The sequence below is a fragment of the Channa argus genome, chromosome 2 (genome assembly GCF_033026475.1).
Source record: "Channa argus isolate prfri chromosome 2, Channa argus male v1.0, whole genome shotgun sequence".
Taxonomy (NCBI): Eukaryota; Metazoa; Chordata; class Actinopteri; order Anabantiformes; family Channidae; genus Channa; species Channa argus.
The window spans coordinates 11013814-11157992 of record NC_090198.1 but is presented as its reverse complement, the minus strand read 5'-3'; the positions used below and the strand labels follow the sequence as shown (position 1 = coordinate 11157992).

General features: G+C 38.7%; 1 protein-coding gene across 3 annotated transcripts; it reads left to right on the top strand.

Moving 5' to 3' along the window:
- The first annotated feature begins 40764 nt into the window (after positions 1-40764).
- On the top strand, positions 40765-138629 carry LOC137113969 (protein unc-13 homolog C). 3 transcript variants are annotated; one of them, XM_067495316.1, is made up of 34 exons: positions 40765-41322; positions 45169-45244; positions 47327-51562; positions 57736-57758; positions 58391-58437; positions 59351-59429; positions 63899-63952; positions 67766-67985; positions 71371-71598; positions 76180-76321; positions 78232-78401; positions 80740-80855; positions 81134-81297; positions 84865-85021; positions 85716-85784; positions 92137-92226; positions 93216-93344; positions 98772-98905; positions 100846-100931; positions 113394-113520; positions 114751-114847; positions 115822-115965; positions 116208-116285; positions 117943-118020; positions 118763-118789; positions 122645-122733; positions 123048-123185; positions 124828-124951; positions 125502-125558; positions 128110-128190; positions 130752-130899; positions 134597-134689; positions 135797-135956; positions 136772-138629. In XM_067495316.1, exons 3-34 carry the CDS (start codon positions 47521-47523, stop codon positions 137055-137057), a joined length of 7677 nt encoding a protein of 2558 aa, XP_067351417.1. In that variant the 5' UTR covers positions 40765-41322; positions 45169-45244; positions 47327-47520; the 3' UTR covers positions 137058-138629. The 3 variants fall into 3 exon arrangements, with proteins under 3 accessions (XP_067351417.1, XP_067351416.1, XP_067351418.1); XM_067495315.1 differs by having other exon boundaries at positions 63881-63952; XM_067495317.1 differs by lacking the exon at positions 118763-118789 and having other exon boundaries at positions 40766-41322; positions 63881-63952.
- Positions 138630-144179: the final 5550 nt, after the last annotated feature.

Here is a 144179-nt window from a genome sequence, read left to right as displayed (position 1 = left end):
ACCATTAACCCATGAACCCCAGTTAGGTATGACTGAATCTGACATTAATGTCAAGCATGTACGTACACTGAATCTCACCTACTACCAAAAAGACACAAACACATACCGTACATGCTTGTCTGTCATTGGTTGTATTTCATTCCCCGGCCAATTACCTTAACCCCAAATCCTTGACCCTGAAACAACTCTGATGTTATGAAGAAAGGTCAACATGCCAAAATCCTGACAGTGCCATAATCTTCACACCAATCTTATTGAACCAAAATATTTCCAAGAATTGAAAACATGTACACACACACACTTTTTAACACTCGTTATTTCTGCTGTACATACAGTGAAAACAGCACCATTCTACTGTTTACTGCAAAGATGCAGCCTCCCAGTGGAGATCATTAAGGTCATGTAGATAATTAAGATTTCATCTAATCTTATCTCATCTAATTCAACATAATAAGATATGAGATAATATAATCACCCACACAGTGGAGCAGTGACATAGACCCTATATTCTAATTTCTCTGCAAATGCAATTTATATTACATTTAGATAGCACATTTCAGCACAGATGTTGTAAACTCACCACAGTACAGGCTTGGAAACTCTTTCCCGTACGAGGCACTACTGTAATCTCTTTTAGACATATTTAGTTTTTCCCTGTCCCGACAGAATCCTGATGGAACTTCAATAAGTACTGGACTTTTGATGTTAAATTTGGGCTACGTTGTATGATCAAAACTAATTCAAAACAGGAGTGCAGCTGGAATCCCTCACAACCACAGGTGCTCAACTGAAGCAGAAAATTCACATAGAAAAAAAGTACTGGGACCTTTTGCTTTGCCCGGAGTGTCTCGACACACATTGGTCATTTTATTAAAAAAAGAGTCATAACCAAAAACATGATATAACAATGTCCAAGGTGTTTCCTTGTTTTCTGGATTTATTGCTTAGCGGAGGATATGATGTATTTTTTAGACACAATATTCTGTCCCTTGTTGTTACTGAATAAACCTATGAATATATTAAGTGATAACAGCGGTGGTCAAATTGTGAATAAATTGTGAAACTATTTCAGTTTTCATTAACCAGTTTGTGTCCTATGTGAAGTTTAGTATGCTAACAAAACCAGCTCTTCCTATTTTCCTTTTTGTAAATGTTCCTTTTTGGAAACAAAAAATCATAAGTTGAAATACAAAACACTCAAGTAGGACCCTGTTGTATTTAAGTAAAAGTAAAGCCTTTTAGTGGTGACATTTTATTTGAATGGCAACTTAAAACAGTGAAAACAAAATGAATACGAAAAAGACTGAATAAAGCAGCAGCAACAATTGAATATATAAAACAACATAGATATATATTATATAAAATCAGTTTGAACATCGAGGCAAGTATGTATTGGTACGTTTCTTCTTCTTCTACTTTTCCGTTTTGAGCTTGACTCCCAACAATGTCTAGTCAGCTTGCTCGATTCACATCGTCAGGGCCTTTTCGATACTCAGTGACCTATGGTTACCCCATTATTACCCCATTACCCCACTCTGCCTAGGCATGTGTCGACGTTTACATGTACTGTATCAGCGCAGACGTTTTTCTGCCTCAGAGGGGAGTGGTAGGTTCTTCATGTTGTCTCAAATGCAGAACTTGAAAACTCAATATTTCAGAGACAGGGTCGACTGTGTGTGAGAGAGAGGAGTCAAAGAAAAAGTCACTTTGATCCAGTAAAACACAATACTACTCAAACATGGTGAATAATAATAATAATAAACAAATTAATAAATAGTTATAACAATAATAATAATAATAGTTCACCTAGACATTTTATTTTGCAAAAGTTCTGACTGCCTGAAACAACGTAGTGAAACCAAACTAAAACAAAATGAACTAAAAATTGTTAAATAAAAGAAAGTGAAAACATAAATAATCTGGCAATCTAAAAAAAGGAATTTAGTTAGGTCTTAATGGAGTGTTAATGAAGTTATTCTTTAAAAAAAGAATACGTTTTAAGAGGATGTGTATTGCAAAAGCTGTCTCACTTTAAAGTGCTTAGTATAGATGGTGGGACATTGGGCAGATGAGCGAGGAGCTGTGAAGTGTTGTTTTACTGTGTAATGATTGATTATAATGCTGATTAAGATGAGAAAATGGATAAGTAGCCAGCAGGGTTGAAATATGGAGATAGCATTTTGTCCTGGAGTGGTCAATAATCTTGTGCCTAATGTTGTATCTTTGTCAAAGATAAAATGTGCTTTGCAATGGTCCAAGCAGGATATTTCAGCACTGTGGACAATTCTCTCATTTTCTTAGGAAAACTTAAATGAAGCAGCTTTACTGCCTGTTCATCATTGTGTCACATCACAGTCCAACAAAACACTCACCATACACTTACAGTCCACCTGTCCACTCCTCTCCTGCTCTCTGCATTGTACAAACATTGAGTCTACTCTTCTTCCACTTTTCCTTTGTTTGGTTTCCTGCCTTGTCACCGTCCACGACCCCTGTTCAGCTGCTACAGATCCACTCACAGTCGTTATGCACATGACTGAGCTCCAGCTAACTGCCAGATCATCTTTTGAAATTACGCTGTCTGCTCCTCTGGTCTCTGGTTCACCACTGTACTTGGCTGTGTTTGGCGTATTTGGTTAATGTTTCATGTTACTTTGCCCATGTTTGTTCACGGCCATATTCAAGTTTTGTCCACCTTTTAACCACGCATTTGATCAGCTTTAGTCTGCTTCATCAGGTGTGTTTTTCTCTACTTTAGATACTTTCTGTTGTCCTCTGCTTGGAAGGAGTTTTGGTTCCTTTTTTTGCCTCCTCAGTTAGTTACTTTGTTCCTTAGATCTTAGACTCCTACATTTGTGTTCTCAAATTCAGCTCTTTGGGGTAATATCTAGTGAAGTTTAGTCTTACAGTGCATGGGAAAAAATAGCGTTAAACTGACTGATGTGCTCTAAAGTTTTCTGTCATATTGTGCCTCCTGTGCGCACTGATCACAAAGTGAAATCAAGCAGAGTTTCTCCCGTGAGGACGTTTCTGATGTTTCAGATCTCCTGCTGCGTGTGCAACTCAACACACACTGTCCGAAGTTCACATGTGAAACAGGGAGAGACAACTATTCACACTCACTTTGACACCAATGGGCAATTTAGAGTTACCAGTTAAATGACAGAAAAACCACTTGCGACCGGCTGAGTTCAAACTGGGACCTTCTTGCTGTGAGGTGGTAGCACCTACCCCGCCACCACAGTGCTGCCCAACTCTGATCTGTGTTCAAAGCCCAGGCCCAGGCCTTACTGAGCTAGACACCCACTATATTTTGCCCTAAATAGAAACTGAAACTCTATTTAATTTACCACCCTGCTATATCTTCTTTTAGATTCTCCTTTAAATCAAAGCATTTTCTGAAGTCTGAAATCTCCGTCCTTTGATGCACCTGCTACACATGCTACCATTGTTCATTCTAAAAACCTCAGTCAGTGCTGTAAGATTTCACTAAGATACTTCATGGCCTTTTCTTTGAAAATCCACCATGAGGGAATATTTCATGGCTGAATGCTGTATAGATCTCAATCTGTCTTTTCTTATTCAAATTCAGTCTGTGTGTTCATTTCTAAGAGGAGAAATGATGACCAATGAATGTGAAAAAGGAGAAAGCTGAGAGAAAGTGAGCAGTAGATAGAATTACCTGCTGCAGTAATACATGTGGCACAAGAAGCTCATTCTGAACTGTGATGTGTAGCAGTCCAAGCCATCATGAATTACAGCCCCCTCCTCCCATACAGTATGTCTTTGTAGTCTTCATGATTCTTTTCCTACCCTTGGGACTGTTGTCTTTTTTGTTTATTTCTGTTTGTTTCTCTCCTGTCAACTGTACCTGCCTCAGACCACTATCCGCAGCATGGGATGCACAAGAGAGAAATGGAGTGCTTTTGTCACCATTTTCACATTCATACAGTCTTCCTGCCACATGCTTTTCCGGTCTTTTGCTGTGTCTTAACAGTGTGTGTGTCTGTGTTTTTCTGCCTTGTCCCGCCGTACTGCTGGACCTCGTCACTGCTTCTGACGTGTAATAGACCAAACAGGCATCCATGGGCACAGTAAAAAGACACATTCCTTTGAGCTCTGCTTTTTCACAATTCAAAAAGCAGCAGAAAAATAGCTATTATCTGATTAGACATTAGAAACAATTTACATTTTCCTATAACAGATGGCGAATCGTTTGAGGCCACAGCAGTGCATTTCTAGTAATGTCACATCTTAATGATCAGATTTTAGCAGATAATATGGAAATTACATATGTAAGCAAAGCCTGTGTTTGTGGGCACACAAAAGAGGAAAAACTGTTCTAAAATAGAAGCTCCTTAAGCAAACAGGATGAACAGTGCTCATAATCGGAACTGACATGCTAGTTCGTGTATGCAGGGGCAATGGGAAAGCCGCACTTGAGGGTTTTGTATTGTGTGTGTTTGTGTGTGTGTGCACACGTGTATATTTGTTTGTGTTGTTTTATGTATGACTGTTTGAGGGCAAAGGAAAGCCTACTCCAGGGGTTAAAGACGGGAAGAGACACACTGATTGATGTGAGGAGATGTGCTCAATGAGCAGAAATAGACCCCGACACTCCCAAATTGAAGCCTTGGATTTCCCCAGTGCAGTATCTGCAGCAGTAATGAGGTACTGTGTTTATCACTAGGCTCTATTTTGTCCCTTAACAATAGGGTCTTGGGTATTAGGTTTATTGGAATGCGGAAAAAATTACGGAGTAGTCCACCGAGTTGATATTTTATTAAGATATATTTGGGAAACTAATAAAATGACAAATTTAAACAGTCAAAATGAAGTTCTAAATTAGGAGCTCTACACCCTAACATTTTGTCCTATAGTGGCTAAAACCCCAAATTCCCCAAACTTAAACTTTTCTCCCACAATACAACTAGATTCTTTCTATTCTTTGATGAACAAATTCCCATGTCGTTCACACTAATTAGACCATATTTGTGACTTTCTAGAAAATGTCTCCAAATCTAAGATGAGATTACCCAGAAAAACAGCTGACATTATATGAATGTTTTAATAGGCCAAGTAGCACTGCTCATGATGTTGGCTTTCAGCCTTTAGGAGAATAAGTAAATATTAATAAATAATGTCTCAAATCAAAGATGACATATTATGCTTTTTGTTATCTGGGGGAATATTTATATATATATATATATATATATATATATATATATATATATATATATATATATATATATATATATATATATATATATATATATATATATATATATATATATATATATATATATATTTTACAATATAAGATACTGTACATAGTCAAAAGCCTAAAGCTTGAGGTGAACATCAGTATCTTAGCTCATTCCTTGAACTGACTGAGAATATTTTAAAAACCAGTGTACCAAACATCATTTTGCTACTAGCAGCTTGACATTCTGAGATAACGCCAACAAGCACTGCCATCTCAGACTATCAAAATATGAGAGGCTGCAAAATGTTCCAGTCACCAATACTGGCAGCATATAATCCAAATATTTGACAACCGGTCAAATATTTATGGAGCACCAGCTGTGGTCAGTGCCGCCCGAGGACTTTTGATGGTTGGACAAAAGACTTGGTGAGATGATCATGTGTATGTGTGTCAAAGGGATCCTACAGAATTACTACCTAAACGTCCTTTATTACTTTGCAGATTGGATACCCTGGGGTTGGTTCGGTGTTTTGATTTCATTAAAATGCTTTTAGAACATTTCTTCAAGTTAATTATAGTTGCTCCATTGGGGCCATGGATATGTTAGAAAATCACGTGATTTGTTTGCTCTCTTCAGTCCTGACTCTATTTTGCATCATAGCCCTGCAAACAGAGTTGATGGCTTACAGTAAAGGCTTGATGGTCACACAGTTCATTCATTATTTATTCAGTTATTCATTCCTTGTCTGTCATTGCCAGCTCCACTGACTGTCCTATCTTTCCAGATATTACCACCCACCCTTCCTGCTTTCTCAATCATCTGGTTCCCCCCCACACACCTGTTCCCCATTTCTGCATTAGCCTATTATGTTTTTGGTACAGGCCCACTTCCATTTGCCACTTGCCAGATTCTTTGTTACAGTATGTAATATCACCTCATATCATGGCATCCTGTACTGAGAGGGTAAAGGGAGAATCAGGAGGTGATGTAATTTTCCTTCTTTGGATCTTTGTAGTAAGTTCTTGTGCTGACATGACAAGGTCAGTTAGTGTAGAGGTGGCTGCAATTTTTTCCCCATTATCTGTAAAAAAATTACAAGCAGCATTTGGCAGAATATGAGTCAGTGGGGATTGTCTGTCGGTGCATCTGCCAGTCACCACAAACATGCAGTCCACTAAAACATAAACTCTAAAATCCAACTGGTTTCCTTCTGTTGTCTCATGTAACTCCTCCACATAAATGAGTTATTAAATTAAATATATAACCAGCATTTACCAGTGTTTGGCAGGTGGTTAGTATGCGCTTCCCACCCTTCCTGCTGAAAGTATCCAACTCCTCAACTGAATGCTTGAATAGCTTTAAGACTTCAGATCTGGTCCAGAGTGAATCATCAGATGGGTCGTAGTTGAGAACTCTCCTGAGCCACAACTTGCGATTATGGGCTTTGGGTTAGGTTGCTTATCTAGTGGCTGATGGGGACTGTGATGATCGATGCAATGAGAGTCTATTGATCAGTTCCACCCTGATCCACTCTGTCTTGCTCCCTCTAACTCAACTCCCCTGGGACTGAACTGATGGAAAGTCTGGATGCCTTTGTCCAGATATTGATAGTGCCCTTTGCTTGAGACTGGTATGGCTGTCTTTACTGCCTGTACCTGACTACCTCATGGCACCTCCTAATGGCACCAAGAGATATTTTACTGTAATATTATCTGCAATTTCTTTTTTTTTTTTTACTTCTGATTAAATGGTATACAGAAGATTTGGAGGTTTGTCATGAACCTGTGTTTGTGTGCAGCTGCATGTCCACATATCAAATCATGTTGGTAATTACATTGACAACAACAAAGGAAATGAGAACCTTAAAAGGAAAAAAAGAAATATAATATTTCTATAGGAGATTTTAACTATATATTACGCCATACATGCTCTATATATGTGTATTACAAAAAAAGTTAGTACTGTTTTCTTCTTCCCAAAGGACAATTATTGTAGAGTTTGTAATTCCCACCAAAGAATATGATCATTCATATTATTTATGATACTCAAAATTAATCTAGATGGACCTGTGTTTCCCAAAAAGCTATGTAATTAAAAACACCTGTTGGATTTACACTGACTGTTCTGCTACATACCAAGCAGAGATGCTCTTCTCACACCTGTTGACCGTGACCGGCATTACATTTTTGCCATTCTCATGCAGGACCCCTTTCCGTTACAATATATCATGTTGTAATAATATTGTATACGATTGGTGTAGCCAACAAGAAGTTACAGTTTTAGCTTAGCTAAACGTCATATGTAGTTTTAGGGCTGCAAGGGGCAGTAGACGGGGTATCACAGGAAAACGGTAATACTTCATTACACATATCAGTAATATTTTTATCAATATGAACGAGTACAAGATGCCATTTTAACATACTTTATTGGTGTGTTGATGGGTTAAAATGGATATTGCATGATTGATTTAACATTAAAAGGCCATTCACATAATGCTGGAATCATTACTCCAGTAACTTTGCTACTGGATGTGCAAAAACATCAGACTAATAAGCAAAACCTACAATAATCAGATGTCTCTGTAAAATTGGAAATAGTCCTGTGTAATTCACTAATTGTAAGTAAAAAGTTTTGGAGAAAAGAGAAAAAATCGTTTCTCTGACCCCATTTTTCCCCATGTTGCATTTCATAGAAACCTGAATGTAAGTCATGAGAGGAGACGTGAAGTGTTTGTGAGTCAATACTGAGTTAGGGTGTAGTGCTGCCTTTTCATTTATTTTCTCTTCTATATAGATTAGAATAAACCGTCAAACAGAAAATCCACATTGTGAGTCATCATTTGTTGCATATTAATATCCACAAACAAATGTTTTTGTTTCATGTCTTCCTGTAATAATAAAAGATTAACAACAGCATTGCACAGGTAAAAACACATAAGACTCAGTTTTTGTACACATTGCATAATGCACTCAAATAAGTTTCTTTAAATATGGAAAAATAAAGTTTTGTCAAAGGTGTAAAAGAGGCTCTTTTGTGTCTTCCCTATATATTGTGATTGTCTGTACTGTCTTATATTTGTTAGTGCGGGACTGAGTACGTGTCTGTGTGAGATGAAGGTGAGAGAGAAAGAGACAGGTGAGTACTTTTGCAGAGGGTACACAGTGAGGACTTGGGTGATAAAAACTTCCTCCTTCATTTTATTACATTGGAGCTGAGCCCTGGAACCGGCATGCGTACAGCAGTGCCTCACATTGATTCATCTTTGATGCTCTGCAACTTGGCAAACTTCCTCTCAGTGATGAGAATATTGATTATGTCCTTCCTATGTGTTGTAATGTTGTTTTTAGCTGTGACGTTACTGACAAGAAAAAAAAAATCTGCCTGAGTAACCTAAGTAAATTCACACTAATTAAGTAAAATGTAACAAATAAAGTACTTAGTTGTTCGTATATTTGATGCTCTTAAGTTTAGGGTTCTGTTGCAAAATAGTGAGATTAATGTTGTCTACGTTTGAGTCAGTTAACTCATTGTCCTCTCCAAATGGTAAAAAAAGGTCTAATATTTGTTTTTGCAGTACACAAAAGACATTTGGGTTTAAGGTTAAAGTGTGAATAAAGTATGGAAGTTCAGAATTTCAGATTTTATTCAAATCTTGATACATTATGTTATATCCAATTAAGTAAAGATTCAGTGATTGATGAGGCCAGTTTAAATTCTAAACTATTGTCCACTGAGCATTTTTGATTAAGTCTATTTTTCTTTTTCTTTTTCGAACACACACACACACACACACACACACACACACACACACACACACACACACACACACACACACACACACACACACACACGCACACACACAAACACACACACACACTCACGAGTCACGAGAAAACACGAGTTAACATGCTGTCAGCATTGCTCCATAAGTTCAGGTATAGAGAGACACATACGCACAATTCTTGGTCTACACATACTGTATATTATAATGGAGAAATTATACAGAACCAGGGACTTTCTATGTCAGTGTGTGTACGTATGTGTGTGTGTGTATGTGTGTCAAGGATTAGGACACAAATCCTCCCGCTCCCCTCCCCCATTTCCTCCACTGTGTGATAATGAAGTTAGAGGAAGAGGTTTTTCTCAGCTTTCGTTTTCTGCCTGTGATTGATGGAGGAGTGAACGTCGGTATCTGCTGCCAGAGGACTCTTCTGAGACATTTACTCACACACACAAAGACAGGAAGCTCGGGCCTACAAGTGGACACACTTACAGTACTGGATGTAAAGAGAGATGTGGACACGATGACACAGAGAAAATGTTATGTATAACAGTGTTTTCAACATGGGGGAAGCAGCATGACTTTATTAGTGCCAGAAACATCTATCCACAGATTACAGTAAGTCCCGTGTGGGTTGGTGCATGTATATAAGCCCTCAAGCATGCACATGTGCACATGTACACTACAGTATGCTGTGCTGCTGTAAGTGTGTGTTACATGTGTTTGTAAATCCACACTTTGTAGGTTGGAATTACCGAATAGCTCCCACTTGTAGAGAGATGGCAGGATTATGATGCCGGGATTATTTCTCCTTTGGATCCTTGTGTGAATGTTACTATCCAATGTTCTTTGTTTTCTGGGTTTATTTGTAGTTTTTATCTGAGAAAAAATCCTCACTTCTGTACAGATTAGGAGTTGATCACTGTGAAAAATCTCAACTGATTATTCAAATCATTCAAAGTGTGTATTTTCCACACCCACTGGCATTGAGTGTACACTAACCATGAAAAAACATTTTGAATCAATTGAAATTCGCTCAGGCTATCACTATTCCTGAGGATACAGAAAAGAGATACTCCAACAATTTAGGTTTGATTCTCATAATTCTGGAGAATGTTTAGAGAGACATTGGAATTTTTTCAAAATCAGTGTAGCAGTTCGTCTTCTTTCTTTTTGGCCAAGTTTAGGTTTTTGAGCCTAAATCTGTTGGAACAGCAGATTTATTTATACATCCATCTGTTACAGCAAAATATCATTGTTCATTTGGAAGTTCTGCTCAGAATTTGAAGCAAAAGTCAACTGATAGATGAAAAACACTTGACCAAGTAAACAAATACCAACCAGAATAGAATATTTTAAAAGATGATGGCTTTCAGCTCATTTCCTGCTGAAAATAAATTTCACAGTGTTTTTCACGACATTATTTCCTCTTTACATTGATTTAGTGGGGCAGATGATAGGTAAATGTGGATGTTTGCATAAGTGTTCGTATTTCTCAAAGTGTGACTAGGACAATTCTGTACTGCCTTTGTGCTCCCTGAATCTACATAAGGTAACTGTAAGGCCGTAGTGCTGTTTTACAGTTATGTACATTCATAAAGAATTATTTAAATGCTCACATCGAGTTCCTCAGTCTGTCAACATCTGTGGAGGTTATGTTTTGCTGCTTTTGCTAACAATTTCTAGCATTTAATGATACAATATTAAAATAGAAAGTGTGCAAAAAATCCCAAATATCCTAGTTCCATCTTCCTCAAGTATGTTGTGATGCTTTTTTCTAGTTCTCTAACGACACAAATGAGAAATTTAAATATTTGAATAAGTGGTGACATGTTTGTCTCTTTCCAGGATTGGGTCATTGTTTTGAATGGTTTTACCTGATCAGTTGTAGAGGAGTTGTGTTGATGTGCTGGATGTTCTTAGAGTTAAGTAAAGCTCCAGGCTGTAGCTTTTAAAGTGCAAGCAGTGGAGGGGGAGCTTTAACATTAAGAGCTGTATAGAGTAGATAGAATACCCCCCAAAGTCATACTGAAAGTCATATACTGAGCCAGAGGTCAAACATTGATTTCCAGCAAAAGGCAACAGTGGACAGACCCACAAGGTGAAGGCAAACATCAATACTGGTGTTTTGTGTCTTTTAGATAAATATATCATCTATGCAGCAATTTCTTAATCAGTACCTTGTTGTTTCGTGCTGCTCATTGTTCATATTTGGTTAATCATCAAATGACGAAACCATATGTTCAGTACAGGACAGATGCAGGGGCAACAAATAAAACAACATATCTCAAATAGTAGTGTTGCAGTTTATTCCATGCTAAAAACAGACCTCCAGTTTTAGACATGATGCATTTGTATCATCTTGATTTACATCAGAGTGTGATTCTGCTATGTCTGTACAATTTTTCCCCCTATGTAGGAAGCATTTTTTTTTTTTTTGTTATTTAGTTTGAGGGTTTCAAGACAGATTGGAAAGCAATGTGATGTTTGTTTTGATTAGTTTGAACTAATAGCAAATATTACATGAAGAAATAAAAAGCTGCAAAATTTAGGCCTGTTTCTAGTTTCATAAATAATTTGCCCCATGGTTAATTTGTCACTGTTTGAAAGAACTGCTCTGGGAGACCGTTAGTGAGAGATTGTTGCTGAGAATTAACAGTCTGGCACCAAATCAATGCAGAATAAATATACATGTACATTAAGGTGAACAGGTCCACCTCAATTAGTCCAAAAGCCCGATTAGGCTTCATGACTCCCAGGAGCAGCCTATTAGGCACCAACAAGTTCTAGACTATTCAGCCAGCTGGGGGCTGTCTTGTAATTCTATTTTACTTTTCTTTTGTTTCTTAAGGATTCGTGAGTGTTTTATTTTTAATGCTCTGGGCAGACATGGGTTTCCCAATTGTCAGCTCATGACTTGACTTGCCATTTTTTGGATGATCAGATGTCTAGAATAAATGCTCAAACTTTAATTTTGTATCACAGGTTTATATCTTTTGCACTTTATTTGTACTGATGCAGTAGTGACAAACAGTTTCTTCTTTCAGTAAAATATTCTAGGCAAACTATTTGTGGGTAGACAACCACATTACAAATTCCTTAGCAGACATGCTGTCTGGGTTTTAGTTTTGTGTTTTGATGGATGGTTTGATGATTTATTTTATTAAGTGTTTAGTTTTGAGGCAGCTTGATTCGAGGGGTTGGCTACTGTAGACCACTTTCTGATCTTTACTGCATAATTGAGTTCTTTTTTTCAGTGTTTTTGCAACTCCAACTTCAAGTTTATTGCAGTCACATTCGCATAAAGAACAGAAGAAATATCCAATCAATTGCTGAAACTACACCCACATCCCCTTAAACAGATTGCTGCTGATGGTACCCTAGTTCAATGTGCTGTCCTTGACTAACAGACTGACTTTCTAGTTTTGTACTATGCACCCATTAACCTTGTTGTATTCATAACACAATCTACTAAAAACTAACATCTGCATCCTCTTTTGTTTGGTATACAGCACCACAGCTGCACTGCAATGTCAGGACATGGTTTGATACTGTTTAAAGCCACTCATATTGTTTGTTGTTTTTAAAAAATGACTGTTGAAAATGAATGTTGAAAATGAATGTTAAAAACTTGGGCAGCACTGTGGTGGAGTGGGTAACGCTGGTGCCTCACAGAAGTTTCCCCAGTTCGAGCTAGCTGCCGGCTGCAGCCTTTGTTTGTGGAGCTTGCATATTCTCCCTCTGCTTACGTGGGTTTCCTCCAGGTTCTCCAGTTTCCCCTCAGAGTCCAAAGACGTGCATGTTAAATTAATTGGTGACTGCAAATTGCTCATAGGTGTGAGTGTTAATTGTTGTCTCTCTGCGCATGTCTCTCAGTGGCCCTGAGATAAACTGGTGACCTGTCCAGGGTGTAACCCACCTCTCACCCAAGGAGAGCTGGGACCCTAAAGCACGTACAGATGATGGATGGATGGATGGATTAAAAACTCTCTGCTCATCTATCACAAGTGCTTTGTGCTCTCACATCTCTAATCTTTGGTCAGACAGAGGAACACAAATTTCATATGAGTTTCAATAGGATGTTGTTGCTGCATGTCTGCTAGAGGTGAAATAAAGTAATTATGTCCAAGGACATTTCCTAGGATTTTTCTTAGTAAGTAAAAAAGTAATACTTGCAAACTCTTAGTCAAAAGTCTCACTTGCTCACGTTAATATCATTATGTTGGCTTGTTACTACAGTGGATCAGCAGAAGCAGTTTGAACAGAACTATATGAATTATACAGCCCGGCTTAGATTTAGGCTAATCATGTAACATCCCTTTGCAGGAGATTCAACGATGATGCACAACAGCACAATTTGTCATTATGACTTTTAGGTCTAATTTCTAAAAAGAATGCTTTGAAAATTCTGGAAGACATGTCTGAGTAATGCTAAATATATAGCTAATAGATATATGTAAAATATGTTTGATTATTTATTAGAAATAAAGGAACTGCATTTTCATCAGGTAAGAGTGATTTATCATTGCCATCTGTCTGATTAGTGCCAATGTCAGTGATAAATATTAATGTAGGCTGGCGTGGTAATGTTTGTATGTCTGTGCTTTGCAAATTATGCACATCCATCACTGTTCGCACGCTTATCATCCCTGCATTGTGACACCATGCTTCTCAGACATGTATTTGTGTGCAAGTCTTCACTGCAGTTTCGGCCCCGGGTGATGCTGTCGAGGATGGGATGTCACAAGACATCACATCACTTCTAATCTCCTTAAATCTCCTTCCATCCAGTTGAGGAAATGTAGGCGGCAGTAATGATAAGAACAAGAAAATGCCACCTCTATCCAGGAACTTCTCTGAAACACAGCATTAATTACTTATGACGGAGATTTGACCCCCCCCCCCCCCCTTCCAAAACAGTCATCTTCTCACCTCTAATACATTTACACAAATTTAGAAGTGAATTGTTTTCAGCCAATAACTGTGACAGATTAGGATCTCTCTACGATCTCTCTTGTTGTCAGATTAGGTACAGTACAGTAGCCTAAGTGTGAAGAATAAAGCTCCTTGTTAATGTAGTGTCAGCGGTTAATATTATTAGCTTGGTCTCTTGTAGGCCACAAGCTTAGACAGTGTTACTGTCTACTTCCTGCCTAGCGCAAGATTGTGGTGGGGCAAACTCACCAGTGGAGAATCAAACATCTAGGAAACCAGAGAGCAGTCAAAGCAACATCTTCCTTTCAACTAATCACAAAATGGCGAACCAGTAAGGTTTACAGAAACAAGTTAAATCGTGTTTTTGTCCTGCTGGTATCATTTTGTTACCTAGGACACAGCCAGGGTGACTTAACTTTCACTGAAAGACACAGTGTAAGAGTACTCACAAGCTTGTCATCTGGCTCTTGGCAAGATCATAATTCTAAAAATGTCAAACCAAACTTTGAATAAGTTACTTAAAGCTACAACACACAACCTTTTAGAATCAAGCAGGCAGTAACATGTAGACTGTAGACTGCAAATCACTGCACTCAGGCCTTCAGGTGTTAGTAGTTATAAAATGATAAATGACAAACTCAGGTGAACCTCATTCAAAAACCTTTAGAAGAAGAATATCTCAGCACTGCTGTTTAATTTGTATCTGAGTCTTGGTCACAGAGTCTTTCATTAGCATATCTTTACATAACAAAGTGTTTTGGACCATGTTTCAACAACAACAACAACATAAGACATGAAACATACCAAAAAGATTACATATTGTACTTGTACTTACATATTGTACTAGTATGTTTTGAAAAGTATTTTTTGTACAGACTTAAAAAAAACTGAAACAAGCTGTTAACACAATACATTTTTAAATCCATTCATAATACTCATATCTCATGAAAACTCCTGTGTCACACTGGAACCACAACACTACATCCACCTGGTGGTTTTAAAGTTGTGGTGGACAGGGGTCAGCATCGGCTGACTAATAGCAGCCCACCATGTCACACAGTGCATCACAGCATGCGCAGCATTTCATGTTTTTCCATGCTGACCCAAGACCACCACAACAATAAATCCACCAAGGTGGCTTATCATAGCATTCCCAAACATCCAACTATGAACGCTTTCTAATCTTTTTCCACGTTTGCAGTTCTCAAAGGGCTGCCATTAGTTTAAGAACTGCCAGGTAGCACATACAAAAGCAAAAGCACAAAAAGGAAGGGGAGAGTGGGGAGTCAGGTCCGGGCAACAGGAGATCAAACAGTCACGGGTAGAACAGGCAGGTGAGTAGGCAGGCAGATGAGAGGCAGGTTGGGTAGACAGGCAGGCAGGGAGAATACCGGGACGTCCTTTAGATAAATTACCAGACTGGAGAGTCATTGAGTTTGAGAAACAGAAGACAATCTGGGAGATTACTGAGAGGAGAGCAGGGTACATATATACACAGGTTACTAGGAGTTAGAGAGAAAACTGCAAGGACCAAGAAAACAAGGTGGTGAGTGTCAAAGACTAAGTAGTGGGAGAGATGGTGCAGGTAAAAACACCCCCTATTCACTATGTGGTGTGTTTGCCATTTTGTAGGATTGTCCAAATGTTGAATCTTCCATATTCCATATTGCAATGCCCCCCATTTTATAGATAGGAAAATGACCATAGCACGACTCAAACAGCTGTTAATGATGACGCAATGTGACAAAAGTTAGTGAGTGTCCGAAATGTCAATTTACTACTGACTTCTTCTATGTATTTTATATAGAGTATGGAATGAGGGAGTAGGGGGTGATTTCGGACACCGGCACGACTTGGTATATGTGTAGTTTATATCCTGTTAGATGTGCGTGTACGTAATTATTACAATTTTCATCTGAAAGCAATAAATGAATATGAGACAAATTATAACCTTATGAAATGGTATGTTTCAGTGTTTAGTGTGTAGTGTAGTGAAATACACTACACACCTTTGAACGCCCATTGCTCTAATTTATTCATAATTTATTCATAGAGTGAATTCATAGTTTCACTTTGTAAAGTAAGTCTGATGTCACCAGGTCACCAGTTTATCATGCAGTACTTAAGTACTTAAGTCAATGACTTTAGGATAAATAGTGATTAATAGACAAGCTATTATAGTTACTACAATGCCTTTTAAAAATACCCAAAATGTTTTATTATTTTGCAGCATTAAATTTATTTAGTTTTATTTGGTGGGAAAATATTAAAAAATATATAAAGAAGAAAATAATTGAGTGATTCCACTGCTTTTAAGTCAACTCACCTAAGTCATCACACATGCAACCAATTTGTTTTTAGAAGTCAGGGGGTGAAATCTTTATTTAGACTTTTTGGGAACCACTTACAAGTGATGAACAAGTGGCTCCAACTGATGTATGTTGGTGACCTTAGACAGTGGTTGTTAGAGTGAAATATGGAATAAATATCATTATTCTTCAGATTCTCAACCTATGGCTGTGTTACTGTACAGGAACAGAAGTTACTGTGTGGGAAAAAACAAACAAACTGTGGGTGTCTGCGATGTTAATGTGCTGCTCAGCACCACTGTGAGGAGAAATGTTCCCATGTCCAGGTCAAGTCTCAAGTCTTTCATGTTGTTGTGTTTGTTCTCTCATTTGCTGTCACCCAGCTTGGAACACTGCATCTAAGGAATTCAAAGCATATGCTGCATTATCACGGCCCCTTTATTCACTAGCATACAGGACACTCCTGTCAGCGTGTGTGTTGGCGTAACAATCAAGCAGAGGTAGAATTTATATTTAACAGAAGTGGCGCTGTAATCTAAACGGACTGTTTTAGCTTGTGGAAAAAGACCCACGAGGAAACAAGTGTTTGGCACTTTCTTGAACAGCACAGACCTGCTGTGTTTGTTGTAGCTAGTTGACCTTTAATTACCAGCATGAGGAAGGAGGAGCTCAGTAATCATTTAGTACCCTATTGAGACAGTTAATGCTTCTAAGAGGAGAATAATTGTTGTCTTTTATTTTTTGAAGGCAAAGGATGACTGGTCAGGATGAATATTGTCAATTTTCCTATTTTAAGGGGGGGGGGCACATCCCCCCAGTCCCCTGTGGCTAACACTGTGCCTCAGAGGTTGGACCAAATAATTAGAAAAAGATGGTCCATGGAATTGACTGAAATGTTGCTGTAATAAATCTGCTGGGAGCTAGTATAAGTGCAGTGTGCTCATCTTTTGCCTGACTTTGCCTTTCGGCTTGTTTTATGGCTGTGCCTGACCTGTGAAAGCTTTGTAAAAACTACTGCTGGATCTGGGTTTTTGCCCTTCCACTCATATGCAGTAGGTTGTCTGTCTCTGCCCTCTCGTACAGAAAGCCAGAGCCACAAAATCCAATGTCCAATGTCCAGAATCAAAAGAGAGAAACAAGTCTGTAATAAATAAACAGAGAAAGTTACACAGCAATGGGCGAATTGGGTTGAAAAACCCCAGGATCTGCAGAGACAGGATTAATGGACTGGAGAGTGAACGCTATCGGCAAGAAACAATCTGCCAAGGGAGAACTGGAGACAGGCAGGTTAAATGGAGCACAGAGCAAGTGACCTGAATGAGCAGCTGATTGCACGGCTGTATCATGTAATGCTTCTAAACGTACTTTGCTATTTACTTATGATGTAATGACAACTGTTGTTTCAGTGGAAATATGTTCCCAAACTTATTTTACTGTGGAGAAGTGCTGCTGATCCCTCTTGTGAATTCAGAAAGCACTACTGTGCAGACTGCAGCGATGTTTGCTAATAAATGTTTGAGTGGGGCTCACCTTTCGAACAATTTAGAGAGTTTTAATGATTTCTGCTTTCCTTGTAAGTTTGGGAGCTTCTTATTTATTGTAATTTGATATTGATTAATGCCACAAGTGTAGGGAGAGAGATGACTGCTAAGCCAATACCTCATAATGACAATGTGAACAAAGTTTATTTTAAATCTTTGCAAATTTATTAAAAATAATAAATACGTATTCACGACCTTTGCTTAAAACTTTGTTGAAGTCTTTGTGAGTATGATGCTACAAGCTTGTCACATCTACTTTTTGGGCAGTATCTCCCATTCTTCTTTGCGGTATATCTCAAGCTCCATCAGGTGGGATGGGGAGCGTCAGTACACAGCCATTTTCAGATCTCTCCAGAGATGCTTAGTCTGGGCTCTGGTTGAGCCACTCAAGGACATTCACAGAGTCGTCCTGCAGCCCCTCCTTTGTTAACACCCCAGTCTGAGGTCCAGAGCGCTCTGGAACAGGTTTTCATTCCCATCATCTCATCTTTCCCTTGATCCTGACTAGTCTACCAGTTCCTGCTGCTGAAAAACATCCCCAAAGCATGATGCTGCCTCCACCATGCTTTACTGTAGGGATGGTATTGGGCAGGTGGTGAGCGGTACCTGGTTTCCTCCAGACATGACACTTGGCATTCAGGCCAGAGAGTTCAATCTTTGTTTCACCAGACCAGAGAATGTTGTTTCTGCCAAAGGCCATGAATACTTATGTACATGTGTTTTTTTTGTTTTTTATTTGTAATAAATTTTCAAAGATTTCAAAAAAACTTCTTTATAATTGTCACTATGGGGTATTGTTTGTAGAATTTTAAGGAAAATAAAGAATGTAATCCATTTTGGAATAAGGCTGTAAACCAAGTGTATTACAAAGTGTTTCTTTTTGTAAACAGTATCACACGGAACATGAACTGGTGGGTCTCATTTTAAATTCATGTTTATTACCTGTTCATCTGTCTCAACCTCCCTCTGACTTTGTTGACACTAAACTATGTCAGTGCCTGTAATATTTACTACTGCTTGTGTTTTCTACTTTGCAGAATGTCAGATGTCAGCAAAATATGATGGAGATTGCTCTAAGTTGTCCTTTCTATGTTGTGTGCTAGTCTCCGTTTCAATTTGGCCAGTAACTGTCTCTCATTTTCCCAGCTGAAACAAAGCATTTAGCTATAATGTTTTGGGGGTTGGGACCATTATGTCAGCCAATGCACCTGTGATTTTTCAGCAAGTTGAGAGATCACATGCAGCATCATTACCTCTTTGTGACATTTCAAAGACCGGATGTGGATGAGTTCCATTTAAATGAAAGTAATAATATTTCTGCTACTTCTGCTGTTGCACAAACTGTAGCAAAAACAAAGCAAAGGATGTTTAATGTCATTTTCAAAATACAACACTTCTGAACCAATGACAAAATAATATTTTCAGTTTACACTCACAAAAATAAATATGACAGGTCAATCAATATTTGTTTTAATCTAATCCTGTAACATTTAATAGGCAATAGTGTATATATCCTTAGTGCCTCATCTTTCATTCTGCTTAACTGTTGCACCTTTAAATCAATAACTTCATCCATTGCTTGTCAGAGTGATAAATTATGAGCCAGCTCCCCAGGTGGGTACAGTAACCACCATACAACTTTTATACATTTTCACACATTTTTATTGTCTTAATTGATCCCTTTTATAAATGTAACTGCCTTATTCTGTAAAGTATAAATCACAGAGAATTATGAATTATATTTATTACTAAAGGTGCAATTGTACCAAGACATGTGGACATATATAAGCCTATACTGTAAATGTGTTTATAGATTTTTGAATGCATACAAATCTATCAGAATCTATGAAAGTGTACTGAGACAGTCCCAGCTGAAATTAGTTAAAAGGCTTTGACAGAATGTAGACTTCAGATCCTTGACCAAGCAAGCCAACAAACAGATGGTCTAGAGTGCCAATGTTTTTTAATACATCAATACTCTTAACTTTTGGCCATTAGTGGATACTCAGTCATAATATTATTAAAAGGCAGTTCTCTAAAACATGTGTAATATAGTAATTATTCATTCATTATTATGAGTATTGGCAACACGCCAACTGCAAACAGCAGACATCACTACGGATAAGATAGATGATAACCATGCTAAAAAAAATAACAAAAAAATATAATAATAATAATAATAAAAAATATGGATCAGATGATAGTGAATGATGAACAGTAGGATATCATAAAAGAACAGTAATATTTTGCTTATGGAAACTAAGACATTCTGACTTTTTGATTGAAAATCTTTTACATAAAGAAGTTAAACTACTGTTTGTAACAATGACATTTTGAGTGATTATGATGCTCATGGCAGCCATGATGATGAATCCATTTTTCGAGCTGATCCCCACTGATTGGATATCCAGCCAGACCTAATATAAACCTTTAACAGCAAATAGATTTTTCCACCATAAAATTTCACTGAAGAAGAAAAAAGTCACAGGCAATGCAACTCAGTGACAGGCTGTGTGACAGGACTCTCAGGGACTTGTCTTCCAGCCCCACCAATCTGACCCACCAAGTCTTGCTTTGGAAACAATTTCTGTGGAGATGCTTCAAGTGTCTTACTGTTTCCTTGGAAACAGAACTACCTGTCTGCACTGTCAGGACTGGTTGCCACTGATTTTCATGGACAGACTCCCAAACACGGTGGAAGTCTCTAGAAACTTTTCCCTAGAACTGGCAATATCAGTTCCTTTGCAAAAAGAGTTATCGTCATCTTTTTAAGTTCATAAGTCATGTTTTTAATCATGCATGGGTGAATAAAAGCTACCTGTCGATTTAAATAAAGTAACATTGTTAAATATGACAAAAGGTTAAAAAATACATTTACATTTTTACACTTTGTCCTTGTCTGGTAAACCTACTGTAAAGAGTTGGGCATTGAATAAATAATCATCTGGAAGTCTTGTCTTTTCTTTTACCTCATGCTGCTCATCCATATTCCACTCACTGGAGCAGCTCAATTTCAATCACCAACAACAATCGGCCTTTTTGCAGAGATCTGTAGCCGTTTCATGAGAAAGACGAAAGGAAAAGGTGCCATTGCCTGTTTTTGTGCAAGTAATATGTATGGATGTCAGATTGTTTCACATCCACCAATCAAACAACAGCCCAGCAGCTGCAGAGGTGGTAATTTCTGCTTATCACAACATCCCGTCGGCCATTCGGAGGCTGTTAGTGAGGTGGAGATGCAAGGCTTATCTAACCCTCAAGACATGACAGACAGCAGCCTAGGCCAAGGTCAGATCCTACAAAACTGTGAAAGTAAAAACAGGTTCTGCACCACATTGATTTCCATTATCCTAACTCATCCTCACCTCTCAACTCATTTCCTGGAAATTTTGTAGCCTTGGCTCCACTTTACAATGTTAATGTTATCTTTCTTTTCTCAACATTTATCTTTTATTATTGCACAATTTAAAAAATGACAGAAAATGAAGACTGGTTAAAGCTGTTTATTCTTGTGTCTCAACCATTCTTAGCCCCTTCACTTTCTGTTTGTATGCCCAGTCTATCAAACAGTATCAGATGGTGGGTCAGATATCAAAGTGCTGTCTGTGTTCCTGCACCATTCACTCAGCAGAAAGAGCATTTTTACCGATGCTCAGGTGGCATTTTACAATTTAATGAAATGTCAATCACACAAGCAAATGTTTTGTTCAACAGCTAACAAACACTGCAATCCATTATTAAAAAAGTTAATCCAAAACTGGTAATATTTCAACTAGAAAAAAGAACTCTCTCTTTGAAAAACGGCCAGGCAGGAAAGCGAAATAAAGAAAAAACTCCTGGGGTTGGAATGCAGGAAAGACGTACATTAAAGACACTCAAAGATTCCTCTCTGTCTTTTTTCATCTTAAAAGGTCTATAAGTATGTATAATGTACCATATCTGCCTCATGTGTTTCCCTAAGACCTTTGTCACACCAATCCAAATTTACAGAATAGTTTTGGTTTAACAGAACTGACCTTGGTACCTGAAATGTGGGGCATTCATGGGATGTTTTAACTGATAAATCAGAGTGCACATAAAACACAAAAACTCACCAGTGAATTTAACCAGCAAGGAGGTCTTCAAATTTTTGTTCAAACGACAAATCACGTCACAGTGTGTACCAAATGGCGGTCGCCAAAACAGAGCAAAGAAAAGTGAGTTGAACCAAAAACTAGACTCGCTGGACAAGTACAGTCGAAACACAGTTATTTGTGTATCATTGCCTTTCAAACACTCATGCCTTGCTTGAAAGAAACTAATTAAAACATTTCAAACTGCACGCTTTGTTGAACAAAAAATCCACACTAAACTTGTGATGAAATAGCAATGTTTTTTTCTTCTGAGAGAATATGAGAACTGTAGCTCTCCACTGTGACCCTGCCTCTTTTGACAGACTTTCTGTTCCTTCCAGACCAAACCAAATATTAGCTGTATGCCATCAGTGGCGTCCTCCTGAGCCCCCAATCCATAGTTCAATCTGTCCAACACATTAATTTGTTGTGTGCAATGAATTAGAGCCTTTGGGGGCACTATCAGGCCTTTAGAGTCTCTTTGTTTTGTTATGTCTCCTTCTGTGTGTAGCAGTTAGCATCACAACCTGCATGAAGCTGCACAAAACCATGTTTTACTCCTAAGGTGGAAGGGATGTAGAAAGTAGAGAGGCAACAGGAAACCATATTCATTTCTCAGGGAGCAATGGTATAGAGGCTTTGAGTGGTTTGGTCTGAGATAAATTTTATAGCCTTCATGACTTAGTCTTCTGTAAACAGTGCTTCTTATCTATCCCCCACCCTTATGCATCTGGATGAAAGAGGATCTTTGTTTCATTTTATGTGCTGCAGTATAAAGCCTATCAAATCCATTTACACTGCAGCTGTTACCCTTAACTGAATCATGCTGCTTTGACAATGCATTGTTTTAAATCGAATACTTCAAAACTAATCACAGCAAAATCACATCTCCTCTGTGTAACTCTCTTTTCTGTGTGTTTGTCTCTTTCTCTTTCCATTATAATTAGGTTTGTTCCCCATGTGTTCCTGCTGTTGTTGTGTCTTTGTGTGTGCATGAGCTACCACACAGATGTTGATACTATGCAGTTGGGGAAACAAGATGTGGGCGGGTGTCAGCACAGATTATACCCAACCAATTTCATCATTCTGGCACCCACACACCAGGAACCTCTAACATAATATAAATAGTCATACAGCCTAAGGATGAAGGCTCAAGTCCTCTTCGTCGTTATCACCATTTGTATGACAATATTCACACCTTAACATTGTAGCCACTTTAGGTTTCTTCAATGCAGTTGAATAACTCTTAATAGAAAAAAATATGTTTTACTGACTAGGAAGAGAAAGAGCAGAATGAAATATCACATGTCTGTGTTATGTGGTGTTTCATTTCCTTGTGTTTTGTCTCATGTGAAGCTGGAAATATAAAATACAATATTGCTTTTACTGAGACTTGAACTTCACTATTGAAATTTCACAACAACATGGTAAAGTGGCAAGTTTTCTATCTATCTATCTATCTATCTATCTATCTATCTATCTATCTATCTACATAATGCTGTGGGGGATGAGGAAAAGACCGGGAATACAAGTAGTCACATTCCTTATTTTTTTCTTAAATGTTTAATAAAATCTGGTTTGAATGTATAGCCCTGTAGTCGTCATCATCATCATGATGTAAATAGAAAAAACCTGCAGGTCAACGAAACAGCAACAAAATCACCAAAAGTATCTGTAACTATAATAACTGTAGGACAAGTGGGGCAGTAGTCATTGGCAACATCCCTTCTTCCTTCTGCTGATCCTATACCCACTGTATGTAACTTATTACTACAGCCTGCACAGGGCAAGGAACCCACTTTACTGCACCTCCTCCATAGGTGAAGGTCAAGAGGAGGTGAATGATGCCTAACGTCCGAGTGAAAGATAACATTTACATTTGAATCTTTTTCTAGTAGTGTAAATTGAAAACACCTCAAAATATGTGTTAGTTAGATGTTTGCTATATTCAACTGACATGCATACAATCACATACGCATTAATATTCATCTGTAAATGCAGTCACGGAGGTGATCACATGCATAATTGCATTGTTTGCGTGGTCTGGATGCTGTTAGTGAAGGCTACTAATTGATTTTAGATTTAACAGCCCACAGAGTGAAAACATAATTTGTTAAGTGAGCTAAATTAGCAGAGGCATTTCCTGTTTTTTTTTTTCTATGCAGGGCTAAAGAAAAGGCAAGAAAAAGGTATTAGTATTGATTGCACTTCTAAGGAGTCAAAGCTACTTTACCTGCAGTTGTCTTTGTTTATTTGTAGTCTGTCCCTTTCAGCAGTATGTGCTCTTTACTGTGACCTCTAATAAGTGATGTCATCAGCCATCACATCTGCTGGTGAGCGGGCTCTCCTCTGGGACATCCCTTTCCCATCATTTGCAGTTTGAGAGGAACTAGGAATGTCCTCTCCCTGGGCCCTGATTATCCAGCTTCCTGCATTTGCAGAATTAGCCGAGAGCAACGTAGCTTCTCTCTGTCTAACAAACATCTAGACAAACGTTGTTATGGTGACCAATTACATGAATATCTTTGTTATCTTGTCACATAAACATCCACTGTCTCACACACACACACACACACACACACAGACACGCAGGCACATGCATATTTGTGCCGTCTGCACACAACACACACAATCTTCCACTTACAGTTAAACCAAATTGACAAATTGTGTGCTTCAACATAGAATGTGAAACAAAGTGAACCGCTGTGCCGCCACCCACACAAACAAACAACACACCCTTAGTGATATTTGCCTAACGTTTTGCTAAAGAGGGCCAGCAGGCAGCAAAATTGCAGTTTTTACCACACTCTGTTGGCAGAGAGGGTGCTGAATGTTATAATTTGAGCCAAGAAAACACAAATTACTGTGTTTAGGTAGTTGTGCTTTGGTAGCTTGTGATTTTCAGTCTGTGGGAGATCTGTTTGCACATACTACATGTTCGAATGTGTGACTTAAGTGAAGGGTCAAAATCCATTCATGAAACCCATTGTAGGTGTCAACATATTTTTTGTTTTGGTGCCAGCCTAAGCATTTCACAAACTCAAAGCATACGAAGATAGTTTACTTTTCTGCAGCTTTTGTGAGAATCATTTCATCATGGCCAGTAAAGGTTCTGTATGAAATGAATCCAACAAATCAATCCATTAATCCAATTCAACAATCCATAACGCCAGTCGACAATGTTAATTCTAAAATACTACACAAACATATTATCATTAGATCATTAGAGGAGTACAGACAATAAATGATCTAGTGTGAAAAATCAGCCCGCTAATTCTTTTACTGCTTCAGCAGGCTCTGTTAATGAGTGTATCAGTGCCTTGAACATGTCTTTGGTCTCTAAAGTTGTAGATTACAATAATTATAGCTCTCACTGTCAAACCCAGTCAAAGAGGTTGCTCTGCTGAAACATGCTCTTAAAGAGGCCTGAAGGAGGCTGGAGCATGAAACGTGAAAAATACAACTGCAAAACCAAAACCTCCTGTTTCTGTGTATAGTACAAGGTACAAAATCAGCTGCTCCTCAAAATTATTATACTACTAAATTATTATGTATTACTTGTAATGGGCATTGCTGCCTCCAGACGTGGATTCAGATTTGTGTTTTACTTACTTGATCTCTATGATAATTGTAGATGAATGAAAACTTGCCTCTGGCCTGTCCCTTAACTGTCTAAAGGCTTATTGTCTAAAAGAATGTAAAATGTGGAATTTTACATTCCAGGTTTCTACTATCCCTCCCCCATTATACAGTAAGAACTATGTGTCCTAAACTTCCATCCCTCAACATCTAAACAGAACATGTGGTTATGCTTTTGTAGAAAACATATAATCAGTGGCTTATTATACTTCAATGCAATGATTTTTTTTGAATGAAACACAGTTCCAGTAAAGCAGCAAGGTGACATGAGTTCAGCTCCGGAATTTCTGTGTGTGGTTTGGTTTAAGCAACACTTTGGTTAAGATCATGGTTTTATTAGACACAATAAATTAACACAATGTCCAAGTTTGCTTTTATACAAAGCCACAATCTTTCTCCAACCTTAATCAGAGCACTTTTTTCCCCAAAATCTGACCAAGACACACAGAACTTGGGAGCCAAACATGGGTCTGAACATATCCAAATCAGACTGTTTTCTTTGCCATTTGCCATCTCCACACAGTTCATAATGCATAATGTCACTGATTATCTTTCTTATTTAATTTGCCTTGCTTGGGATTGTGTTTTTCTTGCTCTGGATACAGCTGTTTTTATCGTCTGATAATATGATATAACATATATTTGTATAATATAATAAAAAAGGTAAAGCCTTAACCAAATGTTAGATTGTTGTGTCATTGTGTTTCTTTTATAGCTAATATTTGGAATATGCTAAAAAGCTTGTAGTTATTTTTCAGGCATGAATGACATTTGAAGTGAAATAAAACAAACCTACCTGTTGGGATACAGGACAAATTTGGCAAAGAAAAAATATGTTATTTGAACAAATAACTAGTACTACATTAATTACATGTGCAGGGGAGGTGGCCTTGATGATCCTCGACCCTCTCTTTTAAAAAAATGAATATAAGGTGCTGGTAAAGCACAGTATTATTAGAAACAATGTAATTGATTGTTCAAGGATATGATTAAATAACTTAACCTAGAAATTTGATAGAATGGAGGTTTAAGGTCAGTGTGCAGGCTGAGTGCACATACATTTATCATATTCAGGGAATCCATTAAGTATATTATACAGTGCAAAAAAACATTTGTCAGCTGGGCCTATTAGTTAATCAGCCTACCAGATGGCAAAAGATTCAACCAAGTTCTTTATCACAAATGTCAATTTTTGATTTTGCTTGTTAAATGTAGGTTGATAAATGATTGGAGATGGCAGTGACATTATTTGCCTGCATTTTAAAGTAGTATGTGTTTGGTGTCAGACTAAATCGATTCATTGGCTTGTTCTGTGTGTTAACTTTATTTCAGTTGTAGTGCAGCTTTTGACAGAAGTTTCACTTTTGTTGTAATGTTCACGTTGGATTTGGACTGAATGAAATTTGTAAAAAAATTATGAAGCATTATGAAGAGCTAAATGTAACAGAATACAGGATTATATTTTCATAAACACATTTAGCAATTTCATTCAAAGCAACTTACAAGTGAGGTACAAGGCAGCAAAAACCTAAGTGAAGAAGAAAACATTAAAGTAAGGAGCTATAAGAAGTGTTTCTGTTTCATGAGATGAAACTGCCAGAAAAGAAGAGATAGGGTTTATTTATGTATTTTGTCTTATATAAATTAATTGAAAAAATAATTTATTGTTACAGTGTAAAAACAACTTATTACTACCCACCTCTGGTGCTGTTAGTTACGTATTTGAATCCTGGCAATTACTGTCGAAAAAACTCCGGGGGAAATTTGTTTCTGTTTCAGATAATGATTACAAATTTCTCTGGGTGAAAACAAGTTTGGCTGTGGCCTCATGCACCACTGGTTTCAATTAAAATGCAAAGAAGTTCCCAAATGATTAATCATAATTTAGAGCATTCTAACCCTTTAGTTTTACGCTTTTACAAAGTTTCTAACGGCAGTTGGTTTGGAGTGAGAGGCTCAGTGGGCACCTTCAGTGTGATCTTCCAGCCTCATCGGCATACAGCTGCCTGTTTTGTTTTTTCTGTTTCTGTAACAATACACAGGAGCTTTAAGACAAAGCCTGCAATTAGTATATCTTAACAAGGGGAGGTTACATGTTCAGTGAACACGCTAATTGCTTTTTACTCTTATAAGCAATGCCTTAGATCTCTTGTTTTATGTTCAGTGGCAAATGGAAAAAAGCTGCCCAATGGAAGAATCATTAGAACAGAACACATTGGGACTTAATAACACCAGCTATAGGACTGAGGTGAAAAGGTGAAGGAAATGGCTTATTATTGCAATATTTAGAAAAAAAAGACTTTTTTTTCACATGAGAATTGTAATTGTAATAAAATGTCCACATAGACTGGAGCTGCTGAGCTTTTACTCTTTCTTGGAAACAAACAGGAAGCTTAATATCCTGGTCATCTGTGATTCTCCAACAGGCGTTTTTAGTACTTGGCTGTGAAAATATATTTGCGAGTGAGTGTTTGTGTGTTTATGAAGCCTTTGGAAGAAGTCCAGAGAAGGGCCATCTGTTACGATCTCACCTCGCCTCTGTTCCTTTCCAAACCCTTGTGGTTTACCCTCCCACGGCCTCCCACCTCATATATGTCAGTGACCTTACTAGCTGATGAAGTTTAGACTTTGGGTGAAAAAACCTGAACAAAAGCTTATTATATATAATTTAAAAACGACATTGTTGCTGTTAAAGGTGTTTCAACAGTTCTTTAAGTCATCCATTGTTGTTGACATAGAGGAGTTGCAGTAATTTAGAGAGCTGGACGAAACTGGAATTAAATGTGAGCTGATGTTAAACAGAACATTTTAATGCATTTAATTCTAATGAGGATTGAGTGGACTGAGGTCCTAAGTGCATGCTGTTTGGAGTTTTAATGAATACAAACAAAAGTGAAGCTTGCAGTCAGTCTGTTGTGCTTTCCAAGACCCTGTGTATGTGTTTTCTTGAGGTCAGATAAATGTGTTGAATGTATTTCCATCCTCAAAAAACGTTGCTAGTTTATTTTTCAATCTCTGATTTATGAGTTTTTCATTTACACCTTCATAAAGTACAGAATATTCACACATACAGTACACACAAAACCTTCCTCTTACATGTACATATGGGACTGTGGCAGACACTGGTCCTCCACGTCAATGAGCTCCAAACAAAATATGGACCCACTCGTCAAAATATTGCTTTATAGTTCTACTAGTGGTCAAAACATATGCAGGGTGCCTTTAATTTCAGTTTGCCTCCAATAGGATTTAATTTTGTGTTCTTTAACACTGTTTTGTACTGCACAGTACTGTCTAAGGGGCGGCAGTAGCTCGGTTGGTAGAGTGACGCTTCATGATCATAGAGTTGGCAGTTTTCGCCCCTACTCCATCTGCCCATATGTCAAAGGTTCCCTGGGCAAGACACTGAACCCCCCAAGCTGCCCAACCCCGGCTGCTGAGGTTGTGCACATCTGGGGTGTGTCAGGAAGGGCAATGGGCATAAATCAACATGCTGACCACATGATCCACTGTGGTAACTTCGAGTTTACTGGATAAGCCAGGAGGAAAAAATTAAATCCAAGGTACTAGTTAATCTGGGCAAGTATGTCGAAGTAAACACACTCGATTGTGGTAGCTCATGGAAATTTCATTGTGCAGTAGCAAACCTGGATTTGCAATAAGCTACATAGTGTCTGACAGACACTGGTCCTCCATGTCAATGTGTTGATTCACCTTCCTGGCCCCCCAAAACTCCCTCACTCTCCCCACTATCCTCACTAACACCAAAAACAAGCTGTGTTTCTATACGTCAGCTTATTTGTGCCTGTAATTATAGGCTGCAGTAAAACCCACTGGCCAAGAATTGTTCTGTAAATAACCACAGAAAGTGCTGTATTGTCACAGCAAAGTCAGTGAAGAGATTAATAACACAAGTACATACAGTAGAACTCTATGATAATTGCTCTCAGGGGGAATTCAACTTGGTGTGCATGCCTGTGTAGGTGTGTGTGTGAGGAAGAGAGAGAGCGAGAGCGAGAGAGGGAGCTGTGAAATACAGGCTATGAATGCAGTGATGGCAGCCACAAGTAAATCAAAGCAGAGCTACATTTATCACTGAGGCTGAAATGTAATTAGCCTGCAGCGAGGGCAGGCATGTTCCCCAATGACAGACATATGCACAGACATTTACAACTTCATCCTAGCTACATACCATCCAAAAGGTTACGCTATTAAACAACACATCCTTCATCTACAGTAAGCTCCTGTAAACATGTTTGGTTTGTGAGGTGTAGCACAGTGTCTTCCTGTGCATTTCTGTATGGTTGCATCACTGTGTGATGTGGTAATTTGACTTCTTCTACTGGAGTGAGCACATTTTTGTCAATCTGATTATTTTGGATTTGTTTGGGGAAGTATTACATATTTGGTAAATGCCACTGGTAAATGCTACTGGTTAACATCCCAGTTATATCACAGGTGTGGAGGGATCTCTAAAGGACCTATTGGAAATGTCTGTGTATGTAGAGTTGTGTACACTGAACTTCCTAAGTTTTATCTGCTGTACTTTGTGAGAAATAATATAGAACAAGCTGTTATTTTTGAGGGATGGTCTTGACCTTTTAAAAATTAATACATGTCTCAACCTGTTATTTTCTCCATCTGCAGTCACGTTTAATTAGCCATATCCACTGTAATGTTGATAGATGAGACGACGCTGTCCATGTGCTCGAAGCTTCCAGTCCACACACTAGCCTTTTATAAATGTTTGCAATCAACAATGAAATGTCAAAACAATCATACTAAGTTTAAAAAAGTTTGTATTAAGCATGCGTTTGCCCACGAAAGTGAGAATATTTGCATGGTTTATGCCAAGACAAGCAGTTGTTCCTCGTGATGACATTGTCAGATTGTCAGTGGTCTGATAATCAGTTTCTCCACCATTTTGTTTTTTTCAACCTGAAAAGTGTCTATAACTACTTGGTGGATTGCATTACATTTTGTAGAATGTCCACAGACTTTTAATTTTATTAGCTTTCATTCTTTGACCATCTTCAAGTCCAAATTACAGTTAATTTCAGCACTAATACCCACAACTGGACTCAAACACTTTATTTTGCTCCTGATATTCACACACTTAGTTAAGGTTCAAGTCTTCTTTTGTTTGTTTGTGTATTGCAGGTGTTTGTGTATTGGGTTCTGAATGCTGCCAAAGGCGGGTGACCGACAACTCCATACTGTGCCCGAATGCCTTCTGTGCAAACACACACGGAGCACAGAAGCTGCTGTGCTGCTCTTCTAACAAGCCGCTATTGCTACACCTCCTGTGCAGACACGATTCAAAACATCAGTGTATTGGCTTATCGCCACTGTGAGTATGTTATGTAAGCGTTCATCTCAAAGCACTGCTGTGTGGCATCACTTGCCCACGAGTGTGTCTGTAGACTCTAGGTTAATAAATGCCTGTTTGGTGTTTACAGAGAATGTGTGATGAACAGATCAATAAAGCAAGTCATGACTCTGTAAATTGATGCATGAGGGATTTTGCATTTTATTTGTAAAACATGTGTGAATGTGAACCATCAGCACTGGCTTTGACTTTAAATGTGTATTTTTATGAAAAGTATGGGAACTAGAGCCCTCGAAACAAAGGCGTTTTGGAACTAAGCATGTCAAAGGTTTACATTCAAGTCAACTCATATGTCGTAAGTCCCATTGAGTTTGTGTCTCACCTGCTAAAGATCATCTGAAAGGACGAGGCCCCACAACAAGGAGAAAGTGAGGATGGTACAAATGACCAAAGTCAGAAAATCACCAGAGAAGAATCTGTAGGTCTTGTTGGTCAGAGATTTTAGCCAAACTGTCGATAAAAAAGCTTTAAAATACTGAAAATAAACTTTATACAAACAGTTTATCTGACCCTCAAATTAAAGCTGAACACTTTAATCTCATACACATTCTTTTAGTTTAGATTCACTGTGTTCGAGTACAGGGGCAAAACAATAAAAAAAACACTCACAAACACACACAAAATCAAGAGAAAATCAAAATGTCTTCGTGTTTTCTTCATTTATGTCTAAGAAATTTACCCCATACAAATGTTTTTTCATCACAAATTAAGTTTATTTTAATTAATTTACCAAGGGGGATTGCACTAATTTTGCTTTATTTTTTTTTACCATACCCTTTTTATATACACTCCTAGATAATTATGTTATATATGATGGTGAAAGAACATTGGTAGTAGTTGAATGTTCAACATTATTGCAACTACATGCATTTTAGTGTAAGGGGATAGAAACTTAACCCAACCCTAGTACAATACAATGTGCAATGCACGTTCAGTTACAAATGTCGATTCATTGTATGAAGTAACAAAAATGGTCAAGGAGTGTATATTAAAAGAACTATAGAATTTCAAAATTATGGAAATTTTGAAAGTGCAAAAGTTTGAAAAAAGATCTTTGTTTTACTTTTTTGCCATTTAACCCCGCCTCCCCCCCAAAAAAATGGGGAGTCCTAAATTTCTGTATTTCCTAGAGCTTAGTTTATTTACCTGGAATATATAGTCCAACCTTTAGCCTGGGGCATACTTTTCTTGTAAACTCCTTATCATGGAAAGTGTTGTATTGTAATGAGTTTTCTGAATGTTACCATTTTCTTTGTTTGGAACCAAAGTTTCATGGTTTTGGATGCCTTTACAATATGTTCACTGGTTCACAAAGAAAAGTCTCTCTTTGTTTCACCATCATCGTCCTTCTCTCTCTCTCTTGTGCGGGGATCTTTGAGGGAATACCAATCTTAGTGGTAATACTGACTGATGCCACATCAGGCGACGACAAACGCTACAAAGGCCCTAACACATTTTGTGGTGCTTTTATCTCCCAGCATGCTTTGTGCTGTTATCTGGAGTCTGCAGCTTGCTCTGGGACTAAACAGTAAACAGGAAGTGCCATGCTGACACAGTCGTCCCTCTAACAGCATACTGCAGAGAGCTTATGCAGCGCTTAGAGCTAATTTTAATGATAATCAGCCAGTCTGTCTTTCATTGTTGAACCATCAGGTATCCACACCTGAGCAACTGTGTGTGTGAGTGAGTGTGTGACAGAGAGCAAATGTACAGAGACAGGTGCACTATTAGCTGTCAATGTGTTTGAAAATGTATGTGGTTCTTTGCTTTTTGGTTACTCAGCTTTATGTGTGTCAGATGCTGTATAGAGATTCATACAATCATCATGGGCTTTAATTGATTTCTTTTTTTTCTTTTTTTTTTGCTGGGACAGAATGACTAATACAACATTCATCCTTGATTAAAGACAAAACAAAACAAAATATTAGACACCCAACAACTTAAATATTAATTCAGAGCTCGGTGCAGACTGGTAAAAAAGAGTAATAGATGTACAAAAGTCCAGGTCAACAGTTCAAACACTTGTACAGAAATACAAGTTACTGGGAGTTGTAGCCATTTTTTAGTGTCTGGTCCCAAACTGTCTGACTCTGCTGAGAGGACATTGGTTCAGATGGTCAGATCCAACCCAGAAACTATAATGGTTCAGGCCTGGTACAGTATGTTTTGAGGAGTAAAGGTCAGACATTAAACCCCAAGAACATTGTACCTACTGTTGAATATTAGTTGCATCATATTCTGCTTTGCTGCCTGTGGGCCTGGCTGCATTGCACAGAGTGAATGGAATAATGAAAGGAAGAATTAGCTTTGAATTCTTCAGTACAACAAGACACACTTTTGTGGGGCTGCAAACTGAAGCAGGTTTGTTCAAATGACCTTCTCAAATCCGTGTGTGGGACCATGCATTAAACTCCGTTCTGTGCCACAAAACCAACCAATTCTGCCTAGAAAATTGGTCGAATATCCAACCAGAGTTCTTCGAGAACCTTGGCTATTAAAAAGTCTGCTGACATTTAACTAAATAGTTTGTGTGCTGCATGTAGACACCTGACCATGTATGTATAATCCTGAGCTTATTGTGATGTCAGACCTTTAAGTGTTGGCCCTGAGCTAGACTAGTGACCTGTCCAGGGTGTACACTGCCTCTCCAGCACCCCCCCAAGCCTAAACAGATAATGGATGGATGGGTGTGTGATGTAGTAGTATGTGTAGTTTCTTAGAATTTCTCATTTTGTTTTGGGTAATTTTGAAAGAAATCCATTTTACCTTAGGGCTTGTGGTTGTGCTGAGTGTGTGCTAATATTGTAAGGAAGAGTGTGTTAAATGTATTGTAGTGACTGCAAGTAATAAGTAAGATGAACTGAGAAAAGAAAAAGAAATCAACAGGTTGTCACCTCTGGGCTACTCTGTGTTCTCTGGCAATTGTGTATAAATGTGAGGATGTTACATGCATATGAAAAGTGGGAGAGGAACGGAGGGAGGGAGGGAGGGAGATAGAGAGCTCTTGGTGATGCTGAATCACTCAACGGCACCAGAGGAGAGGCTTAGTCACCCTAGCTGGTCACGAGTTATTAAATTTGACTTCCTCATCCTGAGCCAATGGGTCTATTCTCAAATTGTGTCTCAGGTCCTCATTTGTTAGGTCACATAAAGCCAAATCAAATCACATATGGAGCCTTGCCATCGCGTTCAATTTCATTAGCGTTGATTTGCTGATGCTGAGCATATACCTACACTACTGGCATTCATCAGGTTGACTGGACTGGTAAATGTTATCTGTCATTTTGATTCAGACATTTGTGTTGCATTTTTAAAGGAATAGGCTTTTTTGCTAGAATTAGAAGCTGGTCTTTATTTGCTTGTTCAAAATTAGGCTGCATAGCAGCCTGAAAGTGTTACACGCCTGAAAATGGGGAGAAATAACCACAAGAGTAATGTTGGATGTTTCCTCAAAGAGCATACATTTGTAGAAAAACATAAGTTCTATTTTAGTCACAACAACATGCTGCCTTTCCTGTGACATTTCAGTTCGCATTAATACTCTGAGTTAATTCTTGATAGAACAATAGAGCAATAGATCTTAGACCAAGGGGAAAATGAAAGGGCAGCGGGGTGGTGGAGTGGTTACCTCTGCCGCCTCACAGCTAGAAGGTTGTATGTTCTCCCTGTGTGTGCATGGGTTTCCTCCAGGTTCCTCCCACAGTCCAAAGACATGCATGTTAGGTTAACTGGTGGCTCAGGATTGCCCATTGCTGTGAATGTGAATGGTTTGTCTGTCTGTGTGTGTCTCACTGTGTTGGCCCTGAGAGAGTCTTGGGACCTGTCCAGAGTGGACCATCCTGCGACCCTACACAGGATAAGGGGTTATAGATAATGCATAAATTGATGTAAAAAAAGAAGCATTCAAGCACTGTGTTTATATTTTCACACATTTTCACTTTACTGTTTTAACTCTAATCAATTACAAACAAACTTATGAATTGTTCCTCTAGCCTGTATAATCTTTTTTACCTTATCAGATATTTAAACCTATGACAGACCATAAACTCACAGATTATTAATGATTTGTAGGAGACTATCAGGACTATCTTTTAACTTGTTACATTAGTTTAGATCAGTAGAAAGTCTAGAGACACAGACCTTTAGTTCTTTAGCATGACTTGACTTAATATAGCCTAAATACAACAAACTCTTGTTTTTTATTGAAACAATATTTACGGTACAATTATCATATGATACCTGCATCACTGAAGTCAGAATGTGGAAGTGACAGGTGTCAAACAGCAGCATAATCTATCTCTGTCTTGTAATAACCGAGGAAACAACTGTGAAGCCCCATGACTTGGCTAGCATCATTCATTTAGCATTGTGCATTATGGTCTGACAAATCACCTCCAGCTCCACATTGACGGCTAATCGTAGTTAGTTAACAAGTAAACAACAGCAGTAATTGAGACAATTTTGCTGTGAGGCCCTGTGAGCAGCAAGAATGATTATTGCAATTGTACCTGTAAATAATTCCACTCAAAAAAAAAAAAGAAAGAAGTCCGGGGTTTCAGGAAGAAAAAAAAGGACAGTTTGTCTTCTGGGGCTTGCCTCACTGTTTCTCAAGGACAAGCTCTCAGCCCATTAAGTGTTGAGCCTGATGCAGTCTGTTAAAATATCCTGCCTCACCTTCTACCTTCAAAAGCAAAGATGATAATTAGCTCAGTAAAGCAACACAGAGGTTTTTGCCATGTCCGTGTTCTGACAGTTCATACATAATAATTCAAAAAGGATGCACGAGATTCTCGACAGCTACAGCATTTGGGGATTTCATTGTGCAAGAATGGCAATTTGAACATAACACATAATGTGCAACCCAAAGACTTACATTGTATTGCATCATTGTTTTCACCTTTCAGAAATGGTGTTGTACATAAATATGATCTTTTTTATTTTTTATGTTTTTTTTGGTAATATTGAGATTCCTTTAATGTATGTAGCAGTAAAAATAGCAGTAGTGCTCCAGTGTTCACATTTCCCGGTCATGTCTGGGAAACCATTGTCTTAAACTGTATCAAATGTTGAGTTCTGTATGTTAAAGGATAACTTTCTAAATTATTCAAAGTTTGACAGTGGTCTCACACTCACTTTCGTGTGTAAAATGTTATGTTGATTTAGGTCAGTATATTTTACCAGACCTAATTCTAGCAGGCTGTAGGTCTTGTGCATCTGACTAGCTGACTAGCTGGTTGTTGCAAAGCATCACAATGAAATTGTGAATGGAAAATTGCTATGATGTCAATTTTCAGGATTTCTTTTAAATATGTATTTTGTGCTATTAGTTGCTCTGATGCCACATGCAAAAGATTTTCTTTGAATGCAACTTAACATTTCAACTCCAGTTGAGTGTTTTAAATTAACTTCACACATTGTATAAAACCTCTGCAACAGTTAACTGTGGTAGGTTATAAATTCATAAATGCAGACGATTTTGAATGTAAGCTTTTAACACAAAAGAAGTACATCAAGTTTTTCTACAGTAAGTATGATATTAAATTGAAAGTTACAGCATATGTCAAACAGTCTGAGTGCTGTAAAATGTCCACTCATTTCAGTCAGAGGTTTCTGTTGTGTGTAAAAGGTGTCTGGCAGAGGAAGCTTTTTATCTGCAATGCAGCAGTTGGGCGAACTGAGGAGATGACTCTGGCTCAGCCAGGAATTTAAGCACCCTCTGATTGATCCGTAGCATCTGTTTCAATGTCTTGTCAACCCGAATAGCCTATCCTTGTGAGACCAACCCCTCCTCCAAACTCTAGACTAACTGAAAAAGTTGATGTGTTGTGATTTTTGAATTTGAAAAAATTAACACATCCCTCTACCAATCTCCTGTCTCATCAACTTTTACTATAAATTGCTCAGTGTTTAACCTTTCAGTGAGCGATGACGACTGATATATGTTTGTGACTCGTGTTTTGGAGTAGTGAGCAGTCACCCTGAAAACTCTTTTATGTGACGTTTTCTTCTTTATATTTGTTTGTTTTGATACGACCTAGGACCTAGTCAGTTTTACTAAATGTACCAATTACACACTGTGAAGAACAAGTTCTACTTTTCAGGTAGATGTACAATAGGAAAATGTGCCCAGAGTATTGAATAAAATCCTCTGTGTGGTCTGTAATAAAAACACATCTGCTAGACACACATCTGGTAGAATTATGTTGTTTCACATCAGGTTGCACAATGTTATGCAAAACATATGGAAATAGAAAAACACTTTTTTACCCAGCGGAGCGGTTGGTGTGGCAAATGTATTTTTAATTGTTTGTGGAAGACAATGGAGGTCTATGGCACAGTGAAATAAACAAATTCAGAATTAACAGATTTAACAAGAATAGAGGAGAGTCATTGTTAGTTTAGGTGGTCATCCAATACAATTCAATGCAAAATTATCCTTTAAACAAATATTTGATCGATCTTTTCCACCACCAACAACTTCTACTCCTCTGAATTTACCACATCATTTCAGTATTATTCTGTAGATCCCAAAACACTGTGGAAATATCTCAGGTTCACCAGCTGCTAATAAGATAAAAATGCTAATCCCAGCCTATAGTGCCGAATGTAGCATAAACTGATGCCAGCTGTGTGTCGACAGCTGCGTGATCTAAAAACATTCCTTTAATGTGCCGTTTCTGTTCCTGCCATAAAAGAAAATATATTTTCCTTCAAGCTGATGGGCATGTGCTAGATTTAGTGCCACATCAGCCCATGGCTATCCCTTTATGCTTCAATAGATGGATATGAACCACTAAAGGGCTATATAAAGGCCATCTGCCTGTCTCATTAGTGCCACCTTCCCTGTGTTTCTGTCCCTAGAGGATAAAGGTCTGCCTGTGGGAGATGGGTGTACGATATCTTGATTCTTCTGGGTTAAGATGAAAGCTTCCACTCTTATTCCATGACCTTTTTTAAGCATACAAATCCCATATCTGCAAAAGTCACAGACCTATGGCAGCCTAGCATTTATGACTTCTGCAGGTCAGAGAACAAAGCATCAAACAAAGCAAAGACACACACGCAAACAGTGTTTACATTGACAGCGAGCCAGAGGTATAGTGTAGGTTTCTGGCTCTGTCCTTTATGTGGACCAAAAGGCTAACTGATTTGTGGGGCGAGGGTAACCTTTTCTAGAAAAACATAATATAGGGGGCATAATAGTCACAGGAGCTTGGCCTACAGAGTAGTGAGCTGAACATCAATAAAATTCTGAACATAACTTATACTCAATCAATTTTGGGGATAAACAACTCAAGTAATACAAGAACACTCGACCTGTTGCTGTGATTGTATCACAGATGTTAGCAGAGACATGACTGGATTCTTAATGAAAGATCCAGGGTCAGTTTTCCATGTCACATTATTGACATGGTTAGTTAACATGAAAAAAGCATCAGACCGGTTCCCTAATTGGTATCTTGGCTAATAAAATCTACTTAGGAACAATCGCCATCAATTTTTGAAGACACTCATCTGTTTACTTTTCTATCTATGCAAAAGGATCAATATTGTTAACAGCAGCACTGACACTGACACCACCTGGAAACCAGCTACAAGATGTCACTTGACATCTTGACAGAAAAGGTGGTAGGTTCTGTTTTACAGCACTGGGCTATTGCTACTTCACAACTTAACAAGTGATCAAATTGTAATAACCCACTCTACAGGATGTGTGCTGAAATGCTTATATCTAATAGTGTTGCTGCAAAAATAAAATTTTCCAGTATACCAAGTTCATGTATTAATGCTTTTTGATCTGAAATATTTGGGCATAGGTGGGAGTATAGGTCCATATATGGTGGTGCACCTTAAGTCTGTTTGTCCTCTATCAGCACTTGAGTAGTCTGAACTTGTCTTTATCTTCATGAACAATGTATGACTTGTGGACGGGACCTTGTTTTTAGCAGCACATTTATATTTTAGGACTAAGGAGCAAAGCTCAATAAATCTATGTTAGCGGGTCATCAGGGTGCACAGAGGTTGTTATAAGTTATTGTTCACGAGATCTGAGTATTTGCTGAACATTTTGGAGTAAAATGTAAATTAGTCTGTTTTTTTCCCTGTAGTCACTTGTATTTATGGTAAAGCTAGAGATGTGGGTGTAAAAAAATAAAAAATAAGTTGGATTTAAAACTTATAAAATATAAATGTTATAAAAGATCATGGTGAAGGAAAGAAAACTGAAAAGTGTTACACAAGCTTGAGAAGGCAAGGGCTGGAGAGAGGAGAGTCGTGTCAGGGTGGAGGTGGAGAAGACCTCGGGAGTCTTGGCTAGCCGTCTCTTGGCAGCTGAAGGCACCAACAGGAGCAAGGGTCTGTATTTCCAGAAAAGGCAAAGCGTGACACAGTGAACACAGAAGAGAAAGGATAGTAAGGAATGAGAGAGATGGACCAAAACATGTGATGACCCTTTTTTTTTAACCGTGAAAGACAACAGTGTTGGAACAATGTTCGGCAGTTAAAATACCCCATAATCTTTTCCAGACACAACTAATTTGCTGATTTACCGCAGTCTTAGATGACATTAGTGAAGTGAACCATGTCAAATGCTAAATTAATTATCACTTGCTCTGCTATCTTTGAACACAAGTGCACTCCAGTAATCAGAGGGGATCATTTGGGTCAGGGCCGGTGTGGCTCACACACAGCTGAGGTTCCAGGCTGCAGTTGCTTTTATCAGTGGCAGGGGGCGAGCTGGAGCCAGAGACTGCCTCCTCCAAACCCCCCCCCCCCCCCCCCCCCCAACTTCTATACCATGCACATGCGCACACAGTCAAACACATCTCCACATCCTGCCCGTGTCCCATGTGACAAACAGAGAGAGGAGAAAAATGTGATTTAGCTAGGAGGCCAGACAATTAGTGGCTTTTGGAGAAAGGCATTACACACATCTGAGCTGATGGAGGGAGGCAGACTCACGCACACAGGAGGGGAGATGAGTTTTTGAATGCCTAATCATCACCAAGACTGGAGGACAATTGACGTGGACTGTCCTGTGACACTGTACCTGCAATGTTGTCATGTCATTTAAGAAAGAAATAAAAAGACTCATCTACCCAAATGTCAAACCAGGAAAATTTAAAGCACTTTAGGGCAAAAATGACCTCCTCCACTGCCCTGTCTGTGAAGAATTTTTTCCTCCAGTCTTGCAAGTCGGCCACGTGCTTTTCACGCGGCTGATGGCGTTTTAATACACCAGACTAAAATTTATAACTAAAGTGAAATGGGAATGAGTAATAATGTATGACAAAATTCTCAGTGAGAGAGTTAATTATGTGGTGTGTGAATATATGTAATGCACTTGTGTGTGTGTGTGTCTGTGTGCGTGAGTGAGAGGGAGAAAGAGAGATACAGATGGGAATGGTCTTCCTATGGTCTTCTTATGCGTGTTTGACATAGAGAAATTAAAGTGCGCTCTTTGTGCCCCCCACCCCCAATCATCTCCATAAACGTCTGCAGTTGAACGCGTGCAGGACGCGTGTACAGCTGACAATGAAAAATGGGAGCAATAGGCTGCGACTGCAGCCTAACGTTGTTCTTCAACCGGTGTCTTTGGTGCTCAAAGTTTATTGACCTATTACATAACTCAGTTTCCATTGGAGTGTGTCTTTTTTTGCACACACACACACACACTGTGAGATGCCCCTGAGTGAGGGAAACAATAAGTAACGGAGGAACAGGTAGTTGATGATAGAATTGTGTGTGTGTGTGTGTGTGTGTATTAGGAGTCCGTTTATTGTTTGTGTGTCTGTGAGCTTGGTTCAGTGAGCACAGAAACAGAGAGAGAAGAGAGAGAGAGAATTTTGTGTAGGGGAGGGACGGACCTTCTTTAGCCGGGGAGCAGAGCTTCACTCTGAGCAGCCAGGAGTAGTAGCAGCAGTGCTGTCTGCCTCCCCATCAGCACCACCGCCACCCGTCTGTATCCCATTTTGGAATAGACACCCCCGTGCAGTTAAACTGTCCGTGTCACTGTGCGTGTGTTTGTCAGTCGTGGATCAATTAAAGACCACCAGGTTACGGTATTAAAAGGCACATCTTCGCCCCCCACCCCTGTAACGCGATCACGGGTGCGCAGCAGTGGAGCAACAGAGGGGAGCACAGACGGTGACATGGAGGAGAGGTCTGCGTGTGTTTCTTCGCGGAGGCACGGCTCTGGGATGTGGTGTCTGACGGGCGCGGAGAGATGCTGTGAGCTCTGGTATTAGCAGGCAGCTGCGCACCGTGCCGCTCTACCCCCGCCCTCCCTGCCCTCCCAGTATCACTGCTCTCCTTGCACCGACCATTCGCTAAAACCGGGGGAATCAGCTCCACACGACTCGCTGTGCTCACTACCGCTGGCGTCCTGCACGGGGATTTGGCACAACCAGGTATGTGCAGCCACGTAGCCCCATTTTGGGGTTGGATGCCTGTTTGTATGGTGTGGGGCTCTTGGCTGCTTGACTTAATCCTATGTCTTCTTGTTGCTTCCCTCCTTTCCTTCTGTGGCCCTGTCAGTGGATTAATGAAACGTTATTTGAGAATGATGCAGATGGATGGCATCATCTATCGATGTAGATAAGGTGAAAAACACAAAACGTGTAAGGTGTCAATGTAATTCTATCGACTTGCTGTTAAATTCCAGATTTGATACAAACACTGTCGATTCCAAAAATGTCACATTGCTCTCAGTCTCACATTTCCCCGTGTTTTATGCATAATGCATAATATGAACGCATGTGAGCAATGCTGTTGTTTCTCACTGAGCAAATGCAATGAGACTGGTTCTCGCCATGCCGGCCAAAGAAAATGGTAATATTTTGATTTACGAGGGGAGACAATCTGTTGTGATGTTGGCTGGTTTCCTACGGCTGCAGGCAGATATTTCACTGTTGGGAAATTCACAGGTTAGAAGAGGATAGGCAGAATGAAGCTGAGGATGGGCGTGAGGGCAATATGATCTGAGGATGCACACACCCTCACACGCTCATCCCCCACTATGCTTCACTCCTTTCTCAGAGCAGCAAATGCACGCTTAAAAGCAACCATGCACAGAGGAATGCATAGAACACATGTGTATGCACGCACGGCTGCACACGCAGATGCACAGGCATGCACACACCCACATGTACGCTAATCCACAATCGGCTATAATCCATGTGTTCTGAGACATGACGTAACACACGAGCATCTCTCATCTTTATTCATCAGTTTCCAAAGGTTTACACTATGTATTCCTCAGTTTCACCCAAGATGATGAGAGGGTGAAGAGCACATTGCAGCATGTAGTAGAACTGCTTACAGCATAATAACCCCAAACTGACATACTTGCATTTTTATCAGGGGGAAAAAGCAGATTGTACTATTGTGAGAAATAGGTTAGCATGCCTCAAACTGACACCCACTTTTATTAAAGGAGAATGGCATATGTAGTAACACTGACGAATTGAGTGGTTTGGAGTGTTCTGCTAATCAGATGCATTAGGAAAAGGGAGAAATGGGTCCACAGACATTAATGCACCTGGGGTGGCAGTGCCTCAGAGCATTGGGAGTGGGTGTGGCTGAGGTGCTCCCCCTTCTCTGGAGGTTTCTCCAGTCTGACTCACAAATGGGAGGAGCTCCGCCACCTCAGGACCACAGGAATTCCCAGATTCGGTTTGTCACAGTAGCTGGCAGGCAGGATGAAGTTATCTGACCAATCATGTTGGTAAAACAAGTTGTTTTACTAGAAGCTAGACAAAGAGTTTGTGGAGGAAGTTACATATTGAGACGACTGAAGCCATTGGAGGCTGAGTGCCTTGCTCATAGGCACTCGGAACTGTAATAGGATCAACCAGCAACTTATGAGGAAGGAAAAACAATTAACAAATCAAAATCTAAAATACTATTTACATGTTACTGGCGCATGGAGTATATGACATGCTTGAGCGTGTCTAAAGCCAGATTCTTTCATCAGATGATATCATAAAAAAATAGTAACTGCCGAACTCTAGCCAGTTACTATTAGAAAGCCTTATTTTATGGCTGGTAGAAGGTGCATAGACATAGTTTTTATAAATTAACTGCTTATGACTCACTTTGTTATAAAAAAGAAACAATCAATAGTGTCCACTTATCTGTACTTGGGTGCAACAAAATGAGTCTTGTTTCACTAAATGTGCTCACATTATGATACCCACTGTACTGAAGGTGAACAAAGTACAGATAATGCAGATCTAAACAAACCAACATGTAATCTCATTATCACATGAGCTTGTCGTGCTGGTTTTGACTAAGTGCTACCCTTTCATTTGTAGCCCATTTGGTGCTGAACCTGCCCACCGAACCGTGTCTTTACAGACCCTGCTATCAGATTGATAGTCGGATAAGGTGATCTAGGTATCTGTCATCCTTTTCTCCTAATTCCTGCATCATTACACTCTAATAGGATGATATAGGTGATATCTTGTGGGCATTATTATAGAATTATTTTCATTTCAACTTCAGATCTGGAAGAAGGCAGGTACTTAATTTTTCACACCTTAACATGCAAATGTCAGGATGTTGGCTCTGTTAAGAGAAAGGTTGCTCCCTAATTGGTAATTAACACTCATTAAAGGCAAGTATTCTTTTAGTGTGATTTGTTCAGACCGACTGGAGCCAAAGTGCATCTCAGTGTTTACCGTAATGGATGTGCCAGTGTCTGCTACAGTAAACAGAAACATCACAGATGCAGCCAGATATGATTGTGGCTGTAGGTTAATTTAATACATTTAATAAATTAAGTACATTCTGAAAATGTCATCACAAATAATCACAAAACATAACTGAAATTAACTGGCAGTCATTAAGTCTGGGGTCTCAGTTTAACAAATGGCATAATAGAAATTAAAAGCTTAGCATGTGTAAGGTAATAAAATGGCTAACAGGACTATATATACTGTAATTAAAAACAGAATCTGGACTTATAACCTTTTTGCCTTTAAACTTTCTGCAATTTGGAAATTGACTTTTTCATCAATAAAATCTTTCCTGTCTGTTCTACCCTCACACCTGCACCAAGCCCTCCGATATATATATGTGTGTATGTGTGTGTGTGTATATATATATATATATATATATATATATATATATATACACATAAGGAGCTTGACTTGCTTGAGAGCCAAGACCCTAGCCATTGTCTTGCAAAGGCTATCATTATCATACCCACTTTTCATTCAGCTTATTATATTTTGTTATTCAAGTGTGTAGATAGTAAATATATAAATTTATTATACAGTTGTTTTTGGTATTACTTTCTTCGTGCTTGTATAAGAAATCACTGAATGGTAAATAAGTCACTAAATTCCAATTGACTGTAAAGGCTTGTCTTGCAATTGGAAAATAGCACCATAGCAATAGCATTTTCCCAATAACAATAGTTATTTTTAATGACTCACCCTCCTGAAACAATATATTGTTGTCTTATCTTTTCTTTTTCCTTTACTGTGCTCTGATAGAAAGCATCCGCCACAGCCTTAAAATCCAGTACACAGACCACATCTGATATTACTGCAGTTATCATCAGTTTACATTTACATTACATTTACATTTAGTCATTTAGCAGACGCTTTTATCCAAAGCGACTTACAAGTGAGGTACAGGGCAAGCAGTTACACCTCTGACTTGTCTTGTGTCTTAATTTATTATTAAAGGGCAAAGACACCCATAGACCACCCACACTGGTATTTTCACTTATACTGCCTGATGTCCATTTTATTCACTTATTTCACTGCGTAACTCCATACTCCTGGGCCAAGATTGTCGAACTGTAGACCTCCCTTCTGAAGACCTACTGTAAGGTCTAAAAGTGAATTCAAATATAGTGGTCCCAATGGGGCTGTGTCACAAGTTCTGACATATGAGGAGCGTTTCAGACAGACATAAGCAAATGCATTAATGCATTAAATGCGTTAATTTGAAAACTAAGTAATTTTTAAAGAATACACTGTGTAAATAAACCACAATAAATTACACAATAAATGAAATATTCAGATATTTTTATCCTCTGCTGAAAGTAACAATTTTGTTGCTATTTTTTAACAGATAAAAAAAAAACATTACCATTGTGTTGATTCTTACTTTCAAATATGATTAAATTTAAAAAAATGCTGCTAACGAACCTGATACACCTTGTGTGTGAGGACTTTTACAGTTGTGAAACACTTCAAGTACAAGGACCCTAAACTCATATGTTTCTTATCATTGGTTTGCAGATCTGATGGCTCCCAAGATGTCAAACCTGCAGTCGGACCCTTCTTACCTGCGTGGAGTCTAATCAGTCTAATCAGAGTAATTAAAAAAACTTTTCATTTGTTTACATTTGAAAAAGAAAGCTGTGATGTGGTTGTTTTATATTAGTGGATTACAGGTAGCCCATGTTTCATCAGTGTTTTTTGTGATGTCCCTTTAGGGATCAAGTACTATCTGTAAAACACAACCATAGCAGTAGCAGAGGTCATTCCTTTAGCACAGAATTAATCAATCAACACATTTTAATCTAACAGCTTTACATGCAGTTTATTTTATAGTAGCAAATCAAACAGGCAAAACATTATGACCACAGTACTATTTTCACTTATCCTGTTCTATTGGTGAATAAGAAATATAGTTTCCTACTCTAAACAAGAAAATGTTCTCCTGAATGAGGCTCTTAACCCTCAGCAGCTCACTGATTAACATGAGTCAGCTGTGGTGCTTTGGCATTGCTTAGTTATTGTGTGCAGACATAAGCGAAATTCAGATGAGAGCTGAAAATGTCAGTGAAAGGGGTTGTGGCAATGTCAATACATGTTTAAAAAATACATGATGTGATTTATGTATGGGAGGACATTTTTAGGTCACGACCTATCAGTCGCAAAAGGCACACTCTTGGCTTTATGCCAATCTTTGAGAGAGCTGAGTCATGAACCTTCCCATGCCATAAATATATATGGTAATCTATCTCTATCATCCTGGTGGCGTTTCATTTCTGTAATGATACATTTTGTTGATGCTTTTTCCTTACTTTCACTGAAAATCCTGCATGCCTGTGATACTGGAAGACAGTTTAGAGGCAGAAATTTTAATCAATGTGCACTTTTTTATTTAAATATTTGGTCAAAGTACTTATTTAGTACTTATCTGCATTTACCAAACTTTAGTTCATGCATTAAAATTCTTTCTCTTCCACAAGGTCTTCAAATTTATATACCAATATATTTTCTTTGAATGACCATTTCAGTCTCCAACTGGCCACAAAGCTTAACTCATGAAGTTATCATGTTCCTAGTTTCATTCCTCATACATCGCTGCACACTTTGGCAGACAACCTAGCCTTAAGCTGTAGTTGCTAATGTCTGGTCCTTCTTCAGAGCCCGGCAATAAAAGCTACCTGGGATGCTGTATTTCACAGCTCATTTGAAGAGAGCATGTCTCTGTGGTCATGAGACTGTAGACACATCGAGCTCTAAATCCCAGAACTAATGTGGAGCAGCTGTCAGCTCCTCTGCTCAACAAACATCTCTCTTTTGACTCATTTGGCTAGTTGCACTCTATAAAAAAAAAAAGCTGTTAAAGGTTTAACACTATGCAGTTTGACTCAATAGATTACTGGTTTCGGTTCCACATGTTAGGTTGGCCACTGTGTCGTCTTTATAATTGTATATATAGACATTTTTACATCCTGATTAATTCTTTTTTTAACCGTCCTTGCAACCGTGCAGCTTTTATTACCTTTAAAACTATGTGCCAATAATTTTGCTCTCATAAAATGTGGGCGAGCAGTTACAAAAGTGGCTATGTTCTATGTCATTTATCATATCAATCAGGAAATAAAAGCTGAAATTCTGATATTTATCTTTTAATTCGAAACTCAAATGTGTTCAGTGCAAAGGAAACATAAATCAATTGGCCATGCTATTTATATACTGTATATCTGGAGGGGACTGTATGCTGAGGTTTTGGTTTAACAAAACCGGAGGTGACAGGTTCAGTTCTCCAGACATCAATGCTGAACTGATTGGGAAAAGTGAAAAGCCCCTCTTTAAAACCCGTCCTTAATCCCAACTACTCCAGTCTGGGAGTGTGTGTGCGTTTGTGTGTGTGTGTGTGTGTGTGTGTGTGTCCAAAACAGAGGTACAGTAGGATCTTAGTTGAACTACCCAAAAATGACTTTATATACTGTAGATATGACAGTTTCTGCTGCTTAAACTTTGAATATTGACAAATGAGAGACTTCTTACGCTATGGTTGCATATTATTTAAATGATATTCTGCTGTACTGGTAATTGCAAAATAATATAGTAAGTATTGGTTATTCCTACTTATGGTTACGTGTGATTTGGGAAGCTGCTAACCGAATGTATAGTAAAATATTTTCATCTTGTCTTTCAGAGAGATGTTCCTTATCTGGAGGAAGACCACTGGATTAAAATATATTAGTGATTCTATTTGTGGACTGCGGTGTTAGTGATCGTGAGCTTGGCTTGTTAAGCACAGGTTGATTATCCTTGGTTCACCACTGCTGTATCCTCAGCTAATTTCGCCATTCACCAGATGACAAAAAACACTCCATAGGATTGCCATCCATGGTTTCTGCCCTAATCAAGACTATATCGTCCTACATTGAAAAGATTTGCAAAGGAATGTTTACAAAGAAATTGGCAAACCCAATAAAGAAGAAACAGAGAAGTGAATATAAAGAGCCCAAATTGACCACTGATTTGCAAGCACATAATCCAACTCTCTCTACCACACTGAAGACCACGGTTAAAAAGATTTCCAAATGCTCTTCGGCACGTAATATATCACTCGAAGAAGACGACGGAAAGAACGACTGCTCATCTCTGTCACCTACTTTCAGTTATCGTGTAGCTATAGCAAATGGACTTCCGAAAAACTCTCTTTTTTTGAACAATAATGACAGTATCTTTTCTGAGGTTCTTTCAATTGACAGTAGTTTCTCTGACTCACTGAGTGAGACAAAACCTGTCCGGAGACTGGATGAGCATAAATCACACACTATGCCAGTACGAAGAAACAGAAAGAGCCTCATTAGTTTGGCTCCCTCGGATGGCAGTTCGGAGGGTGAACGAGTGGAACGCTCCAGTCTACATACACTTAGGCTTGGCGCCCTTCGGAAGTTAAGAAAATGGAAAAAGAGCCAGGAATGTGTTTCCTCGGACTCCGAGGTGAGCAATTGGAGGAAAACTCTGGGTATCCGAAGCAAATCCTTGGATCGTGCTGGACGGCAGCAAAAAAGTTCAACCTTGGAGCCTGGCTCCTCCTCCACAGGTTGCATTAGTCAGACACAGGATGTCATGGAAATGATCTTTAAGGAGCTTCAAGGGATCAGCCAGATAGAGACGGAACTGTCTGAGCTACGTGGCCATGTTAATGCCCTGAAAAGCTCCATTGATGAGATCTCTAGCAGTGTGGAAGTAGTTCAAAGTGAGATTGAGCAGCTTCGCTCGGGCTTTGTCCAGTCCAGAAGGGAAACACGTGATATCCACGACTACATAAAACAAATTAGCCACCAGGCCAATAATTCAACATTGCGTTTTCTCAATGTTCCTGAAGAAAGGTCAGAGAAAACAGAGAGTCTCATATATAAAATACTTAAAGACAAAATGGGTTTCATTGATGCCCATAAAACACTAAAAATTGAGCTGGCACATAGGTTAGGCCAGCAAAGAGAATGTTCTAGTGCAAAACCCCGTCCCATTATTGTTATTTTTGCAACAACGCAAGATAGAGATTTAGTCTTGAAAAAATGCTATAAACTTAAAGGAACAGGTATTACAGTTTCTACTGACAGCCTAACTCATGATGGAAAGGACCGAAAAGACAAAACAATGTCTTCTTCACAGACCTATGAAAGCATGGATATAAAGGTCTCGGGAAAAGATAAAGTAGTCGAAAGTGATGACTGGGACTCAATGGACAGTGACAAAGAGCTCGATGAATTAACAAGAAATAAATATGCAATGGTGATTTCAAAGCCCGTTCACAAGAGCAAATCAGAGAAACGGCGATCCCACGACCACAGCAGATCAGGAGAGGAAGCAGGCTACTCAGGCGCTGTGCATTATGCTGATGACTCCTACTATGACCCAGACAAACATGCCAAGGCTTACTACACTGATTTGACCCCTGGTTGGCTGTCTCAGAGTGACTATTCCACCCCTAAACTCAGCCGCTCTGAGTCTGACTGCTCAAAACTTTGCCAGTCATATTCAGAAGACTTTTCAGAGAGTCAGTACTTTACACGGGCTAATGGCTGCTCCCTGCTGTCCTCCTCAGACCAGGAGCTTTGGCAGAGAAAGCAAGAAGACATGGCCTCCTCCTGGTATGCTAGCCCCAGTCACGCTATCAGTCATGAGAATCAGACCAATGAACACAATGAGGTTGAAACAACAGAAACCATTGACAGTGGGGTAAGCAATGGGCTTGTGTGCATGTCTGGGGACAGAAGCCACTACAGTGGCTCCCAGCTGTCCCTGCAAGGGGATTTATCACCCTGGAAAGACTGGCATCATCTGGAGCAGGGTGCTGACTCTGGCTTGGAAGCCTCTATAGAGGTTAGCAGTCCCTTTGATCCATCAACAATTCCTGGTTTTCCAGAAAACATCACAAAATGTCAGGAGGTTGATTTACAATTTGAAGGAGATGAAGAATTTATGATGCTTGACAGAGAACCTGCTCTACCACCTATTACTACCCACATCATACCTCCCATTACAGAGAGGGATTCTGTCATCAAGACCTCTGCTCGGCAGTCTAAAGAGGCAAGCAAGGCTATCACAAAAGAAACAACTAAAGTATCACCTAAAGATGCCCCCAAAACTTCTGCTAAAGTGACACATAAACCAACAAAGTTGGTGTCTAAAGAGGAAACCACCAAAATATTGCCAAAGGAAAGTTCCAAGGTATCTACTAAAGTTGCACCTAAAGTGGCCTCTAAAGCAGCTCCTAAAGAGTTACCTAAAGAAACTAAGAAAACAGCAGCTAAAGAATCCTCTCAGGTGTACCCTAAAGACAGCCCTAAACTCACTTCTAAAGATTCCACAAAGCCTAACATTAAAGAGGTATCCAAAGTGGCATCCAAGGTAACATCTTGTGAGGCTCCTATAGTCACTCCTAAAGCTACCCCAAAAGATAGCCCAATAATGACTCCTAAAGAAAGTCCTAAAGAGTCTCCTAAAGACAGCCCAAAAATGACCCCTATTGATAGCCCTGTCTCAACTCCTAAAGAGTCTCCTAAAGAGGCTGCTAAAACCATCACTAAGGAACCCTCACAAGTTGCATCTAAAGAAGTTGCCTTCAAGGTTGCTAAAGAGGTTACCAAAGAAAATGCAAAACCGCCCCCAATAGAGTCCCCAAAAGAGATAGCTAAAGTAACACCTATGGAGACTGCTAAAGTATTCAACAAAGATGTTTCTAAAATACCACCTAAAGAAAGTCCCAAGACTCCTCCAAAAGAGAGCCCTAAAGCCACCCTAACAGAAGCCCATAAAGTACTGTCCAAAGTAGCCTCTAAAGATGTTCCTAAGGACACACCAAAATCAGTTCCAAAAGAAAAATTCCCTGAAATAGATGTCAATCATAGCTTTCACCAGGCTCAGAATAAGTCTACAACAATGTACCGCAGTCAGAGTGAGATTAGAACGGAGAAGGTTGAGGAGGTTCCCAAATCTTGGAGCAGTAGGCTAAGTATAGATCTCAGTGAAAAGTCATTTGGGTTTGGCTTTGGGTCTACACTGCAAAGGGCTAAGTCAGCCCTTGAGGTTGTTTGGAAATCTGGCTCTCAGAGTGCCCCTGCCCCTTCTGAGGAGCCCGCAAACTCCTCCTCCTCATTTATGGGACGTTTCCGCACCCTGTCTACCTCCGCTGCAAATAACTCCAGTACAACAATAGATTCAGATATCCACGCCGAGCCTGTTTTTCACAAGACAGATGAAGGAAAAACAGCTGCAGAGGCCGAAGGTGGCGAACAGTCAGTAGACAGTGAGACGCACTATGTTGAAGTGATGGAGCAGGTATTAGCTAACTTGGAGAACAGATCTAATGCTAATGAGACAGATGAAACAGATGAGGCAGTGCAAGAATGTGAGACTTCTCAGGACTATGATGTGTCTGATGACATTGAGGCCTCTCAAGAAAATGACGCCTCTCAGGAGTTTGAGGGCATACAAGATTTTGAAACCTCAGAGGACTATGAAGCAAATAAAGAGCCACGAATTCTAGAGTATGACTGTAGCTTGGATGAGCAGTTTGATGAGGAGTACAGTGAGGAATATGAAACGCACCCTACTGGGGACACTGCCGAATATGACGCTATGGTGGAGTACGTAGATGTAGAAGAAACAGATGAGACTGAAGAAAATGATGTGACAGAGGAGATGGATGAAGGTGATGAGGACTTAGAGGAGGTAGAAGAGATAAAGGAAGAGGTCATTGAGGTGTCTGAAAAACAGGAGCAGCAGCAGGAAGATGAAAACAAAAATGTTCCAGAGGAGAAGCCCGCAGAAACACCACCCAAGAAGCGCGTTCGACCCACATTTAAGGAGGCAGCACTGAGGGCCTACAGGAAACAGATGGCTGAACTGGAGCAGCAGATCCTGGCAGGAGGTATGACTCTTCACTCCTTTTATTTGTCAGTGTCTTTTTGATTTCACACAGTTTTACATAGCTTTACATTGGTAATATATGGTGGGCCATACTTATGTTAGGTTAAGAGTTAAGAGTAACAACAAAACATATTGAACTTAAAAACTATTTCAGTGCTTTGGTGTTACAGAATGTGAACTAAAGTAGCAAAACATTATACAAGTGTCATGTGTTGTGCAGTCAAGGTATAGTAGAGTCCACACTAATTCTTATAGTTGACCTTAACACTACAACAAAGAGACTTTCAAACTGTAGCATATGCTAATAGCAAAAGCCTAAGTCTTTGTATACATTCCAGTTGTTAGAGAGAAAAGAGCCAAAGACTGTGGCTACATATTTATGGGATTTATGGGCACCTTGAAACCACTTTTAAGATGTCCACTCGAATTGATTATTTATTTTTGGATAACAAAATAAAGAGGGGACTCTCTCTGAAGGTGGATAGCAGCATTATTGGTAACACTGACCTTGTATTTCTATTTCCATGGCATAGAACTAGATTATAGGAAACTGTGGCTCAAGGGCTATAACTCTCACAAGTTTTGTGAAGCTTGATCATTCATCTTCAAAATTTAATAGACCTTAAAAAGCAACATCTGTTTTTTCACAATGAAAAAAAAAACATGACTGGGCTTTTTTAATGTGGTGTTATTGTGGTGGTAGATTGTTCATGCAAGTGTGAACAACTTACTAAACAAAATGTTCCGTGTGCCACTGAATTTTGTGCAGTAAAAAGTCTGAGATATTTCACTCTTTTGTTTTTTTTTGTTTTGTGTAACTTTGCTTCACTGCAGTAGCTGTTATATCAAATTACAGTATAGCTGATAGGTCAATGCTTATGTAACAGGACACAGTTTAACATCAACATGTGTTAAAATGGTTAAGATTAATTCCTTATAGGAAAGGTAGTCTTTCAATTGGACTAAAATAAGACCAGGTCATTTACTCTCTTACTTAAAATGCAAAAGTTCCTGACCTGTGTACTGTTGCTACAGTTGTGGTATTCATGGTGAGGTACGTATTGTAGTTCAGGAAATGCATGGGACTTCAGAAGAAGGTTTGCTCTGAAGCCACAGAAAGAATGCACTGAATGCATTAAAGACATAACGAGATGAGAGCTGATGCGACAGACTGACTGAGAGATGTGTGTATGTGCGAGGTAAAGAGTGCAGTAGTAAAACAAGACCAATATATTTCCTGGTCCATTGACTTTGGGATGTTTTCTTCATTTTTCAAAAAGCCAGTTTGTGACTTGGTCTAAAGTGCTGTACAGTGTTTCTATTTTCGTCTGTAGTGCTTCTGTAACAGGTAATGTCATTGCCACTGTTAAATTAAACTTAAGATGGGGTGAGACAGGCCAAAATGAGGAAAAGAAATCCGAGGCAGGAGAAATTATAAACTAGGTGCAAAGCTATTGTTTTTTTTACATAATCAGGTGAGCAATCAAATATCTTTGTTCACTTATTATGCCAACGGATATACAGTGTGTGGCTGTTTTCATTCCTTTAAGGTTTAAACCCATGTCACCTAAAAAAGAGGTTGTTTAAATACTGAAAATAAACACTGATAGCAATTTTTTGGTCTTAATAACTAAAATTAATACAGTAAAGGAGCGTAAAAGTCCATTCATAATATCACAGAAAGATTGTTTGAGGTGTGGCAGGACCATGAGGTAAAAGACCTGCTATTTGCACTGTTTTATTAAATACTCATAGTAAATTATTTGACAGCATAATGTAATTCCGCTACATGTGTCTTTCTTTTCTTGTAACAGAGTTGATGGAAAATCCTGTAATATGGATTTTTTGTGACAAGGGGAACACTTGTTTGTCGTTATTACTGTTGGTTTCCCAAATTGAAGCCTTAGCTTGACTCTCTCATGTCACTCTTTCCGCATACACAAATCCACACGAAAAATGTGTACATAACAGTCATCAAAATCCAGAATTGTCAACAGATCATCATTTGAATGAAACACACACACACACAAAAAAAAGCATAAGAGAAAAAAGAGAGACAGAGAGAGAGGTAAAAAAACTGAGTGGCTCCACTGTCCTCTAATCTAAAAAGCTCTGTTTTCGTGACTTGTCACCTGACTTCCCCTCCCTCTAGACTATCAAAATAAAAGTACTTATCTAGTACAATATAAAAGTCATAATCTCTTCCTAATATAAAGCATTTTAAAATCGACCAAACACAATTCACATCCAGAAAATCAAAGAAACGTACTGAATATTGTAAATGTTTCTTCCACTTATTTATTATGTAAATTACAGTTTTACTTATTAACTTAAATTGCTCTAATCAACCAAACATAAACTGCATTTAGGCTCCTACAATTACACTACACAGGGAGAAAAAGTCATAGTGGGAAGCACTCACATACATGAGTACTCCACACTCCCCTCATTAGCTTTATGCCTTCATCTCTTGTAGCTGATGTGTGTTCATCATGCTCGTGCTCTGAAGCATGCTGGCTTGGCCTGTGTAGGAGCTGTGATGGGAGTCTCAGCAGTGCTGCCACTCCTGCCAGGCCTGTCTTCAACTGGCTACAGGAGCGTCTGTATTCAAATGCTAATTCGCACTCCCAAGGGCATTCTGTAACCAGGTCAGCCTTGCTTCGAATATTTATAGAGGTCTACTGCTAGTGAAGTTTGCTGCTTGTTCCTGAGGTAGAAAAGAGGTAGACCCTCTTTATGCTTAGTGCACCATTTCTTGAGAAAGTGTTGATATGAAAAATGCAGATGCTGGGAAGTTCCCTTTGACTTTGTTTGCTGTTTTAGGTCATACACTCCTGTTTAAAGCAGTCACTGATTCATTATCACCGTTTTCATCTGACTGCTGTAAACATGGGCTGCCTTTCCCCCCCAGTTTGCCCTTACAATTCACAGGGTGTTTGACTTTAGTTTACATTACCTCTGGGTTTAGACACTCATAACACTGTACTCTGTCTGTGTGCAATGCTGCCATATGACCATGATGCTTGGACTAGGCAAACCTTCATCCGTACAACTTAAATAAGAATTTATAACACAAACAAGCATATTTCTTTTATGAGATGAAGGCAGATAATCCATTTTACCCACAGTGCTCTATCCCTGGTTCATGCCGTGTGGAATTCTATTTTTGAAAGAGAAATTGAATGAAATAAACCCACTGACATCAGCCTGCCTCAACCTCAAAAATCCAGTTGAAAATGCAGGTCCTGATGTGAACAGTGAGTAGTTTGCACATATACACTCAGTTCGCAGTTTATTAGGTGCACAAAGCTTCAAGCAGTGCAGCAGTCCTGAACTAAATCCTCCCATTGTGAAATGAAAAATTTGGTTTTCTGCAAACTATTTTAGAAAGGTATTGACTGAGTTATTAGATCATTTTCGAGTATGTCATTTGTGTTGCTGTTGAATTGTATTGCATTATTTGTATTATTTAGTTTAGCCATACTTATATAAGACCTGACAGCTGTCAACTACAAAACTGTCAAATGATTGAATCCACATGGTCTAGTGTGGTATGATGTTGAGTCATCTGCAGCGAAACAACAAAGTTATCTGTGAAGTACAGTCACGGTGTGAAAACCTATATTCTCTATTCCGGGGATAGTGGTGGTTAGGGAGTTTGAAATCAATCAAAGATAATTTGGAGTTATTTAAGTTTTTTAGCAATACTTGCATTTACAGTCAAAAGCATATTTACATTGAAAAGTTCATTACTTTCACTAAAATAACATGTTTGAAATATAATAAAAATATATGTGTATTACCTTAACTTGTACACATAACGTATGGTAACAAATGATGCTCTCAGCTGCATTATGGAATAGCATGTTTTGATTAAAGGTTTTTAATTATTTCAAAGTGCTCTGAGCAGGGGTTTTCACCACAAAAAGAGATTGCTTAGGCTGTTAGGCTCTGATTGCATCTGAAACAGTGCTAACCTACACTCCGTAGTGTCCTTGAATGCTTCTCCCCCCCATACACAAACACACATACACACACACACACACACACACACACACACACACACAGTGCTGCTGCTAACAGACAACTCACCCCAGAAAATCCATACTTTTCTTACTCAGGATTGTTTAAAGCTCTTCTCACTGGCAGAGAAGCAATATCCAATAATAATAATAATAATAATAACAACAATAATAATTATTATTATTGTATGCGATGTCACTCAGTGTTTTATGAAGCTACTGGATGAAAACATTTGCCACAGCTACAAAGTCTTTGTAGCAGGCTCTGTACTTATAGGTAGGTAGTTATCGTTGCATTATCTGTTGTTGACATTAGAGTATAATGACACACAGATCAGGGTTGTTGTGGGTTTGGGATGAAGTACATAGTATTCAATACAGAAGCATCTTACACTGACCAATCACATAAATTATGGCTCTTTTCCCTTTAGGCAGGTGAAGAATAATCTATAGTTCTATATAATGGCATATCATATATTTTAAATTATAGTGCTGTAACGTATTTAAGTTCAGACTCAAAAGCAATTAAAGGTCAAAAGTATGCAGTGCAGAGCAGGCACATTCAAACAAAGCCTGGCAAACTCGGATAAAGGAGGCTGGCTCATGATTACAGGAAGCAAAGATGGCCTGGCAAATTATAACCTGAAGAGGGCATATATCCAGAGTTTGCTAAGAAAGTTTTTCAAAATGAGGAGTGGGTCGGGTGACGAGGTGATGAGGGGAATCAATGCAAAACATAATCTAAGGTGTTTTTGGATTTGTGCTGCCCCTACCCTATTTCAGTCTACCCCCCCTTTTCCCCCTACTACAACAACCCCTTCTTGAAGCTGAATGCGAAAGCATCAATAAAGTTTTGCAGACTGGCACAGGTCCTTAATTAGCTTGATTTCCTTTATTTGTCATGAATTCCTTGGTAATATGAACATGTTCTCATTGTGATCATATTTTATTGTTCTTTATGCAGAAGAAAAACAACATGTTCCTGTGTGTTTCAGCCTAATGCAGGCTTTTCTGCTCAATGAATGATGTGAGCATGTGTATCAGCACTGACATGCAGGACTACTAGGTTCCCTACCCCAACACAACCTGTAGCACACATCAATTACATTTCTGTTCCCCAGATTTAGGGGCCTGTAAAATGTGAGTAGCCTTTATATGAGTAGCAGGTAGAGGAGATGGCTTTATCTTGGAGCTTATCAGATCACAGTCCATGGCAATTGAAGTTTAACTTTTCTTGAGTCCTGCATCTCCTTAATCCAGTACTAGACAAAATCAGCCCTTTCCACAGTTTATACAACCTAATTGCTTTCATGTTGACAAAAACGCATTTTAAAAACATCATTTGGGCCATCATGAAACAATATACCTAAGGTGATCACAAATGCCTCTATAAAGTAGCCTACCAAACACTGCATCTACCAAAACACTGTGTACTGTGTTCTAAAGAACTGCCCTGAGCCAGAGTTATTTCAATGTTTATAATGTGTTTTTTAATCTACTGTATGACGTAAGCAAATTCAAATATGTCCTGGAAGCTACATTACCCTCTGCATTAGTGTTGCAGTAAGTGCAGATCAACAATAACCAACGTATCATGTCATTTTAATCAGCTGTGAACAGCTGCTTTCTGCTTGTAACACATTAGATCATGATTATGCTGCCATTAATCACACATGGATCAATAGCACAGTAATTACCCATCTGCACTTCTGCTTGTATAAAGGGCTTGCCCTCTAACAGTTCTTCTCTAAAATGGCAATATGATACCAACAACTTATGCCTAACTCATGTTCCATGTATTCCTAGCTATGACTGTTCACTCTGGTAATGTTATTGATCACAAGCAATGTTTTACAATTTGGGCGGCATTGATGTAAAATGTTATTCAATGAGTAATGTTCATATTGAAACCTTTGCTAAAGGCTACTGCTGTGTAATAGAGCTTTGTAGTGGCTGCACTGTATATGGTATTCCCCCTTCATAGCCATTGTCCCTGAGGCCAATGCTGAATGCATAAATTGTTGTGCAAAACGAAATTGTGTCATCATGTGGTAATAGTTGATAAGTGTTGTACAGCAACTAAGTGTGTGTATTTCTTATAGTGAGCTGTTCCTTTCTAACTCTTCATCCTCCTGTCATTTTCTCATTTCAGACACCAGTGCTTTGGAGACTCAGGTTTTAAGTCATTGTTGATCAGTTTTTATATGAATCAAATGGAGTCTTGTCAACTCCTTGCACGTGCATGTGTTTGTGTGTATATTTGTGTATGTGTTTTGTGTGATGTGCAGTATGGGTGTGTTTGTGTCACATTTATTCATGTGAGTGTTTGTTTTTCTGTGAATAAATTGAAGTGATCTGTAAGAGAGAATGCAGCATGTGCCTTTAAGTCATCTGGATGTTATGTTGTGCTGGTTATCCTTTTATTTGTCTCTTTTCAGAAAATGATTTGTATTTCAAACCAGACAGTTTTGTCTGTGAGGAGGGAATGTTGCACAATAGGCAAATCTGGCCTGCAGCACCAAGAGCGGCAAAACTCTCAGTCTTGAGCCCACAAATTACATTGATGTGGAATAATTTGGTCTTTTGCCTGCGGTGGTTCTCTTTCTCATCACATCCTCTCCTATTATTTATCTTATACTGAATTGACCTTTGGTTGTACTTTATTATTTGGATAATTGTATTATTGTCCCAAGCACATTCTGTGACAGTGGGAATGCCTTTGGTTTTAATTTTGCTGCTGTTTGCTTTAGTTGTGTGCACTTTCCTTGTATTCCTTGTTTTACATTGTGTGTTTCCTCTCTCTGCAGCCCCGCAGTGTTTTGGATCCCAAAGTGCTCGGCTTGCAGTCTGGAGGGTAAGTGGTGGCTCATTTCCTCATCTGATCGGCTCACAATTACACAAATCTGAGCTGCTGTGCTGTTTTGTACCCCCATGCTGAGGCACATATAGCAGAAATTCTAAAGACAAGCTGACTCTCTGGCATGCAACCCCCAAAAAGGGCCGTGCCCCCTCTTTTGTGATACACACCAGAGAGAAGATGGATATACGAGATGACTAATGCCCTCACAACATCTGTAAATTAACTAAGCGTTCTGTTATCAGTAATGAATCCAACTTTTGTCCTGTCCTGTGAAGAACAGAATAGCTAATAATCATATATAATATCTATTACACCAGACCTGACTATGCAGAAAACTGCAACATGAGTTTGCATAAAGGGCGCCTTCATGTTGTGAGGTCATTAGAGAGGCTGTGAGTGACAGCTGAGGTGATGCCACTGAGAGCCTCACAGAGAAGGGCCAAGAGTGATTCCCAAAATGAGGGAGCTGTGGAGGGCACACAAGGGAGCTGGAAGATGAGCGGGAACTGAAGTATTATCTATACTGAGAAACACTTATCTTACTGTATATTGCCCGTGAATGAGGTATCACATCATTGTTTTGCAGTTTGCATGTTTTTCCTATAGTGGGCCTTAACTGTTTAATCCACTTGATATTCTGTATTCCTCGAGTGTGATATTAATCTAAAGATAAAAAATGGGAAAGGAAAGGCAAAGGGTGAGTACGATTACAAGGAGCTCTGGTGTAGGTGGTCAACACATGTAAAGTGAAGAGGATGATGAAGAGGAAAGTGAAACAGGTTTGTTGGAAAGTATGATCCATGGTGTGTGCCGAGTGTGTAAATCAAGGCCCCCCCTTCCAGTAATTTCCCCACCAGCATTGCATTATTATGATATTAATACACCTTAAATCTGTCTGCTTCTGCAGGGCTGGCAGTATTCTTTATGGTATTGACAGCATGCCAGATTTACGCCGCAAGAGGACAGTGCCTCTTGTCCGAGACCTGGTGAGTCATCTGCCTCAACAAGGATATGTGTGATTTATGTCAAATCTATGAGTGATGCCACATTATACCAATGGTGGAATCCTGCTGTGTGTGAGTATGGGCCTCTACTGAAGATAACAGTAAATTTAATGGCTCCCTGACAAACTGTGATGCTGCTTTAAGTGACAGTATTTATTTTTTATCATAATATCCTGTAGAGTTAAAATATTAGAACATAATATTATTTGAGCTGAAGTCTTTGTAACATTACAGGTTGATAAAACACATCCCAGTCTGGAGTTTGTTACAGCATTTGAATGGTCTAATTGAAAATATTCACCTTTAATACAGTGCCCTTTGAAGTTTTCCCCTTTTATTTTCTTACAACTTTAAATCACGGTCAATGTAAATTGATACATTGACACACGTCGCCATGGTACATTAATAGAGGAGTGCCGCCTTAACTTTGAGAAACAGTTAGCAGATCTTGCACAGAGTCGCTAGAAAACTGTTTATGATTAGTTTTTCCAAATATTATTGCTTGCAAATTAAAATTAGTTTCTCCAGGTCAGGTCCCGTTATCCAAACAAAACATATGTGGTTATCCCATTTTAACCACTGTAGCAGGAACAGGTAAACAGACTGCATAGATCACAAATTGTCTCCTGCATCCCCCAACAGTTAATGCAGCTTAATAAAAAACCAAAGTCAGGGGATGGATACAAGAAGTCACGCATTATGTACACTCAAATCCATCATTACGAAATGGAAGAAATGTGGCACAGTAGGGTTTGATTTGGCACATGATTTATTTTTTGCCTTAGTCTTGTGATGAAAGTCAATTTTAGTTTTAGTCTAGTTTTTGTCTTTGTCTCATTCTTGTTCCATGCATCAATCAACTAATCAAAAAATATTTCACTCACACTGTTTTTGATGTGTCTTATAAAGGTGGTTGCCTCAAATGTCATCATGCAGGAGAGAGAGAGACTTAGGTAATTACTAGTCCACCTTTACAGCCCTGCTGAGTTTACAAGCAGTGATTGCAAGCTATATTGGGTCACTGTAAAAAGAAAAGCTTTCGTCGAAGAGATTGAAATTTTAGGAGTGTAATGTTTGTAATGTAAGTCATGCAACCATGGTGTAGATTGTTTACAGCCTAGGAATAACTTTTTACTTCTGGTGATTGTATTTAAGCTTCAAAATTCATAAAAGTGGTTTCATCTGTGAACAGAAACTTTCTAAACAAAATGGGCAACTATCATATTGTTAATATTTGCTTGTCTCAGAGCTTATTCACCACAATAATCCAAATGTCAATGAAAAGATCCCATCGGGGGAACAAGGACAATGCTAACTTCTGTGTTGACCTACAAAAACGGCCCTCCCCGGCCCTCCATTGTGAAGTTAGTCTGAAAGTCTGTTTATTTGTTCACAAGGTTCTTATCTCTTCTCTCTGAAGAGAGCGATTCAGAAGCAGCTTCACTTATATTTTGTGAAAAATATAGTTCACTAAGTTGAGCTTGGGAGGCAAACCTAAATTGTTTGATAACATGGATACAGCAGGATTTCTTTTCATGTTGGCCTCAGCTGGCTTTGCATCATACAGCCAAAGTGACACGGTAATGAACCTAAGTCAAAAACGTTAATGTTTTGGATCGGCCAAGTCAGGAGCCAGACTTTAGTCCAGCTGAGGATTTGTGGCTGCACTTGGAAACGGCCGTTCATTCATGGTCCCTGTGCAACCTGACAGAGTAGTTTTACAAAGAAGAATGGGGAAAAATCGCAGTGTCCCTATGTTCAAAGCTGATTCAGATGTTATCACACAGGCTCAATGCTGTAATTGGGGCCAAAGGTGCTTCTGTCAAATACAGATTTGAAAAATGGAGTGAATACCTCTGCAATCACGTATTTTACATTTAATGCTTTTATTCAATTGGCATTACTTGTAGAAACCAATTTTTCTCTTTTGTTTATTCTATACATTTTCAAAAAAGTCAAATTACATTGACCGTGATTCCTAATAATGGGGTGAATACTTTTTATAGGTGCTGGATGTAAACCTGATATGCAAAATAAAATGGATTTTAAAATCTTGCATAAACTCATTGTTATAAAACCACGGCTGTTAGGAGCTGATTGGTGATAAAAGCAACCATTTAAAAACTCTGGTGATTTAGTGTAGAGCACTGCCTTGTGGGAATGTTAAATGTAACCTTAGCCATATGTCTATGACTTGATTGACTACACTAGAGAACATTTAAGACATTGCATCACAGTGATGCTCACCCATTTGTTTTTATTGCATCATAATGTGTCATAACATATCCCACAGAGAGGCCTGTTGCAGTGCAGTCCTCTTTAGCACTGTGCCACATGGTTAGTCATTTGGAAAGACAACAGGCTTTCATCATGCCAATAGGATTTCTGTTTGTTTCTAACTGTTTGTCCATGGCGTACTGCACAGTATCTGTTTGTCTTGTTTTTGTTTGTTTTTCATCGTCATTGATTTTAGGCTAGAACAATCTAGGCTAGATTTCTTTTCCTTTTTAGCACTATTTAAATATTTCCTCTTAAATACAAATTAGCATTTTTTGCAAATGATAATGCAGCTTGATGTCATACAGATAGATGCTGATAAATGTTTTATATCACAGTGAACAACATGAGTTGATGCTGTATTTGTCCATATCTCTCATGAAATTAATAACCTACAATGTCTTGGTAAGTATGGGTTGTTGTTTGGATTTTGCGTGTATATTTGCCATTCCTACATAGACCCATAACGGCTATGGGTGATATTTTTCTGTGAGTTGTCAGATTTCAGCCTTGCCGATGCTTGACCATTGTTCTCCTTTTGTTGCACGGCAGGGGTCGAAAAATTGCATTTGATTTGAAATGCTGACAACTCAACCCAAAAATATATCCAGGAGACTTCATTGATTTTCTGATTTAACTGTGTGAGGCTTTTAAATCATGTAAAAGTGACACTAAGTTAGCCTTTTACACGTGGGATGAAGTCAGTCTTCAGCAAACTAATTGGTGCCCTTTCATACCTCTCCTTTGTCAATGTTCCCCATTTGCTGTGTGATTGCTTCAGGGCAGCAGACAGCAGGGTTCCCCCATATTATGGAGGGATGCAAAAACATAAAACAAACAAACAAACAATGCTAAAAATCGATTCACAAAGCACTGAACGCTATATCATAGCTGAACAGATAACATCTGGACACAGGGTCATACAGTATTGTATAGTGCCCGCAGCAACCTCAGCAGTGCTGGTGCATGTTGATAAACTTACATCAACACTCACAGTTCATGTAGAGGTCACGTTCCCTCCTACATTTTCCATGGCTTCCATGGATCTTTACCATAGCTGGGCTGTACAGACAAGAGAGTCGTGGTAAAGACTGATCCAATATTGTCAGCTGTCCATGTCTGCATTTTTTTGTTACCTAACTTCCTCCAGTATGGGCTAAATGTTTATCGATTTCTGGTCTCCCAGACTCAATGGATATTAATATAACAGCTAATTTACATCCGTGTGTATGCGTATGAGTGTGCGTGTATGTGTGTGTATGTTACCTGTTGTGTTTGGACGTGTTCTGTTTTATGTTTGAATATGCTTATAAATGTCTGAAAAGGTGTGTGTCTTCTTTAGTGTGTGTGTTTCTGTATGTGCGTGTGTGTGGGTAAATGTGAGTTGATGTTGTATAAAACAGCTGGCTTCACCCATACATGAGTGTGAGTGTCGTGTGTTTCTCTGTTTGTGTCAAACTAATGTGCAGAGCAGACAGCAGAAAATATGATCAAAGCTTCATCCAACAGAGAAGTGAACATAAATTCCAAGCATGACTGCAGTTTAGTAACTTGCAATGCATGAGTGGATCAAGAATCATGCAACAGCTGTATACTGTAGTTTCTCTTAATGAATACTTGAAGAGTTGAATTCTTCTAGAGCTCTGTGCCTTTACCAGCAGTCCTGCATGGCAGTTGAGACACCTGTGCACTCAGTATGGATAATCTAATTCCTCTGCTGTTTGCTTTCAGTATTTACCCACTGTTTTGTCTAATTCAATTTCTTTTATTTTTATTCATGGCTTCCTGGAAACCAAAGGCTTTGGTATGTTTGTTTTCCATGTGTTAAGACCAACAGATGAATGTTCTGGCTGCACAAACTTAGTACGATTTGGTTTTGCTCTTTGATCTACTGTCATTTATACGATTTCTCAAACTAAACATATTCTTTTATTGGTGCATATGCAATAATAGTGAATGCATCTGTGCAACTGAGATCTACTAGGGCTTTTTTCCTCTTAAACAACATGATATCTTATTCACAAATTATTTAATGCTCACATACACTAAGGAGCTGTGTTTTTTCCAAGTGTATAAATCCATTAGGATACTGCATAAAGGTGAAAGAAGTTGTTGAGCTTATTTTCATCCTATTTCTTTGCTTGTTCTTCTCTCAGACACTCACTGCTCGAAAGGCAGGCATCTCGTTTGCTCTGGTGAACCGGTCCACCCTAAATAACGAGGACCTGGTAAGTGCTAACGTACCTGCGTTGTTTGCATGAAAACCTTTGACTAGCAGTTATTGAGTGTTGGTGGGTAAGGGAGGGTTATACAGAGACATATGATGCTGTTAGCTGCAGCCTTTGCGCTTCATGGCCCAACATCACAATGTGAGCACACAGGTTTACAAAATGAAAATTATATGAACTGCATAAGTTACTGGCCCTTTAAATTTCAGATGTACAAACAGCATGCCATTATCTGTTTGTCTGCTTGTTTCTCAGGCAATAATACACATTGCAGTTTATTAAATGGTCTGCTGTGCTCCTTGTGTCCGATCGTTTCACTGAGTTCAGAAATTTAGAGATGGTTCTATTTTTTCATTTGGACATTGGCCTGCGATTAATAATAAACACTGTTCATCGATGAAGCAGCAGCTCAGTTGATGGTGAGAGGCACTTTTCGGTTGACCTCCATATCTTGCTCTGCATTAATTGATTGCAGTTCTTCCCTCTCAGATGGAACATGAAACACATTGTATGAGGCAAACGGCCGAAGAAAGCCGTTTGCCGATAAGACAACCTAGCAGTCAATTTGTAAAGCTGTAGTTTAGCACCAACTGGTTTTCTTTGCCTACCAGGCTACTGGATGTTATTCTGTATGCTTTCAAACAAGAGACACTCTCAGTTTGTGCACCCTGATTTCTGTACATGTTCGTATCACTTTATCTTTTTTGCTCGCTTGACTTGGCTGGTCCTCACGGTCCACATGCCCAGTTGCCCTCAAGTTAATGTGTGTTCACTGCTTAGTGATACAGTAGCTACAGATTTCATTAGAGGGGCTTTAGGGTAGAATGCCTCATGTCCCAGATAAAGCAGAAATGATGTGATAGACGTAGTGTGTTAATTAGTGTACAAAGGGATTTTATTCCTAGGCAAATATGCAATTTGTCCTGCTGGGGTACGTAAGGACTTGAACTTTAGGGATCGTTATCCAGCAGTCTGATTAGTAGAGAAGAAGGATGGCTCTAATAATCGGTGGTTGAGGGAAGTTGAGTCCCAATCAAAGCTTGCAGATTGTGCAGTCTTTGTAAGTGGGGCAAACAGATGTAAGGGTTTTATGTACTGCATTAAGTCCAGGAGAGTGAGTCCCTGTGAGGACTGCGAGAGTATTCAGTAAACAACCATATGCTGTTTAGGAGTGTGGAGGAATTAGGGGAACAGAGGATACAACGCTAGGAATGGAAACATGACCAAAAGAGTGGGGGGAATGAGTATGGAATAAGAAACGATCAAAGCAGATTGTGGCTTGTCATCATGATCTCTTGACCCTGATGTCACTGATCAGGCAGCCATGTTGAACAACCCAGACCCTGGCCCCTTGGAGATTTGTTTGAAGCTATTGCTGCATTCTTCTATCCTCCCTCTGTCCCACCTTGGTTTTTATCAACAATCCTGTTTTTTTCTCTTTTAACTTAATGGATTCTAATTTGATTAAAATGTCATTTCTGACATATGGACCTCTCTTTCTTGATGCCTTTCTTCCTCTGCATCGTGTTTCTCATGTATCTGCTTTTTAGAGCAGAAAGGGACATTATGTGTGGGCCGGCAAACGGCGGATGTTGTCTGCTCAATGTTCTCAACTGCGTATGATTTAAGCACCAGAGCCTTTTAACGGTGACTGTCAACACAGGGCCATAATTACCTGCTGAGACATAGGCAGGGACTCAGTTGTACACAGGACGACGAAAACCCCGATCTGACATAAGAGATGCAGTATCTGGAAATTAAATGTGATGTTTTTTTGAGTCAGTTCAGATATCATCAGGCATGGTTTTACCAACAAAATATACTACATTGCTTTTAAAATGCTCGTGATATCCACTTAAGTCATTTTTAATAGGTTTGTGAATCTTGTTAGACAGAAGAGGATATTAGATTAAGTTCGAAATGTTTGGAAATATTTGTCCACATTCGATGGCTCAAGTCATGAGGTTTGGAAAAAACTGTGGATGCGTTCTGTGTTAGAGGCGAAACTGTACAGTATTTACAGCGCACAATTACAGGCATAGAACCCTGGAACAGGACGAGGAGGACGGTAATGTATATAAAGCGGTTTACAAGGACAATAGGTGGTGAAATTGGAAAGGAATAGAACAGATGAGATTCTTCCCTGTCGTTTTGTTCTCAGGCAGAGGCTGTGGCTGTCAATCACGTCTAGCACTGTCTTGCACAGGATCACCAGGGTTACTTCACAGTGTAACGCATGAGGCTCACACATGTGTTTTTCCCACATCTGCTGCACAGTGTGAGATGTACTGTAGTATCAGTGGGGAGACCAAGAAAACAGAGAGAGGGACTGAGATTTAAAAAGACAGAAATAGACCGTGGCAATGAAATCACTAGCAAAATACTGCTAATGCAATGGTACAAGAAACGCAGTTGTTAATGTACTTAATAACATTTTGTCAGCTGATAAAACCGGGTCAGAATTAGGCATATACCAGGCAAAACTTTGAGATGTTTGTGTAAAACATCCACATTGTGGCTCACTCATCCACTTAGATGGTTCAGTATGACACTTTGTCAGCAGCAGGCTTCTGGGTGTGACCCTGGGCTACCTTCTGTGCAAGTTGTGTATAAATCTCAAACATCTGCTTCATCTGATTATCCACAGGTTAAATGAGAACTCTGTCTCCAATTGTGTTTCATTAAAGGTCCTCCAGGGTTCAACAGCCTCTCCGTTGCACAAGTGAGGTCTCACAATGTTAGATAGCCTTGTTGTTGTCCTGTCATCTGGTGCTATTTAATCATCTCTGCAACAATGTGTATTTGCGTCTGAGTGGGCAGTGCTATAGTTCTTATGTTAAAGTGAAGGGCAACTATTCAGGTGGTGGCGGAGAAGAAGGGGAAAAAAGTAGAGTGAAGGAGAAGTGGAGAGCAAGTACCTCTTGGAGATTTATTTAACCACCATACATCTCCTTCTCTTTTCCTGTCACTTCCTCTCCCACTAGCTCTCTCTCCTCCAATCTGGATAATGCTCACTTTTAAAAACCTTATTTACAGCATCCATTGATTTTGCCTTCAAGAACTGGCAAGTCCCAGCTCGTTTCCCTGTCCTTGTGGATGGCAGGGCTGCTGCACTGAAGTGTTGAATTGGAAGGGTCTTCTGTTACACAGCAATCATTCTCGACAGGCCTCTAGTAAACTTCAGCATTTGGTCTGCAGAAGCTTTATATAGTAAACCATTCAATGTGAACAAAGCCTGTGTGCTAAGGATGCTGTTAATTTAGGCTTAATGAGATGTAAGGTTGATTGACTCTCATACAGCTGACCTCTCCATTGATGCTAAATTAATCAGAAAAGAATCAACAAAGCCTCCTACATGTTGTGTGTTACATTTCTTTTTCCAAAAGAAGAACTAGAAAAATGCTGGAGTAACGGTGAAGGATAGCTGCAATTTAGTTTATTATATAACTGCCAGGATTAATAAAGTACTGTCTTCTGGTGTATTGCAAATTTAATGTAGTACAGATTGCAAATCCATTTAAATGGTCTACTGAGGCTGTGCTTCTGTTCAATCTTTGACCAAAGCTTTAGTCCCATAGCAGGTGCAAATTTTTTTATTTTGGAAAGCAATTTAAGTTCAAACCTGTTTTTTATTAACTTTTGAAGTTGCTATGAATGCTTGAAATCTTATTTCTCTATCTTGTATTGCTACGAGAATTTAACATCATCAGCTGTACCCCCTCTGTTTCTCTCACTCATTCCTACATTTTTTTCATTATTGTCTAATACCCTTTTATTGCTTACATATCCTCAATGCTTCATTTTTATTGGCAGAAACTACATGTCTTCAAGAAGACTCTCCAGGCCTTGATCTACCCAATTTCATCCACAACCCCCCATAATTTTGAAGTGTGGACGGCGACTGCACCTACCTATTGCCATGAGTGTGAGGGGCTACTGTGGGGCATTGCCCGTCAGGGCATGCGCTGCTCAGAGTGTGGCGTCAAATGCCATGAGAAGTGCCAGGACCTGCTCAACGCAGATTGTTTACAAAGTGAGAAAACTAAATTTCTTCTTACATGAGCACACTAACAGCCACTTGCAGAGGTGCCTTTTTTACATCCCATAATACTTTGACGTACAGTCCACAAAGAACAAGATGTGAAAAGCATGTGCTCACAAACACTTCTTTGTAAAAATCATGCTGTAGGACTCTACACTACATCTTTGTGTGGGAGAGGGAAAGAAAGTATGACTTGGGGTAATAACAGTGTCTCATAGAGGAATCAAAATAAACTATACGGTTGTTGATCTGTTTACATTATGAATGTTAATTCTCATGATCTTTCAGTAATGTTTTTTGCAATTATTTTTGGCACCACTGGATATTAACCAAGCAGCTGCTCCATCCATCCACTATGGGTGTAGCAATTCAGTGAGCTCAAGATTTGGTTTGACACAGAATATAGGACTCATGATTCCATACATTCACAGTACAGTAGACAAGTAAAAATTTAAAGAAATAATGTTATTTATTACTTTTTAGGTATGTAAATAAAAATATAGTTTTTATAATTTTTTTTAGATTACCAGTGTAATAATCAAGTCTTATGCTCTCTGGGCTTTTTTAAGCCATCAAAAAATAAAAATAATCTATGTCACAATTTCTTGATGGGGCTGGGTATTGATTGTTGATACTTTTAAGCCACCAACCAAACTGCTTCAATCCTGTTTTGTACGGAATATTGCGTGTGAATGTAAAAAACAGTTCGGGCTGAAAGGTGTGAGTCACAGTAGGAAGGCTGACCAACCTATAGTGATAAACTGATCAGAAAATATATTAAAGGTTTTAATAATGCGGTCTGTCCTGCGGTCTGGTGGCTGAGGGTGGAGCTATGCGTCATTACAAGCCCAGCTGAGGTGACACACTCAGCTTCTATTCTTCTAATCCCTTATTTAACAGTCAATTATTATTATTATTATGTTGATTTTATTTTAACAAGTCCCTTTGAAGCAATGTTAAGATGAAAATTGTGCTTGTGTTCTGCTTTTAACCAATTCTTCAATGGGGAAAGTAAGCGGCTGAAGTCAGTTTCCGGAGACTTTCCATTGAGTGTTACTGTTCAGGGTTGCGAGGTGCTGGAGCCTATAACAGCTGTCAGTAGGCGGGATATATCCTCGACAGGTCACCAGGCTATCTCAGGGCCCACAGACAGCCATACGCAGCCATTCACACCTTGGGCAATTTAGGGCAATTAACCAATTAACCTAATAGGCATGTCTTTGGATTGGGGGAGGAAATTGCAGTGAACTCACACAAGTCAAGTTTTAAGTCTTTTGAGGATGAGTTTCAAGACTCAAGACTCTGTGTGTCTGACTTATGTGCCAACTCATGGACTCATGGACTCATGGACTTGAGTCACCATTTTTGGGCAATATCCTGCCATGATTAAATCTGCAGGTGTGTCAGCAGGAATTGTGCAATGGTCTTCTCCTTTGCAAGCACTCGAAAATTTGCACACGGCTAAAAATCTTTCCAGTCTCTTGACTCTGTCACTTCATCACACAGCTAGATCCATTTATATTAATGCTTGAGGCACTCTTGACTCACTGCAATCTTTTAATAAAAAATAGTTGACACTGCTCAGAAAAACACGGCCTAAAACGACAATAGAAGTAGAAGTATTGTAGAACAGAAGCAAGTAGAACAGAATTATTGTACAGGAAATAAGATCTGTACACACAGCTTCCGTGTTAATGCTGTCAGTTTGGCAATAGAGCATTTAGCTTTCTGTGTTCTCAGCGAGTTGGTATCTTGTCAAATTTTGACGTTGTTTTCCACCTTTGTCAGTATGTGGCCTGCATATCTTGTAGTTCATATCATTCTGTGGTTTGTCCTGATTCAGAAATCCAAACCATTCCCAAATTAGTGATGATATAACCTCTTCTTATGATTTCTCATTTAAACTTAAGGACATATTGTTGGTGAATCAGTTGACACAAACAATGCACAAAATAAGCTTCTTATTGTTATTGAGGATAATAGTTATTAGTTAGTTAATGGGGAGTGAGATGAGGGCAAATTCTTTGCCTCGTTAAATAACGTCTGGTCATCATTTAAAAAAGGAACTCGATTGCCTCCTCTACCAGTACAACAGAGTTCACCTTCAGGTAACTCGACCCACATCATGAGCATCAGTGGTCAATTCAAATGATTTTCACTGAGTTATGTGATACTGTTATATTCACTATGTTGTTTTAATCTAGTTTCTATAGCTACAGTTACAACAGCCTAGCAAAGAGCAAATGCTGTTCTTCCTCACAGCAAAGAGAAAAAAGCAATTTCAATGAACAAATGTTTATTACCTGAAAACTACCTGAAACAAAATCACTAAGAATTAAAAATGATGCTCGTTTATTACGAGAGTTTGGAATTTTATTCATATTCAGTAAAATTCAGTCCAACCACCCAATCCAATCCATCAGTCCAACCATTCAATCCAACCATTATCTATATTGTTATTGCTATGGATTGCAGGGCTGCACCTGAAGCCTATAACAGCTGTAATTGAGTGAGAGTCAGTGTACACCCTGGACAGGTCACCAATCTATCACAGGGCACAGTTGATACATGATTACAATTCCTTTAAATAGAAAAACGTATTGTTTGTTTAGAAATCTTTGTTAAGCACACACAATGATACTTTTTTTTTCATCCCATGTTTCTATAACAACCAACACCTTACATCCTACAGTAGAGAAATACTATGGAAATACTATGTACAAGTGACATTGCACACTTACACTTTTGGCCTAGTCACTGGCACTCACTGATGTCTCCAATCAGATGTCTCCATCAGTCACACCCTGGTGTTATGGTGTAATAGAAACAATGTGACATGCAGGGTTTGGGATGATCCTCAAGATAATTCCCACACACTGTAAGTGGATTAGCTACACCTTGGCTATTATCAGACATGTTGGTTTAAAACTGTTTTATACTGGCAATGCAATGTTTTATTGTTCAAACCATGACTTATCTTTTTTATGTTTCAATCTGCACACACTGTAGATACATACACGATACAGTGATTTGTGAGATATAGAGAATTAAGTTGTCACATGTGCCTTAGTTGTCTTACACTGACACATTCACATAAACAAAGAGAGACACTGTATGCACCAACAGGGATGCATCAATTTGCAGTTCTCATCCACCACATGCATCCACAATGAAATAATGTGTAGAGACATACTTTATTGTACACTCTTCATCTACTAATGCATATGCAAAATGTAATAAGAACTATGTCAGCTAACTGGAAGTAGGTAATAAATACACATGATGGATGCCTTGGCACTGGGAGCCATTGCCAGTTTTTATTCCAAATCCCAAGTATTAAATGTTCAGGCCAGTTTGTAATGTTTTGCACTTTCAGGGGCCGTGGAGAAGAGCTCCAAGCACGGGGCAGAGGACAAGACCCAGAATATCATCATGGCAATGAAAGAACGGATGAAGATAAGGGAAAAGAACTGTCCTGAAGTGTTTGAGTTAATCCAGGAGATGTTCCACATCTCTAAAGAGGACTTCACCAGCCATCTGAAGACAGCTAAGCAGGCTGTGCTTGATGGGACCTCTAAGTGGTCTGCCAAAATCAGCATCACAGGTAAGCCCTCTTGTGATTATATGGTTTTAATTTTTAATCACGACATAATAGAAAAAGATTTTTGATTTTTATTGGCTTTAATCGCACAGATCAGTCAGAAAAAAGTAATAAATGTTGAAATTGGTAATGATCTGATGCAATATGGCCTAGAAAGAGTACAACAGATGCGGTATTTGCTTTGAGGATGCTGATGGAAAAGTACAGAGAAGGTCATAGAGAGTTGCATTTTGTCTTCGTAGGTTTAAAGAAAGCGTATGACAGGGTTCTGAGAGAGAAGCTGTGGTATTGTATGAGGAAGTCTGGAGTGGCAGAGAAGTATGTTAAGGTGGTGCAGGACATGTATGAAAGCTCTAAGACCGTGGTGAGGTGGGCTGTAGGTGTGACAGAGGAGTTCAAGGTGGAGGTGGGTCTGCATCAAGGATCGGCTCTGAGCCCCTTCTTGTTTGCTCTGGTGATGGACAGGCTGACAGATGAGGTTAGACAGGAATCTCCGTGGACTATGATGTTTGCGGATGATATTGTGCTTTCTAGCGAGAGCAGGAAGCAGGTGGAGAAAAATCTAGAGAGGTGGAGGTCTGCCCTGGAAAACAGAGGAATAAAGGTTAGTCACAGTAAGTTAGAATACATGTGTGTGAATGAGAGTGACCCAGGTGGAACAGTGAGGTTACAGGGAGCAGAGGTGAAGAAGGTGCAGGACTTTAAGTACTTAGGGTAAACGGTTCAGAGAAACGGAGAATGTGGAAAAGAGGCGAAGACGTGAGTGCAAGCTGGTTGGAACGGGTGGAGAAAAGAGTCAGGTGTGTTGTGTGATCAAAGAGCATCAGCGAGAATGAAAGTAAAGGTGTTCAAGACGGTGGTGAGACCAGCGATGTTGTTCGACTTAGAGACAGTGGCACTGAAGGAAAGACAGGAGGCAGAGCTGGAGGTAGCAGAGCTTAAGATGTTGAGGTTCTCTTTAGGAATGACGAGGATGGACAGGATCAGGAATGAGGACATCAGAGGGACAGGTCATGTTAGATGTTTTGGAGATAAAGTCAGAGGCCAGATTGAGGTGGTTTTGACATGTTCAGAGGAGAGACTGTGAATATATCGGTAGAAGGATGCTGAGGTTGGAGCTGCCAGGCAGGAGGTCTAGAGTAAGACCAAGGAGGAGATTTATGGATGTGGTGAGAGAGTAAAGTCTGTTTGAGAGAAGAGGATGCAGAGGACAGGGTTAGATAGAGGCACATGATTCGCTGTGGTGACCCCTGAAAGGGAAAAGCCGGAAGGAAAAGAAGAAGAAGAAGAAGGTAATGCTCTAATGGAGAGGAACCTTGACCTTTGCACTATGACCTTTATCAGTCAACATTAAAACAACAAAACTATCATCACAGGCCAGGCATATCCAACATGACAAACAATAATATTCTCCTTATTTACTTGTCATTAATCTCAAACTCTTGATTGCTGAACCTGTGACCCCAAGCCACAAATTAAATGCTCATTTAACCAGAATTACAAATAAAAATTGATTGGATAGACTGGGGAGAAGTTGATTGTTAATAACTCTGTGAAGGTTGCTATTATGTAGTTGTTCTTTGTAGTGTATCATATAGACTTTAAAATCAGGAAAGGAATTCTTCACTTAAGCTGCTATCTTCTCCGCTTGACACATCTACTCTTTTCATCTAACTAGGCAATGACATATTATTAAGAATACATTAATTTTAAATAGGAGCTCAGTCTGTGACATGTAGCTCTAATGAAAACAAGATATAAATTAAGCTGTGGCAGAGCTTATCAGGCTGCAACAGTGCTTGCTAAATGTTGAAAGGTGGCACAGTAAAAACAAACAATCTACGAGGCTGCAATAAAGCTTGTTATCTGAAGAGGACTCTCAGCAGCTGAGATATTTATGTCCAGCTCCCTAGCATGATAAAACAGCATTTTATACATGCAAAGAGAAATTTCTCCTGTGTACTGTAGCCTCAAGCTTTGGCCGCATTTAAGCTCTATCCAAGATGCAGTGATTTATATTTTGTAAGACATGTTTTAAGATGCATGTTCCGTATTTGGTTCTTTTTGGGGGGTTGGAGGTCATTGGCTTACACAATGGTTGGGCTGAACAATTTATCTTTTCTGTGTCCTGAAAGGAAAGTTAATACAAACCTTTTTTTTTTCCTTTTCTTAACCAATCACTTTTTTCTTCATTCACCAGTCATCTTGATGAGACTATTTTGTTTCCTTCCATTTTAAGACTATTGTTTGGTGTTACTTTTCATACTCCTGTTGGTTGAATATCTTTGTTTACTGCCACACAACCCAGTTTCTCAGTGTTTTTTTCATTTATTGATTTCTTACATCACATATCTAGTTAATTGGCTACAGAAAGAAAGTTTGAAAGTTATATATGTAACCCCAACTGTGGACTACAATCTATCTGCAGTAACTCTGCCAGGTCCATCTCGATTATTGCCCACCTCGCAGTTCTTGCAGTGCCAATACACTGGAGAGACAAGAAACAGAGAGAGGGAAAATTGTAAAAAGGGATGTATCGGGGATCAGGGATGTATTATGGATGGAAAAGACTGGAAAGATAGAAGCATGTCGAAGGACAAAGAAAGAAGAAAAAGCTAAGAGTAATACAGACTCACCACAGTGAGTTTCCATGGGGTTATTGAACATAAAATGAATTTATTGATTAAAAAAAACAGCCAGGAATCTTTCATTACACAAACCCTGACTGACATTGTCTTTGCAGCACTCTGACCATGATTCACAATGAACACATACAAATCAGTATTTAGGAAAACAAATTAATATGAATTTTTTGAAATACATTAGGTCCAGCAAGTCCTAAAAATCCAAAAATAGTGCACAGACAAATGACCAGCAACTGTTCTGAATTTGCAAATGTGGTCACTAAATGTAAACTAATCACAGCAAGTTTTAAGTCTTCAAAAGTTAATAGATCAATAGCAGCAACATATGACTGCAATAATACTACTAATAATAATACTAATAATAGCAATAAAACATTTATTGAGGATATAAATATATTACAACATATATTAAATCAAATAAATATAATCTGTGATTAAATTGCAAACTTAAAGCTGCTAGTTACCACTCTATATGTAAACCGAGAGCTGGCTTTGCAGTCCTGTTCCCCACATAGAGCTCCACTGAATCATAAAACATCACCATCTGACCGGACAATACATTACATATTGCTAGACCAATGTTTATTTCGATATGTTAAATTTCTATATATTTTCCCACATGTAAAAACTCAGAGTACATTTAAAAATCTCTCAGAATGAAGCTACTATTGCCTACCTTAGAAGTGATACAAACATGTGTGTATCAATGTGGTGTGTTGTTTTTAACTCTGTTTTTGCTTTTTCTCTACAAACTCTGTAATGGAATAAATGCTATGAAATCTTAGCTCTGCTCCTAGTTTAAGGTGGAGGTCTGCTTGGAGCAAAGCCAGCAAGATGTGAGACTCAATACACAAAAAGTTGAATACTGTTTACAGGCACTGATGTTGCTTTGCGTACATACAGTAGTAACAGTGTGAAGAATGAACAAGGAAAGTAGAGGTAGAAATTAAAACCTTTGTGAATTTAGAAATTATTGCATAATATGGATATGCAAGCTACCCCCTTATCTAGCATACACAATTATGATTGGCAGGAGTATGGATAAAAAGTATACAGTATGATGCTCTCTCAGACCCATCCTTTTATAGGAGGCATCTGATTTTTGTACTCTTAGGGACAAGCAGGTCATGGTTCTTGAAACCTCTATATACTGCCGACCAACTCCTGTCAGCATTGAGCTCAGGGATATATATGTACCCTGAATTATTTAGGCTGTCACTTATGCATATTTAATGCCTCAGTGTCCTTTTTCCCTTTTATGGCGCTCTGAAATACTACTGTCTCTCCTTGCACCTTCCTCTGTGTTGAAGTAAGATTGTGAATCACTTGCAAGATGAATAGCAGCTATTCTCAGGGAACCACAAAGCTACTTTTATAGCCTTGATTCAAAAGTTTAAGGACCAAATAAATAAATGGAGACCATAAACTAGGAAACAATAATATAAAATCCAGAAGTGGATTGATGACTGGGATTGAGAAGACCTGAATGTTTGTGAAGATCAGTCCAAATCATTTTTGTACTAGAGGTGTGGTTCTGTGGCAACTGGAACTGCATAAGTCCTTAAAGATGTTTCATCTCTCATTCAAAGGCTTCAGCAATTTGGTCTTGTCAGTGAATTACAGAAAACTAGTAAGTGCTTATCTGTATTAAATGTTTTAATATGTTGCCATGAGCAGCACTTAGACATTGGTGCGCATTCAGTTGATCCAACTTTTTGAATCATTTACAACATGTCAATGAAAATTAACATAGTTATTGGTATTGGAAGTTATTGGTAAATAAGAGCAGTAAAAAATTTGTTCCAAGAAACCTTCCACCTATGAAATTACATTTTCAAAATGCTGGGTGAGATATGCTGCATATCTGTTAGGTCAGATATGCTTAGGATGTTCAGATATGCTGCCTCTAATACTCTTTCCCCAACTCTGTTTTGTCCAGTCATGTGTGCTCAGGGTTTACAGGCCAAGGATAAAACCGGCTCCAGCGACCCTTACGTCACTGTCCAGGTGGGAAAAACCAAACGCCGGACAAAGACAATCTTCGGCAACCTAAACCCCGTCTGGGATGAGAAGTTCTATTTGTGAGTACTCTCTATTAATTTGACTTCTGTCCAACTAGATTATCCCCACCAAGATGAGGAACCAGCTGTTCAAGGGAATAGTAAGGCATTAGAAACTTTTTTTTTCAATTTTTTTAATACCATAGGAAAGTACAATCAGATATGACATGTTACATGACATGTAGGCTGTTAAACACAGCTTTACCGTGACAGCCATCAGTGTAGACAACAAAGGTCTTAACCCTGTTATTTCAAAATAAAACACTTTAGTGCTATAGAACTATGTGACTTCCCATTGTGCTGACCCGAATAACACCGGTTTTTCTGCTTTGTACATATGCAATGCCCAAAGGAATTTAACCTCTCAGTCTACTTCTCTGCCTATGCTTGCATTTTTGTTTATGCTCCTGATTTTTTTCCCCCGCACAGCGAAAAATAAAGCCATGGGGCTCTTATGAATCAGTTGGGTTATTCTGCAACACTAACAGGAAGTAGATTGTAATGAATACTTGTTATTCAGTTTCCATGAAACTACTTTAAACCTTTTCTGCTTAATAAGTAGTTAAGAAAATCCGAAAAATGTGAACCTTGGAGAGCCCTGTATGAGGCTATGCTTAACCCAATAAATGCTCTTGGCTTTGTTTACCAAGGTGCTAGAAATCTACAGAAAAGTTGAAAAGGAAAATGCAATTTTCTCTGAACAGCTTTAGAATTCAAACCAGACATATAATTTGACCCTAACCCACTGGGCATCAGCAGAACCTTTGGATTATTATTTTATTTTTACTCTAAATTCCTGTCTGTATGGAGCTCTTTAAGGACCAGAAAGAGTTTGTCATGTAGATTTAAACCAAAGAGGGCAGCTATAGGCTTTTTTTTTTATTCATGTAAGCAGTGAATTTTGCAGCTTTTGTAAGATATGAACACATAGAAATATTTTTCTTATTTAACCTGAAAATTATATAAAAATTGTTATTACTTCCATTGCATGGATTTGTTATTCTCCCACTAGTAATCATGCCATAATTGTTATTAATAATCTCAAAAAGTGTACTACTTAGATATTCTGTGTGTATTTTCATGTCCTACACCAGTGAAAGACCAGGCTTCTCACTTGTAATAAGACTCCACTGATGGCTCGAATAAAACTGTTTCCCATTACTACATGGATGTAGATTAATAGTGCGATACATTACGGTAGGTTTAGCAGAGAGCAAAGTCCCAGACTTGTGCATCAGCATCAGCCAGTGCTTTCCCCAGAAAGGGATTAGATTAAAAAAAAATAATGCTGCAGATACTGTTTCTCTGGCTGTCGCACCCAAGATGTCATTAGAACAAAATGTAATCTGTTGGTTTTAATTCCAGAGCAGAACAGTCTGACCCCATCTCGAGCTAAGTGCTTTGGCCACCTCTGTTCTATTTAGCAGCGTCATTATTGTGAAACGTCTGTCAGCTCCACTGATGCAAGGAGGATGAACGAGATGGACAGAAAGCTTTGACAAATAAATAATCTTTGCTATAAATGCTACGCAGTCATTCTTGTGAAGCATTCCCCTTCTCTCTGATGATATTAGCATCCATTTGGTGAGAGTAAGAATCCACACAATCCAAAGATAGGCAGTAAAGGTCACACAATATCTTAGGGTAATTCTACCAGCCAGAACTGTTCTCCACATTCACATTCTTGGCATGCACATTCACTCATGTATACCCAAGGGTGCACACAAAACACACATTCTCTCATTACTGAGAAAAATTGAAAGGGGTCACAAAGTGTGTGTCTATGTATACATTTGGATGCTGGAATTTTGTGTCGACTGCTGTTCTGCACCTTCAAATACCCCAACCTGATGAGCTGTCACTAAATGTGCTGTTGTTATTGGTGTCATTGTGATGGTTTTCATCTGGCACAATCATCTTCTAACTTGCAGTGAATGTCATAATGCCACTGACCGCATCAAGGTGCGTGTGTGGGATGAAGATGATGACATCAAATCACGGGTGAAGCAGCACTTTAAGCGAGAGTCAGATGATTTCCTGGGCCAGACCATCATTGAGGTCCGCACTCTCAGTGGAGAGATGGATGTTTGGTACAATCTAGGTATGTTGGCTATTTTAGCCACACATGTGCATGACAGAATATGATGGCAACTCCATATAGTAGCAATAATGAGAAGGTGGGCTCTTTTCTGTGTATTTGACTGAACAACTTGGAAAAGGGAAAAAAAAGTCAATATGTGTATCTGCATGACAAGAACAGTGTCAAGGATGTGGAAGTGTTCCATATATGAATGAAACAGTCCGTGCAGATGATAAACGTTTAGTCATATAACGAGTGGTGCAGCTGAGGTCATCACAGCTGTTTATGTACCACGTAGCCACAAAGACCTGTGGTGCAGTTTGGGTACTGATGACAGCCTTTCATGGTTTCCACTCTCATACATCACAAGTTTCACTATGCTACATGTGGTTGAATGGGGTCACAACTTAATGGGAGATCCCACTCCTGTCAAAGTATTATGACTGGCAGTGCTGTTTTTGTTTGCCTCTCTAGCTAAAAGGGAGCAATTTGTGGTGATAGTGACCCCTGCCCACTGCTGCTGCTCTGTGCCTTTTTAAATGCTCACAATGAATGTTTAAACAGGCATTTGCTGGTGTGGGTGTCCACCCCTCCAGCTGCTTTCCTCTCTAAGCCTCTTCAGCTCCTCTTCAATCTGGGCTTTTGCGTTCACAGCCCTAGTCTCAATCGCTTTGTCATGTTATTATTTTTCACTTGTCTGTCTCTTGATCGACTGACCGTCGTGGAAAATTTCATTCATTTGAAACAGAGAAGATGAATTGTATATGAGAGCAAGCGAGGGGGCATTTATTGTCTGTAACAAACTCCTGAAATTGTGAAGTCATTATCTCTCAGACCTCTCAGCAGTGTGTGTGTGTGCTTTGTTGTGTTGGTGTCTTTGTGGCTGCATGTGTAGACTGTGTGTATACACACATTTTAATCATTCCATGCGGAGGATAAGAAATTGTTACTGTATGGCTGGTATTGGGTTTTCGACTTAATCTGAAATAAATAAGATTGCCATCTTTTCTGATTTACCCTCAATAACCCATAATCACAAACAAAATTTTAAAAATGCAAACATATAAAAAAATCTAAATCATAAACAAAAATATTTAGTTCCCTCTAGCTTATGTTTCTACAAACTCCTACCTCATAAATTTCGGCAGTTTATCTAATTCTTCCTGCCAGATCCTCTTAGGGTCATCTTCAGGTCTCTCCACAGATGTTCCATTTATTTTAAGTCTGGGCTTTAGCTGAGCTACTCAAGGATGGCGAGAGATGTCTCCCAAAGCAGCCACAGTGTTGTTTAGGCTGTCTGCTTCAGGTCATTGTCATGACGAACGGTGAATTGTTGCCCCAGTAACAGGTTACAGATGCTCTGGAGCAGGTTTTCTTCAAGGACCTCTTTGTATGCGGCTGTGTCCACCCTTTCCCTAGTTGTAGCCAGTCTCCCTGCAGTACCTGTTGTTTGCCAGAAATAGAGATCTGCCCAAAGAGTTCAGTTTGACCACGATTCTTCTTGGTTGCTTACTCAGTTTGGCTGGACTCCCATCCTAAAGTTCTGGTAGTTCCAAACTGTGCTCCTGGGAATACTTGAAGTGTGAGAAATGGTTTTAAACACTTGTCTTGATTTATTTGCTAACAACCACCCAACAAGCCACACTGTGATTGTATGGTCAAGGACAGGCTCCTTCGGACAGAGACAATGTTGTTTATTTGCTTGTAGTAATAGCTGTCTTACTGTTGGATCCATGCAATGTAAGGTTGGGTGCAAAAGTTTGCATCCCCTAATTTTAAAAAGGCAAAAAAGGAGTGATACACAGATTTCTTCATTCCATTAACTTAATATTTAATGCACAATTAGGTAGTATGAAAGTTCTTTCATTAGAAGAAAATAAATATTTATTAAGGGAAATGCAAACTTAATTTCACTAATTTGTTTTCCATTATTTTACTATAACAATTTTCTACACCTCTTGACCATATGTGTTACTCATATGATGAAAGGACATATGGGGCATTGTTATTATGTATTATTATATTGTATTGTGTTTGCATCCCTTTACATGTAAGTGGATGCAAACCTAAACTTAAACCTAACTTAATAATAGTGCCCATTCAGTACAAATTTTCTTTCATCATGAGAAGTAAAAAAATGATCAATAAGCATGTAGAAAAATAGTAAAATAATGAAAATGTAATTAGTGAAAAGGTTTGCATTACCCTTGATAAACTGATTAAATTCTACATTTAATTCCTTTGCTGATAAGAGAACTTTTGTACTATCTAATTGTTCATTAAATATTATATTATTAAAAGAAAATAAGGGTTAGGTCAAACCTTTTCCAGTTATAACTATGCCAGTTGTGTTTTACAGATAAGAGGACAGACAAGTCTGCTGTATCTGGTGCCATTAGACTGAAGATCAGCGTAGAGATGAAAGGAGAGGAGAACGTGGTTCCTCCTCATGGCCAGTACACTTGTTTACATGAGGTAACCATTATTATTTGATTCCTCATTAAGCAAAATTAGTTCTTACTGAACTCAGATCATGATCTTTAAGCTTTTTGCAATCCCATTACTAAACATGTACAATACAATGATTACATTGGAAAGCAAACTAACAGGATGATTGTTATAATACCACATAAAGGATGTCCTCAGGGTCTCTATTTGCTTGCATTACACAATGGCAGGTCTCTTCAATGACTTATTTTGCTCCATTAAAATCACCATAACCTGTCTTGTCTTATCTGTCACACCATTCGCAGAACCTGTTCCATTACCTGACTGAAGTGAAGAACAGCGGGGTGGTGAAGATCCCACAGGTGAAGGGGGACGAGGCATGGAAGGTCTACTTTGATGATGTGTCTCAGGAGATAGTGGATGAGTTCGCCATGAGATATGGAGTGGAGTCCATCTATCAGGCTATGACGTTAGTAACACCCTGATCCATTACCTTCTACCTTTCTAGTCTGTCATTTTCTCATTTAGCATGGTGGAGGGCAGGAAGAGAAGAGAAAAGAAGCAAAAAAAAGGAGATTAGTTGTAAAGATGTTTCCTAAGCAGTATCGGAGCTTAGATGGCTATAGAGGTGCTATTTTAGATTGTTTAAATGATTGTCTCCTGGACCCGACACCTGTCTTGGTCACACTGATGATGAACAAACCACAACAATCTTGTTTCCTTCTTGCTCTGTTTCTCTGATTATATGTCACTCTGTCCATCCATGTGTCTCTCTTTTTGTTTCCCTGACATAGACACACACGCACACAAACACACATCTAAAATCATGTCTACCATGTCATGCAGTTCGCAATATGCAACCAACCTTACTTATGTAAATCATTTAGCGCACTGGCAGCTCTGTTTTGTCCTTACAGCAATTTGTACTGGTGCGCCTCATTTGAGATGCATAATTGCCCATCTGTAAGATTTTTTTTTTCCCATGGTGGTCTAGTGGAATTTATTTTTCTTGACCCCCAAGAATTCTGGATGTTTTCTTTAAAATCTGTTTGTGGTGCATGCAGTTTTATATCTGTGATATTGGGCTGCCTAAATAGCGAGCATTTTTCTACTATTGAGAATTGTACAACATTTAGTCAGTTGTGACTGGATAATCATTACACTCGAGCTTAAATTGACATTCACTAAGCTGGTCATGAAGTATAATATTATGTATAATATTTCAATGCACTCTTTTTTGTTAATTCATTTTTTATTTTTTTTTATTGCATTTGCCAGCTTCTACTTAGACTACACTCACCACAGATGGAAAGCAGATATTTTGTACAGTGTTTGTAAAATGTATTTTGTTTGCTTTGCCTTTACTGCATTGTTTGGATGGCTCCAGCTGCTTTCATGTTTGGTAATCCTCTCAGCAAAATGTTTGAGATCCTAAAATCTGCCTTCATTGCCAAAGGCTTTGGACAGGCATATTATTGTTTCGCAACATTCGGAGCACTTGATAATGTAATCGTAACGGTTACCCCACATCGCTTCCTTTTAAGCCAACCATTTCAAACATCTTCTATGTAGCAATTTACCTTAGTTTATGCACTTACTGTATTTATGCATATTATCTGCCTTTTTTTTTTTGTTATATGATTAGCTGAAGGTGGAGGCCATCACACAGTTTTTATAAGGATAAAATAACCAGATACAGATAGCAGTCATATGTTATACTACTTATCTCAATGTTTGCTTAAGACTTCTATTTCATTTACGTCATTAAATGAGTAATATTGAGTTAAGTTCTCTTTTCCTCTGAAGAACACACTACTTGGGCACATCACTGGCTGACTATGTAATTAGGTCTAGTAAATCAGATGATTACGCCGTGATTGTAAATCGAATGAAAGACCTAGCTTATAGTTATGCTTTCATGTTCTGAAATCTGGCCTTGCATTGCTTGGAAGAAGCAACTCTGAGAAATTGTTCTGCATTGTTTCCTCAAACGCTGTTAAAACCCTACCAAAATAAAGGGCAATCAATCTGTTGTGTAGTAAAAACGAACCAACAGTTCTTTTAGCACTGATGATGGCTAGTTACTGTGCTTTACCTTTTTTTTTCAAATTCGCATTTTTTTCCCCCCTATTATACCTTAAACATATTTAAAAGCCCCATCCAATGTGCTCCCACTTTTCTGGTCCCAGCACTCGCAATTTAATCTTATATAACCTGCAACATGTTATTTATCTTCCTACTGTAGAAGGACTTTTGAATAACTCATTAAAAAACATCTTTTTCATAGCATGTTGTTGACATGTTCAATTGTTTTAATGCTACAAACCAAGTGATAGACTGCTATTTCAGTGAAGACAGAGTGTTGCAGCATATGAGCGATTACAGAGTTAATGCTTCAGGCTTGAACCTTGTTTAAGCGTGGCTTTTCTAGTATCAGCAGTTATTATGCTTCATCAGGAATTTATGAAAAGCTCCAGTTTTACAATTTCTTTATCATAGAACCTTAAGTTCCAACCATTCCTACATGATGGCTGCATAAATCAAAGCAACTACTTTGACACCCCACAACAACCCCCCAGTATACACTCATTCATGTTTGTTTTCCTTCATGTAACACTATCACCCCTCTTTCAACATCCCCTTTCTCTCCTCTACTGCTAACAACCAAGACACAATAAGAGAAGCATCATCTGCCACTTGAAATCTGACTCAGGAGATCCCTCTAAAAGCACCATGGGAATTTAATGGACACCATCATCACTCCCTTTGTATCACTCTCTTTGCTCACCTAACCCCAAGTGCTCCTGGGTAATTTAGAGATTGAAAGCAGAGTAATTAAATAGGCCTCATGATGAGAGCATGTTTGTGCTTTTATTGTGTGTGTGTGAATCTGTTGCCATTACTCCCCATAACTCAGTGTCCTCTCTAACACTTTGGCTTTATGAAGCAGTGACTCACAGAGGGAGACGTTCAGAATAACTCTACTCCAAGTTCAAAATTAAGTTAGTAAAAAAATAATATCCTGTCACACATTTCTGTCCACTGAATCTGAAATTGAACATTTGAAGATGTTGGCTAAATCTAATGGAAATTCAACTACTGTTTACAAATTCAGCCTGTTACAGTATAGTAAAATCAAATCTACCTAAAATCTAATTTTCAGTTTTTACAGTTCAGCCAACTTGAAGCAATTAAGCATCTTTATTCTAGTAGCATCCAAATATTTGGTTGCTATAGGCAATGCCGAAGGCTAATAGGGGAGCCTTTGTGCATATTCTTGTGTGCTGCATTTGGTAAGCACATCATTACATTTTGTATATGCCGTACACAATGGAGAGGAAGACACTCCACATGGCTTTTCTAAGCAGCAGTATGAAGTGTTAGAAGGAGCTGTATGCTCTTCATTCATGCAGTTTACACTAGTTTCCCAGGCTCAAGCACTTAATTACTGCCGTGTAGTGCTCTTGCAGATGTGTGTCTCTCTGCGTAGAGGGATAGACAAATGTGTGTAAAAAGAAAAGATCAAGTTGGTCATCCCCCATTGGGATCCTATTTTTATCTAGTTTATGCTGGATTATTGTTTGGGAGAAGAAGTGAAAAAGAGAAAAAGTGGGAGAAGATTTAAATTGGTAAGTGCACATAGTGGGCTTGAGTTTTTTTTAGGGACATTTGTTAAAAAATGAAACAAGACCACAGTAAAGTTTACATTTATCACCTCTGTTCCTCTGGACATCCTTATATATTAACCCCAAAAGGATTCTTGATGAATCATGCTCACTTGCTCCATCTATTATTGTCCACCTATATGCTGTTAAAAGTATGTTACACGGCTTTGATTTATGACACTGTTTGCTTTAGTCAATAGAGTCACTACATGAACAGAGCAGTGAACTACCTGAGCACTAACTCTTTCCTCAGAGGTAATTGCTTTGGACATTTAAAAATAAGTCAGTGGGTGACATTAATGAAGCTCTGTAGTGCTGTATGTTTGCTTCTATCACCACTCCTTTCACTTGCTGTTTGTTTTCTTCTGCAGGCATTTTTCCTGTCTGTCTGCAAAATACATGTGTCCCGGTGTGCCAGCCGTGATGAGCAATCTTCTCGCTAATATCAACGCATACTTCGCCCACACCACAACCACCACAACAACTACTGCGTCTGCTTCTGACCGATTTGCTGCCTCTAACTTTGGGGTAAGTACAGCTATTCTTGTGTTGGATCACATGCATCAACAGTTCAGCGAGAGATACTGTATATAATAATAGGGTGCTAAATAAAAATGTGAGGTATCCATGGTCTCCTGTTAGGCCTAAATAACACCATCTGGTAGGACTACATTGCCTTTCAAAACCAAAATGCATCAGAAATGAAGCAAAATGCATTACGAAAAATTGGCAACATGGACAAAAAATATATAATTGACTTTTAAAAGTATTATCTTGATATGAGGTCAGTTACAATTTTGGACATTTTGTTATATACAGAAATGCCCATTGGCACCTACTGATAACTCATAGGCATTTTGAAGAGTTGTCCCATTTCTCAGGAGGAAAATTCATCCACTACCCACTGTAACTTCTGACATCCCTATTTTCTGTCAGCATTATTTGTCAAGTCGTGCACTTAAAATCAACAAAATCTCAGAGGTCTCCAGTTCTTTCCGATTGAACTTTAATAAACTAATGTTGGAAGGCATCAACTAATATTTCCAGGCAGCAAGCCGAGTCAGGCTTTATAGCTGAACCACTAAATTTTGTTCCAGGAAGTAAAAGTGAATCATTGCAAGCAAAGCAATGTTACACACCACGCAGTGTCATAAATTTTTAGGCACAATGCTTTGGGTGTGGTGACACTCTGAACTGAAATATTGAATTGTCATCCTGACAGAGGGAGAAATTTGTCAAATTACTGGACCAGCTACATAACTCGCTGAGGATTGACCTCTCTAAATATCGGGTATGTATGATCTGTTCACATGTGCATGTACATCTGTCTCTTAAAAAAAATTACCAAATCTGTTAAAATGTATATAGTGTACTGTGTTAACCATACTGTATATGGCATGAAGCAGTAATGTCTGTCATTTTACACATGGGGTTATGGGGGCTTCTCCTCTGTCACAGATACAGATAAGTCTGTATTTTATGCATGATTGCCTCATTTGAATAACATTGTGCAGTCACACATGATGCATAATTATGATTAAATGCCAGCTGTATAGGGATTATAACTATAATAGGTAATTACATTGTAGATATAATGATGTCATTCAAAAATTATATTTGGCAATGTCACATGTGTCACATTCCCATAGTTTTAACCACATTAAGCTGTTGACATCAAACTTTATTTGACTCTGAAGACTTATGAAAAATGTGAATTCTAGATAGAAACATATGAAACAGACAGACCGACCTGAGTTCATATATTTTAGCTCAACAAAAACATTACAAAATACCTCAGCTAAATTTAAATGAAGTAAATTATAATTGCCCGAGGTGCTTTTGCAGTTTAAGCAGACTGCATAGCCGGTGGTGTAGGCACATAAACATTGATAATCAGCCAGCAGGGTCAGGGGGCCCTTCAGCATCTTAAGAAATAGTGGTCCTCATGGTCAAATAAAGAAACCCTGTGATTAGTGTCCATTGCTCCGTTTGTCATGATGTTGGGGTGTGTACTTCCACTATATATTAACACCTATTCTGTACATTAATTTACTGCTATTACAAAAATCACAAACAACGTATAGTAAAAGAAGTGTACTTCATACAAATTTAAAATAACCAAAAAGCAAACTTCATATTTAGTTTGAGCTGCAGTAATCCTCATCAGAGGTATCATTATTAACTGCTACAGTAGCTACTGTATTTAATCCTACATACTGTACTGCAGCAAGAACCAAGGTGGTGCACAGAGAGGAGAGACGGAGAATGAGAATTGAGCTATTTATCAATAGCTTGAAAGTCAAAAGAAATAAACTATATGAAATATGCCAATATGTATAAATTACCTGTATAGGTACAGCCTTGAAGACTAAGTTGCAGTGTTAGGCTGGATTGCTTTAAATGTGCTTCAGATATTGTGTCCACCAACCAAGCTACTAAATTAAGTTTTGTGTAAGAACACTCGCAGCAAAACTCAAGACCCAAAGACCTATATGAGTGTGCACAACAAATGATTGCAATCTTTGTGGTGAAGTCATAATGGGCTTCAGAAATATCAACGGCTTCCAGCTTGTCCCTTCAGGGGTCGGCACAGCGCCCCAACAACCAGTAAAATCAGTTAATTTTAAAAAGCAGCCAAGAAGGGAGAGAGAGTGGGGTCTCTGAGACAAGGGAAAGATAATAAAACGTGTCTTGTTCTCCTTTGTTTAAAAAAAACAAACAAAACAGTAATTTATATATAGTATATATACAGTAATTTATACAGACACATTGAACACACAGTTACACATTCATATGCCTGACTCTGACACATGAGATCAGGTGCAGAAATCTGATACAAACATGTCCAAAGCTGTCGACATGCATAAAGGCTTTTATCTCTCTTTCTATCTTTAACACCCCACCCCCACACACACACACAAACACATACACACACATCTTCACACCTCTCCCCAGCTGGTAGCATTACACAGTGAACTGTAACTAAAATATGACCCTCTCACCTTTAATGTGACACAAGAGGCAACGTGTCATTGTGTGGGTGATTGTTTAGTTCCCCTGCTGTTTGCCATGGCTCACTGTGTGAAGCTACATGTGATTACAGGAACATACTCTGGCAGCAGCAGATCCTTCCTGTTATGGAAAAGATGAAGATGACAAAAACAGCAGGTAGATAGTAAGAGAGAGAGAGAGAGGGAGAGAGAAAGAGAGAGGATTTGTTAATGGGGGAGGGATAAAAAGGATCTGAAAAGAGTGGTGAATGAAAGGAGAAGAGAGGGAGAGCTGGACGAGAAGGGATTTGATGAGAGAGGGAGAGAGTTGGAGGGAAAGAGGAGAAACACAAAGAATGAAAGAAGCCATGGTGGATGGGTGACAGAGAAGGAGAGAGAGGGTTAAGTGAAGGAAAGATGGCCTCTTTTATTTTGAGATGGCCTGGCTGTCAGTCGATGGCACGTTCACTGAGAGCAGTCACAGAATATCACATTGGCTTCACCTGTCAACAGAGTCCTGCTGCTTCCTTGTCAAGCCTGCCACAGACCAGTGGTTCACGCACACACACATACGCACACACAGGCACACGCACACTGACTTCGTACTCTCTTTTATTCTCTCACTTTCTGAAGCAGTCCCATAGAGCCAGGCTGCCACCACTGGACAGTAATAATATTCAGGCCCGGCTGGTCTGTCCATTCAGCGTATAAATTTCCCCATAATGACATTCTGAAGGAAATTGAGTTTGCTTTAGTAAAACAGAGGGCACAGTGCAGCTGCCACTCTACATTTTGCTACATATGCATTTCTTCCCTTTAAACTTCTTTCTCACAGCCCTGATACATGATGACACCTTGTAAAGCCAGTGTGTCCCAGCTGGGATTTGTAGGTTTCTGTGGGCATGCTGCAAGGATTTTAGGCTTTTTCCTTAACTTGGACAGTTTGATCTGAAGTGATGCTTGTTCTGTATGCACCCTTGGGAGTTGTACACTTAAAATCAACTCATTTGGCCTATAGGTAAAAAGCTGACAGTTAGCTCAGCATGTTGGTTAGTGTGGTTCAGGAGATTCTGCAGCCTAGTCCAGTCAAAACAACATAGAGTGGAGTATCTGGAAGTTGAGCCATGTCAACTGGACTTCTTTTTTTTTAAGTTTGAAATGTTTCACAACTCACCCAAGTAGCTTCTTCAGTGTGAGGAAAATTGGTGAGGGAATCCCAAATCATTCATACAGGGAGGTTTTGTTTCTCTCCTGAAATGGCTCATTATATCTAACTCTACTTCCAGATTACCCCACCTGGATGACCGTGAGTCTTCACTGACATAGAGTGAAGCAGTCGTTCCGTTGGGTGCCCGTAGTTCTCAACAGCAGGATTGTGCAATATTCAGTTATACCGAGCTGATAAAGCTGATAAAGCACAGCCAGCCTCTACAGAAAGACAAATATCATTTTAAGCAAACAAAGATGCATCTTCACTGTTGCAAGAATGTTGGATGATCTTGTTCTTTGCTGAGGAAAACCTGTTGAATCCTGTAACCACAGGAGATGAGAAGTATCATCTTTAAACAGAGTGCAGGAAATAAAGATATTTAAATGTAATTTTGAGACATTCTTCTCCAAAAAGAAGAAATCACTGCTTTTCATAATTCATAACCATATTTTTATGGTAAAATAGCAATCTAAGCATTATGTTTTAGTTTTGAAAGATTTCCTTCAAGTTATATTATAGTTATATGAAGTTACCTTACCTCACCTAAACAACAGAACTAGCTACATTTGTTTCAGTGGAGATTACGGTAAGGGATGAAATTTACCCATTAAGTAAACAGTCATATGTGGACCACACATCTCAGTAGAAAAAAAACACACAACCAGTGCTGAGGACAGTTAGGCTGCAGGGTGAGATCCAGTGTCTGTCCCTGATGACTGCTTTACTTTACATCTCTTTTTATTATTAATAAATAATGAATATATTGTTTATTTAGATTACCTGCACATGCTGCTTTTGTTGCCCGGTATTTGACCAGCAATTGTTTGGGCATTATGCAACCTCTGTAATCTGTTCTAGGGTGCACATTGTCATAAACAACTGCAACAGTAATCCTGTGTAACTCATAAGAAGCAGATAAGTACATACACGTACACTATCATCACCTGGCACCATCTTTAAAGTTTTCAGCTGAGTAACAAATTAAATGCATGAAGGCTGTGAATAAACTTTTGCATTGTTTGTATAACATAGGACTATGCTGACCTTTTTATTTTGATGAGAAGCAGTCAATTATTTGGAGTTTTGCACTCAGTGTAGGCACCAGTCCAGTGTTATATTCAATCCAGCCTAGAACAAAGACAAAGAACTAAAAGCTCATCAGCATCACTCACTCCTCGTCCTATCTCATAATGGACTTTCTGTCATCTTTGGAACTCAGAGCTGATGTTGTCTCTACGTTTGGCTCACAGATGGATGCTTTGCTTGTTTTGTATGACTGCCTGCTTCTGGGCAATAAATCTGTTTCTTTGTCTTTTATTTTCCTGCTGTTGATGTTGAAGTTTCTGGTCATCTTTTGTGTACTCACATACTGTAGCTGTTGGAGCTAAGTCCTTTTCACTTTTGATTCTGCTTCTTAAAACACCTTATAATGAAAAAGAAATAAACTGCATGTGGTATTACCCTCAGAAATTTTGTGTTATGCGCTTAATGAATACCTTTAGTTTTGTTCAGCAGTAGAGAGCAGCTGAACTACACTTCTAATATTTTATAAATACGTGCGCTTTAATCACCCCAAACCATCATTCTCAGACTATGACTATAGTTAAGGTCCCATGCGGTTGCTCCGTAATCGACACAGTCAATAAAAAATGCACTTTTTTGAAACTTTACTATTTACAATTGAAACAGCTTCTCTACTACCAAATTAGACTGAGATCATAACATTTTCTATTTATACACTTGTTTTTGTGAGGAAGCCACCTACCTCCTTTGCAGCAACCGTAATGAATGTCAATGAACACTTGACTTTACTCCACTTCAATCACATAATTACACAGCTAGATTATATTTTGATGTTAGAGAATGTACTAATTACACAAGTGTAAAATGCCACTCTGTGAAGCATTTTCTATTCAGACATACTGAATACAAGAGTTTATTGTCTTTGAAAGCTTTGACCCTCTCAGCTCGATCTAGGGTCAATTTCTTGGTGTTAATACTTCTACTGGAAAAGAAAGAACAGATTACTTGGCATTACTTGAGATATGTGGTTGGATTTGCTACATTGCAGCCACACAGTTACTGTGCAGTCCTAATTTCATTTACTCCAAAAGTTACATCTTATTCCCATTATAAAATCCCTGTAAAGTGCCCTGAGATGACTTTGTTGTGAATTGGCGCTATATAAATAAAGTTGAATTGAATTATAAAAACAGTCTATAACATTGAATGTTGCATTGGAAACTGCAGAATCAGTGTTTCAAAAGGGGCCAGTGGTTTCCCTTGTGTCTGCAGGTGCCATATACAGTATGTGAGGATATTGTAAGAGCAATGCCAGTGGCAGCAGAGAGATAAGGAAGTATGACTGATGGCACTTGTGGGTGCCATGCTGTGAGGATTGTCTGTAATTGTAGGATTTATATTAAAGACATTCTGCTGGGGACTGATGAGACTTGACGCTCTAGTTTCCCAAATCACATTTTAAAATTTAAAGGGAATAGAAACATTCAGCCAGAAACAAATGATGAAATACTTGAACATCTGTATTGTTCATTTAAAGGCAGTGATGCAAGCTGCCTTTTGTCTAAAGCAACAAACTCCAGTCAGAAATAATTGTCTTTAATTTTCTTTCCATCAGCAGAGAACTATAGAATATATGGTTAACATTTACATATGAAGAGTGTGTGTCAAGCTTGTTTAATTGGAGGCTGTTTGATACGTAGATATTGTTCTTTTTCGGGAAACATTTTTTAAATCACTTACCTTGAGAACTAAATGTTAAGTATGACTGTTATTAGACAGCTGACTAAAGCAATAGTAGACCATCCACATTTGTTTCTGTTAAGCTTTGAGACCAGTTTCCTGTGTTTGTTAAAATATCATTTTTAAAGACATGATTTTTTTTTCCTTCTTGCAAACCAATCATTTTGAATCAATGATCAAACTCCCACAGTGCCGCAAAGTTTACTTCTGCTGATGAGCTTTGGTCTCAGAAAGTCCTGTCCTGCACTCGTGCTGTCAAGCCTACATGTTTATGTGAAGGTATGGCTGAATCTCCAGAGGGCTTTTATTAAGGTAGATGAGGGATAGAAAACTATTTTACAATTTTATTTGTACACTCAAAATGTAGGAAAGTAGGATAATGTACAGGGCTGTAATTTCTTTCCTCAGGGCTGCCAGAGCATTATATGCTCTCCACCACAGTGCTTTGCACAGTCTAATGACTTCATGGCCCTGAAATAGAGGTTTTCATCAGCAGCGACCTCCCTTGTCCACTAAACGATTAGACAATCCTTCATTTTGTTATGATTGCGGGGCACTGCTCTCTCATCAATTTCAATGTTTTGGCCTACTGCAAGTGATGTGATTTGGTGGTTGAGGGAGCTTTCAGAAATATGTGCTCTCTTCTCATATTCTTGTCTTCTCTGTGTCTTTTGCTCCAGGATAATTTCCCTGCAGGAAATCCAGAGCGTCTCCAAGATTTGAAGTCCACTGTTGACCTGCTGACCAGCATCACTTTCTTCAGGATGAAGGTAGCTCTGTGTGCGTTCGAGTGTGTGTCAATCATACTTGGTGTAAAAAAAAGATGGAGCTGGAGCACAACAGTGAATAACCTTGCTCTAAAAAATGTGTCACTTACTACAATTTATCACAGAAATGCTTTGCCTTTGACTGAGACACTTTCAAGACTGGTCTAGCTGTAAAATCTCACAACATTCAATAATAAACATAAACCAATATTGACTCTGGGCAAGTTTCATTTAAGTGAAATCAATTCAGGCTCATAGCTGAAAACCTGTCGCTCTCAACACTACTCACAATTTAAAATCAGATGATTAATTGCTGCATAGTCAAATGCAGGCTGATGCAGTGGGATGAGGTTTGTGTAGTGTATTTTGACCTGCATACTACAGTAAGCGTTTATGTTTGAAATGCTTCTAGCCCCGTCTTGTTTCCTTTCCCTTCCTCACCCTCAGCGGTATGCCGATTTGTCTCCCGCTATATGAAAAGCTCGGCTCCATTCAGCTCATTTGGCAGGAGTGGGTGAGGGGGGGGGACCACTGGAGCACTGAGGCATAGCTAAGATGGCAGCTGTGAGCAAAGGAATGAAAACTGTCACTTTAGGTTACCAAAGCTTTCACTCTGTGCCATGCCCATGCTGAGCTTTACTGTGTATGTGCACTGCTGCTCATACACAGGAGCTACAGTGGTACTCTACGATAAACTGTGCACACACCTTAATGCCATTCTGGCCACGTGTCAGTAATGATTTGCATTACATACAGGTTGCTTTTTTCCCTTTAAACAGTGGTGTCTTTGCATAAATATTTCAAACATGTAATATGATATTACATGATAACGATCTACAGCCAAAGTCGCAGTAATGTCAATATGTCATATTCCCTTTTAAATATTTATTACATACTGTAGCATAAACTTTTGAAACGTCTCTAACTGCTGTAATACATCACCCTAAAAGCATATGTTACAATGATGTGTATGTATGTTTTATTCCCTGTAGGTACAAGAGCTCCAGAGTCCACCAAGAGCCAGTATGGTGGTGAAGGACTGTGTAAAAGCCTGCCTGGACTCCACATACAAATACATTTTTGATAACTGTCATGAGCTATACAACCAACTCCTCGACCAGGTAAACAGCAGCCAGACTCATATAATGTTTAGTTAGCTTTTAGCCTTTTCAGCTTATGAAAGTCTGACATCTTTTGCATAACACAAAGTGAATTCCACCCAACGTGTTGTGACTTCTGTATTCTTTATGCTGTCCAGATGTAGTTAACCACACACTAAACAATTTGCCACTTCAGCACTTACAGTACAGGGTTTTTCCGCACCGTGCCAAGCTGTGTTTGTCCTGCTGACCACAGTCTCTTCCCTGTTTCTATCCGGGCCTGCTTGTTTTTGTCTCAGTACTTTTGTGGTTTCTAGCTGAATCTCTGTTTAGAGTTTACATTTTCTCCCATGTTTATACCTGTAATTTTACATATCCACCTTAAAAATTTTTTTTAATCATTTTAGTCGTTCAGTTCACGGTAAGTCACTGCGATTGCAAGCCAAACATGCATTTATTGTGAAAAAAGTTGTCACCCAGTTAAAATGGCTTCTCTTGTGGTGCCAAATGGATATGGACACATTATACACTATTTAATAGGTGAGCCTGTAGGTGGGCCTTAATGGTGCAGGGAGGAATAGTGCAAATTGAAAAGCCTCAGTGAACTGAAAATGCTGCAGGCTCTGCTGTGGTGTGTGACTCGCACACCTTACTGTACCCTGCTGTGTGGTGCAGTTGAAAAACACACCACACCGCACACGGTACAGTGGGACTAACTCCTCCCTGATCCACTTTTAACTTTGTGTCTTTCCCAGTGCTTATTACTGAACTAACCATCATTTGTAAATTCCAGAACAGCTATTCAAAGAGTAAATCTTAATGCTAATGGCAGTTTTAAAAATGTGGGTTTTTTTGTTTACCCGTGTTTTAGAAGACTATGAGTGTTCTTTTTTTTTTTTGGCTATTGTTGTTATGGCTTCCCTGGGCTTGAGAGACGTAACCCAACTCATTGCTGGCCTATCCAGACCAAACAAACACTCACAAAAAACAACATAATGATCAGGATAATTTCTACCAAGAAGATTTGCATTTTTATGGATATTACAAACGGTAAGCAAGCCAAGTAATAAAATCTATGCCTGCATCTTTATTGTTACTGTAAATGATCTTTTCCGCATTTCTGTGTCTTTGATGAGTCAACACAATGTGGGCAAGAACTGCAAAACTTTAATGAGACTCACTTGCAGCAAAGCAGATCTGCAGATTTATGCAAATGTCACATTTAATCTACAAACTAGCAACCTAACATTTGGTAATTAGCCAGGATGAAAGGCCGGCTAAACGTGCAAAACTAATTCCAGTATCACTGCAGAAGTAAATTGCTTAGGTTTGGTAGTTTTGTTAAATGTACTGTATGTAGAATGAAACCTGGTGCCGTTACCACCACGCGCTGTTTCTGGTAATCAGTAAACACCCAAACACTCGAATTCAATTGTAACAAATTCAATGTAAAAACATCCCTCTGTGTTACTATGTAGTTGAATGGCTTCATCTTCAGCTTTTCTTATGTCACAGTTTCACTTTCAGAAAATAAAGCTTCAGCATTTCCATCATTCTGCTTGTAAACCGAAAGAAACACATTTTCACGTCATGACCAGCTGGTGGTCTATTATAGTATTGAAGTAACATTATGGCTTGCTACTCTAACGCAGATATGCCTGAGTAAATAATGCGGCACAATATTTTACGGTTTACTTCCCAAGGAGAAGGGCTTCCACCCCAAAGAAGATAAGGTCTTTTTAGGTAATAATCGAGTGCAGGCCCCTCAAAGGTTGAATAATAAGCTTCCTTTGTTAAAACAGCCTGAGGGGTTGTAAGCAATTACCAAACCAGAGAGATAGACACTTTTGCTAATTACATCTCCGTCCACCGTAGTTTCACGGGAGACGGACTCTTCATCGATGTTTCCTTTACGGCAGACGAAATGACATTAGCTTCACTCTGAAACAAACCTTACTGTGACCCTGTAAATGATTATGTTCAAATGCAATTGGTCAGCTTTGATTTCGACAGACAGAGGACATTTCAAATCCCAAATCTCCAATACATAAGGTTGAAAAAGTGCAGCACTAGAAGCTGACTATGTGGCCAGACATTCGCTGTAATATCCAATCCACAATGAGGCAACTTGCATAACATAACAACAAAGCTGTCTGCTTCTGCCTTTGTGTAAAATGACTGGGGAAATGAGGGGCAAAGGGAATCTAGCTTAACAGTTTCTTAAATCCTAGCAGGGGAGGGGGATTTTAAAAGTAAGATGAAGGAAAATTGAAGGAGTTCAAAGACATGATGGGAAAGGGCAAAAGAAAACACAATCATAATTTCTTCATGCACTGTGAAGGAATAATGACTGGCAGTGATGGTGCACATGCCTGGTTACATGCACATTCATCTGAGGAAAAAATATAAATATATGCATATATACTTATGGGTAAGTAGACAGATTAATAAGAGCAATTTGGATTTGAACAGCAATGTTGGTGATGGTTGATAGACATGCAGGGGACCCTGAGCATGTTTGAGAAAAGACCAACGAGACTCTGGAAGAGTTTTCTACTTGTTACTCATCAAGCAATTTACTAACATGTTTGCAAAGTGGTAGATTTAACTTTGTTAAAGAAGATGTTTGGTTTCAGAATATGTGGCTCTCATACGTATTGGTGTGTACTATAGTCAAAATCAATATTCATTGCACCTTAAAATGCATTAGCTTCAGTTCTCTCCACCCACATTTCTTTTGGGAATTTGATCACATCCTCAGAGAAGATCACTCAATCACACACTCTGTAATTTGTGTCACACTGTGAGAATTGATGAGGATCCAATGTATGCTAATGGTGATTCCTCCCACACAGGGACTGACAGTACTAAACAATAAACATAAACTACTAGCTACCCACAGGAGGAGAGATACAGTATGCTGGTGGCCCCCATACCCTGCGCAGAAATGCCCTGTGCTTTTGTTCAGTATAATATTCACTTTTGAGAACAGTGTTGACCTTTTGCTACAAGTAACAGTGAAGCCCATGTGTGTGTTATGGACTGTGAAGAGACAGCAGACTACTAAATCACACTTGACATTTTTGTTCTAAATTTAGGTTCATACAGATGTGCAAAGGGAACCAATGTTTTATTGATATGCGTACTGCGTGCAATCAGCAGCAATGACACCACATGCATCACAGTCATGCGCACACACAGCAACAATACATTTGCAGACAGCTTTTGCGTAGATGACCCATCTACTGCAGAGGCAAGTTCCATCATCTACATCTTTAGTTTAATAGAGATCTGCTTTGGCGCATGCCGTGTAATTGCCCAGACTGCTCATTCAAGGCCTTTCTCTCTGATGTAAGCGTCACCATTATAATTTCAAACATAATGAAGTCAGGGCCGAAAAACATTGCAGACCTATTTTTCTCTAACCTTGGTCTAAACTCATCAGTTGCTCATTAAATCACTTACTTACCTATTCGGCACATCATGTTAACCTAGGTTAGCATGTGCAGAGCTTAAACTGCAAGTCTTAAAACATTCTTTTATTTAATTCTGTTTCTTATGAAGCTCATTCTGTGCCCCCTCCCCCCTTTGGCTATACACTGGAAACCAGGGCAATTATCAATTCATACTACATATCAAACATAAGTGAAAATGGAAACTACATGGAAATTCATTTTGATAATTTTTTCCCCAAGCTTGGACCGTCCATGGAATTTGTACTAATCTCTTTTCCTTAACATGGCACACAAAACGATAGATGGAAATGGCCATGCCAAACCCAAACGATTAGTGATCAGCTGTCACAGAATCAGCTGTACGCTCTATCTGTGTTTCTTGTCCCTTTGAGATTAAATTCTGTAGCTCCCCCAGATGCAGTCTGCAAGACATGCAACAGCATTACATGCTTTGCACCACCAGGTATTTAAATGAACAGTCGACATCATCAGACACAATTTGATTTTCACAGGAACTGATTAGATTCTGAAGATTGCATTGAGGACTCATGTTGCATTTCCCCAGCGCTCGCTTCAATATCCACAGTGTGCGCTGTATCAAAGTCAATATGCTCAAGGTTGTTAAATAATTCAGTCTAATTATTTAGTAACAGATTTGAACGTGTTTCATTTTTTATCATTAAGAAATACAGTACATTTTAAAATTACTTACATTACAAATGAGAAAATGTGTATTGAAAATATTGTCCACACTCATAGATAACATTTGTAAGTGTGAGGGCTTATAAATGCACGTTTGCATGTAACCGTGTCTGTGTATGACACAAATCTCTCAAAATGGCTGAATGTGTTTGTTTTGGCACTCAGTCAGCCTTCCGCGTGGCCATGGTTGTTTTCTGTGGAACTTGTTTATGGCGGCGTTGAAAACAATGACAGTTACTTGCTGACTGGAGATCAGTGTGGTCACACTTAGTGTGGGATGAACAGATGGTAGAGTCAGTGCCTTGTTTAAATTCAACACCTTTCACCTCAGAACAGCAACAGGGATTTCTGCATCACAATTTGATACACTTTAACATACTGAAGGGTGATCTACATTTTATTTTTTTTAAGTTTTATTTAACAGTTTCGTCCTAGTTGATTTTCCGAACCGCGGGTGGATCTCGAAGTGTTTATGAGGTGGCCCGACTGAGGCACATTCTCAAAATAAGGTGACACATTTGAAAAATAATTTTATATGTTTTAAACTCAAATTTTAAAAACCTTTTGGGAATAATAAACTACATATTAATAGGCTAATAGTATATTAATAATTAAGTGTTTGTTCAGTGTCAGAAATCTCAAATGTTACCAAACAGTCATTTACAAGTAATAATATTAACAGTTGGGGAGTCAGGGATAATCTGCCTGGTTGCAATAGTTATTAAATAGAAAATCATCTTAAATGTACATATACATATACAAAATGTACATACAAGGGAAAAATATAATTATATCTAGTTATTGCATCAAAATATGCTAAAAAAGTCTTCTTTTGTGAACAAAATACAAAAAAATGGACAAAAATAATATTCCTACAACTCATTTAAAGTAACAGATTTTATTATAACCTAGCAGCAGTAGTTCGGTAAATATTAGGTTTTTATTACCATTACATCAGGAATTAGTAATGATTACAGATAGTATTTCTACATCATGTTCAGGAATTTTCAAATCCTCAGTTTTAAACTCACACCATGAAAAAATGGACAATTCACATTGTTCATTGTAAATAGGCAGCGGGAAATGTATTATTTGTGTAAAGAGTCCTGTATATTTACTCATAATTCTATATATTCTGCATCTATCTAGCCTTATCTTTCTGATCCCAGGGCAGCGTTTCACTTTGCCAAATCCCAGTATTAATTTATTCCTGAAATCATATCTTCTTCCTCTGATTCAATATGGTCATACTTTCTTCTGACTGTCATCCTCTTATCTTTATCCTCCATAGAGTCGTAAGCAAGACATTACCCGTGAGGAACAGGGTCCATCAATAAAAAACCTGGACTTCTGGCCAAAACTCATCACTCTCATGGTGTCTGTAATCGATGAGGACCGGACAGCTTACACCCCTGTGATTAACCAGTATGTGCTTCTTTATTATAAAATATTGTATGTGCATAACTCGCTAATAGCAATCATAGCTGGGCATTCACTGCATAAGGTTTCATGTTTTGTGTTCAATTATTTATTATTTGATATTTTTCATTTATTTGTATATTGCATGTAGTTATTTGGTTTACTCTGGCTTCACTGTCCTTCATACAACATTATATTGTAGTAGTAGTATGTGCAGGGTGATGATGAGGGAAAATTCTTAAATAAGCACCTCATGTAACTATAGGATATGAGGGAGAACAAACAAACAAAAAAATCTCACTTTTCCATTTGCTGCTGTAAATGTTTTTAGTTACTGTGAATACATGAATAAGCATAGTGTTCCACAAGAGGTCTGGGAGGCAGCCAGAGGAGCCAGCAATGAAAAATGCTTTGTTTGAAGGTTGAACAATACTATGGATGGATAAAAGTGGAATGCAGTACAGGGGAATTATATAACAGTGGAGAGATTTGTTTGTAGGAAAAGGGAATAGATGGCTGATTGTGGTTATTGTGTTGAATGAGGTGCAAGGTATTATGTTTGCATCCTTCAGATGATTTGGTTAATCATATAAATTGCACAACTTGAAGAGAATTGAGTGGAGTCTGCTTTAGAAATAAGATGAAGCATATTTTTCTCTTTCTGCCCTGCTTACACCTCTGCCCTCCCTTCTTTTCTCCTTCCTCTTGCTGATTTACGGTGCTTATTAAGCCTCTGTTTATGCCCTCAGCTTTCTCTCCTACACTGCCTAATGATAGATTTGCAATATTCATGCCCATTTCCTCCACAGTCCCTTGGTCAAATTCCAGAGTGACTGCAACTCCGATGCTTTTTCTCTATAAACCCCGGAGTGGACTTGTTGCTTTAAAATAATGTGATCTGCCGCCAGAGGAAAAATGTTAGTGTATTGCCTTGTGCTGAGAATATTTATATGGGAATATAGCCTAGAAATTTTCAAGCCAATAGACTGATCTTCAGAATTAATATTTCATGATTGGAAATTGGATGATGCAGTTGTTTTTTTAAAGTGTAAAGGATAAGAAGCTTTGCAGATTATTTCCAGAAATACTCATCATGTGGTTTGTAGACCTCATAATATCATTTATTTGACTGTATATAAGTAGACTGTAAACTGTCCCAGGCGCATACACACTAGCTGCACAAGTTAACATCATTTTTTTTCCCATTTCCATAAGGATTTACATTGTCTGCCTTGCTTACAATACAATGTGGCAGCACTCCATAATAATCAAGGGTGAGAAAAAACATTCCGAGCAGGAAAGTTGCTAGGATTTATTTTTTCCTTTAGTTGAGAGCACACATTCGCCTCCTTGTCTCAGTCTTCATTGTTTGCCCCATAAAAGAATGAGCTAAAGGTTGGGGAGGAAAGTCTTTGTGCGTATGTGGCACTGGTTTCTGCATGAGTGTCTCGACTTAGCAGATAACTGTGCTTGTTGCTGGAAACAGGGCGGTCTTCAGCAAAACAAAAACATTTACAGATAAATTGACCTTTCCCTGGTCCAAGGCTCCACCATATATAAGCGTCCTTCCATCACTGTCTAAAAAAATGGATAATTACACCACTGACATCTCACATTCAAGCTTTGAATGAAAATCTATAGGCATTCAGAAGAGCAGATTACTTGCCAAATAGGTTGCCACCCACTCTCACTCTGCTTTGCTGTGTCAGTTCCTCCTGCATTTAATCTTTAAGCCCTTGTGCATGTATCTTTAATTCCGCTCTGATTCAACCAGGTTCGGAAATGACGGGGGATTATTAGATTATGGTATTCACCAACCATGTCTTCTTGCACATCTGTTAAGTCATTTGTTAGACATTCAGGCTGGACCAAGCCATCAGGCCGCCTAGTCGAGCGTGTCATTATACGGAAATGACTTTGATTGGAATTCGTTTCATTTCCACCAGGTTTCCACAGGAGCTGAATGTGGGCAGGATCAGTGCTGAGATCACATGGAACCTCTTTGCCCAGGATATGAAGTATGCAATGGAAGGTCAGTAATTTTGCTCATCAGATGATGATCTCCAGCTCGACGCCATGTGTGCATGTCTGAGTGTGTAAATGAGTGGAAGTTAAATTACAGAAATTGCTTGGTTGATTAGAAGACAACAACAATAGGTAATGCTAAAGTAACATCCACAACAACTTCCACTGAATGTGTTACTCACTGTTAGCATTTCGCTAATTAGCCTTTAGTTCTAATTTGATACTCTTCATTTATCAGTACCTACATAGACATACCCAGAAAGTGTCTCTGTGTTTCTGCTTGTTGTTTATTGGCTAATGTCACTGTGTTGTTTGTCAGCTGTGACTGGCTGTGGTCAGCTTTACTGCCTATCTAGATTACACTTATTTGATTTCATACTATTGATTACTAAAGAGAAACTGGAACTACTTTTAATCAAGATAAACACGTGATCAATAGCTCAATCAAAAAACAGATGGGTTCCCTATACTCTGTGTGTGTGTATATACATATGGATTTGTGCACAAAGCACATTTCTGCCTTGTGCCATGAGGACATTTCGGCCAGTTCATACAAACTCAAAGTGATGTTTGACTAGGTTTTTGTCATAACTTCACTGTCTCACTTCAGATCATCCTATTAACTTATACCATTTCGAATCATTTGAAATAGCATCTGTTAAAAACTGCTCAGTTGTTTATAGACAGTAATAATGGTCGTACACGAATACTCGAACACAGGCAAATAATCAAATCCAGGTTGAAGACTGGTAAAAACTGCCTCTGAATAGAGCCAATTTATAGTTGCTTTTAATCTTTTTTTTTTTAAGTTGTGTTAGAAATTATTGTTATTGTGTCCATTTGGTATTACTAAGACAAAAAAAGGTAATCATTTATTCAGGCATTCTGTTTAAAATTTTTCTCATGCTTCTATTCATTTTTCTCTCCATGTTTCCTTTATTTCTCTACCTCTCTGTTTCCCACATCCTCGGTCACACACAAACTCCAATAAATAAATTAATTAATAAACTTAGCTATGGCCAAGTGTTGCTTTGGTCTGACTTTATAATGCTTTCACACTTTGCTCTTTGGCCATTGATGCCCGCCGGCCCAGTTGATCCACTGTAGGTTAGGGCTGGATGAGTGGGTCATACATTTTCAGAGAGGCTTCATGCTTGGCAGCCAGCTAGAGGGGGAATAGATTAAAAAGACAAATTTTGGATGTTGTTCAAGTTAAAAATCATTTAGTTTCAAATAAATAATGGTTTGAACACGTTTTACTCATTTCAACTTTATTTCTGAGAAACAAAAGCGGTTTTGTCGAAAAGAGAGTTGTAAAGTGAAGTTACTGGCCTTAGACAATGTTTTTATACTTAAAATGTCTTTATTTTTGATATGTAATTCAGGATAGTGAACAGTATAGTGATTAATTAACGACTTGCAGCAATGCACCCGTTCCTGCTGTGTGTCCTTGTTTAAAACTAAAACTGATCCAGACAATCACATACATTTCCAATTGATAGGGTGTCGTCTCTTGCTTAATGACCTCAGACTTTAACATATTTAACTTGGATCCCCCACCCCCTCAGTTAACCTCCTAAAAGGCAGCGAAAGCCTCGAAGAGGTACTGAGCTAGCTATTTTCAAGTCTCTGGGATAAAACTTCACAGGATATATAGTGGACGGAAAAGATAAAATTCAGACGGAAATAAATGGCACTAGAGTTGTAAAGGATTTCTGTGTGTGTGCAGTACAGCAGCATTTGTATATATTTGATCTATTCCAAGTTGAATTTGTCACCCGCATATAAAGTAATGATGGGCTGAAGAGGTGGAGATGATAAAGTAAAACTGGATGATCTGACTGAGGTCAGAGTTTGGAAACACTCTTTAGACTGTGTGTAAAAAGAGAAAAGGCAGAGACACACAGTTGATTGGTAATTTAGCCACATTTAAATGAAAAAAAAAAAATAAACAACTGCTGCCCCCCTTTGCTAAGCCATCTTAAGTTGCTATGGCAACAAAGTGAAGATGCTGCAGAATGCAGTGTCTTGATATGTATAGAACGCATATGATTCAATATGTGATTTTTTTTTAAATGTGATGAAAGTATGTGTATGTATTGGATATTATGCATACAAATATAAACATGGATCATGCATTAGATTTTAATGAAACAGGCATGAATGGGGGCATTTCATGAATTTTTATATTTTCAATTGCACATGTGTAATACAAATATGTTGATGATGAAATATGTTGTTTGGGAAGTAGGCTACCTTTGTGTTTTTGCGTTAAAAAATACATTTTATATCAAATTTAACCCAGTGACATATTGTAAACTAAAATATGAAGAGGAGTGTAGGAGTGTAGTAATCTGACAATGCAAGAAATAGGCAGATGCGGTTTATACATCAACAGCTGGGATTGTGTTAATACCACATTAAAGCTGAGCTTCAGTCACATTACAAATGAATGTGAAAAATGTACCCAAACTTCAAGAAATAAAACTGTGAAACCTCTCCAGAACATTCATAAGAACATACTTGGGAATGTCCATTTGAAGCTTTTTAAATATATATATATAAACCAGTGATGCAGAGACATGAAAGGAAGAAATGAGCTGCAAAATGGCTATTTTGTACCCACTGTGAGTCATGTTGATGAACAGTGCTCTGCACTGTGTGCACTTTGTTTGGTACAGCAACACAAAGTTGGCTGGGCACAAGCCTTTTGTATTGAACTGGGAGTTAATTTTAAATGAAGACATTATGCTACTTAATTCTTAAGTCACGTAAATTGGTGTTTTCTTTATGTATTTTTTAATTTCCTAATTTACTGATTAGTAGTTAAACACGGTTGGTATTTCAGTAATTGTTAACCATGAACCAATTATTGATCATGGATTTTGCCGTCAATCAGTCAGGAACATTTTGGAATGTCACAAACTCTTTCACATCTTTAATGGGGTTATTAAACAGTAAAAACCAAGCAACAGCACTTAAGTATTTTTTACTTAAGTATTATCTTCCCAGCTAAGTAAATCTAAACATGTAGAGTCGCTCTGTGTTTGTATGTTTACAAATTTGATTCAGAGTAGGTGGGCATGTGACCACCTAGGATGTGACTTACTGCTGTCATAGCAGGCTTCAGCAGTGTGTATTGCCGGAGTTTGCCCCTGTTACAAAAGGAGACAAGAATTGTGAATGCACTCAGTCGCATATAGCATCTCCCAGGCTTATTGAGCCTGAACTCTTTCTTTGCTTTGTCTTCTCTTGCCTCATCTTGTCAGTGCATCACTGCCTGCCCACAGCGACATGTGCCAGGAGGAGGACTTGAATGTCATGTTCCTGAGAGGGGCACTTTGTATGAATTATTGCTCATTTCTTGTTGATTCTACAGACTGAGTTCTAGGTTTGGTTTGAATAAAGGTTTGGATGAAAAGAGGAAGAGTTTGGCAGTCACATATTATGTTTTACTTTATCGTTTTTTAAATCCCCATTAAACAAAATGACACTTGCAAAGTAGAGTTCACTTTTTGTTTGATCATCAGTATTAATCACAAATGTCTCAAATATCAAAATATAATATGTAGAACATAAATATAAAATGTATGTTTGGTACTTTTACTGTAGAGTACTTCTAATCTGATTTGTGAATTCTGACTTCTAATCTGACAGAAGCTTTAATTTCTTTAATAATGCTCAAAAGCTTTTTATAAAGGTCCACTACCAGTCATTCAACTGTATATTCACAACAGATATACTATATCAGGATATGATTATGTTTGACTACAGGTAAGAGAAATTTGCTTTACAGTAAATGTAAAATATGAAATCTCGACTTTGATTTCATATTTGATTTCAAGCAAACCTCTCTTACCTAGACTGGAAGTAAAGCCAAACATTATTATAAGTATCCCACATGTACACATGAAATATATAAGAGTTTTTTTCTGTACCACCCAAGTAACTTCTCCTGCTTCCTAGTAACCCCATCATCATCAAGCACCAGCATTCTCAGACAGTTGCTTGTGTGTGTTGAGAAAAAAGCAGCAGAGAGCCTATAAACCTATACCTTAGATGTACACAAGGTCATTTTTGTAATGAATGTATGCTGTACACATGTATCCTCTATTATGTTTATCAGCACATGTTCAGTATGCACATTCCTTTATATGTGCAAGTACTGTATGTCCTTTAACAAGGTAAATGAGTCCAGGTTGCTCCTTGTGTGTCTCATTCAGACAAATAGAAATAACTCACAGTGACCTGTTTACATAAGAAGGCACACTGAACTGGAAGGGCAGCTGACAGAGACTCCCTGAAGGAAGCGGGCCACAATGTCCTGCTTTGTTGGTATGTGTTCTCCCTTTGTGTGTGCAGGCATCTTTGCCACACATTTGTGCAACCGTTCAGCTGCAAGGAAGAATGAATGAGAATAGAAGAAGAATCTGTTTATATGTCAGTGTGCACACACGTGCATGCGCATTACTTAATGAAGTCTTTGATGCATCCTCTGCTTCTTGCTCGAAGGCCTTTGGTGCCAGTGCTGGTGCAGAAATGGATGCTGCTAATTTTAGCATCTGTAAATGTGTGAGAGAAAGAGAGCAACTGAGAGCAGTAGGAGTAAAGACAGAGAGGATAAAAACAAGAGACAGAGAGAAGGAGGATGTGAGAGAGTGAATGATAATGGTTAGAGCTAAACTCACATTCATTCGTTCATTATTACCAACATCAGGAGTAGGGAACCATGCTCTTCAAGTGCTGTAGCCCTGCTTCTTTTCTAACCTACCTACTTTCAATTACCTGGATCAAGTGTTTTCAGTCAATCAGAAGCTGAAAGACCGGTACTTAGGGCAAGAATAGTTTGATAACCAGTGGGGCTGTGGCCTTTGAGGAACATGGTTCCCCCATGTATGAGCCAAGGGAACAATGCATAGCAAAGGTTTGTTACAAGAGACGCAGTTTGGCTACTGAAGGGACACAGTAACTGGTGCACAGGGACTACCTAGAAGGTACTGGGGACCACAACTAGGTAGAAATGAGAGGTCCAGTGTGCAGTTTGAGAAGCACATGCTTTCTTAACGAGTTCTGTGGATTCAGCCGTACTAATCACAGAAACAAGTCCTGTGAGTTTAGCCATACTTTGAGACGCTTGTTTGATGGAAACTGTTTGTGAAGGTGTTTTCTAAGATTACCGTTCTTTAACTTGTATGTACAATTGGTCCGTTATCGGCTAAGTTGAGAAGCAAGTACAATAATTGTTCAGTGTTCGTCACACAACAATCTCCGGAGTGAAGTACTTGTTGGACCATCAGATTCGAGTAAACCGCCTCTAAATCCCACCCCTACATGATTTCATTGAATATTTTATGAGCCTATAAACGCCTTAAGTGATCAGTGGGATACTTTCATGTGTCTGTTTTAATAAATATGACTTAAAAATAAATGTATAGATTATTTTAAAAAGTACAAGTTTAAGAGAATTCACCAGCTACAATGCATTCGAGTGGACGCTCTTTTGCTTTTGCAGAGTCAAAAGTCACATCATCAGGGGTTAGTGTCTCTGTGGGCTGTGGTGTTACAGCAGAGCTGTGTCAGTAGGCCCCTGTAATGCAGCTTAGGAGGCCCTTTGACAGAACAGGGTCAGAAGTCAAGATGAAGGAATTATGTCACAGAGAAAACTACGGTATACTGGCCTTGGCTGCCTTTCTGGTCCTTGAGCAAATCCGTCTAACCACGCACACTTATAGATGTATTCACTGAATGGTAATTGGAGGAAGGGAACACTGTGGTGAACAAGCACACTTTGTTATAATATCCATGGCATTTAAATCAATGAGGCAGTGAATGAGTCTCCTGTGAGTTGGTCTGTCCCTTTGGGCTGAGTGGGACAAAATGACATCCTCACCAGGGACCTTGAGCCTACTCCTCCCTCAGGACAGACTCCACTGTTTACCACCATCAGGGCATAAAGGCACACACACATAGTACATGAATACACAGATGTGTACACAGGCATGAACACAGAGACACCAGGGACCTTTGAATGTCCTGATTTCAGTGCTAGATAGCGAGGGCACAGACAATGAGAGCCCAATCAGGCACACTTGATATTTTTGTTTATAAGTGCAGCATAGTATTTGTAAAAGTGCTAGTGAAATGAAATAAAAATTGGATGGGTTTGGCAATTAATCTTTATCTTCCCAGTTTGTCATATTATCTGTTGTGCCAATCATAAAACCCTGTAATGAAAACATCAGTTTGAATGAAGACAAGAGATCAGGCCACACTATACATGCTCTTGTTGGTAACGAGGTGGCAGGTGGTGGGATGTATGGTGCCACAAGCAATTTCCATGATTGTATAAACAGAAAATATATTTTATAATGCGTGGGACACAGGTAGAATTGAAAAAGGGATCAAGCGTGAGTTGGCCTTTGGGTCATTGCTGTTTAATTTAACTTCTACAAATGCAACAGATAAAGAAGATGCAAGATTTTTTTTCTATTATATAATGGATGTTTTTGAACTGTGTCCAGTACATCACATTAATGGCACCTACACACAGAGCCGGCACGTGGCATTGGCCATATAGGCAGCTTGGTAGGGCGCTGCCACTGCAACCCCTCATAAAAAAATGATTAAATAATTTGTTTTTTAAATAAATTTAAACATTTTGGGAGAGGCTGTGACTCAGTTGGTAAAGGCAGGTCCAAGCCCGGTAGAAATTGGGGAGGGTCGCGTCAGGAAGGCCGCCCGGCGTAAATCAACATGCGGACAATGATCCGCTGTGGCGACCCTGAACTCACGAGATAAACCGAAAGGAAAAATAAATAAATACATTTAATGATTTTTCCAGAGATATTAGCAAATAACAGATATTATCAAATAACCAAATGTGCACACATACAGAGCAGATCAGGAACAGGTAAAATCAATAAAACTAAATGTGCAACAGACCAAAAACATAGTCCAAAAAACGAAGGCTGAGTGTTCAATCGGGGAAAAACGACAAGGGTCTGACAGTGAGTGAATATATAGCTGGGAGTTCAAATAGACCGGGGCACAGGTGAAAACAATTAGGATATATGAGGTGTGTGAAGAGGCTGAAATAAGTAATGGACGGGAAGCAGAAACAGGGAAATTACAAGAGTCAGGAAATGCTAAAGCTAAAGTGAGAACAAGAGCAAGAGAGAGAACATGTAGGAGAGGGTCCGAGAGCAAGTAAATCGGGGCAGAGGAGGCCAGAAAACAAAAGCAAAATAAAGGAACGGACCTGGACCGGGATCCTGACACTGTTGTATTCCGTTTTTTATGTTATATTGCACTGTTTTGTATTGTTTGAACATTGCACCTTTTTAGTGACATACAAAAGTCATATTTTAAGGTCATAAAAATGAAAAGTTGTAGCTTCTTGCTCCAGTCTTGTGCACGAATGCATATGCACAGTATAACTAAATACTAAAACCTAACCTAGATTGACATTGACATGACATGAATAATTCATCAAGATCAGATGATGGTTTTACAAAAGAACTGGTCTGTTTGCATTTTTGGAACTGCAACAGCTTTTTTTTACACCGTGATTGTCCATAATGATGCATGTTACCTTATAAAGAACATTTGTTTCCTCTGTGGTTTTGTCAAAGTCTGTTTCCCAAGACTTGCAGAGACCACACACATGTTCTTTCATCAATATACACTAAGTCATGGAATAAATGTTTGTTAATGCTTGTTATTCTTACTTATGTTTCGCAGTTAAACTTTAATTTAGTTGAGTAAAAAATGTCAAAAGTAATGGAAGTCTTAAGAAAGCTGAAGCATTAATATTGTTATTAACACACGGTGAAAACCACATGTGTAAACACGCCAACTGTTTTTGGATCTAGACGCTGACCCCCACCTGCCACCAACCAACAGGGGACAAGGTTGCACCCCTTCTTTACTTACATACAGCAGATCCATATAAGGTTGTAGTGTTTGCGATCAGGTGTCCGATGATATAAAATAAAATACAAAATTACTTCTAAATCTAAAACTGCTAGATTTACCATCCTTACTCTTCTTACAAAACAATTGCTGCCATGTAAGTGGACTCTATAAGTGAATAATAAATTAACCTTACAAATGGTCAGCAGTCAGTAATAACATTTTAGAGGAGGCCTCGAATGTGTTTTAAAGCACAAGAAATGTCTCTCACCTCCAACTTTGTAGCTGGAAATTGTAGCTATAAAAAAGGTATAAGGGTTTTCTTAGATAAAAAGAAAAAGCAGATGACTCATTTCTGAAGTCAGAAGCCTTGTGTATGTTTTATTACAGTATTTTTAAAGCTCTGCTCCCTGCAGCCTCATTTCCCTCAGATTCTGTCCTGTATTCACACAGTCACATTGGGCTCAGTGAATGGAAAATTATACCCCTTTGCTTTCATTCACAAGCAAATTCTGTCCCTTTTGGGTTTGTTTTCTAGAAAGAGGATGTAAGATTTGTAACTCTCAAATGGAAAGATTTTAAAAGAAGGAAGCTTTTCTACAACATAACATTCTGGCAGGTATTTCTGTCTTCATACCACAGATTTTGAAGCTTGAAAAAGTAATTAGAGAATACTTAGCGCAAAAAGCCAATTCATACTGTGAATAGTAATACTATGCAGTTACAAGTAAAATAGATTGTGTGCTTGTATTTATTAGGCAATACATCAGGACTGAGACGTAAGAACCTGGGGCCCTCCCATGGTTTTTGATATATTCTAATAACAACATAGTGGACACTACAGTCTCTGTAACAGACAGCTGACTTCTTTCAGCCTGCTTTTATTTATAAGTTGTCAAAAGGCACCGTTTCGTCAGGTCCTTTTGCTGATGGTGAAGTTACCCCTTTTTATTTGTAATAGACACATAGGGCTGTCAGTCAAGCACAATGAAAACCTTGGAATTTCAATATTTGATCCCTACAAAATGTACAAAATATATCAATTAAGTCCACATAGGGAGGTGATTGGGGTAGTTGGATAGAGCAAGACACAGAACCTTTACATAGGAAACCGGGACAAGACTTAATCATGATCGTTGCAAAACACTAAGCATGTGCTTTCTTAAAGTAAGTACATGTTTACTGTTGTCAGTACGTATGTAATGTTTAGTTTTTTATGTAATTTGTCTTTTAACTCATTCTACCCTGATGTTTTTGTGCCTAACTCTCATCCATTTTATCTGTTAACCTAACCTTACCCAGCAACTGTTTTCTTCAACCCTGTCGCCTTTGTGTGCAGTACAGTCTTTCACATGACGTCAAACAGTGGCACTCCTGGGGTGTCCAATAGTATGTCACCTGTGGCGTCCATATGAGACACCAAAGGACACAAAATGTGGCAATATTTAATGCCCTGGGCAGCTTCATTATACAACACTGTGGGATGAGAATGTTGGTTGTTTACTGTATTCACAGAATCAAGCCACGTCAGTAGCAGCTGGTAGATTGGTTAAGTTAGTGCCGCCTCACAGCTAGAAGGTCCCCGGTTTGAATGGACATGCCGCCTACAGTTTTCCTTTGTGGCGTTTGCATGTTTTCCCCGTGGTTGTGTGGGTTTCCTCCGGTTTTCTTCCCACAGTCCAAGACATGCATGTTAGGTTAATTGGGGACTCTAAATTGCCCATGACTCTCTGTGTTGTACCCTGCCTCTTGCCCAATGTCAGCTGGGATAGGCTCCAGCAACTTCTGACCCTGAACAGGATAAATGGTTACAGAAAATTAATGGATGGACAAGACAGGTCCTCGTGGACATAAAGGCCAATAGTTTATAGTAACTAAGTATAAATTCCAGTTGCTTCGCTGTATTTAAATACTGAAACCTTCTACTCAAACAGTAATATGTTATATTTGGAACCCGCAACATATACTTAGGGCCATGTTCGGTTGATGCACAGTGTATGTGTTAAACTAGGATATAATTTCACACATCACACACACTGCAGAAAAGCTATCAGAAGCTGGCTGGTAGCACCAAACAAAACACCTGCTGACCTCTACTTTTCTGTCTCCGAACTGAACTCCATCTGCTTCCTTTAGTTGACTCTCAGTGTGTGACAGTGAGGCTGTGTGTGCAGTCAGAGCATAGAGCGGAAAGGTTGGCAAACTGTGACTGTGTGTGTGTGTTGGGGGGGTGAGGGGGTGCCTTGCAGTGCCAGCTCAGTTATTAAAGTGGCACTGCCATTGTGAATCCCTATGTTCAGATGGTACACAGCCTTTGTGACAGATTAACTGCAGATTCTGTCTAGTGAAACTATCTTGACTCAATATTCACAATGTGAATAGCACCTGCTTCTTCTGTGGCACAGAGTGACTAGGTGTATCCAGGTGAAACTTTAAATCCCTTGGCAATTTCAGCCATCAAAACACCTGAGGGTTAGGTTATATAGGAAAGCGTCCATCCTTGCCCTTTTCTAGTCTTCTGCTGAGGGAGAAAACAACAGTAAGGTGCTGTAAACATTGTGGCTTTTCAAATCAGTGATCAGCAGGACATTGCAACATTGCAAAACAGAGCCTAGTGGGTGGATGACGGTCAATATGTTAAAATCTATACATGAGTTAAACAATCTCACCTCAGGTAACAAACTAACTTAGTCAACCATGCAGATCATAAAAATACACAACTACACAACTACTATGGCTACTATGGCAACTTGCCACTTACAGTATGTAAACACCACTGAACTTAAGACCTACCACACACAAACACACACATAGATATTGAATATGTCAGCCTGTCCTTTAGATAAGTATCAATTACAGTCATTAGATTTTCTGAACCCCTGACATTACTAACATAACAGATTGGCTTGAATGTGAAACTCTATTTTCTCCAGTATGAGGAGTAAAGTATTTTACTGTTGTCGTAGAGATAGATATGTTAATTAGATATATGTAAATATTTTCCTGGGAACTTAGAGAGGAGTGTAGGGTGGCAGGCGTTGCACTATTCATTAAAGTAAGCACAGATGTTCTAATCCGATTTAAACCTGTCTTTGATGTTCTGTGCATTTTATAGCTGCAAAAGAATGTGTGAGTATTTGCTATTCATAACTATGTTCCTATTATTTCTGCATTACTATTTAAAAACATATTTATAATCTGCTACTCTAGCCCTGGTGTCAAGTGTCCAGATTGTGTCAAATTTTGCCTGGATTCAGCTTAGAGGGGAATCACTAAAATGACGTGTAAAATTACATTATGATCAAACGAATGATTATATTGTCATTTTAGACATACAGACATAAGACATACAGGACGTGCATGTATAAAATGACAATATGATCAGCAAAATGGTCTCCACATTTGTGATGTAATATAAAGCATGTTCACACTCAACAATAGAAAAAGGATGGTTTGGCTATTTGTATACATATAAGACAGTGCACAAAAAAAATAAGAATGAGAAAGACAATGTTGGGGTGAGTAACAGAAAACATAGTGAGTTGATTTGGTTACAGAGTGCGTTTGGGCCGTTTGTCATGTATTTAGACGCCACAGTTATGTGTCACGTGTTGTAAACAGCAGGAGCTTTGTTTTTTTGATTTATATCATACAATAGCATATATCTTTTAGTGTGTTACAATTACTAATTTGGGATAAAAGAAATGCTCTTCTGACCCTTTGTGCTGCCATGACATTTCCACATTTCCTTTGTTACTGTTTGTTCAGTGCCACTGTCTCAACTACTTCCTTATTGTCTTTTTCCCATGGTGTTTTCTCTTCTGTCTCATATCTCTTTCAGTGTTTCCACTTGAGTGGTTTTCCTTCCTTTTCCCTGATCTCTTCTTTCCTGACTTCCTCTCTTGCACCATCCATCTCTCCTCCAGGGACTCCACAGAAACGTTTAATTGTTCTGAAATGTCTACAGTGAGCTGGACTAAATGACTCATCAGCCATGTCAGCTAATATGAAAGTCTAATGCATTTAGCATTAGTTTGTTTGCAGCCATTTAAGGGCTGTTTTCTTTATAAAACCTCTGAACATATTCACAGGCTTAGTTTTTTTTTTTTCTCAGGGCTTAACATAATTAAGACTGTTCAGATATCCGATTAAAATCAATCACTGTTACAGAGGTTTTATTTACGCTTTGAACAAATCTGTAGATGTGTGTGTGTGTGTGTATGTGAACAAACAGAGTGAGGACATATTAGCCAGGCTTTTAAAAGGCTGTTTGAGTTTTAAGACCAGGGTCTGATGTTAACGTTAGTATGAACTAAAGGATCAGGTAAGAGCTCAGGGAAATAGTAATGATAATGAGTGTCCCCACAATGACATATATACAAGTATTTGCTTGTGTGCATCAATCCAGTGTCTGTATAAAACAAGTATTTTTTCATAGTACAGAAGTTTAATACTGCAGTGCTGACTCAATAATACGATGCAGGTTTGTCTCTATAAGACTCAGTAGATATTATATGTGTTAATATATACACTTGCCCTGCTTTAATCTGCATTGCAGAGCACGAGAAGCACCGGCTATGCAAAAGTACTGAATACATGAATCTTCACTTCAAAGTCAAATGGTTCCATAATGAGTATGTCCGTGAGGTGCCGTCTTTCAAGGGTGTTCCTCCGGAGTATTCATTGTAAGTATGCTATCATTGTCCCATGCATGTGCATGATGTATAGACATGCACCAACCTGCATGCACACACTTTATGGTATCACAAAGTATATTAACACACCTGAATTTGGGCAGTTTACCCCCGTTTCCTGGAAAACAACGCAGTGTGAATCATGGGAACTTCTTCACAAGATAAGATGACAAAACAGAGAACCCACCTCCCAAACCTAATAATAGTAGTAATGCTAGTAATAATTGTAGTTATTATTATATTTTCACAGAAAGATTGATCTATGAGGAACTTAACCATAATCATCTTTACGTCTTGAGTAAATAATCATAAGGAAAAAGTAATGGTCAACACTGTGAATGTGATGACTGTTAATCTGGTTCAGATCTGAATTTTGGCTTCTGGAAGACTTAATGTTTTAAACTGTCAAGTTTGGATAATCAGCGTTGGCAATTTATTTCAACAAGACTTTTAACAACCTGACCATATACTGTCTTTGATGACGAAAGCAAGTGTTTAGTGTAAAGGCATATTTTTGCTCTTCTCTTTAAATATCCTGTTTTTATTATGCATGCATAATCCTCTATGGAAAAGCAGGGAGAGCTGTAAAATAAATAAATGTAATGCAAGCAGGGAATGCAATACCCTCTCCAATCCTACCCATCTGAGTAACAGCTCCTCCTCCCACTCTCCAGCCCTGTCACTCAAACACCATCTCTAGCAGGATTGATTCTTCCATAAGGCATACACATCGTACTGACACACACTTGCACACATAGGCTTTCACTTTCGTCTGCCTGTCCATCTTTCTCTTCCGCCACACCCTTCCTGTAGCAGATGCCTTTACCCAAAGTACAAAGCAGTTTTAGGGGGACATCCGTTGCTCTGAGGACAAGCTCAGGCACTATATTAAACAAGGAAATGGCAAAGTGAAACAGACAGCACAGCATTACTATTCCACTGACAAATATACTTCCTTACCTGATTTATCCTTCCTGGCCTGTCCTGTCCTCGCTTGTCCTCTGTCTGAGTCTTGCAGTCTAATCTGCCTACAAACGGGAACTTGATGTCAGTGTCTACACAATTTGGTCTTCATGATTTGGCCCTCAAACACCCTTAAACACAATGGTCTCCTGAATAGGTCTCATCCTGTTCTCCAGACAGTGGAAATGAGCAAAATGCTAAGAAATACATTCCATTATAAAGTGACTCCTTTATAATGGAAGGCTTTTCTCTTTTTAGGTGGTTTGAGCCATTTGTCATTCAGTGGCTCGATGAGAATGAGGATGTAGCTGTGGATTTTCTCAATGGAGCACTGGAAAGAGACAAGAAAGATGGAGTAAGTACAGCATTAAATTATTTCTCAATGTGTAGCTCTATATCTAACCAACAAAGCCACTTAAGACTGCTTTATTATTCACAATGATGGCCCTATGATTTTACCTCCTGAAGGAGATGGTGTGGAGAATATATTTTGCACAGTCAAAAACACATTTGGCACAGATACATCACGAGACAGGAATATGAATGAAATTCCAATTGAAATTAATAAAAACAGGAAGCAAAACATGATTTTAGGGGCAGCAAATATTTCAGGCAATAATTAGAAGAAAAACACAGAGATTTAATAGAATAAGTGAAGTTAAGAAATAATCACAGTATATTTATTCAAGTGCCTGAGTAGTTTTTTTCCCTGCATCCAAGCACAAAAGATTTCAAATCACAGTACATGTTGGTCAAGTTAATGTAGTGTATATTGTATATGTAGTAAAATTATTTTTCCAAAAGGTTAACATTAAAGATCATTAACCGTACATTCTGTAAAGACACAATCAGGTGAATTTACCTGTGTAATCTCATGCAAGGAGATATTGACCTTCTCAGTCACACTGTTTACTGTGATCAATCACCTCCTCAAGTCTGAGTGAGACATTTATGTTAATCACATATAAATGCAAAAATACATGTATACTTGACATACACATAACTTCACGCCCCAGTTTCAGAGATTTTATTAAATTATTAACTCCCGTCAGCTGTTGTTGCACATTCACACATACCGTAGAGGATTACCGGGATGTTCACCAGCTTCAGTCAGCTGGTGTATATTCCTGTTCTGCGAGTGATGTTAATTGGCACATTTTTGAAATATTCTTTTCCCTGACCTAAATAATGTTTCACTATTATGAGTGGTTTGAAAGAGCTCGACATTTTGATTTTTTTTAACCTTTTTTTGTCTTTTTTCCCTCCACCTTTCTTTCGTCAACCTCCTTCATCTCATGTCTATGTCTCACGTCTCTTTCTTTCCTGCAGTTCCAGCAAACCTCGGAGCACGCGCTCTTTTCTTGTTCCGTGGTGGATGTGTTTACTCAACTAAACCAGAGTTTTGAGATAATCAAGAAGCTGGAGTGTCCGAACCCACAGGCTCTGGCTCACTTTATGTGCCGCTTTGCGAAGGTCAGGCTCTTTGGAAAGGCCCCCCAGTGAACCCTGAATTCTCCTGCTGGGAATATTAACTCACAGTTAAAAGAGTTTGCCATTGATCTGAGACTCTTTAGTATATGAACTTATGTATATGTTTTGAGATTGGTTTAGAATTGCTTAATTATTTTCAGTAGTTGCAGAGATTTGATAAGAAGGAGAAGAATAGGAATGCAAACAAAGAGTAAATATGAAACAGTATCTCTTTCTCTCTTCAGACTATCAACAAAGTTCTTCTGCAGTATGCTGCAATCATATCCAAGGACTTTCCTTTGTATTTGAATAAGGAGAATGTGGTAAGTGCCCACTTAAAGTATGCAAATGTTTATCCATTGGTTATATAGAGTTGTTTGAGATGCAAATTAAAACATGATAAATCAATTGGAAGGGTTTTGATGATGACTTACTAAAACAAATGTTGTCATGGAGACCATGTGAAAAGCATGTCAGATTGCAGCCGGGATGTCTCCACACTGAGACCTGTCCTGTCTTTTTTAATGCGCTTAGCAAAATGTCTCTATTAACCAAGACGCAATTATTCATCTCACAGCCCATAGCTGATGGGAGGAAAGTCATCAGTATTTTCTGGGCTCTCTGTCCATTGTTTAATGTGACAGATGACTAAATGCAGAGCCTTGTCAGTGGCCTAATTATCCACACTGGTCATTGAAGTTGAAGTGAGAGATAAGTTTTCCCAGGGGAAAGCATTACATGTTTCTACTCAAGACAGGACTAAAGGCACAAATGTTGCAAAAAGGGAAAAAAAGGCAGATAAAGTTATGTAGTGGCAACATTACATCACATCAAACCCAAGCTCTAATTTGTCAGACGAGGATATATATAGCACACAAAGTAAATGCATGGCCATTGTTACCAGTCACGTGTAAGTGTGTCTGTTTTTCCTGACAATGAAATGAAATATGCATTCAGGAAGAGCAGTATATTGGGTAAAGACTGCAATCTAGGGCATTGGTTCCAAAGCTTTCATGACCTCTTTAAGCTGCGTCTGATGCCTGTGTCACACGCCATGGAGCCTAAAGGGGCGAAAGCTTCCAGTATTTTAGATAAAAAGGCAAAGATTAGAGAAAGGACATGACAATAAATTAAATTTCCATCAGAGCAAATTTCAGTGATCATCTTCGGAGCCATCCAGTTTATCTCGGGATCCCTTGGGGCATCCCTTTTCAAACAGCATTATGCTCCATTGAGAAATAGCTTCTTTTTTTATTACCTTGTGTCTTCAGTTTTGACTGATAGCACAGCAGCCCCTGGGTTTTTACTGGTACAGTAGATTATAATTTTTTACTAATCTAAGTGTTACTGGGCCCTTTTCTTAAGTTAGACATATAGCTGTGAAATCAGTTTGCTCTTTTTCTCAGATTTAGAATAACCAATCACTCCCATAAGCTCTTTGCAATGCTGCTTTGTGCATGTAAAGACACTCGTCATCCTTCTCCTGTGGGGTCCACATTAGTATCATAGTGCCATCCATTACTACAATCATAATTTGGGGGTGCTGTATTTTTATCAGTTGTTTTTTGGGCAGACAGGGCAGAGATTATGTGACTGATGGAAAACTCTACCGAATTACTCCGTCTCCATAAAAAGCAGTGTGAATAATATCTGTCATCTGTTAAACTTGTTGTGGAGCTGAGAATCGATAATGTCTGACATATTCAGTGCAGACCTTTCTCTCACTGTTATATTATGTAATGCATTTCCCTGCCGACTGTCGATGTCGTGCAGCAGCCTTGCATCTTTGTATAGATGATGTGTCAGGAAATCAAAACTGATGGATTTTACTCTACTAAGTCTTATGATATCTCTGAAATGTAGCTATGTCTTTTCAAGTTCACAACCCATTTAGTACAGTTTGTTGTTTTTACCAGGACCTTCAGGATGTTAACAACTATAAACAATATAGTTTCCCTTGTTTTTGTCATACTTTCACAGCCCTGCATTCTCCTCAACAATATTCAGCAGCTCCGTGTTCAACTGGAGAAGATGTTTGAGTCCATGGGAGGCAAACAGGTATATGCCTCCTTAAGCTTAAGTTTCTTCTGTGTCTGTATCAAGTTTGAGGCAATGTGCTTTCAATTCAACTGAGAGATTTTACCACAATTATTTTAAAATATTTGCATATAATATCAATTATTCCAGTGCCACACTGCTATGATTTGTATTCTTCCAATGAAAGGTCAAACCGCACTGTCCCTTTGTTTCAAAGACTTAGTGTCTTGCTAAAGGAAACTTCCGCAGCGTGGATGCCAGATAATATGCAGACTTAAGCTTCCATCCTCAGATCAGCTCTCTGCTGTAAAATAAATGCTGTGTCACGATTATGCAAATGACTACTTCAGATGACATTTCTATGAAGTGAAAGCGAATTGACCCAAACTATGATGTGGTGTAATCCTTCCCTCACTTCTTTTTTTTAGACTAATCTGACATGTGGATCAGTTTAATAATATCACCTTTCTGGTTTCTACTAAAGATTGTCAATAACTTCCTTTGTATCCCATCACTATTTCCTAATCTCTAATTCCCCAAACCCTCCAAATCTGTGTGTTACATTGAAACACCGTTGAATATTTTGTCCAGTCGACCTCTCAGTATGTCACTCTAACCTGAGAAGCAGCCACCACTGCTTCTTATTACTTACATGCATGTTTGTCTATAGTATCTAATGCCTGTCTTGCCTTGCATTTTGTCTCCTTCGTTGTGTCTTCTGTTTCCCCCATTTCCTTTCTGCACTCTCTCTCTCTGTCTCTAGGAGGAGGGGGTTGTGTCCTTCTGTAAGGTGTGTGATTTAGGACTCGTCAACACCCCTTCCCACCATTTACTGAATGAAATGAAAAAGCACGCCCCCCTTCCTCTGTCCCTTCCTGCCACCCCTCATGCTCCTATGCTTCTCACCCCACCCCAACCCCTGCAGCAGCATGTGCCACAGAGCATACGGAATCTGAATTACCCATCACCCTTCTGGACAGGCTGCTAAAGCTCACCATCCCCAGTGCTCTGGGGATGGTGGCTGAAGCTACACAATCCCATCTTTATTTTTAGCTTGCTGATTTTTTTTCTGTCTGCCACTTCTATATCCATGGTACAATATTTATTTTAGTCTGTTGATTACCTCTTTTTTTTACCTGAGAGTACTCAAAGACTCAACAAGTTGCTGGTGAGCCTCATCACTATCCATCCCCCAGGGTTCAGCCACAGTGTGTTTCAAACAAGATTTTTCAGACCTCATTTAATGAGCTTCTTAAACACTTACAAATCCCTCCAGCTGTGCCTTCATTTCTGGTCCTGCCACTGTACATCATATCTTAAGAATATTGATCTGGATCACCTTTAGTCCATTATTGTCTGCAAAAGAATATGAGAAGTCTTTACATACGTTCCAGATGTCAAATTGTCAGTATTCACTGCTGATAGACAATCAGATATATCTTAAAAAATACCTTGAGCAGTTTCTCCAGAATGATAATTATGCAGTGTATTTCAGGTGAAAGTTTTCCATTAGCTGCCTTTCTGCACAGTAGCCTATTCATTACAGAATAGGTCCCTATCAGCAATTAACTCCCAGAGAGACAATGTAATTACCAAGAGCTGTTATCATAGCATTACCAGTAATAGAGATTAGCAATAATCTCTTGCAGTGACCATATTTGTGGAATCATGGCACTGATCTCCTCAGATTGATATCCAATTTTATTTGGGGCATTACCTTGTTTGCTAATTGCATATACATTCTTTTCTCACTTCAGAGAAGGTGGTTGATTAAACTTGTATTTATAGGCACAGTTTAGGACAAAATAAATTTTAACAACCTGCCAGTGAGTAGTTATTGTATTGTTGAAACAGGCAAATGGAAGCAAAGCTGGACTTTGCTTGTTGATAGGCCGTCAGCCAGAGTTTGTACACTCTGGAGGACTCTGGATGCCAGTCAGGGCCGAGGGAAACTAGCTTCTATAGAGGAGCCAGGTGCTCCATAGATTTTAAACTTGATCTGTTCTTTGTTAAAGTGCCATAATAAGAATCGTCATCAAATACCAGGTGCAATGCATGTATAAGAATTACTTGATTAGAAGTCTTAAGCTAGTGTCTGACAGTGCAGGCCATTAGACATCACATCGTTTGATAATTATAAGCCATTTTAAAGCGATTCCAAGCCCTTCTCTTTACCCTGACATTTCAGAAAGTGAATCCTTGATATTTTCAACCTACAAAACTGCCTCACTAGCCAAGTCAGTGGGGCTCATGCAGGAAAGTTTTTGTCTCACATTTCTCCTAAAGATCGTACAGGTGTTTGAGGAGGGATTTACCAAACTCTCTTAACTGCACAAACATCATTAACTGCTCTTTTCAGGCTGGTGAGCACCACCTATTCATGATGTGGTCTGCATCCATGAGAAACGTCAATCACAAAATGTAATAAAAATTGCCAAACGACAGTACATCAAGCCTGCTATCGGAAATCACCATACTAAAACATAACAAATTTAAAAGAGTCAATACTGTATATTCATCTTCGAGGAGCAAAAGTAATTAGAAAATGTTAATAACAAATCTGCTTGTGATTTGTCGTCAGAGCAGTAATATACAGTATTGGACAAAATAAGAAGAGAAAGGTTTCGTATGCATGAAATTAAATGCATCAAAGTGCTCCATGACTAATATGTGAGGAGGTCAAGGGGATAACAATCACTGAGAGAATAGAGATTATTCTAGCTACAGTAGTCGATGTTGCACCGTTGAGTGTTAGAACATTATGCTGGACCTGCATTGTAATCCAGAGGCAACTACAAGAGGGAGAGAAATGTCCCACTTTATTTAATGGAGAAATAGAGAAGCTGCTGCTATGAAATTCGTCAATAAAATTATTAAAATTGAAGGTACCTCGATAAAATATTAAAAGAGTGATGGCGGTGTAGGAAACAGAGCGTTTATTTAATATCAAATTTCTTTATCAATTTAAACTCCAGGTTTATTTAGATGAACTCAGTATAAATCTTAAGTCAATGAGTGGAATTCCTTCCTGCAGAGAAACACAGTCCCTCTGTTTGTGACGGACGTAAACAGGAGAAAATACAAAGTACGTGATTGTACAATAAAATTGGTGAATACCGCAAATTCTCTCTCAAGCAGCATGTGGCACTTGAGAACAAATGTGTTTTTACAATAGTTTCTTGTATGAGGCCCATTGAAACGCTTGTGACAATCTTTGAATGAAAGTCCTTTTGTCAGGTTACAGTAGTACACAGTCGTCACATAGACATTTTGAGAATCAGGTACCACAGTCAGAGTGGAATTTTCCCATCTCAGGAGGTGACAGGTGCCTTGGTTTATCTAACAGCCGGGTGAATTTTCTTTGCCAACACTCCCATTAAAATGCAGTGTTCTTTAAAATACCTGAGAATCTCAATTTCCGATACTCCCCGGCTGCGGATTAAAGCACAGTTGGAGAAGGCTAGGGGCAACTGATAAAATACCAAGGAACAGTATTTTCTTGCTGCCACTTGAAAAGATGCTATCCGTTGCTCAAACAGTAGAATCACACCTCTAACCTCAGTGAGCAATTTTCTCTGTGACAGAAAAGCCTAGCATGCTACAATGACAGCGGTGTGAGCACATGCACATATGAACACTCACGCATAAATCTAACTCATTCGTACCTCAGATAGAGGGATGTCTGCAGAATAACATTGTCTATAAAGTTTTTAGTTTGCACATCCTCTTCCAAGCTGAGCATTCCACCATTAGAACGTATGAGATGAGCGGCTCCATGGCTAAAGCTCATCTGATCTAATGTGACGATCTGTCATGCATGTGGTGCGGTGCCTGCCCTCACACATCCATCTCAGGCACCAAACTTGGGACGTGTGATCTCCACCCGCATTCAAAACATCAATATTTAGACATTTGCCCATGGCAAGCATAATTCATAAGCATTGAGACAAACAGATGCACTCATACATGCATTTTCTGACTTATGCAATTACATACAGACAAACACAAATATCCATCCGTGCATTATTTTTTCAGGTTATGTCCAAGAGCATAGGTGAACACAAACTTGACCACATCAGCACATCCATCACATGCATATGCATATTTATGGCTCTGCAGAATCCCAACACATACCATGCATGGGTACATTAATGCTGGGAATAAATCTGTGAATTTTCTTCTTGTTAATAATAGGTCAGTCACAGGATTTGGTGTCAGGTTATCGGTATGTAGTGTGTAGATTTATATATATATGAAAGTCAGCTTTATTCCCTGAGAAATAACTGGCTGAAGGCATATCCTCTTCACTCTTGCTTGTTTAGTACTGCACAAAAATGTTCGCTTTTGAGAGACCACTTGCTGGGTGCTTCTTTGCTGACACCGTGTCTCATGACTGAGCAAGCAGTCATCACTGCAGCGCTCGGAGGTGAGCCGTCCATTTGTATTCAGAATACTGCTCTGCACAGATGGCAGCAGAATAAGTGGGAGGCCACCATCAAGACAGGTTATACTCCTCTGTGCCTGTCATCTCCCCCCTAACACCCCCACTCGAGTGGAGGCATCCTCCAGAGATACAAAGTTCTAGTCAGTGTGGGCTAGCGTGCCGAGTATAATAATGTAGTAACTGTGTGTCTTCCGCTGACAGCTGGATGCAGAGGCCAGTGATCTGCTAAAGGAGCTGCAGAATAAACTCAACACAGTACTGGATGAGCTCAGTGGAGTGTTCGGCTCTAGGTGAGCATTAGTTCGTGTTTGTGCCTGTATGGGAACATATTCATTAAGTTTAATGCCTTCATTTATGTCTTGTTCTTTCAGGACTATAAGATCGCTTAATTATAGACAGACATATACGCCAGCTGACTCACACTCTTGCTGTGCTCACTGAGCATGAGGCACAGCAAGAGTTGCAAGACATTTCAGCTTGAACAAGAGACATCCCTGCTCTTAATTTCAGCAGCAGAAGACATGAGCACCTCAACTACTGCTGTGGCCTAAAATTTGAATCCAGAAAAGGATTCAAAGCATGTTTTATTCTTTTTCCCACCCAGTTTTAAACCTGTGATTGAGGACTGTGTCAAGCAGATGAACCAGGAGCTGGTCCAGATGAAAGGTTCAGCCAAAGGAAGCAACGCTGCCATAGATGCGGAGACTGTCCTCCGACCTCTTATGGACCTTCTGGATAAAAAGTAGGTATCTATTAAATGCAGGGCTGGATTTTAACATGCTGCAGTTTTCTCCAGTAAGCATGTCCCTCTTTAATGGACTACTGTAATTGCCATCATGTTTTGTTGCTACTTTCTGAACTGTTTGTTAGGATGTGGAAGCATCAGAATCTGTGAGGGTATAATGATTAGCATATATTGTGACCTTTTCTCAGGGTTTATCTGTTAAGACTGGATAAAAATCAAGCATTTTGTTGATTAAAGTACACAGTTATTAGAATCGTCAAAAAGATGTAATCATTACTGAAGTTAATATTTTGTGTTATGGTATTATTAATACAAGTAATTATTAGATTATATTTTGGAACTGATAAAGCAATTAAGCAAAGTACTACAATTTGGGCACTTTCTAGTCGAATAAAAGACTTCACAAACAGGTTTAAACTGGCTATTTACCATTAATTTAAATCATACATTTGACTATAAAAGTCGACAGTTTATGAAAATTTATGTTGTTGGAATTCACAAATTAAATGGAAACATGGTAGAGGTAGTAGGTAAACTACTGAAAATGAACCTTGTACTTCTAAAGTCACAAAAAAAGTTTATCACCTATTCAAGTTTCAGTAGCATCTAATGTTGTGACCCATGGAAAATAGCATAATAAAAAAAAGTAATTTTTTTTGATCAGGCTGTATAAAGACAGTGCAGCCTCATTTGCAGTACACTGTAAAAGTAAAACGAATAATAACTGCAAAGTTTTCAAGCACCAAAAAGTCTTAATGAAGGAAAAAGGCCCTGTGTTAAAACAGAGTCCCCGTTTGTGGGGGAATGTTCAGGTTTCTGTGAGATAGAAATTCCACTTTGAGTAATAGATACAAAACACTGGATAATGGTTTAAAATGCTATGAAACTCTAGAAAAGTGTCAAGGTGATACTTATTTTATGTTTTTTCACAAAATAAGGGGTGAGAAGAGAAATAGAGAGTTGGCAATAAAAAGTAATAAAAGAAGAATGCACATATGTGACTGGCCACTGCAGCCTCTTGTTGCATTCTGCTTGCTAAAGAGGTTGAACTTTGTTGCAGGCAATAATGACTAATTGATGCCTTTATTCCCTCTAATGAATGACGTTTCATCATTAAGGAGGAAGGTTGAGGTTGTTAATTATATTTCTATTTTCAAATTCCAATTTATTCTATTTAGGGCCTTCAGAGATGTGAATAAAATACATAGAAATGTAAAGTAATCATAACCAGTTTACATTTTTTTCAAAGACCTGCATTATCTATGAATTAATGCAACCTAGGGATTGCATTTACTTCCTTTTCTTCTTGGGTATTCTTGAAAGAACCATAGTGATGATACGGTTCAGTTGAGCTTTGGGAACCACATCTCAACCATTTGTCAAAGCAACATTGAGGCCAATGTGGTATTATAGGGAATCTTCTTAATGATATGGAAATACCAAATCCTTCCTCCTGTCTCTGAGACCCCGCTTGCACAATAGAGTGAGCTTAAACCATAAAGCTGTAGTGTATGAATCACAGGTGCCTTTTTTATGGAATTATATTATTTATGGAAATGTTATCACATCATCGAGACCAGTTTGAGACAAATGCCAAAACTATTGACCTGACAAATACAATTGTTTTGCTGCTTTGCAGTTTGATGTTATTTGCCAGAATTTGTGAGAAGACAGTACTGAAACGAGTCCTCAAAGAGTTATGGAAAATCGTGCTGAATACCATCGAGAGAACAATCGTTCTGCCGCCGCTGAGCGACCAGAGTGTGAGTTTCATCAATTATGTGTCTATGTCCCTTCTCTGTTTCTCGTGTCATTACTCGCGCTGTCCTCCACCCCCTCCACTTGTCCACCTGCCTCGTCCTCATTTCCTCCATCTGTTTAACTCTCTTCTTCTCTCTCATAACACATACATTACCATACAGGAGATGACACAAGATGACATCTCTAAATCCTCCTCCACTCTGAGTTTTTTATTATGTTGATCATTGTGTAAAAGCCAAGTTGACTTTTTTCAGCTGAAGAATATTTAGTTCGTTTTTTCTATTGTTGTTTTTGGAAACGTGAAAGTTTTCAATAACAACTATGTCACACACTTTTTCAAATCCAAAATCTTTTCCTGTCTCTGCCTGTATTATGAAATGTTACCGGTGCAGTATTCAAACTTCAATAATGAGCTTGTGTTTTAGGTTTTGTCTCTTAAACTTTTCTTCCTTATTTTGTTCAGATAATCAAACTATACCAGATTAATAGTTTGAGTGTTTCTGAATTTATTGATCTTGTGTATTTTAACATGACATGTTTTTCAAATGCCAGGGAGCTCAGATGATCTTCAGTGCTGCCAAGGACTTAGGACAGTTGTCCAAACTGAAGGTAAATTTTGAATGAACATACGAACACTGTCACATATCTCAACACACATACTCAAAGTTAAGATCTTTATCAGTGCTGAACATCTTTTATGAATTAATGTAAACACTGTATGTGGGGCATTAGATATACAGACACAAATATACTAAATGCATTACAACAGCTCATCCCAGATCAATATCTAAACATATTTATATTAAAACACAAATTAAGGATGCAATTTGGAAAGATGCTCGTGTAAGCTGCTGTAGGCTTTGGCATTGTGCAGTACAGCCCAAAGCAACATAACCAGGCTAGTGTCTAATTGCTTATGTGGCCAGAGGATGTTTAATCCCTTGAGCCCTGTGTAGCGAGGCATTGGAATGGATCAGTGGTTACAGAGTGGTTTTACTAACAACTGTGGTATGACAGTACCTCAGAGAGGTATTTCAGATCTGAGTCATACAGGGGATGTAAACTGAAAGTGTTTGGTTGTTGGTGTATTTATACTTATTTGTGTTTTGTGTGGGATTTCCTTGGAGGCAACATCTGGATACTGTGCATCAGTTCACAGATGGGTGTGTTCCTGTCTCAGATTAGTGTGGTTTATCATCCCCTTGTTATTGTTGATTATGACTGATAATCCTCACCTTACTGATTTTTGTCCTTATGTAGTTCAGTGTATCTATGCCTTTGACCTGTGTCACAACATTCATAGATCATCAGAGGAGCTAATCTCAACACTCATTCAGTTTGTAACAAATAATGATCCATGCAGTGTGACACACATGCCTTTCAAGCTCCAGAAATCTCACGGTCATTTCCCCCTTAGCTCTTATCTCTCTACGCAAATATGTAGACACAAAGGAAGAATCTCAGATGCTATTGGATCTGAGTCAATATAAATCTAGTGAGTCTGGTTCAATTCTGAAAAAACAAAACAAAACTAAAGCTATGTTTTTAATTTCACACCTGTTTTGCAACATCTGTTTGGACAAACTTGTGATTGATTAAATCTTTATTATATCCTGAATGCATAACACCGATATGTGTTATTCATCTGCAGCCTGTATTTTAGGAGAGGGGTGTGCATTTTAAAACACTGCATATTGTACATATGCATACATATGAAGTTAGACAAATACAAACTATCAGGTCATGCTTTCGTACACACAACTGACAAGGCAACAACTGTGCAGATTGCAGCCAGTTTGTAACTGTTTGTGCATTGGTGGTTTGTATCTTTAAAGCCCCTATCATGAAGACGTAAGGCCAATTTATATACTGTGTTCCCTACAGTGAAAACACACTAGGGAAACGTGTCACTGCCAGAAATGATTGGCTGTAATCTGTTCATAAATTAGGAAAATTCCAATAACAATTGACAAAACAATGTTACACCGTGCATGGTCATGACAGATTTGTAGACTGTCAGATAACAACTTTAAATTTATCCAACACTCCTGCTCTTTCAAAGACTTAAAAACGTGCCAAAACACCCTTTTCCCAGTAGGATGGCTCACCATAGGTTATTCACCATTATCCTGAAGGTGTTTGAGTTACGATCTCTATTAATTCTATAAAAACAAATCTCTCGATAACAATGATAACAAGCCATTTTCAGTCAATAAATGTAGTGCAGTTTGCCCTCAGTTACAGGGTTATGCAGTTGAAATGTGTTTGGCCCAAACAAGAAAACACCCATATATTTTTCCGGAAAGTTAAAATAGGCTTCAGTGTCCATAGAGTCCAGTGTCCTAGCAAGACAAGGACACTGAGGTGAAGAAAGTAAAAACACCTGCTAATGCTGCGTGAGTGTAACTTTCTAAATGCGAAATGTGGACATAAAGGCAAGTGATGCTCAACTCCAACTGTATTTACATGACCAGCAGAAGTTTGTTTCTGCTGTCAGATTAAATTAAGTGAGAAATTTGCTGCTATTCTGTAGCCAGTGTCACCAAAAAGTTGTTTTAGAACGAAGATGCTCAACTTTCTGAAGTCGCAGAAAATCTGTCGAGTGATACTGTACATCTATGGCCATTTCGGAAGTTTCATTGTCCCAATTACTATTTTCATTCATATCAATATTTTAGTAATTTAATTATAATTTATATAAACATTGTTAACTTTTTCTCAATTTATTAGTTGTACTCAACAATTGCCAATACATAGAAAGGCAAACTAAGTCAAACTCTGTGTATTTGCAAACATACTTGGCCAATAAAGGAGATTCTGATTCTGAATAAACTAAATGCACTGCAGTTATATAGTGCTTTTCTCCCTTATTGGTACAAAAGCTCTTTACACTGCTTCTTATTCACCCACAATACTAAACCTAGTATTTTTGAACCACTACCACCTTTTGTTTTGATCGAATGGGTCCTGTCAGATTAAGTGGGTTAAAGCTGTCATATTATTTCAATGTTTTTTGATCATTTGATCAGACTCTGCGTAGACTGATTAAAGGACTCAAATGAAGCTCGTAAAATTTATTGGGTTTTGGTTGGGGTACAGCCTTATTCTGTAAGTGCCTGGCCAGCTGTTGAGTATTTTACTCAATCTATTATTTCTCCAGGAGCATGTAATTCGAGAGGAAGCCAGAAGTTTGACTCCACGCCAGTGTGCAGCAATGGACCTTGTGCTTCCCACCATCAAGGTAAGTTTTATGTCAATTATAGAGTTGGCTGAGTGGCAAGAGACACTAGGACGTCTGATGACAGCAGGGCTGCGTAAGGCACAGAAGAGCAGAAATTATGCAAATTGAATTTAACTAGCATTTTAGAGATCAAAAGTATTGTAAAAATCTATGAAGTCTGGAAAAAATGGTAAGAAAAATAGTATTCCATATTGTCACCACCCAAATGCCAGACATACAGTAGGGACTGACCCGCTCCCCAATTTTTCTCAGTGACACACAATGTAGTTGCAAGATGATGAGTCACTCACATTTAAGTGCTTTAAACATGCTTGAAAAAATGCTACCATTATAGATTTAAAACACATGACTCAATGTCAGTTTGCATCCATCTAATTATTATTCGGGAATAGAAAAAGACGCCCAGAGCAGCTGAGTAAAAGAAAGCGAGTGTGAAATGCAGCACTGCTAATTTGCTGTCATACGACTATTTGTCGTAAAGGGGTATGAGACAATTTCAAGACTAAGCCTCAGTTCTACCGGGAAGAGTTATGGTGAGGTGTCACTGGGGCAACACTGCATCATAAAGTGCAGAGAAAACTAATTGATTCTGTTGTCTCCAAGGAAACTACCTGCAGGTTTAGATCAATCATGTTGCTGGAATTCTTTTCATCAGTATTTCAGTGCGAAAAGTCAATTAACACAGTTCAGTAATGCCCTAGGAGATTTAGCTTATCAGATCATAAAATGCTATGCATTTTAATTCCAATATTTTTCATTGCAGCCACAATAGCTTTGAACCTGTAATTAAAAAAAAAATATATAAAAATGAAAGATGTGCGTTGAAATGCAACCAAATATGGCCAATTTATCGACAATTGTACTGTACAGTATATGGCTGACATATTTGTACTTCCCACTTTTAGCCAAAGTTACATCATTTATAAAAAGATCCAAACATAACTGTGGAAAAGCCTCACGTGCCTTTGGATTAAAACATAAAGTGTGTTCGCTTAATAACTCAAATGTAGTATATCTACTTCCATTTGGCCATGTGTGCATATAGTGATTACCCCAATGAAAATACATTATCCAGACTGAATTATAAATCTGTTCAAACTAATGGATTGGATAACGGGTTATTGTACTGTCCAAATGTGTCAAAGAAGACCTATTCATTGGATGTTTCCTTTCTTTGATCAATGACCTTTGAGAATTTGTTGAATTTTCAGTTTCATACACACTGGATTTAAAGGACTAACTAAATATCTATTTACTTGGATAGACTACATGTGTGGTATTTTTTTAAAAAAGAACCTTTGTTTCATTCAATAATCAATAAACAAATATAAAGACCCACATCACTGGTTGTTCTTGTAGCCAGATAAACTGTAGGCTTTACACAGGTAGAAAATATATATGGGACTCGTCTACACAGGATCATGTACTACAATCAAGAGAAGAGTATTACCTCACATATTTTAGCACAAACTGGAAGCTGTTAAATTAAAAAACAATAAAATACTGTATATGAGAAAGTGGGACGTAGCAAGGGACAATGTTTAATTTGACTGCTAGACTGATTCTGCCTCATGATAAGACCAACGAAAAGCAATACTTTAGTGTTTGTTCTCTTGGTTACAATGAAATTCTTGGTAAAATATATTTGTCTATAATACAAGTGTAAGCAGAAAACCTGAATGTGTGTTGTTCTACTTTCCTTCTCTTGATACACTCCCACCCATGACTCACCTTCTTCGTGCCACATTAGATATAGTTCATCAGAGGCACATGTCGGTCATATTTCGTGACTCATGAGCCACTGATGAGGCACAGTGCCTCCTACTGTGTCAAGTGACTGCCAAGTACAGACCTGACACCAGTCAAAACATATTTAACAACACTGCTTCTATAGGAGCATCCATACTGATGACCACAATAGCAATGTGTGTGCAATGTGTGGAGCTCAGTATTTCCTCAAATGTTATTTGGTATCGTCTTTATACCTTTGATCATCACCATAGATCTCCACTAACTCTGCAAACACCAATACAAATACCCTTTTGTTCCTATAATGATTATGTGTTATACAGACCAGAAACAAGTAACAAGCACAAACAATAAAATATTTTAGGGATTTAGGAATGTTTCTTCATTCTAAACCCATAGTCACGTCTTTTCAGCAACGCCTCGTTTCTTAATAAGACCTGTCCCTGGTCACACTTCCACCTTCACTTTGTGGGAGTGGTGACAACATTTGAAAAGAAAGCAAAGCTTAGTCTGTTCTCAGCTATCAAGCTTTTCAGCACAAATGTCCATTACCTATTCAAGTGCTAGTCTAAGATTTAAATGCATGGTAATTAGCAACAAAAGTAGCTGTTATTGCTGTCTCCCTGATCTATATGCTCCTCCTCGTAAAATGTACTGCCCATATAATCCTAGGCTGGTTCTCTGCCACAAGTAACCTGCGGTGGTGTGTAAACTGAAAAGATATTACCATCATGATATTTTTCGGATAAACAATTTCTGTTTATCTTTGAAAACTAAACATATGAACAGAAGCCTTTTCCCTTTTTTTGCAGCAATACTTCCATGCTGGAGGAAATGGGTTGAAGAAAACTTTCCTCGAAAAGAGCCCAGATATGAAGTCCCTCAAATATGCTCTCAGCCTTTACACTCAACCTACAGATGCCTTGATCAAGAAATATATATGCACACAAACCTCTCAAGGTAAGGAGGCTTTGTCAGAGCACGGCTGCATTCAGCATTCAAGTGCTGAAAATATTTTATATGCATTTAGAGCTGTTTTAGAGGCAAAGGAGAACTTTGCCCATTTTAAAAGGAAGAAATACTTCAATATGCTTAGATGAGGAAAGTGTGTAGAAAGGTGTGAAAAAGCAATGAGTGTGGATACTGTTATATAGCAGCATATTAACACTCTTCTAGGACATCATTTGGTAAACATATTGTAATTAAACTTGGTAAACTTTGCAGTTAAATCTTTTATTTACAGTGTATTTTATCGCTGCAGTTGTTCATAGTTTATATTGTATAAGTCCTTGGTACATTTTAAGTGACAAATGAAAAAGAAGATTTTATTACCCCTCAATCCTTTCCACTTTCTTTTTCTAATTAATTGACAATAACGTGACTTCACCCCTGGCTCGTTATAACATCAACAATGTGTAACATTCCCATCGATATTAGCTCACTTTACATTACCGTGTGCACAGTGTTAAGATGTTTATGTGTCACTTTGTTTCCTTAGGCTTGTATGCACGGTGGACATTGCAGTAATTGCACGCCTCACCTCACTGTATACGACATTAGTCTCCTTCACTGTTAATACATTTTGAAAAAGTAATAAGCAAAGTTATCTAAGGTCTCTTCACTAAATACCCTGAAGAGCTTAAATGCTTCCGTGCTCGTTCACTTCTTCGTTGTCTCTCTCATTGGAAACACATATAGACACAGTCATGTCAAATTTCTTAAAAATATACAAGTTTTTTTTTTTTCATAAAATTGTTTTGTCAGTATATAAATTTCCTCTCTTCCCTCTGCTTCTCTGTCGTCACTGACCCACTTTTGTCTCCATCATCAGTCTCTATACAGAACTTTTGTTTCCTCTCTCTCGCTGTAACAAGGCAGAAATAGCTTCAGGTGTCCAGAAAGATCCAAGAGGGAATGTAGCCCAGAGGGGCATTGAAGTTTTAAAACTCCTGGTAGCTTCAGCATGTTCAGCTTTGCAGAACACTGCATAGGCAGGCAGCAGGAAACAGGATTGCAATGTGAGAAAGCCAGTCACCAGGCAGCCAGCAGGCCCAACCAGCGGTTCTCCTCTCATTGACTGGCAGATGGGTATAGATGCACAGTCTTTCACTGTGTGCTTGTAAGAGAGTGCTCAACGTTTTTCTTTCCTCTATAAATCTCTCATCCTATTCCCCGCACCCTTATGTTGTCACTTTTTATCTCTGGTGGTCTGATGTGATGTCTGTAAGTGGAGGTAGTGAGGTGGTTGTAAACAGTGTAGGGATGTGCTGATGCTTGATGTAGCACAATGCACATGTTTCATTGAATTACCAACAGCTGTGTTCTGACAGCGACACATTAGGCCATGACATGCACTAGTTCATTCCAGCCAAGTGTGTGCTTGAAAGCGTGCATGAATCTCCCTGCCTGTTGGGAAGTAGGCTAAGGTTTTGTATCTCTTTCATGAACAAATTTTTGTATCTCTTTCATGCCGTTCATCATACAATGACATCATGTGAATGTTGAACAACTTCCCATTTATAAAGTAATTTCTATGGATTTGTGATCATTCAGTGTGGTCTAAGAGTAACTTGTTTCACAGCAAAGAAGACAATATTTAAATAGTTAAATTGCAATTCTATATAACAATGAACGGCTGTAACTCACCTTTCTTATCTGTAAATTCATTGGTTGGCATTTTCTCACCTCCTCCCTGCTGCCTTCATGTTATCTGCCTCTCTTTTCCTTTATCTGTTTTATGTACCATTTATCTTATTCACACTCCACTCCATTTCACCATCTGCTGCTGTGTGCGTGCCCATTTATTATTTCATAAAGCCACAAACACACAGTATATTGCTTTTGATTTTAAGTTAGTTTGCTAGTGAGTTAGTTTGTTTGTTAGTTAAGCTGTATTTTCTCAGGAAGTTCACTGAGATCAAACATCTACAGTATTACACACACTAAATAATGTACTCATATACTAATTAAGAATAAAACAATACATGCAAGTCACCTAAACAACCTTTACAAACACAAATACACACACTGCAACACTAATTAAAACAATCACAAGTTCTATTGGTAATGTGAGCTAATAAAGCTCTAAACTCTCTCAGAGGAATATGTTCCTCTGACTTCTAGCTCTGCGGCAGCTTATTGCAGAAAAAAAACATAGACATTTCTAGAAATAAGTTTTTCCAGAGTAAATATGCAGAACTTTAAAAATCAGCCTCCCCTAGGATTTTAAATATGAGCCCTGACCTTTTTAAAGATCTTAAATAGGTTGTCAGAGCTTGTGGTGAACAACAGGGATGCCGATGCCTTCTAGACGTCAGTGATTTACAATCCAACCTTTTCATATCACTCTCAGTGGTCAGTGTGAGGCAGTAATAAATTGACCAGCACAGTGGTCCAGTACCTATTAGGGTATTAGCAGCAGTGTGGGTATGCAGAATAGCTTTATAATGCAGTATAGCCAATGGCTTGTTCAAAGGAGCAACAGACTTGAGTTTGAGTTTTGTATTTTTGAGCATAATGTCCAATGTGACTTTGTATCAGTCTAAACAAATTCAATTGTATTCATAATGTTTGACTGTATGAATCTCCTCTCCAGTTAGAGTCACAGAAATAGGTTTATTCATTATATTATTTTAGCTGATCGCTGAAGGAAATGTGCTGTGGCATTGCTGTGTTATTTTCCCACACAACAGGGCTTAATTGTGCTGCAGCAATGTTGTTCTGTCTCTTCTGTCCTCTCAGGGCATCATTACAATAAATCACAGGGCTTGTTTCTTCATTACCAGCCATAATGGGCAGGACATATTTGGCACATATTGATTAGCTATTGGATCAGCATGCCCCTTCATCAACCACTCCAGCATTAGCCCTCAAGTCTTCCCCATCTGTTTGTCCTATGCTGAGAGAAAGACAAGGCATTTTTAGAGACAGCTGAAGTGGATAAGACTCCTTGCATCAGGCAAAGTGAGACACGTGGTCAACGATTAATTCTAATTGTTTCCTGGTAACAGCGTGTACCCATATGATTGTGAACTATGCAGCATGTGATGCCCGAAAGCATATTTTCTTTCTCGCACTCTTTTGTGTCCTGTACATTCCTTCTTATATGGTGTTTTCATTTCACTCGAGTTGTCTAAATGCAGTCAAATCCAATGTTTTCTTTGTGTTTCTGTTTTCGTGTCTGTATATTTTGATGATGTCAAATGCATTTAGTGCTTCCTTTCACACTATGTTCCCCTTCCATGGCCTGCAAACCATGCACCTTCATGTTTTTGTATAGTTTAGTTTTTCTTGCTTTTATTCATGTTTAGCCCAAAGCTATAGAAAACCCTGGTTGTTTTTTCTACTGGGCTTCGATGGGGATAAAATCAAATCTACTCCCCTCCAGTTTTTCTTAGATTTAGGCTTTTTAGCTGTGACACTCAGAAAGGTGTTTATATTCTGCGTTTCGGATCAATTTCTGGATTTCATCTTCAATAAAAAAAAAACAAGCTGTGCCCACAGAGTTGGATTCCGTCCCTAAATCCTCTCTCACTTATTTCCGTCTCCTGATCTCTCTATTTCTCTTCCTGGCTACCTCTCTGCCTGTCATCCATTCTCTCTGTTATTCATTATGCCTCTTTCCAATTCTCCTGTTGCTGTTTTGGTGTGTGTCCAGGTCAGTCATCCAATGGATCGGTGGGGGAGGTGTCAATGCAAGTGAATCTCATCTCTCACCCTGGCACTGGAGAGCACAAAGTCAGCGTGAAGGGTGAGCTCTTTTTTTTCCTATACTCAGACCTGCTTTTTTCATTTTTATTCAAATGTATTCACACTTGCAAATATTCAAAGCCTCACCATGGAAGCTCATGGTGGTAATCTTATATTGTGCCATAGTACTGCTGGCCTCACGATCAGACGTATTGTTCTAGATTCATGCAGCTTCTTTTCACAGAGATGAACAGCTGAATAATTGCTGATGGCATTATTTAATTCATTGTATTGTTGGTTCCTTTTCTATTTTCACTGTATCTATAAGAAAAAAAATGTGGCTCAGCCTATCACATGATTTATAGATCTAAAGAATCTGGCTACCACTTTAGGCCACACTGAATTATCTCATTAAATCCTAAATGGATTGCCATGAAAAGTGTTCAGACATCCATACCCCTGGTAGACAAATCCTAATGACATTAGTGATCCTCTGACCCTCCCTATAGCACCACCGTTAGGTTGACGTTTGTTGTTGGATTTTTGTGTAAATTTCTTAACTGGCATTCGTGTTTTTTTTATTTTTAAAATTTTATATCACACACTTGTTGATGCATGCCGTCTCAACAAGAACTGAACTCAGCTGAAAACATCATCATAGGTGCAGTGCTCTCTGTTGCAGCTCTTACAAACTGGCAAATAATTATAACCATGTCATTGCCGGCTCATTATAAAAGTCCTAAAAGGATGTTTCTATTAAAGGAGAAATCAATTATTGCAGGATGAATAGCTTGTGTTAATCCTTTTTCTTTCTTTCTATATATGTCAATTTCTATATTTAATTTTCTACATTTACCCACATTATCCATGACAACCATCACAGAGAAACCAAGCACTGAGAATATTGCTTTTTTTGATGTAAAGTGCCATTGCATTTTAGTCTGTGCCAGTCAGTAGCTTTGCATCCTCCACAGTAATGTCAGTGCAAAATGGTTAGTCTGGAAAATAACATGACATAATATGGATTTCTACTTTAAGCAGATATGTTTGAGAGTATAATGATTAGAAATACACAATTTTGTGTGTCGGTTAGGAAAATGTGCTAAATTTCCTTGTACTTTCTTATATGTAGGACGTTGTTGATTATTGTTTCATCTGCATTGCTCAGTGGTTGCAGTGAACAACCTCATCTGGCAGACCAACGGCATGTTCCGTCCATTTGTGGAGGTCAACACCGTGGGACCACACCTGGCTGACAAGAAGCGCAAATTCAGCACTAAAACCAAGAATAACAATTGGTCACCAAAGTACAATGAAACATTCCAATAGTGAGTAATTGTGCTACCTTTGCTTTAATTACAAGAGGGCTGTTGACACCACACATTTAACTGTTTCATTATTTCATCATTTTATCTAACTATATGTGACAGTCTCTCCCTGTTTTACTGCATCCTATTTTCATACCATAAAAGAGAATTCAATACTGCATAATACCGGCAATACTTCCAGAATGCAGTTGATTCGGCAAAATTGGATTGCCTTTGAAACCTTGATCATTTCTTCCCAATAAGATTAGTTCAAGTATTTTCAGATTGAGTTGTAGCGACACCTGAATGGCCAGTGCAGGTCCGGTGTTGCCTGTACAGTATATATATAGTATCACTACTGGCACTGACATCTAAATTTTAAAAAGCTCATTGTCATTAGAAAACAGTCTAATAGATAGTTTTATTAGAGCTAATTGCTCATTTGAAAAAGGAATATTAATTTCACTTGGATAACATGAGTTAATTGTCTCTTCACAGCCATGAATACAATAAGGCAGCTTTTCATTGGGGAGTCAGACTCTTATACGGACATGTTACATTTAGCAGTGAACAAAGCTGGATGTCGGTGTCTAAAGGGCAAATGGTTTTCACTCATGGAGTTCTAGAGAAAGAGACTAATAATAATAACTGTATATCGGTCAGTTTAATAAACCTTTATGTGATAGAATTATCATGTTTCCTGCAGTGTACATTTTTATTATTACATGGAGGGAAGTTTAGAATAATTTAGAATATAAAATAATTTAAAATTTTCCATCCTGTGTACATATTTAAATATTTGACTTTCACCTTTCTACTCTTGTCATCTTTCCCAGTGTTCTGAGTAATGAACATGGTCCAGAGGCCTACGAGCTGCACGTCTCAGTAAAGGACTACTGTTTTGCCCGGGAGGACCGCACCATCGGCATGACGGTCATCCAGCTCCGAGAGCTGGCAGAGAAGGGCAGCTGCTCTGCCTGCTACCCCCTGGTGAAGAGCATCTCCATGGACGAAACAGGCCTCACCATCATGAGGATACTCTCTCAAAGGACCCATGACGAGGTTGCCAAGGAGTTTGTGCGTCTCAAAACAGACTCACGCTCGGCAGAGGAAGTGCCCTAATGTGGAGCTAAAATGCAGTAATAAAAGAGTTGTGTTGTCTTGAATGAGAGCTAGAGAGAAAAGGAAGGAGGAAGAGAAGGCACAGTAGCCAACATTGTTCTTTCAGGATAGAGGCTGAAGAATGAGATTGTCCAAAGAGAAGAGGAGGAGGCCCTGATGTGGCAAGGCAGCAAGAAAGAGAGGGAGAGAGAGAGAGAGAGAGAGAGAGAGTTGTGTTTGTTTGTTTGTTTTTGTGCATGTGCGTAAAACATCTGTTGGAATGTTCATTTTAAAACTACAGTATGTACAAGTGTTTACTTACCGTATGCTTACTATTAAGTACTATATTCTATGAGTTAACGAGACATGAAATACCTTTTGTACAACAATTAGTCTTTTTGAAAGGAGATTTGTTCCAATAAAGTGCCAAACCAGTGAAAAAAGAACAAAACCAACATATATGAATTATGGTGAACTTAGTATGTTTGAAATTTGCTCGATTAATTTGTCCGGTGTAAGTCATTTTCTGACCATGTGGCGTTTTGATTGTTGCAAAGTCTGTCATTTTGCACCCTCGTTTTTTGGCTTCACGTTCTTCCACTCTGCACTGTTGTGCATGTCCTCTTCTCAGTCATGTCTCTCCCATGATTCCACAGTGACCACCGAGCAGGGTCCTGTCCCCTTGCCTTCAAACTGTTTGTATTTTAAGTCAACCTGAAAATAGACCATGTTTTTTTAAATGGCGATGACTGCTATGTAAACCTTCATAGGTGTTTGTAATTTTATAACCGTGACAACAATGATGACAGCCTCCAGTGCTAACAGTCTTAGCAGAAAGGATGGAAATGTTCTTCTTCTTCTTCTTTTCTTCTTCTTTTTTGGCTTTTTGTTCCTTCTTTTTAAGCCATTGGCTTCCAGCCTTTCTGAATGACCACTGTGAACATGAGCTTTGGAAGGCAAGCTTACATGACATTGCTGACAGTTTGATATTATTGTTTCATATTTTTCCGATAACTTTGTTCATGATAAACTGCCAAAGTTATATAAAATATTTGTACAAAAGCAATCCATTACATGTATAAAGATATATATGTACATGTGATCTATTACTTTTTTCAATGCTTCATATTTGATTGTTGATAGGGTGGTACTAAAATTTTATTTATTTATTTTTATTTCCTGTGAAGCTGTTAACCAATATGAAAGTTGCACATGTTACTTTACACATTAGTTATATCAGCTTCTGTCACTGGAATATTTTTTCATCATAAATGAAAGAGTCTAACATTTGGTAAATATGCAACATTCCTATGTATTGCACTGATGGCGAATTGTATGTCATGTAAATATATTTAGTGAGATATTGTACCAAAGTCTACTTTTCTTCAATGTGCATAAAGTATGTGCAAATGTGTTAAAACATCTGGGTCATTTTGAACAATTGTTCAGTAGTTCCCCCTTTAAGACTTAGCCCAAGTGTTCTGAGGATCTTCAGGTATGAGAGACTAAATTAATCTAGACTCACTTCTGTAATATGTACTTAACTGTTGCATTTTGCATTGACATCTAAAATATAAAAATCTAAGAAATCAAGTTTTGCTGAACAGTTTGATAAACATTGCATACAATCTGTTATGTTTAATCTGAAATAGTGTCATATCTTAGACTAAAGAGCAACATATGAAGAATATCTATCCGTATCCCACTGAAAAATGCTTTAAGTACAAATCCTTTGTACAATATAGTATCTAGTGCTATCTGCATATGGCCTAATCTTGGCATGTTAAAACTGAGTCATCATATGTCTGGGGCGAGTTTGCCTTTAAGAAAACCGATATTTCTACAAGATACTGTAATCTTTGCACTAAACATGAAGGTTTTCTTCTCTCCAAGGCTCTTTTTGTTATGATTTGATGGTGTCTGAAATGATAGATCAGTTATGCTACTTACTATCAGTCATTTGACACCCACAGAAAGAAGTGCAGGGAAGATCCAACAAAAATGGCAAAACTGTGTTTAGCGTTTTTTATTTAAGCAATTCATGTTGCTTCTGTGACCACTTATGTAGTTTATTTTAGATACAGTAGATGTTAGAATCAAGCCTTAAGCACAGCTCTGTAAAATTCTATTTAATTACTTAAATGCAATGAGGTGTAATTTTATATAATGGTTTACATGATTTGTGAAGGAAATTGCGAGCTAAAGGCTGCACAGTAAGGAGGCAAAGGTCTGCGTAGCGTTTTAAAGATCTTCTTCAATAACAATCTTAGTGAGAACAGAGAGGACACAGTCAATATTGAATCATCTTGAAACAGAAAAAAAAGACAAAGTAGTTTCATTTGTCAGTGTCATACATTTGTCTTTTTTTAAAAAGAAATTAAATCAGTAAAAGACTTTAGATAAAACATTCAGATATATAGAAGATTTTTCAGATATTTTTTCAAATACACTTGATGAATTTTTTTTCTCAACACGTATTACACTAATCGTTGTTAATATATTTTGAAGTATATATTTCCTATTACATATAGTTCTTGGTACATCTACAACACCTCAGCCTGCGTTTTTCTTTCAAATCTACATTTTCTTTTCATTCATGTCATTGACAGTAATTGACAACTTTCTTGAAATATATACACACTTCACCAAATCTTTCTGGCTCGACCTAATCCTTACCCACAGAAGGCCTTGGTGGTTACATGGTGCTGCGGTGGCCATGGTTGTCATGTCAATCATTTACACCTTCATGAGTGGTAATTGCTATACTGATTGAAACCTCTCTCCTCTGTGACCCATCTCAGTTCAGTAGTGATCTGGCTGCCCTGTGGTTCAGGAAATAAAGCAAGTTGTTCACAAACCATTATAGTTTAATCCCCAGCTCCTCTAGTCCATGTGAAAGTGGATGTACATGCTAGGATTGTAAAACATCTATAGGCCCACTAGTGAAAATGTCACATGTAGTACATGCAAATCTCCTCTGTCCCTTTTTTTGCTTCCTAAATTTGATGCCAGATCATGATTGTGTCTTCCAAAGATTCAAAAATAGTATTCTAGCTCTTGACAACCTCTGAAGATAATGAAGAAATCATATCTTCTAAAATTAGAATTAGAGCGTAAACTGCTCCGTCCACAGAAACAAAACGTTATGCTACTTCCTCCATGCTAACCTATCCAACATTTGGGAATCGAGTTAGTTGTATGTGGCTTTAAATCAGTCCATCCAGGGTGTCAATCTCTTTTTCTACTTTCTTCACACTTGCCAAACCAGATTTGGCTTCATTTTGCAGAACATGAATCTGTAGTCTTCCTCCAGTGCTTTAAAGCTGTCTTCCTTATGGGACAAGCTTGTCCATCTCCTGCTAACACTGCCTTTTTCCTGCCTTCATCAACTCTAAATATCCCTTTTTTTCTAGATCACAAATAAGATCTAAATTAACAGTTGTCCACATCACCTTCTCACTAGCCTTGGGCCAATTCACTAGCCTTTCTGCCCAAGCCCCCTTTTCTGGCTGCCTGTTCTCACCATTGTGCCCACCCTGTTGATTGGTGCTACATTCTGCCTCCTTCTCAGATACAGGGATACTGATATCCTGCAAACCATGGTTACTAGCCTGTTGCTGGATTTCACCCAACTGACTCGACTGACTTTTGAAGCAGTTCTGCATATGAGAGGATCTGCATTAATATGCACACTAGGTTGTGTTGTTGCTGTGCAATATAAAATTGTGGAAAAAAGAAGGTAAAAGATGAAAAACATATAAAAACAAGCAAACTGTAGCAGTGGAAGTCACTCTCACTCGCTCCCAGAAGAAAAAGAACACAGAAGCAAACACTAACCTCACTCATCCACTAGTAAAACTGTCAAGATGTAAAATTACATCAACTCTGGCTTCCACAACCTTGACCTCTGATTTGCATACTCTCAACTGCTAAAGGAGTTTTTATTCTTCATCTGCAGCTCCTTTCAAAGGACAAACCTGTGATGAGCAAATTTGAGTCCCTGAGGATGAGCTGGATGATTTAATTTATTGTCAGATATCAAACATTTTTGTTAACTGCATCGTCTGCATTATGTGTGTGTGTCTGTGTCTGCAAGTAGGTGATGGCCAACTGATTTTCCTTTACTGATGATTAATATCATATAACAGTAAAAAAGAAGCAAAACTCAACAAGACAAATGCACATTATCCAGAAGATTAAGGGCTACAGGAATATGTACATCTGTGTGACTAACAGACGTGAACCATACAACCAGGACCTTTCTACGTCCTTCAAAGCAGAGGGCAGTCTATTTGGAAGAGGGAGATTGATGAAGATCACCTGAGGGGAGGAATTATTCACTCACAGTAGCATTATTTCAAACCAGGCAGAAGCTCCAATATATGCTGTTGTGTTAGATGAAGCTCTGACTTTATATCAGTGCTTTATGTCATGTTATAAGATGCAAGAACACAGTGGTGGATGGATGGATTGTGATAATAATAATAATAATAATAAATGAATAAAATTTGAATGCAGTGACATACATTGAAATACTATATTAAAATACACAGAAAATGTTGGCAATATTAAACAATATGAGGAGTGAGGAATAACTCTAAATTCAGACTAAGTATTTGTGAGTAGTCTTTCATGCTTTCAGATTAAGATGACAGATATCGTTACAGGAAGTATGCATATGATTGTTACCATTATGCTTCATATTTTGTACATAATTCATGACCTGAAGGATGAACAACACTTCATTGTGATTTATCATTAGTGTTTGTTTTGAAATTTTTGTAATTCTCAAGATGTTGAGAAATACCTGAGTAGCAGCTGTGATTACTTTATTTGTGTGTAGTAGACACAGTAAACACACAATATACGTGCATTGTCCAATATTGGCACTTGCAGCCTCAATCAAGCCTTTTCACCCAACAATTGACCTTTGCTCATTATGATTACAGTACTTATCAGTACGTAATATTTTACTTTTTTGTGAATCCACTCACACACTATACTCAGTATCAGTGTGACGAGTTGTCAATTCTGCCCCACTTCGTCTCCCCTTGGGTTTCCCCTTCCCTCACCTTCACTGGTGCCTGGTGCTTCTCCTTTAGTCCTCTCACGGCTTTAATAAATCATCCAGACCACGTGTCTGGAGAGGTGTCAGTGTGTGTGTGTGTGTGTGTGTGTGTGTGTGTGTGTGTGTGTGTGTGTGTGTGTGTGTGTGTGTGTGTGTGTGTAATTTACATAGAGTATATGTTATATAGTCTTATGTATGTTGGAACAGAGATAACGTGTGTGACCTGCACGTGTAAGTGCTGTTTTTGTGTTGTACCCCCCTGAACTACTATATAGTATGTGCTTAAATGTATGTGTGTATGTGTCCTGTGGGTCCAAGGTCCCCTGCGCCCTGTCCCCTACCAATCTGGTTGAGCGTAATTACAGGTCTATGTGTCACATTGGGCACATGGAGCTTGTTCCTCCTCATGCCATTAAACACAGGGAAAGCTAGGGGACTTAAGAGCCTGCTATTAAAGCACAGAGTTGGACACTACACTTGTTGAGCACTAAGTAAAGCACCACAGAGATTTCTGCAGGGGCATGGGGAACGACATTGCTCCTATTTGGATCCTGATATACTGTGTGAGACGATGAAGTTAGGCTTGACTCTATGCAGCACGCAGCATGCAGTAGGCACGAAATGCTGTAATCACTTCTGCTGGTTGACAGTTTAATAGCAAACACACATGACACCAAGGGATGGGAAAACAATTTATTTCCTTCTGTGAGACAGTCATCTGGGTGCAGTTTTCACTTGAATGCCCACATTTCATTTTGCAGCTTTTGATTAAAAGGAAGTGCCTGCATCCAGAATCTGGTCACCAGATCGCTCAGTGACAAATGTATCACTTTGATTTGAGAAATTATTACATTTTAAAAGCTGTCCTACTGCAACTTTATCAAGCACTTTCAGTGGAAAAAAAACATGTTAGTACTGGAAAAAGTGGGAGCACTGACTTGGGCGCTTGTGCCTCACAACTGTGTTAAACCAAAATGTGTTTGTGCCTCTGTTTGCTCTGGGCCACTGTTACACAGAAAAACCCAACATAGACATATTCTACGGTCATAAATCACTCGCATGGTTTTAGAAAAAGAACAAAGGACATGGCAACTAGCAAAGCAAGCATCTATCCCACTCTGTCTTTATCTCCAGGGAGTCCAAAGAAAGACTGTCAGAAAAAGCTAACGATACTGCGGTACTTTCTTAATGCTGTAGACACTGAATCCTATGTTATTTTAAATCTCAGAAAAAGCAAGAGTTTTCCATTTTTTGCCCAGTAGGTGTCTTGAGTATAGGAGCAATGTACACCCAAGGCCTCACATCATTTGATAAACTGCTCGAAGATGGTTGGCCATGGAGTGTTTGATGGTTTGGGTGATGGAGCTCCTGGCTGCCCGGTAACGCAGCTTGAAAGCCAACCCACCAGCCACAGATTTACTGTGGACAATTATCTGTGTGCAACAAGGCTTTGAGGGTGGTGAGATCTCAGTGCACTGCAGGTAGTGGGTCTGAGGGAAGGAGGGATTGAGGGAGGAGAGTCCTCCAGCAAAGCCATCTGTTCATGTGTAATTACAGTCTTGGTCTTCAGTTGGCTTGCTCTCTGTTGAGTCTGAATCCAGGGTCCCCTGACCTACCTCTAGCCTGGCTGAGAGGTAACTGCTGGCTCTGTCTCCTACATTGCAGCTTACACGGTTTTAAGTCAGAAGTGAGCTGTTAAATACTTCTCTACCTGACTGGATTTGAGCATGAGGAATGTGAAATGGACTGTAGCTTACAGTATAATTTAAGGAGTGATGATGTCTTATCAAGTTGGTTTTTGTGCTACAATGATTTACAAATGCAAATTATCTGTCAAGACATCCTGGAAAACCTTCCCATCGTGTTTGTAATGCCACATAAAATTCTTCGTAGCCACAGAGCTGCCCGAACCATTAAATGTAAATGACATGTGGCCTGTACTCGTGTGTTGGCTCACAAATTTGCCACTGGTGTGACATAGCTTCATGGGGTGGAACATTATCTTATATGCAGGCACTCAGCCGTAGCTGTTCCAGTGACAGTTTAGCTATTAATCATAATCTCTGGAACAGCGC

What these genes read in the sequence shown, in the direction of transcription:
- LOC137113969 (XM_067495315.1), top strand. Translation starts at nt 47,521, where the DNA reads ATGGTTTCTGCCCTAATCAAGACTATATCGTCCTACATTGAAAAGATT. An exon ending in CCAGTGCTTTGGAGACTCAG is followed by an intron (nt 57,759 to 58,390) that starts GTTTTAAGTCAT and finishes CTCTCTCTGCAG; the next exon opens with CCCCGCAGTGTTTTGGATCC. An exon ending in AGTACACTTGTTTACATGAG is followed by an intron (nt 80,856 to 81,133) that starts GTAACCATTATT and finishes CACCATTCGCAG; the next exon opens with AACCTGTTCCATTACCTGAC.